We start from the raw sequence: 144,179 nt of genomic DNA, 5'->3' as shown, positions 1-144,179 counted from the left end.
TGGCACATGGACTAGCCTGCTCTGAGCAGAAGCATGAATGGAGCAGCTGTAACTGTAAGGGTAATGTGGGCTCGATGCCTTTCGGCTGGCTCCAGTGATCTTTAAGAAAATAAAGCTTGTTTTGATTTAGATATCTACATCTAAAAATGGATGAGCATGCGTGAGGTCTATGTAATGTGACTGCTGTTGTGGCATCCAAGTCCAGCACTTGCCTTAAGTGAGGCAGATGCTAAATGAAATAGATGCAACTCTGTGGCATAGAGGAGAACAGCCACTGAGTGCCCGGGCTGGAAAGACACCATTTTCTGACTTTCCTGTGAGCCTTGCATAGATGGATGATTTGGGGAAAGGATCTGAAAGTTATTTTCCATACATTAAGTTCCGTACATCCAAGGTTCTCTGAGAGAAGACTATTTTTCTGCCTATGTACAGGAAAATCTTCTGATGCTGTATGTGTGCAGATATAAAAGGGTCAAAATGAAATACAAAATGAAGTGGTAGTGACTGACAAGAATTATTTTTGTCTTAAAGACATGTTCCTCAGAAATTCTTTGATTCGTGTGGCACAACAACACAGCTAGACTAATAGGATACTGGGGAAAAGGGAAGTGTTGATAGTTGGATGAAGGTGAGAGTTGAGGAAATTCTTTCAAGTGTTTAGCTCATACTTTGCATCCAAGACCATTCATGAAGCAGGTGCATAGAGACTGGGGTTTTTTTTTCCATTTTCGGAAATCCAGAGCATCAGAATAGTCTTTGAGGCTGGGAAAGCAGCAGGACTGACTGGAGTTTCACCAGGCTGTAAATGAAGTCTCTGTCTAGCCATCAGAAATGGTGGGGATAAAGAACGGATGAGCAAAGGTCATCTTTGAGTGCCCCCCCCCCCCCCCCAAAAAAAAAAAAAAAAAAAAAGATGATAATTTTACTGGTTAAAATGCAATTGAAATCCTTATCTTGAAGTGAGCTCTGTCAAGCTGCCATGTAATGCAGAGTCCAGTCATAAAACCTCCATGCTAGGCTAACTTTTCAGCTGTGTCCCTTAAAGTGGATTATAGTTCGTACAAAGGTTAGCCGCTATTTTTCTCTTCCCCCCTGCCTCCATTTCCTTTTCTTACACAAGAAAAGATCAGGGTCTGCATCTTTCTTCCTTTCAAGAAGCAGCTGAGACACTCTTGCCAGGAAGATCCATGTTCAGCAATAATCCTTCTGCGTGTTATGCCGTATTCATGCCAGTTCTTATTCGAATAACCACCAAGAAAATAATTTTTTCCACAGAAGAGCTGAAAGAGGATAATTTATTACGAGTCTCTTAGCATTCATACCATAGAAAATATTTCATTAGTTCTGATAAGTAACAGTAATTATGTATCTTTCTGAGCTGTTATGTTTAATATTGACTTTACCTTGAAGGCTAAGCAGAATTGTTCTGTACAATTTATCGCAAATCCTGGTAAATTAGGCCTTGAGGTTTATGAAGTAAAACTGAGGTAGACTTCATTATTTCCCAATCACCACAATTAATAAGCTGCTCCTTTTCAAAGTGGAATGGACAACTGGTGTAATGACTGGAAGGAAAAGTAAAGAAGTGTGTTTGCTCATAGATATGTGGAGATTGGGATTTGTGTTTTGTTGCGTGTCTTCAGTAGAGCTTAGACTAACACTGACATGAGCCTGTATATTTTGCTTTCCAACCTAAAGACATACTCTATGCTAGTATGGGGAGAGCTTTGTGTCTTTTTCATGTTTTCCTCTGTGCCAAAAGTTCATTAATAACACACAAAATAAACCCGGAGCTAACAAATAATTCAGAGATCCCCTAGAGGCCAAATACACTAAGGCACTCACCTCTGCCCCAGGCCTCGTGATTTCCATCCTCACATGACTATGATAAATGGAAGCTGAGCTGGATATAGAAGAAATCTAACTTTTCCCACAGGCATCATTAGTCTTCAGTGCCCTTCCTTCCTCTAATGAGCTATTTGCTTTCAGTTCAAGGATGGTATAGGTCAAATCATTCTGAGCAAAGATACTCTAATTTATAATTGGACCATAGATATGTGTTTTATTTCCCTGGATTCCTTCGGTAGTAATCAATGAAGAATGTCTACATGAAGAATGCACTATCCTCACCTGTTCTCAACATTTTGCCTGTTTTGAAAGATAAATTCAACACAGATTTGTGCTTTGCTGCTGGGTTCCAGCTGTGTAGGTGTGAGATGGAGTACATTATATGTTGTTCAGACTTGACTCTTGCTCTTATTTTTGACTTTTTGTACTGTGTCTAGACTGCTGTGCTCTGTGCCTGAGTTAGCAGAAGCAATTCTTGTGCTTATGTCTTGTCTCCTTTAATGAGCACAAATTGGCAAGCGGGTCTCCAGGCTGCCCTGGGATGCAAGATGCTTCAGTGCAGAGGGGGAGACTACAGAGGCATTTTAAGGTTTCTGAATCATTTTAATTGTAAGAATATGTCTTTACATGTCATAATGGCCAAATATCCTATTGAGGCACCAACTTTCACAAGAGCAGTTTTGAAGGTCATTAGTGTTACATGTTGAGAGGACTGATGTTTATGTATATGTAGCTGGTGGGATGGGTAAATAAGGGTGCTCCTTTAGCAGTGTAGAAACACTTGAATTCTTCATTTTGACACGGTGCTCATGGTAAGAACTGACAGTGGTGTCTACACAGTATATGATGAGGAAGTAAGGGATATCATTCAGTAGCTGGTCAACTATCATTCAATATCATTCAATGGTATAAGATGTTGGTATAAGATATTGCTAAAATCTGACTCTGAGTTGATATCTAAACAGTGTTTGTATCAACATTTATTTTGCTATCAAACTTTTCTAGCCCTTCGAAGTATTACCGTGAGTATTAGAATCCAGTCTAAGGCTGATTTAAGGACAGAAAGGTGGGGGGAGGAAGGGGAGAGCCTTCCTGAAAACATTTTGTAATATTTTTAAAAGGATTTCATGGGAGAGAGGGAATTATATCTGGAGTTATCTATGAGGGCAATAAGTGTTATAAATAGAAAGAGTTTTGAGTGGTGCTGGAGGAGGAGAGTGTGTTTTTTCCAAGACTACATAGTGAGAAAGAATTTGACTGCCTGTTAGTCTTGATGCTGAGATGTGATGTTTTGATGGTAAAATTGTGAGGGTATCCTTAGGAGCTGTGTTGTATATAAAAATGTATTTATAATTTGTGTCTTTGATACCTCTGCTTCCAAAAAAATTACTCTGTATCTGAGCACACGAATTTCTGGAACCAATGCATTGGTGCTAAAATTCTCTAGGTGTTTAAGTTTTGAGAAGAGAACTGGCCTCATGTTTCTGTTCTAAAGCTTTGACTGAATGTTTAAAATTACTACTTTTAAAACACAGTCCTGTGTCAAAAGAGGAATCAGCACCACTTTAAAATCAGTAATTAAGCAAGCAGCTGGATTTTTCTGCCATACTACTTGCTCTGCCACGCTGAGTGCTTTACCAATGTTCTCTTGTGGTGTGCAACAGTGTTTAGTGTTCCTGCATGTTGCTAACCAAAAAGGTAGTAAAATTCTTCTTGCACTTGACTCTTGGGAGCACAGCTATTGAAGAGTCTCATTTGCATTGCTAAAGTAAGAGAGAACTTCTACAGGATCCTTTTTTTCTTGTGTAATTTCAGACAAGGAAATTTCTGGTACTTCACATTAGAGGTTATGAGAAAGTGAAAGGTATTTTCACTTTTACTGGCAGCTTTTTTTCCTGATAGTTGCTTTAAGTATTTTTCCCTAATTTCTCCGTTTTCTTGCATTCCCTTGTAGACTAAAGAATAACAACTCAGTTCATTTTTATCCTTATGGATACAGATGATGCTGGCAGTTACCGTGTGCATGGCACAACGAGGAAGCTGCTTAATATTGCATTTTTTTTGTCCTAAGCATCTCGATTTTGACATTTGGGAGCTGAAAAGTTTGATCAGTACCTTTGCTCCTTCTCCTTAAGTTTTCAAATCTGCAAGAAAATATTATAAAATATTCAAGGAAAACACTTGATTTAATCAGTGTCTCACCTGCCCAGATATATTGTTCTGAACCTGAAAAAGGACTCAATTATGATTTCCTGTCAAAATTGTGTGCTGCTATGGCACAGCCTGGGTTGTGCTCATTTCTTTGAACAGACAACTTCTGAATGCATCTCTCAAGAGTATAATTATATTCATCTGTGGGTTTTTTTAAACAACTGTCTTGAAAAATGCATGGATTCTGGAAGGCATCTCAGAAAACAAAGGCCTATTGAAAGAGAGGCCAAGTTTTGCTGTAATATTTTTCAGCCATTTAAGTGTGGTTCTGTGGAACGCTTGGTATGAGGTCCAGATCATTTCTGCTTGTATTGACTAAACTTAATGTTATTTTAGAAATAACACAGCAGTAAAAATAGCAAGGGTATTTTGGGTAGTGCTGATAAATTATTTCTGTCCCAGAAAAACAAAAGGTTGACTCATTCAGGATTTAAGAACTCTGTGTGTGCACGTATATATTCATGCGCCTTTTTGGCTTTGTATACAAAAACCCAAGGAGAACATAAATGTAATCCTCAGGATTCAAGGTTCATTAAAAAAGGCTTGAGTATTTATTCAAGAAGTTGGCATGTCATACTGCTTGGGAATGACTTGTCCTTGTTCTCTGACTAATAAAACTATATGATGTAACAAATGCTTTTGATGGCTTTTCCCTTCATTTCTAAAAGAATGCGGTTTGTCATTAGCACACGTTTTTCAACCAGGATAGACTCCTGGCTGCTCGAACAAATCCCCCTTCAGCTTCACAAGTGCCGAGCTTGTTCGCTTGAGACAGAAGTTCTCAAGCCACCACTTGGAACTACTTCAAAAGTGGGGTAGGGTGAGCTTAAATGCATCTCCAGAAAATGGACTGGTCACTTGATTTTTCTTGAAAACCCTCATAACCGACATGAATTCTGCTGTTGGACCTCATTCACTTCTTGGCAGCACCTTTAACTCCCTTTTACTGGAGCTCATGTTATTCAGCTTCACCCAGTTCTGTTAATTCTCTCTCCCTTGTGCTCATAACATCTCTTCCCCTCTTTAATCTACTTGATATATAGCACTTGCAGCAATCTCCTTCTCTGTTTAAATTCCTAACTCTCTCCCTTTGTTTATAGTGGTAATTCTCATCCATCCACAATTGTTTTATTTGGCTTCATTTCACTTGTGGATTTTCTTTGTATTATCTGTCTACATTCATTTTTACCATTTGTTTTTCCACTCATTTCTTTATATCTGAGTGACAACTTTTTCAAAGTATCACATCCATGTTCAGTTCCCTTATCAAAAACAGACCTTTCACTATCCTTTTACCACCTTAACTACTTGTACTTGCTCATTTAGTACTCCAGTCTTTCTCATGCCAATGGCATGATCCTCTTGACATGAGTATTTGCACTTATGGGCTTTCCTTTTGTTTCCTAATATTCTTTCAAAAACATTAAAGGAAGAAACTGTTAGTTCCATCTTTAAAAAAGGAAAATGCTTGTAAGGTGGTTTTTTCATATGTACTTCTTGCAATAAGGAGTTCAAAGATGATTTTTCTAGGCTTTTTTTTTTTTTTTTGTGAATGCCATTGGCAAAGCTATGCAATGCCTGATGTGATGCATGCCATCTACCTAGCTTTCCTGGCCTTCAGTAATAATGGCTTTTGTTATTTATGCTTTTTTTCCTTTTATGGAAAATTGAAATATGAGGAGATTAAGGAGAATTAAAGAGAAAAATAAGCATCTGGGCTCCTTTCGACTGCACAGAAATGGGATCACTTGGCATTTGTGAAAAATGGGTCCTGACCAATTTGCTCAAGATCATTAACTGGGGAACCATGAGGTCCTACAGTTGTTTGTGTTCCTTAATAATAAACTGTGAATCTGCTCATCAGCTTGTCCCCAGTTATACTTTTGAATTGGTATATTATAAAGCTTACTAGTTGTACCTCAGTAAGAATAAAATGCCTTAGATAAAACTTTCTGTTTCTAGATGGCAAAGATGTTTAAAGCATCAGTAATCCCTTTTCTTAAAGGACAAACGTATACATGAAATGAGGTTATGTTCTAATGTGTCCAAAGGAGAGGCTGGTATTTTATTAGTTTAAATTTAAAGTGGGTTTATAGCTCTTTGTGGCTGCATAAGTCAACTGGGCCAAAGTTTATTTTCTTCCTCTCTCTAAAAGTGCTATTTTCTAAGGGAAGAGGAGAGAACCCCCTAAATGTGCTGTTTGGACACATGAAAGGGTGCTCTGTCTTGCTGGAGTCACTGCAAGGTTCCCTGGGCTTGGTTTGCAATTCCAGCTTTCAATGCTAAATCATTAGGACTTGTTGCAACAGCTTTGAGTATCTGCTTGTGATCAGATTGCCTGGCTGGGGCCCTGAATGCAAAAAGCTTCTTTTCATTACAGGTACAGTGAATATAAAGAAAATAAATGCAGGGGGTGGATCTAAATCCTAACTAACGCCCTGGTGCTGGGGCTGCTTGTTTTAGAAATTCAGGCTCTTCATTGCCAGTCCTGGGCAGGACTGCAGCAAAATTTCAGTGTATGTTGGCAGTTGAAATTGCAGTCATATCCACTTGCACGTTAGTTACTGCTTAGAGCAGTTTTCAGCAGATGTGCATGAAAACAAAAGATTTCCCCAGAAATTGGGTGGAGTTATCCCACTTGGAGGAGGAAACAACTGGATCCTAAGCGGCTTCCGTGCTTTTTCTCTGAGCTGTTCCTCTTGGTGTTCATGCTTTTTCTGGGCTACTGATGAGCTCCCTGGATCTATTTCTGTATGCCCAGAATAGCACTGTGATTGTGAGACATTGCATTTGCTGCGGAGTCATGAGTAGTCAGACCAATATCTGAGATGCTGGAATTGCTTTTAACTTGTGCTGGTGTCTTCAAAACCTAGTGCGTGGAGGTGCTGAGAGATCACGAGTTGGCTTGATGTGTGTCCTTTGGCCTACTTTTTCCTTTCTAGAATCAAAAATGCAGAAGCACCTGTAGAGTTTGGGATGGGAGTGCAAAAAGTGTTTGTTAGATGAGCTAGTGAAATGCATGAAATGCAGCAGTACTTACTGTCAATGATTGCGAGTGACTAATGTTGATAGCGTGTTTCCAGTATTTCCTTAACTTGAAAACACTGCTCTTAATGTTGCAATAGGGATGGAAAATATGGAGGTGGTTTTTGTCTTTAAGAAAAAGATGTGGGCCCAAAGCTGGCTGGATTTTCCAATCAAATTAGGGCTATCTACTGTTTCAGGTAGAATGCAGGCTCTTTTCTGACTGTACTTGGTAGCTCACTTCGGAAAATTTAGATTGGAGAGTAGTAATAAACTTACTGTACGTTAGTGAGGGAGCACCTTTTCAATGTGGAAAATACGAAGTTTTCAACACCAAAAACACTTCTTGGGAAAGAAATGAACCTGTCATCTGTGTTTTGCTTATGGACTCTGGAATGGTAATTAAGACAACATAGCATTGTGTGGATGATGTTTTTTCCACAAGCTTCCTGTTTTGCTGCTGAAGTCCTCTTGCTAGAAATGCTGCTGTTTGTTCTCCTCAGACAGTTCTTTTGCAGGTCATGGCTCCGTGGTGCATTTCTTATCTTGTGTATTCCCATATCCGTTACCGTTTTGACTCCCTTTGTACTTAGTCAACATGATGGAAGATTTGTACCTTGAAATATGACAATACAGATCAATAAGTCCTGTGTAAAAGGTGTATTGCGGGATAAGTACGTGGTAATTATTTTTCTTCAAAAAACAAACAAAAACCTGAATCTGGTTTTAATTCACTTTAACTGACTTCAACTTAGCTGGAACAACTGCAGGAAATCTACCTCACCTGGGCAGGGGCAGAAAATTATAGCCTTATCTCTTGTTTTCTTGTTTCTCTTGTTTTCTCCTAATCTTCTTGGTCCTTGCAGTTTATGTTTTTTATTGTGCTGCAGTTCTTGGTTTTTCTATGAAGCGTTTGAGGCTGAGCACTGCTGGGATTGCTGGGCACCCTCTGTAACCCATGAAAATGAGAAGAACGGCTCATCCTTTCAAGGGCACCTGCAGTTCCTAGCAGATTTCTTGAGGATCAGCTCTAAATCTCTGAAGTTGCATGTAGTCGTTATGTCACCTTGGCAATAAGGCAGGCAAGCTCTCTAAATTTAAACAAATGGAGTTTATTACTTTGTTTTGCTGTTTTGGGAGATCAGGTGAGTGCTCACCACGCTGCTTATACAAGCTGCAGCTCTTTCTTACTCCCTGAAGGAAACTAAAGCTACATCCTTTTTAAATTAAAGCTGCATCCTTTTTGAATTTTTGCTTGTTTAGACTTGCGTGTCTTGGGTATGACTTTCTAAGAAATACACAGAAAGTAGGAAAGTCTAGAGAAGTTATGATGAAAAAAGACTGTGAAGAAGTAAATCTTGTTTCTCTCAGAAATTGCCACAGGGCATTTCTTCCTGGGGGATCCACCAATTTTTGCCCCCATCCTTTTTGAAGCCAGGAACTACTCAAACAGTTTGACTGTTGAGCTTTATTCTTATTCAGTCATATTCTCTGTCTTATATAAAAATAGTGTTTATGGATGGTTCAGGAGCAGCAGTTGTCCTTTCCATTTCCAGGATTCGAAACCTAAGGTTTGTTGCTGCATCCCTGCTTAACAATGGATTGGGGACCAGAGGGCTTTAATTAAAATTTTCCTTTGGATCATCTTGTTCAGATTAAGTGGATTTGCTTGTTTTTTATTGTTATTCCAATTTTTGTTCAAAATGATTTCAAAATACTTCACCCTAGAAGTTGAAAGGCTTTCTCAGGTAGCCTCCAAGTAGAATCTACAAAAGGATAAAAATTAAATGTGCAATTTTAAAGTGAGTTGAATCCAGAGTATTTCGCTTGTGTTGATTTTTAGTTACCTAAATGTGGGTTATCCCTGCTTTGGGGCAATAAATACAGTCGAGCTATTAAAGTGCTTCAGGCAAAAGCACACGGTAGATTTATGCTGCCTTAGCTTTGGTGGTACCTGCCTGTCTGCATGGTTTTTGTGTGCGCTGCCCCCACTAACCCAGAGCTAAAAATTAATCATCGTGTGTGTATTTGGAATGGGTATATGAGCAGTAATTCTACTTTGCACTCTTTTCATGACATTTCTCATGTTTTTTCTAAGTGTTAAATTTTTAAAAAGCTCCCCCCTTGCTTTCTTTGTTTCTGGTTTTTGGTTTTTAGTAAGTTTGAATAACTTAGCTTTCCCAGTTTTGCGGATTAATGTTCTAGCTGTTTATTTTTACAATCTAAATGATCTACAGGCAGATTTTGTTTGTTTCTGTTTTTTTTTTTTTTTTTTTTTTTTTTTTTTTTTTTTTTTTGATGGGCAACTCTGCTGTAGTTACTTGGTAGCATAATTATTAGCCTAAGGTGTCAGTTGTCTGCTGGATAGAAATAATCCGTTTACAATTCTATAGATGCCTTAAACTTGGCTCATTCTCTTCTGAGACTCATATGAATGATCCTGCCTTTAGGCTTATTTTGCAGTGATTAGGGACTGCTTTCCTGCAGTTGTGAGTTTTTTGGTAAAATTATTTTGTCAAGGTTTAGCCAAGTTCAATATTTAGTCAAGAAGAAATTAGAGAACTTGCGTATCTACTTGCCACAGCCTCACAGCTGGGAACTCTCCTCCCCTGGAAAATTATCTGAGTAGATTTCATGAGTCTTGATGTCCTTCAAAGATTCCTTCAAAGATTCCTTGCCCAAGTTATTTATACATTTCAGTGTCCGTACATTATATGTAATGGATGTGGTTCAGTGTTATAAGGTGATGTTCATTACATTGCGGGTAAATTTTTCATTTTTATGTTAATGCTTCCATCTTCAGCCATTTTTTTTGCTTGTCTGCTTTGATATATTTTAATTGCATAAGTATTTTAGACAGTTCAAACTTTTTCAATACTCCAAAAATATTAAATCTTTGTTGATATAAGGTGATATAAAATTTTCTTGAGACAGGACAATAAGTCATAGTACATTATTACAAAACAAATCAGATAGAGCAAATATTACATTTTTCTTCAAGCTTCTTCCTTAAGTAAATTCTATTGAGTCTTCTGAAAGCTGGGAGGTATAACTGTCTGGAAATATAATAGGAGATAAATACTCCTAGGTGTCTGAGGACTGGTTGCATACACCTCATTCAAGATGCCTTTTTTGGCCAGAAAGAAAAAATGTAGCCAGCATGGTGTGTGTTGTGTATTTACCAAATGGCTGTGTCCTATAGCAAGAACTCAACTCTTTATGTGCTTGTATTCCCAGCTGGACTTAATGAATCTAAATAGACCCACGACTGCTCCACTTGGCTGTTTTGTTACTCATGGCCCTTCTGTTCCCGGGCCAAGGTGTCTATCCCAGCCAAGCATGTCTGTTCTTGGCAAGGCCGTGGCCTCCGCACGCGCGGAAGGCTGCACCAAGGAGAACTGAGGAAGGGAACACGTTTTATTCTATGGTGACAAACCCATGCTAGTTCTGAAAATTTCAACATATTTTTTTGTGGTAACTTGGGGAAGAAATACCTCAAGCCTTTAGGCTGAAAAATAAGTATCTTTCTCGGTTGACTTTTTGATTACTTTGGGTTTGCAGGGGAAATGGAGAAAAATTAGGACGACAGTAGTCCTTAACCAAAGAGTTGATCCTGATTATGAATGAGCATGTTACTTTTTTCTTAGTGTCTGCTTTCTAACAAGATTTTGTGAGGAAATTCAGAATATGGTTATATTTATAAACCTAATCTAAACAGACCTTTTCTCACAATAGGATAGGATGTTTTTTCTTTGTGCAAAGAAACTTATCCAGTTTTAATTATTTTTTTGTTTGTGTATCAAGGTAACAATTTTAAGATCTGGGCTTTTTAAAAAGTATTTTCTCATGATTTTTCTGCCATCTAGAGTTCTATAACTTAATATGGCAAACTAGCATATGGAAGTAAATACCACAGCAACCTTGGACCAAAGAGGTTGACAAACTAGAGCTTTTTGAACCTCATTGTATTACCTGACAATAACAAGCTATAGAAGTTATTTTCAAAGTGGTGTTTTTTCTTTTTCTGAAAATTGAAAAGGTATTTGAAAATTGAAAATAGCTTTTTATGCGGCTCAGAAGCTCCAGACCAAGGAGCTGAACACTGAGGCCCCTTATGTTTCGTGAGTACCTTGAAGCTCCTCTGGGAGGTTTTCTCTTATACTCATTTAGAAACAGACTTTTTTGCTGGGGTGCGAGTGAAGTTGCCTTCAGAGAGGTGGTTTCCAAGGCCAAACTCGTCGGCTGTTGATGAAATGTTGTCTCTGCCTTCAGAATAAACAGAAACTCATCTCTGTGGAGTTCTTGTAGGGAAGAGTCGAACACGATTAGCAGTTTGTGCATTATATAAACTGCATGTTAACCTTTTAAACTTGAGGTTTGCAAACGTTAAACAGCTTAGTGCAGTTCTCAATAAAATTCTGTTTGCTTTCCTGATACATGGAAAGTTGAGATGGAATTTTCTGCAGGAAGTTGTTCTCAGTCTTCAGACCTGGCCAAGATTACTTTAGTTCTATTTCTTGTATTTCTTGTGTAATTTCTGTAACATGTCTTCATCCTCTACTGGGAGGAAATACTTAATTGAAATACTAGTGGTTAGGGGTGACTGACTTTTCCCGTTCTACGTCACATACAGTAAGTTCATCTGGGATGAAAATGTTTTCTTCAAAGAACCTCTTGATATCATGTGCATTCCCCCGTCCTTCAAAGTTTCTTCATGGAAACCAGTGCAGATTTATCACTGAGTTTAAACACAGATTTATGACTGAGTTTAAACAGAATATGTGCAGAGAGCAAGAAAGGCCTATTTCCAAATAGGCAATATCTAGTATGTATTAGCAGTAACAATAGATACCTGTCAAAATATGATGATGTTAAAATACTTGTTAGATAGTATTACAGCAAACAGCAAGTGCCAATTCCAGTTACCAAAAACTTTATTTCACCACACTATGTATTTTAAACACAATTTATGTGTCAGATACATTTTTCTGCATGAATTTTTTTAGGGAGTTTAAATGTTTTATATATGTGCTTAAGTGAAACAAACTTTACATACTTTCCCTTTTTATGCTTAAATTTTGCTTTTTATGCTTTTTCTGCTATTACCAAAAAGAGCTCAAGAATATTTGTTATGCATGAAAGATACCTGGTGAATTTAACTGACTCTTAGTGAAAGAGAATAAGAGCACTAGTTATTTTCTTTTGCATACGCTACCGTTTGTGAAAACATGTATCCAAAGTACCTAAGCAGATTGAACATGGTGTCCAGAGTCTCTGGTTCACGACAGCAAATTTTCAGTGAAATGTGTTGTACACAATGAAACAATTACAGCAGAATTGAATCACAGCAGAAAAGAATTACAGCAGGCAAGGACAAGTTTGATATCTGTTTAATTTGTCTTCACTTTGAGTTTGTCAGTCTTTGGGTTTTTTATTATTCTATAGCAATGTGATTCCGTGTCGGGGTGTGCAAGATGTGTCTGCTTGTGCTGGCTGGATGGGGAGACAGCTGAGTCCCTATGTAGCCCATACTATGGCTGAAATCTTAACGTAGTCAAAGCTGGGAATAAAATAGTTTTTCCCTCCTGAGAATTCAAAGCAGGTCAGAAACAGTGAAATTTGGTTTTTGTTTGCCATCTGTATAGCAGTATATTCTGCCTGACTCTTACTTAGCTTGAAAGAGCATTTCCTTGGTGCTTGCATGACAATTGGGGTCTATTTTTTACTTTTTGAAATAATTGTGCACATGATTTGGGATGGATATTTGGGATTTGTTCTATGTGTTATTTCTTCTAGTAACTAATGAAGTAGAGCATACTCGAAACAGCATCTTGCTATCGTGCTTGAACTGTATGGTGGAGTAGAACTGCTGGTGACTTGTGCTGTTGGAAATATTGCCTGAAGCCTTTGGGTTAATCTGTGCTGAATTATGACTGTCACCAACTGCATTAGGCAAGGTGACGGCCCTGTACGTATCTGCTTTGATTTTTAGAGGTTGTAGGGTTAAACCTGTGTTCGCTTTCTCTAAAAGGACTTTATGGAGCAGAGATAAGGATTCATTTAAAAAAAGAAGGTTCCTGGAGGCCAAACTGCTGTTGCAGTCAACTTTTATGACCCCTGTGTTCACACAGTTGTGTTATCTCTTTATTAGTATTTTTGGGCAAATTCTTGTAGTCCTGGATAGAATATCAAGTGCTTGGAAACATCAACTTGGATTACCCAGAGCTATGTAGAGGAAACAGTACAGTATGTCCTCCCATAATAATTGGCTGGTACTTGTGATTGAACAGATTTATTGAAATTAAAACAAACTTTGTCATCCTTAGACTGCTGTTGTGAAGAATAGTGTAGAAAATCCACAGTCGTGTTAACTGTTCTTGGAAGCAATCTTGCAAGATTCTTGTTCTTGGAAGCACGAAGTCTCTAAACTTGGTATTTCCTTCAATAAAACTATGAGCTCAGGATGCTGCTGCTCTTCACGTTTCTCTTCAATCCCCTATAAGGGAAACAAAAGGAAACCAAGATGGGCAGCATTATGCAAGATATGCAGCCTAAAACCCGCTCCAAATGAGTCTCAATGCAGCTAAGCATTCCTTGCTTCTCCTCGGTGACAACTGGAAGGGAAAGCTGCATAGCTTATTGCAGAACCATCTCAGCAATGTCTGGAGATTTTATAAGCAGTGATAGCATTGAGCTTTTTTCTGTTCGCAACCTTCCCGAGTGCTCTGTCTATTTTATGGCACTGCATAGTTTAGCAACTGGGATGTTTCAGATGCATTTGCAATGAATAGAAAGCAAAACCTTTCTTGGTAGAATTCACCTGATTTTTATCATGACACTTTTCAGTGAATGCTTCAGTGCAGCAAAGACAAGAAATGCCTTTGAAATGAAGGCACTGTTAAAATGGCAAAAAGATTTCCCTGAGAGATAAATAATGAGTCTGCATCCTTCATTCCACATAAAGTGCTTGAAGCACCCCAAAGAAATGAGATATTAGTCAAATTGAGCTGTATAGCGTGCCTGGAAAATACTTGTTAACTAGACTACACTGAACCTCAGGTTTTGCATAAAATCACAGGACGAGATAAGGAGAGCTCTGTTTTCTTGGCTGCTTAGTTCATTCAAGGTTAATAGCAGCAATATTGACTCAAATGCAGAGTTAATGAAAGCTTGTTGCTCTCACCTGGCAAGTCACCAACACTTCTCTATAACAGGACAGTTGTGCCCTGTTAAACGTTCTGGGCCTGGCTTTCTGGCCTGAAGGACTTTGATGATTTTTTTTTTTTTTTTATTGCTTGAAAATGGTATCACTAGGGTATCTGTGTATGCTGGCTCAGTTTTCCTCTTATAACCTCATTTAATACTTTGTACTTTCCTGTCCTTAAGAAGTGTCTAGGTTGCTGAGTCTGCACTGGTGCTGTGTTTCAGGTGTCTACATGAAGGCACTGGTAAAGGTATGTTCCTTGAGTTAGATGTCATCCAATGCATCAGAAACATTTAATGCACATAGAAATGCTGTAGAAAGACTGCAGAGTTGAATTTCTTGCCTTTTTGTCAAGAAACTGAAGCTCAGTGTAAATACACTATCAATCACGCATCTGTAATAGAAAACAATTTTGTCCCTACCTTGAAAAAGCAAATAGAAGTTTGGAATGACTTGAGGCTTTATTGTAAGTGTCTAAATCTTTTTAAAGAGTGAGCTTGCCTTAGATGTTGAGATCTAAAAGGGTTTATTTCAAGCTAGACTATATTCCTGTTGGAAGAAAAAAGGTGTAAGAATTTAGGGGCCAAGATACCCTTTTCTTTAAATTACAGCTTACTAGAATTTGTCATGTCCTTTTATAGCCAATGAATTTTCTGTGGGGTAATACCTCTTTCTTTGAACTGTCCTAATGAAATATAGTGCCTAAGAGAAAATAATAAAGTCTGCCAGAAAAAAAAGAAATCACGAGAATACTGCAGTTTATAGGACAAGGTATATATGGATGAAGGTGGTCTGGAAAAAAGGAATATGAGGTGTTCTTAAATATTTCCAGAAATACCAGATCTTTGGCATCAAGCAGCAGCTACTGGATTTACTGGTTTGAAATAGCGTGGGTTGATGTACTCATGTCTTCAGCAAACTGTATTTCCTTTCCTCGCAGTGCTTGATGTGACATTTTGGTTGCGCTTTCTGAAATGATCAACTCACTGGGTGACATCAGTGTCCTGTTGAACAGTACCAAATATTTCCTTGTAGGAATCCTTTGGTTGATGACTGTAGTTGAATAGCCAGGGGCCTGCAGTCTTGTGTACTAAACGCACGGTGCATACCTTGTTGTAGTTGCCTTCTGAGTGTTGTTGCTTGGCATGCTAAGACCCTAGTTGACTAACTGGCAATTTTCTGCTCTATTAATTTTATACCCAACACCTTCCTAAAACCTTCACATCAGCAAAATGTGAGAGAGGTTTCTTGTATAATGATAGCAGAGCTGTGGCAATCGGCTTCACATTTTAATTTGAGTTTGCATGAAAAAAGTGTTTGTGTTTTATGGCTATTTTTGAGGTCTGATGCTCCCTATCTTTTTTTACCATGTGAAATGGTATTATAATAAATATATTACATCATATAATATTATACATATACATGCAGTGTATAATGTATTATAATAGTCTTGTTTTCCATGCCATTGCTGAGCTATGACACATCCATGGGCTGTTTTTCTCCTCTCTTGCATGCTAAAGAGTCTTTGTTCCTTCAACCTGTTTGCCTGAAATCTGCTCCCTGATTGTGGTGGTCCCTGTTGTCCTGTTTTGGTCACATTTTCTCTGCTGCTTAATTCTTTTTGAGAAGAGAATAAGAGCACATATCACATGGTCAGTTAAATTTATGAATATTCAAAACCTGGAAACTGTATGGAGCATCATGATTATCACCAGGACTTGAGGGGCAATATTATGTTGGGTTTTCTCTGTTCCTTTTCAGATTTACTAACCTTTTGTTTCCTCGAGGGGGTGCAGAACTAAGTACAGTACTATGAAATGCGGTATTATAATTTGGAGGTGAGGGGAAAACTTAGATCCCAGGACAGTAGCCCCAAGTAACTTCCTCCCCTTATGAAAATTTTTTTTTGTTCTCTCATTTTCTTGCCACACTTAAAAATGGGCATGAGCTTATCTAAAAGGATACCATTGCTGTATCTTAGGAAATCTTAGCTGTAATGGAAATATAGCGGAACTGAAGAGCCCTTTGGAACGACAGAGCTTGGTGTGATGAAAATCTACTTAGCGTTCTAGCATCGATAGCGACTCCTCAAGCCTTGGAAACACACCAGCTGCTCAGCATGAACCTGCAGCCCGTGCAGGCATTCAGCCATCTCATACCAAGGTTTTAAAAATGCTCAGTAACTTCGTAAAGACTTTTTTGTATGGGCAACGAAAAATCTTATTACGAGGCTTCAAAGATGAGGATGATCCTGGTGGTTTTTGCAGGATGGTTGTGATATAGTTTAGCCTTCATGGGTTTTGAGGAACAGGAAAAATAAATGTTTAAATCTATAATTCAGCATGAGAGAAAGGATTTGCTTTAGCCTTGAGATTAGTCGGGTGAATCACTGAAGTAGTAACTTTGGCTCTATATCTTCAAAAATCCTTTGTAAATATTTTTCTGTATATATGAAGTGCAATGAAATCTGGACTGCTGTTTGGGATATCTCTGACCAGCAAACACTTGAACTTCTAGAAAAGATGAACAAGGATATAAAGGGACAGGAATGAAAACAGTTTATAAGGATTAAATGAGAAGCCTAATATATAGTGGTATAGGAAAATTGAAGGAAGTTGGAACAGTTTGTTATAGATTATCTTAAGATGCAGAAAAAATGTCAAAGACTAAACAAGGGTTCTGCTCAGGTATTTTTTCTTGGGTTGATCTTGCCAGTAAGATTTAAAACTCAACATCAGTTGAGCTGACACAACTTAAACATTTCTTGCATGCGCAGCATCTTTTGTTGTACTGGACTTTAGCTACTGATTTGATTGGAATCAGAGAACGGCCTTTGTCCTAGGGAGAAAGTAACAGCTGTGAGCAGCCAAACTGGGAAGGGACCTCTGAAACTTGGACTGGGCTGAAGATGATGACTGGGGGTTGTTATTTACTGCTTCTCATAACCCAAGCGCAGGAAGCCCCCTGTGAGAGGATCTGAGGAGTGGAAACAAGGCAAAACAAGCTGGAGAAAGATGGAGAAGGAATACCTTAATGTTACCTAGTCATCTCGGGCTGTTCTTGATTCCAGGCAGGTAAAGGTACCAAGTTGGCATGAGGGCCAATTCGGAGTTTCTTTGTGCAGTTCTTGACAATTTTAGTTGGTATTATTATTTTCAAAACAAATGCACTTAGATGATGTTACTTAGTAATCTGAGAATATAATTTTAATAAGTGGCTCCTTTCTGTGTCTGACTTTGTGAAAAGGAAATGGAGACATCTCTGGAGCCGTAAGTCATTTTAAATTCACATCACTGACATTTGCAATTGGAGAGACTGACAATCTGCATTTCCCATGAGAAAAATCTCCTTTGGAGAAGTGAGGTGGGATTGACCTGAGTGAGATTTTTGATTTAAATTGCTGCTTATTCCGTCTTCAATTGTTTATAGTTGGAGAACCACAGAAAGTCCTCCCACACCATTTCTTGGTTTTCTGTATTTAAACATGATAAGTAGTAGGAAAAAAAAAAGGACATGAGCTATTTAAATAATATACAGCTCTCATGAGAGCAGAATTTATGTCCATATTACACTGATGTAAATTATTATATATAAGTTATTATTACACTAGCACAAATCTCTAACTAGATATGGCTTATCTTGGTTGATATTTAACTGAGATACCTTGTATGAAGATTTGCCCTGTGTGTCCATTTCTCTTATGAGATGAGTAATGATTCATATTCACAAGCATGAAAGACTGGAAGAGGTTAAATAACTTTATTGTGAGTCCTGTTCTCTGCAGAAACACAGGAGAAGCCCAGACCTTCCATCTTCCAGTCACTCTAGGACTAGTCTCTGCCTTGTAGCTCAAACAGTATAAAAGAGTCTTGATGAGAAAATAAAATGGCACGTTGAGCACATCTATCAATTTAATCTTCCCCTACATGAGTCTTCATTGTTACAATAAAGCAATTTCTGTTTACTGCAAATTATATTTATGCATTCCTTCCTAGCCCCACAAATGCCATAACTGACCTTTAGGGGAACTGAAAGGCTCCTTCTTTGCTAAAGCTTGAGCCAGCCCATCTGCTCTTGCTGTCACAGCTGATGGCAGCTGTAACATTAAATATGTCCATAGATATTCATTTTTGCACTAGCGATGCTGCTGTTTAAGATATATCACATTAAGCATCCTTGTGCCTTTGCAGGATAAAGGATGAACTCTTCCCTAAATTAAATAAAATTCCCTCTGATAGTGCACTCATTTTATGATTTACCTGGGACTTTTAAAAGGTTATACCCCTGTGGCTCATTATGATAGGACAAATTTTCAGTCTTTTTCACCAACTGAATAAATACTATGATTGACCTATTAAAACCCCCAGATCTACCAATTATTAAGAGAACTGCTGCCACTTTTTCATTTATTTTCATTGTGTGGTGAGGGGAAAAAATCATGGATATAGTCAGGTACAGTTTCTTTGTTTTCAGCAGAAAGTTAATGTATGACTTAAATGTCAACTTTGTGAAGTGGGTTTTAAAAGATTTTTCCTTGAGTACTTAAATTCAAACTTCTCACTTTAAAGAGTAAAGTCCACTTTTATCTAGGTTTTCTGTCATTCTGATAGCTCTACTTCTGTGCTACTTGGTCATTTCTAGGTATAAAATAGTCTAGCCAGTCTCTGGACTAATAATATGATCCTACATGGCAGCAGTAAAATTAGCTGCATAATATTTGGCTTCATGATGAGCTTCTGTTAAATCAGAATTGTGCAAATGCACCTTTTTTTTTTTTTTTTTTTAAATAAGCAGGTTATAAAAATTAATTCCAAAGATAACTCTCTTCTTACTGTATCAGTCCTCCAAAAGTATAGTTGCCTCTTGTGCTACTTAATTTGAGCACCTTGATTCATTCATGATGGGAAAGTAGCTCAGAAACTTGCACTTTTCGCTTTTCAATTGTAAATGTGGTCAAGGAGCACCCCAAGGTTTTGTGGTTTCATTAAAAAAAAAAAAAAAAAAAGGGGGGGGGAGGAATGAAACTCTTTATTCATCAACTTCAGAAATCCCCCCAGGGCTTTAAACATTTACCACTGCCAAGAAGTGGGAGGGAGGGTAATAAATGCAAAAAAGAATGAGTTGTGGGGAAATTCAGCACTTGGAGTTTTCTATTTTTTCCTTATATTTTTATCTCTAGAGGTCCAGAGGGCCATTGAGTTTCCTGTTGATTTGCTTCACTTATATGTAGTCAGATGGCACTGTCACCAGAGGGCATAAAAATAACGCTAGGTCTGACCAGCTGCAAAAACCTAGTAGAAACCCCCCCCTGAAGCTCAGTTTTTAGGACTCGCAGTCAGATGATTCCACGCTGCCGGGGAACTGAGCTGAAAAATGAACTTTAGCAGGGCTCCTGACCAAAAAGGAAGAGACGAGGGGAATAAATGGGCCAGAACTCGCCCAAGACACTGCAGCTTGTGTGCTGCATGCCGCAAAATCAAGCGGTTCATGGCCAAACTGACAATGGGATTTTTCACTGAACTTCCTGAAGTTTTTCAGGATGCTGATTTGCATCATGATCCTAATGCTGTAGCTATGTAGAAATGCATGTGAATAAGGCTGAAATGCCTTGTACAAGTTGATTTGAAGGTGTCTCTGTTGCCTGGGTGCTAGGGGGAATTGCACGTCTGCTGTAAAGGTCCCTTGCTGCTGAGCAGGAACTTACTGTGAATGTTTTCTGACTTCTGTCTGCCTCATATATGTGCATCTCTTGAGCAAAAATATTGAGGCTATGAAAGCCATAGGCCACCCTAGGTAGACCCCATGTTTGTGCAGTTTCACTTTCTGAAAAGGAAAGGGTGATTTTTTCCTGAGGGTAAGCAGGACCAGGAGGTGATTCCCTAACAGGGATTAAGGTTTGGATGTTCTTATTAACTCAGTGTCATGTCAAACAAAGTTCATTGCAGAGGTGGGAAGGATGAACTCTGATTAGATGATAAATTAAATGATTTTGAATATTCAGGGGTGGTTTGACCATATGATGGTGTATTTTGGCTCTGTATCTCATAGGTAACAAAACCTGCTTTTTGTGAAAAAGAAAGTGAAAATTGATAGCCATATAGAGTTTGTCTTTTATTTACTATTTGTCTGGACTGTTCTTCTATGGATGTGTGTGTCCTCAATCCCTAATACAAAATTTTAAAGCCCAAGCACTAAACTTGGTTCAGATGAAAACAGTTTGGCAAAAATATGTAGATTTCAATTAGAATTACAGTGGTTCCTGATCTCTAAATCTTTCCACCCAGTCTCCTGCCTCGCTGGAGGACCTGACACACTGATGTAGGCAGTTTTCTTCTGTTAATGTGCAAGGAGGGAGGGCCAGGCCAGTTGAGCCACAGGACCGTGCAGGCTGAGACAAAAGACTCCTTTTCCTGCTGCAAATATAAGAAGAATCAGTGACAGGGATGTCACTTCCAGGGGTAGCATACAGAGAAGCTGCAGCTTTTACAGAAAGTTCCTGTAGCTGTCATCACCTGCATGTGTTTTAATTTAGGTTGTTTGATTATTTAGCCTTTTCTGAAGGTCTAAACTCAGGTGACGTGAGATATATAACGCTAACATATTTCGGCTCTGTGAGACACTGAGGCTTTGCTGGCAGGTCTGACACTCTCCCACAATAAAATTCTCTGTTATGGCTACTATAAAATGTTCTGTTTGCTCTGCAACATAAAAGTGAAATGAGAGGCCTTATCTTTGCATGTTGGCAGAAAACAAATAAACATTCAGGAATGGCGAGGCTGAGATCTCACACTGGGGCTGGAGAACATGCGGGTGAAGCTGCTGCTTTCTCCGTTTGATTTTCTTATTAAAATAACTGAGTAAAGAGGAATATTCCTTCAAGCTATTAGGGCTGCATGGAAGCAAACGTGTTGAGATGCCCCTGGCACTTGCTGCTTGTCGCCAACTTCGGGGCTCCCTCTAGTGAGGTTTCAGACCAGTGTCAGCCTCTCTGTCCTGAGCTGCTGGGCTGAAGTTGCATCCAAGATCTCGGAAGCCCATCAGGCAAATATAACTATAAAGCAACACAGGTAACTACTACTGAGTCATTTTGGAGATCCAAAAATGAAGGAGCAATTCTTGCTATTGAAGTGTGCTAGTAGATTTTAATGAACAATACAAAACTGAAATATGATCTAGAAATCTGCTGTCATTTTATTACCTGAGACAAAATTTCTTGCTCAACTGGCTTATATACTTTTATGTATTTTAATTATGGCATCTGTTTTCTGAATTGTCATTTAGAATAAACTCAAATAGCGTAATTTATTTAAGACACAAGTAAACTGAGCTTCAAAGAATAGCAGTAGATTTGGAATAGGGAGGATGGCCACTTTGGGCAGTAATTCGACATGTTGGTAAGACTTAAGTTTGCCAAACAGAAATACTAACTCAATCTGTGCTAAGAGTTATGGCCAAAAAGAAAGACAAAAGAGAAAATAGGAAGACTACAGATGATAGAACTGACTGAAGAATGATAAAAACCTTAAAATGTGAATAGGTTGATTCCCACATCGCTGGAGAGAAAAGGACCTTATTCAGGCAATTTTTGGTTTGAAAAGTTAGATAATACTGAAATAATGTGTTCTAATAAGTTCAGTATAAGCTAAGTGAGAATTTGCGCATGAGATACTAGAATGCTAGTACATTATCTTAATTTGAGCCTGTAGACTGCCAGATGTGTTTTCTCATGAGTTTTCCCTTTCCTTTTTCCAACCATGAGCATGTGCAATGCCTTTCCTGTGATATTTTGGTGCTTCAAGGTCTGGTTTCAGGAGGGATTTGAAGACATGTTGACAACCGGGAGTATGAAGAATAGTCAAGAGTCCTTCAATGAGGTTAATTTTGGCTTTGTTTGGAGAAAAGGGACAGGCGGAGGGGAAAGCTCAGCTCTTCAGTGGATATAAACAAAGTCTATTTTAGGCCCAAATCAGTTCTGTGCCAAGTCGATTAGGGAGGAGCAATGTCCAGTCTGCCTAGATATAGTCATTTTTTTTATTGCGTTGATGCCCAGAGAGCCTGAATACTACCAGGCAGTTGCTATAGTGGGAAAGGTTCATACATTCTATATGAGAAATATTCAGTGCTCCAAGTCGCTTACAAGCTTAATAAAATGCACATGAGACCTGGGGGAGAGGGAAGTGGGGCTCCTTTCTGGAGGTATTTGTGTTTCATAGGAAAAGTGGTACTATTGCACCAAAACATTCCCGGTTTGGCCTTCTGTGAAGAGTTCAGGTGCATCTGACTCCAGTTCCTCCTTCTGCTAATAGAAGTTCCTCAAACAGCTTCAGTTTTTAGGCTACCAACATTTTGCAGCCCTTGCTCAGGGCTCAGTTCAAGCTGTTTGTATTTGGTGATTTCTAGTGTTACTCCTTACTGCTCTGCTTGAAGGGTTTGATTATGCTGGTGGTTTGGTGCTGGTTTCTTAGCATGTTTTCCCTACTCAAATACTGAGACTTTGTTGCACGAGTTTAGAGCTCGGAGTGGTGAGCTCAGCCATGGTGCTCCGACCCTGGTGCGTGTTTGTTGAGGAAGCAGCTGGGCTTGGACCTTCCTTCGCTGCCTGTGCATTCAGGAGGTGCAAGTTTGGATCCACATTATTTGGGTTGTGGCATATGGGGCTGTACAGGTGTTTTCTTTCTCTGAGTGTATTCTTGGAAAGACACGCATGGGCTGCATGGTCTTGTGATGTCCTTTTCTTAGGAAACAGGCAGGCTCCAGAAGGAACCTTGCCCTTTGGGCTGCTTTCTTTGCTTGAAGCTCTTTTCTTGGAGTAGTTGCCTATATGAAAGATTGATGTGAAGTCCCCTTTAGTGGGCACTTCCTGACCACTGTCACCAGAGAACTCTCTGGAGAACTGGTGCAGACTACCGAGAGGGACAGTTGCAACAGGAATATTCCTCAGGCCTCGACCAGCTTCCTTCCAAAGTTTCCTATGAAGACCTTGACATTTAAAAGCGCCTGTTTTACACTGCTGTGAGGGCGTCCCATCCAAGGAAGCTGTGCTGCCACCTCGCTTGAATTTACTCTATGAAGATCAAACTCCCCATGAAAGGGAGTTGAAAGATTGAAAAAGAAAAGTTTGGGGAGGATGGTTTTCAGTTGTTCTCTCATACTGTCATGTTCTCTGTTGGCTAATGGAAACAACAGTACATTTCTTAGGGATGGAGAAACACGAGTTTTTTTTTTTTTTTTTTTTTTTTTTTTTTTCAAGCTGTTTTAATATTCCTAAAACAATAAAGCATCTTTCAGGAGACATCTGCACAAGAACAGCTCTGTCAGGATGTTGCAGAAAGGGCCCTTTGGGTTGCTGTAGCCAAAGTGTTACCTAGGTAACAGGTACCGCAATGATTTCCTTAGTTGCTCTCTGGCTGAATAAAACAGAAGATGCTAATAAAATTCTGATCAGCTAATTAGGCAGCCGGCATTTTCCTTTCTTCAGAGAGAAATTTGCAGAAGACTGAATTGTCTTCCTCCAGTAGTTAGGAGTCTCCCTGTGGCAGTGTTGCTTATCTCAAAAAAAAAAAAAAAAAAAAAAAAATTATAAAGTTGACCTAAATTCTGAACTATTGAAATGATAATAGATTGAGTGCTTTTCACTGTGGTGAGAATAGGCAGAAATAATGGGTGATAATGGGTGATTTTGGCTGTGGTACTAGAAGAAGTCATGACATCCTGAATTCTGCCATCCTGCAGTCATGTGTTATAGCAGGAAACAGATTAAAGCTGCATTTTATTTCCATTCTGCCTCTTCCAGAGTCTTGTCCTTGAGTATTCAATACACTTCTGGTCCTTGTTTTGGTACTATGTTGAAAGCTTGTTTGTGTTTCAAAAACCATCACCAGAAGGGCAGAAAATGACCTTGCAACGTGTCAGGATTACTCCTGAGTAACCTGCCCTCGCTGCATCGCACTCTGCTTAACAGATTTGGTGTTTATTGCTTCCCTCCATGGTGTTTCCTAGGGTTTTTTTTTCAAGGAGTTAGCTGTTATTTCCTGGTGAGGAAAGCCTGAGCACAGGAAAACTGTGTCTGAAAATATCCCTGCTGAGATGAAACTGATATAAATAATTTTGGAGATGGGAAAACTGCTTATTGCCTTAGGAACTGCTTAGGAGAAGGTCAACTCAAGTGACAGACTTGGCATCACAAATGGATCATGAGAGACAGGATGGGATATGGTCTGACACTGTAGGTTGACTGATGTCCTCACCACACTGCGTGAGACCACTGCTTAGACAGTTGTAAACCATGTAAATTAATGTCCCACCATTAGTATTTAGATACCTAATATGCTTTTTTTTTTCTTCCTGCTCTGTCCTTCATTTACAGTTCAGGAATTTCTGCAGTAAAAATACAAATCTGTGTTATTGTACCCTCCTAAGTTATCTTTAGAGCAGAACAGGCCTGAATCTCACAATTCCAGTTTTTTGCTATCAGTGTTTTTGTGATTCAAATTCTCTACCATCCTTCCCTAACTTAGCTCTGACCACAAATCTGTTTTACATGCTGGGTTTAGCAGGTGCTCAAGCAGTTACATATAACCTTAGTGTAAGCATTTGTCTTGACTCCAAATTTTCCTTATTGTCCTCCTCAGAAGCCAGGTCTGAGTTCATGAAAAATCACCCGTCTTATTATTCTAATCCTCAAATAGTTTTAACCTTACTGCTGCCTTTACAAAGGAAAGAATTACTGCCTGCTGGCTACGTTTCCAGGGCTGGAAATTTGCTTATAAACATTATTGCCCTATATATCTATTTCTAAATACTCCAAATATTTGGAAAGCACCGTTCATAAACAAATTTTACTCATCTTCCAAGTCCATATTTTTTTCACTTCTATTGCCCAAAAGTTTCTTCTTTCACTTTCTAGTATTTAATTTTGTATAGTTTCCACATTGTTTCATCTTTCACCTTTGGAGATGGCAATCTGTATATTTGGAACACTACTTTATTCCTTAAAAGATTGTAAGGGATTTGCATGTGTTTGCTTGTCTGTGTGTGTTTAATCAATTTAGTAATTGCAAATGCCACTTGGGTAGCTTACATTGAGGGGGGAATAAATGTGTCTTTCTCTTGGTAGGTGCTAACAGCAAAGACGGTTTTTGAGGGATTTGGGAGAGATTTTGGGCAAGATATTCCTCAAATCATTTAGGACTAGATGGAAGAGGGAAGCTAACTGCCTTTTAGACTTTGTAGGTGTCTTCTACCTGCTGGCTCTTTCCTTTTCTCTTGCTGGAGCCCTTGTTCATATCAATAATTAAGTATTTACCACAGCAGCAACTTTGAGCTAGCTGAAATCACAGGTCATCAAATATTTTTATCCCTTGTTTGCATCAATATTTAATTGGTGTGAGATGGAATCAGAGAGAGTCCAGATTTGAATTATTTCTTATACTTCCCAGCTTGGCTCTTCAGTGCTGGAAGATAGTGCCATTAATAACTAATGAGAAAGGGAGGAAAAGCTGGAACTAAATGTTTAACCATGGGATAGAACCCAGTCAGAGGGATCCAAGCCAGGAAAGGATCCAAGGAAACACCTGAGTGGTTTGTCTCTTAATATCTTTATTTCCTTCGACCTACTGCTTAAAATAGGTGCAGTGCTTAGTGTTGCTGATCCCCAGAAGACAAAACTCATGAATTGTGAATCATTTTTTATAGATATGTATATACATACCTATTAAAAATCCACAATTTTATTTTAATTGCTGGTATTTTGATCCTACTCTTGGTTGTGATTTCAGGTTTTGGTGGCTTCTGCTTTCAGAGGGGAGAAAAAAACCTGAAGTTTTTGCGTTGTGTTTTCTCTTTGAAAATATGAAGTTGCAGATGAAGCACGAAAATTAGCAGTATTTTTTTTATGAGACCAAATGAAGATGTAGATGCAGAGTGCCTTGTTCAGGCAAGCAGCTTGTTGCAGCTAGGTATGAAAGAGCATTTTCTCCCTGATGCACTTGATGGTTTTGCACATTATTTTTATTCTAGAGCAGTACGGGAGAAACAAAAATGTCAGTGCAGAGCTCAGTTGTCCCAGGCTGTTCTTTGCTGACTGCCTGTCCTTATCTGTTCTTTTGGGTGAACATAGATCCTTTCTTGCAGCACAAAGTCTGTCTGTTGCTCTGTTTTACTCCCTTCCTACAGAACCATCCATCAACACCAAGTTTAATGGGCTCATGTTATTACCACTCTCCTTGGCTTTTCCTGCCCCACCAACATCACCAGGGTGGTCCTTGCATTAAAGTGCAGGGAAATGGTCCAGATTCCCAATGTTTGTAGCAATAGGGATTGTCGGAGTCTGTGCACGTTCCTAACGGGAGGGACAGTTTACAGAGTCCAAGGAGGTTGGACTTACAAACTGCCAAGTTTAAAGGGTCCTTAACAGGGTTGGGTTCTTCTTTTGCCTGCTCTCACTACAAGAGATACTTTATATGGCCTTCCTGTTTATCATGCTATTGTTGTATTGCTATAATACTCTCCTTAGATTTTGTATGAACTTGGTCTAGCGAAAAAGGAAATTTCTGGAAATATCCAGAACTGAACTCAATTCTAAAGTTACAGGAAACTACTAACTTTCTGAAGAGTGAATGCCTAAAAAAGCAAATTTCTTCAGGGTAGATATCTGCTTGCCATTAGTATTTATTCCATAAGGACTATTTCTGATTCCCTGGCATACAAGCCCTAATAAACAATTAAATTTGGGTTAGTTTTCTTATGCTGCTGTGATGGATTTTGTTTTGTAAACTTACTTTGGGAGATCTGACTTTAATGCAAAGTGTGTGGTATAAGGTATTGTAATTTCAGAAATATTTCATGTTTCACTGGAAAATGGATGGTCAGATTTGAGCCTAGCTCTCGGTAAATCTAGGCATTTAAAGGCGCTATCATTTTAATAAGCCCTATTCAGGTAGAAATTAACCTGATGTTTTCTCAACTGGCCAGTGGATGTCACTGCAACAGTAAAAATATGACGAAAACTGGGCATGGGTCACTTAGAGATGTCAATGAATCAACAGATGAGGTTCTTGTCATGTCTGTGCATCATTAAAGTTGGGGATGAGATGGGTTAAAAATGTGCAATTCCACTAGTTGCTGGGAAGGGATCTCTTAGGTGAGAGGATCTGCGGTGCTTTGGCTATGACTGAAGGAGCCGCTCTGGCTGCCTCATCCTTGTAGGCCATTCCCAGTGGGCATGTGGGAACACATGGCACTTTTCGTTTAGAATGATACTAGTTTAAGCTTAGAACTGTGCTGCTGTTGTGGATATACCTTTCATAAAATATGTCTTGGGGAGCCAAAGGGTGAAGGGTCTGGCTCAGGTGTCACAGCGAGTGCTTGGGATCAAGCTCATGCAGCTTGACAGCGATAAGATTTCTTTATGCTTGTAGAAGTGCCAAGGAGAGAATTTGTCAATATTCACAATTTCAGTAACAAACGAGGTGCCACAGGTATTAAAGCTCTGCGGGCATATGGCAAAGTTATCAGGCACTTCTGCAGCTGCCAGTGCGTGCCTGGAGATAAATAGTGAAACGAGAAGCCTGTGGCAGGCGGAGCTGCGCCGAACTGCGGTTGCACGGTGAGGAATTGCACTGCCTGGATTTGGGCAATGACGGGCTGTACGAGTGCTATAAATCTCTGGTTTTCAATCTGTAGAGGGAAATGGCATCTATCGATTTCAAGTTGAAAGCTGCTGGGTAGTTTGTTGAAGAAGTTAAAATGAGTGTGTCAGAATAACTTGTAGGCTTTGCCTTGGGTTTGTTGAGCCTCTGACAAATATCTTGATGACCTTGGGAGTTTGTCTGTTTTGTGTGACTCTCTGATGCTGAAATGAGGCAAAATAAGCTTGTGCTATTCATGCAGCAGCGTTTTGGCTCTGTGATCATCAGGAAGGAGCTTTGATAAGAGCACTGGCCTCTGCTGAACTCAAATGGTCATGCCATTGAGACGGCCTTTCAAAGCCTATGAAATCCAACTGCGCCGTGTCAGCAGGTATACCTACTGATTTATTCCTTTTTTTGTGAGGGCTGTGAAAATAAAACTGGTAGTTCGTGCCTCTTCAAACACTACTAAAGATATGCTTTTTATGAAATGGAATTCATGCAGATAAATTGAGATATCGAAACTGCTTTCTTGCAGATGAGCATTTGAAAAAGGTTTTAATTTACATGAATATATTTTCAGAGTAGCTGTCATGAATAATTTACTAAACAATGAAGCCTGTATGATTAATCAGTGTAATTTAATACTAATAAAATAGCCATTAATATTTGCCTTACAAAAACATTGATATTTCTGAAGATTTTTAATAGCAAGAATCTAGCCTAATACAGAAAAATAGTAGTTTCAGGGAGCTGTATCTCTGCATGTACAATTGTGCTTTAAGACTGTTTCCTGAAGAACAACAAATCTTATTTCATAGCATGCAATTTCACTTGGAAAATCGGGTTATTTCAGCTTGTTCAAAATCAGGCATTAAATAGTTGTTAAAAGGCTTTTCAGCGAACAATAGAAAACAAACTTTATGTATTATGGAAAAACTGTACCTGAACTGTCCTATTAATTGAAAAGTGAAAGGTGAATAGTCTGTTACACTTAAATGAAGCCTATTTTGTGCAGGGCTTCTGGCTGTTAATTCGGGTCTGCAGGCCACGATAAAATGGAGCCAGTAGCATAAAGCAAGCCAGGAAACGTGGACTGATTTTAAGCAGAGGATAGACTGATAGACCTATATATGACATTTTAGTAGTGTCACTTGTGTTAAGTTAAGTTGAAGATAGATTAAATTTTCTTAATAAAACTTTGCCTTCATTTTTTTTTTTTTTATGGTCTCCCATTCCCACCTGGAGCTCCAAACTCCGTAGGCAGAATTCAGTGCCCATTTGGCACTGAAAACCAACCTCCCAGAATACAGAACTGAAGAATATAACATTTCCTAAAACTAGGGAGAGGAAAAAATAATAGGTAAACTGGGAGTGGGATGACTTGAGTGTTTTTTCTGGATTGGAATAGACTATCTGTTATGCCTAGGAGCAAAGTCTAATTGAGATATCTATTAAAAACAGCCTTGAAAGCATTTGCAGCTTATTGGACTCAAGTCTTTTTAGCTACCATGGAGCCCAGGACAGTGCCATTAATTTAGAGTGATATCTGTAGATGAGAAATATAATCCACCCTTATCCCCCTTTCAGCTTCTGCTTAACTTTACTCCAGGTGCCCCTCGCTAATGCTGCCTTGTCTGGACTGTCTGGCTTTCAGATTCATTAAGCCAATATTTAATGCTGAAAACTTTTTAATGACCTCTCAAATAGAAATATAGACTCATTTGTAATTTGAAATTTTCAGCCAGGTGATAAATTATGGCAAATTAAAGGAATTTATTATCATAAATATACTGTTTGAAAAAATGATACCAAGCACCTCTGTCAGTCTAAGGTTTAGTGAATAGAATGCTCAGTTGTAGAACAAAGCACTAAAATGGCTCTGTAATGGCAAGAAAAACAGCCAATACTTTTTTTTTTTTTAAGAAGCCTTTATTATTGCGCTTGGATTGGATGGTAGCTCCCATAGATGTAAGGACCAAAAGATATCAGCTTGTAAAAAGGCATCTGCAATATCGCTTATGTTGTTGTTGCACAATAGTTATAGATGTTTCCTCACTCCAAATAGAAGCTCTCTAGGTCAGGCAGCCCCATGCTGCCTTCTGTACCAACGCTTGCCTAGAGCCCTGGTGCCAGCAGATGCTAATGGAAACATCCCGTTACAGTTATGATGTTGCAAAGAACAAATTGCATCTTTGAGGAAATATTCGGTAGTTTCTTCAGCTTTGGAAGATGGCAGGTTGGCTGACAAGGAATGTGGGCGTGCGGCGAGATGCTTTTAAAAGTAAAATGACCATATCTGAACTCCGTAGTTTTACACAAGTGGGAAAGGAAAAGCCTGCTCTGTAAAGATACGGTGTCACTGTGATAGCAGCTGATGTGTTGGTTGAAATATTTTGTCTGTATAACTAATGCAAGGACTTGGCTGCCTCGAGTTCTGTAAAGAAGAGAGTAGCAGGCAGGACTGTCAGCCCTGAAGGGACTGTGTTCATTAATGTCACTTCTCCCACACGTGCAAGGCCATGCGCTGCTACTGGGCTGCTTCTATCTCAAAGTGCGTAGCAAGAGCCAAAGGCTCTTTATTATTTAAGGCTTTAGTTACTTAAAAAGTAGCTGGCTGCGCTTATGGAATATGTTATTCCTCTTATTATTTTTTTTCCTGTTTTTTGCTGATCGTTTTAATAATTTGAGGAGCTCTCGTCTGGCCTTTTTTTCTTTTTGTAGGAGTGAACAGGTATAAAACTGTAGGTGGGAAGAAGAGCAGGTATGTGGCCGGAGAAAACACAACTGATGAGAAATAAGAACTAAAAAGTAGTAGCTTGAAGCTTGCTGGAAGATTGGCTGTCAGAAAGGTCCTAAGCAACAAGAGAGGGCTGAGCTCTGAGCTGCGAAGCTCAAAAACCAGTAGCACATGTAAGAAACTCCTAAACTCTTCTTTCTTCTTGCTGTGTCTTCAGGCTTGCTACCCAAGGGCTACGTCAATATCTTGTTTCTACAAAGTTTTGGTTTGTCCTGCTGTCCCTCTCAAGACTCCTACCATGAGCATGGCTTGCAAGAAAAGATTTGTAAAATACATCTAAACTGGCAAATAGCTTTAGCTTTCTGCTAAAGGAAATTAATGGATATTGGCCAAGATAAATTCTGCAATGCCCAGCTTTAAAGCAAAATACTCAACTACTGCAGAGGTACTCTCCTTGGAAGAAGACATTGCCTTGATATTAAGGTTAGTTAATAAGTGTGCATGGAAGGCCTTTACTGCAGAAATGATTAAGTATTATGTAGCTTCATAGTGTGCCTTAATTGGATCGTTTAGCACTGAAGAGTTTTGTACTGTTGTCTTTATGACTGACTATCAAGTAGCTGTAGCCTGCTAGAGATCTTGGGCTTGTTTTTCAGGTTAAATGAGTCCAGTTCCTTCACATTCTCCTCACAATTTACATAAACCATACCTATAAATACATATAAACCACAGCTGGCAGGGCTGCTGCTCAGCCTGACCTGATGTGCGGGGTTATTCCCAGCACTGATACTGAGTTTGGCACTTGTTGAGTTTCATGAGGGAGCTGGAGGAAAATTTAGGTTAACTTTGAGTAGTGGAAAGGTGTGTGTGGTTTTTTTTTTTTTTTTTTTAACTGGCTACATTTCTTAGGGAATAATTGGGAGTTGCCATGGGGTATTTGTTTCTTTAAAAAAAAAAAAAAATAGGCCTTCAAATTTGGCTATGACCTTGTTAATCTTCATGCCCAACCCCAATATTTCAAATATAAGAACAAGCTGAGGATGATGTGTGGATGCCTCAAACGGGTGTTTTCTGAGCCAGTTTTGAATCTGGTGGTGATGAAGATACAAGAGATACAAGTTTAAAGTTGAAATCTGTTTGATCTGGATGCGTTTTAGAAAGGGGGTCAGCTCTTATTTCTCTTTATCACCAACTCAAGCGTTGCCCTGGGAGCTCGAGGAGGCAGGTGTCGGTCTGCGCTTCTCATCCCCGCGCTCCCCGCTAGAAAAACGCACTGGAACGGTGCGGATGCCGCCTCGGTGGCCGGCGCGCGGCCCCAACGGCCGCTTTTCAAAGCGCCTCAGGCGTTAACGGTCCCTCGCGGGGCGGGGCCGTTGCCGCGGCAACGGCGCGGGGCGGGGCCGCCCGGCCGCCGCGGAGCCGCCGCCGCGGTCGGTCGCTCGCTGGCTCGCGCGGCCGCTCGCCCGCCCTGCGGCGCCATGGTCCATCACTCGGGATCCATCCCGTCCTTCCGGCAGCAGAAAGGTCCGTGCGGGGCGGCGGGGACGGGGAGGGAAAGCGGGTGAATAGCCGGGATGCTCCTCCGCGCGAGGAGCGCGGCCGTGCACGGAGTGGCTTCAACGTCTGTGGTGATTGCTTTGCCCTTGGGGGTGAGGAGTGGGTTTGGGGAAGCATCAAGTGCCTCACAGGCTCCTGCGTCTCCCTGAGGAAGAGGCTTGTGGGTCGCCCCAGGGAGCAGGTAGTTCCTGGGAAGGCCCTCTGGGAGCTATTATGCCTTTGAAAATTAAATACGAACTGTAGCAATGCGTGATTTTAAATATATGTGTTTTTGGCAGTAGCAGAACTTCATCTTCTCCTTACTCCATCCATCCATGACGGCCTTTAACCAGTTAGCTCCTGAGCAGCCGCTCCTTGTGCAGGAGGAGGTGCTGGCCCGGGTGGCTTCGGAGGAGCAGGAAGGTGTCCCTTGCCATCCTGCGGGATCTTTGCTAATCCTCCAGGCTGGGTTTGGCCAGAGCTTTTTGCCTCAGGATGGGAAGTGAGCCTGGAGTGAAAGCAGCAAGCAATCCCGCTCCAAAATGATCAAGCCAGGCAGTTTTCCCAAATTGTGGTACGTTATATCATTCTCTGTCTGTAAACTATGGCTTCGGTCACTGCAATTTCTGCTGTACCGTTGTTGATACTTGAGCTGAACGCGCTGTTTGTGTCCTCAGCGCTCACAAAACAGTGCCCTAAATTCCTTTTTTATACCGAATCAGTGGTAATCCTCATGAAATGGCCAACTGCCCGTCACAGCTGTGCCTTCTCTGCTTCACTAACATTAAGACCAAGCTTCATTTCTTTGGGGGGATTTAAAGGATGTTGTCCTCGTGCCTTTTCGGTCACATAGGAAAGCAATCAACATCAGTAATGTTTCATGGCAGCAAACAAAAATTAAATTTAACCCTAATTTTCACCTGTGTGCCTACTGCCAGGCAATGTGATACTTAAACTTAATTGCTAAGGCAAGGTAACTATTAAAATCCAAATGGGAATAGATTAAGGAACATGATTTTCCTCACTTGATGCTGAGCGTAAGAAGTGTTTTTGGTACCAGAGCTGCCTTGGGAAAAAAAACAGGACTCTCCTCTCTCGGATACTTCGGATTTCTCAATAAGGACCAAAAAAAGAAGGGGGAGGGAAAAAAAAAAAAAGTCTTAAGGCTTTGATTCTACTTAGTAATAGCATTCTCAGACACCCATTTTAGTATTTCATATACTGCGTTATACTATAGAAAAACTTTTCTATGGTGATGGAGATCACTCAATCGATGGCCACCCAGGAATTATGTCTCAGGAAAAAGAAAAATCTTTCCTTTTTTTTCTTAACAGGCTCTAGAAGAGGAAATTTTCTACCCTTGACCATGAATATTTTCTGCTTAGAATGGCTAGGTAATAAGTGAATAGTTATTCAGAAAGGACAAATAACAATGAGTGAAGACTGATGAGGCTGAGGATGATCTCTGTAGACTCCTTGGAGTTTAGTTGTTGCAGAGAAAAGCTGCTCATTAGTGTTTGGTATCTCATCTAACTCACAACTGAAGACGATTTATTTAGACACAGGACACAGCAACCTTACACTAGACTTGCTGTCTGGAGCAAATCTGGGACTGACGCCAAGCAATTGCTTGGCTTATTAGGAAGCTCAATTAAAAAATGATGTGCTTCCTAAGGAAAGATAATCTTAGGTTGGGAAGCAGGTCTTGATGAGCTGCTCAAGAAGCATTCACTGTGAGGGGTTTTTGTGTGTTTCTGGTTCGACTGAAGGATAAAACCTATGTCAAGGCAAAAATGATCCTTAGAGTGTTAAATATCTATAATTTCAATTATAATATGCAGCCTGAAGTTTCCTGCATACTCTTCTACGTTCTTTTATTGAATTCTGTTCTCTTTTCTGAGCTGTGACTTATCTGAATGTGAAGAACATCTTTGAGCATCTTGTGCAAGGACTGAGAACTTAGGACTCAACTTAGGACTGAGCCCTTGAGCGACACTATAGACGTGTTGGTGACTATTACCATCACTGGCTGCTGGACAGGCTAAGCTCAGGCTATTGCAAAGTCACCCTAACTTTTCCAAGGTGATGGTTGCTGTGAGGATCATCTTCATATTATGTCTTTTCCCAAGAGGGCTGATGTAGCTGATTTATATTGATTTTTGTGTGACTTCTGAGTAGGTCATATGCCTCTGTAAAAGACCGTTAGGAACTATTTTGTTTAGTTGATTATGTTTATTAGGAGTCATGTGAGTTAGATGGATTGAGGATTGGATTGAGAGCCTCTGAAAAGGCTACAGTTGTTATCCCTGCATGGGAGCACTTGTTACTTCCTTACCGGATTCCCTTTGCAAACTGCCTTCAGGTGCTTAGGAGAAAATCACTATTGCAGATGTGGATGCTGTTTTTTAATTATAAGACCTTAATGGCCTGCTTTTTTATAAAATAACCTGTCAGTTTATGTTTAAATTGCAACTTTAAGTGAGAATTTATGAAAATCACATGATGAGGTCACAATTTAATTTACAATTCCTATAGCTTTTAAATGAGATTTTGAAGCAGCTGTATGTGTTGAGATTATAGGGAGGGTTTCTAATGCATCAAATACTAAAAACTAATATAGATAGTTGAGTAATGATGCTGAGATGCTGAAAGGATAAAGAGATAAAACAATATAGATAATGAAAGATGGAAAAGTATTAATGCGTAAGCAATGTCTGTTAACATGAATATTGAAGTAGGGCTGTGTGCTACGGATTTGCAAATACCTCAGCACAGCTCACTTCACATAAAGCCATGTCAGCACCAGTAGCTTCAGCAGTGAGACTGCTTGCAGAAAGTCAATTGTCAAAAGAAAGGGGATGAGTAACTCTTTTCAGTTTTCTAACAAGATGATACAGATAGTATGTGAAAAATAACAGTATGATGTATGTGGAGCCAAACTCTGGAGAGGTAAACGGATGCCACCTGAATGTTAATTGTGCATGTCTGAATACGTGGGGTCTAGGGCTGGATCTTTCAGCTGAAAGAAGGCCACCTATGTACTACTGTTTAATCTCGCATAAAACGTGTGGGTTTTTTGTTGGCACTGTCTTTAAAATTGCGATGTGTGGTAAAATGCGTTGCTGGCATTGAAATAGTGCAACTGGAGAGGCTCGAGGGCCTAAATCTGTGCTCTACAGAAACCCTCCATTTTGCTGATATATTTATAGATATGAACTTAATCCATATATATTATATATAAAAATGAATTTTAATTCATGGTAAATATTCAGGAAACAGTCATGCATCTCTGAAGGCTGCAGAGAAATTGCAGAAAGCCAGCCATCTTTCTGCAGAGAAACTGCAGACAACTATTCTGTGTGTCTGTCATTTCAAAGCTATTTAGGTGAAACTCTGCTGAGTGCTCTCATACCTGAAGGATTGTGGATCATTCAGATGCAGATTGTTTTAAAGACTTTTCAAGGATACAGACAAGAATGCCATCAGGATTTATAGAACCGCCTGGCTGCCTGCCCACTCTAAGCTTGCGGCATTACATACCTGTTTGCAGGTTATTGACCATAAATGTCTTAAATAAGAAGTCTGTCTTCATTGAGGAAGTGGATTCTTAAAATACGAATTAAACCTGAGTAGCTGTTTGCGATTAACTCTTGCACAGCTCCATTTGTTATTGTTATAGGTGTATCTGCACCTAGAGTTAACCAGGGATTCTCACTAAGATGAGCTCTGCATGTCACTGCAGGTTAACTATAGTGTTTGTAACTAGTATGTGCATAAACTATGGTTTTTTTGGTTACAATGCTTTGCTTATATTTACAGTACGATGAATAGGTGCTGTTGCCTGTCAACCCCTTGTATGTTGGTCTGGCTGTTGCGAGGTATCCAGAATGCAGTGAAAAAGGAGGAGGAGGATTTTCAGTACCACAAATAGCCAACAGGAATAAATGAATAATGCACAGGAGCATAAGCATGGTACTGTTAATAATTCACAACTTTCAGGAAGGCACTCCTTTGAAGTTGCTGCTTTAGAAAGCCATCATCTAAATAAAATGAAAAAAATGAATGAAAAAGACTTACCATAAGATGCTCTTCAGCACAGAAACCCAACATACCCATACTAATAGCAGTGATACTTTGGTAGATATACGTGAGAATTGTTACATTTACTTATGGGATTCGTCAATAAGAAATACAATGCATCCTGTAACTCATTATCAAATTTTAATAAGAGATGAAGGGAAACTGAAAAGAATATATTAATCACCTATCCAAACAATAAATAAAAGAATAGATTAAGGATCTCCTTGACTAGGAGAGTAGTAGGATTCAGAATGAAGCTCACAAAGGGAGATTAGGCCAGAAAATAAATAAAATATTTTTAGTACGTTTTAAAAAAAAACTATATAAACATTCAGCAATATTGTGCTGGTATAACATCAACTAATTTTTAACCAAAAAGCTCTGGTTAGTTATATATTAATCATGTTTCCTTTTTAAAATGAAGCCTGAGTTATACTTAAAACAGTTGCTGTAAACATTGGGGGTTTAATATAGATTTCATATTGGTCTGCTTTTCATTGTCAGCATATACTGCTTTTCTGAGTGATTTTTTTTATTGAAAACATAACATGCTAATATTAAATAATTAGGCAGTATTTAAAGGTAACATCTTTATGTCCCTCGCACTGTTGTGAGCCCATAGTGAACTTGTGATATTGTTAATATTCCCAGAGATAGTTTTGGGGATAAGAGGAGGAGCCTGGAAAATACACCAAGCAGTTTGTAAATGAGACCCGTAAGAGCCTGTACGCTGATGGAAAGAAGTTCTTGAAGAAAGTAGTGCTGTGTGTCCTAATGATGAGAGTTTGGGCTTACTTATTGTATAACAGCCTGCTTGTCTTTGCTTGGAAACTTGTGTTTCAGTCTAAGCTGCTTTTTTTCTAGAGTGAGTAGCGTGGTAGAATCACATTTAGTTTTCTGAGGTATTGGGAACGGGTGGTTGGGCATGTCAAGTGTCTGGCATACAATGACAGTAACACTGTAGTGCTTAGGATTGTCTGGGGATATGCAAGTGGTAAGAGTTGTAGGGCAATGCATGCTTTATTGTCTACCTTTCCGTAGACTTAATGACCACACCTGGGAAGATTTAGAAGCAAAAGCTTTTCTTCAGATCACTCAGTTTCTTCCTAAGACTTTCTTATTCTGTGTTGTTTCTCACAAGTATGTTAGTTGCTTGTGTAAATACCTGTCCTGTCCTCCCCCATGTCTTATGTCACTTTCCTGTTATTAGGAGTGAACTGGTGAAAGCACAGAAGACCAGAGCTGTGCTTGTTACTTAATCACCTGGTTAAATCTTTTTATTTTCATTTTTTTATCTTGTGGCTTTTTGTAGATATTTGTTTAGACATACATCTCCATAGAAGGAAACACAAATTTCTTAACAAGCTTGAATGGCCAAAAGGCACTTGAAGGAATTGATGAAACCTGTGCTTCAGTTCAAGGAGGAGGAAAAAAATCAAGTCAGAAGTTCCCCCAACAAATCCCCTTGAACTTAGAATAGCATTTTTGCCAGTGCTTTGTTCTGTCTGGGGGTAGCAATCACCACTCCAGGCCAGCATTTGTGTTAAGTACTTTGACAATTGTCTTGGACTCCTCTGAAAGTCTTTTTTTCTAAGAGTAACTGAACAAATGTCTTGTATGTATCATTGGGCATCCATACCAATCAGTAGCAGTAGTGGGAACATGATGTGTTGACAAAATGCTGTCTAAAATTCGAGGAACGAGGATCTGGGAAGAGAGCAATCCCTGGAAACTGGATCAGAACGAAATAGTGCAAGTCCACTTACCAGAACTCCTACTGTGAATATGAGATGTTAGACAATCTCCTTTATCTTATGCTGAGCAGTCTAGAGGATGCTGCTTTAAAACAATTTCTGTTTTTGTGACTGTTCTTTTTTTGTTCAGCTCTTCTATTATCTTCTAGGCAGGCATAATGCATGTGCCAGAACTTCTTAATTCCCCATATGCAAAGAACACCCAAGGTATATACTTCAAACACCTCAGAGTCTTTTTTTAGCTTTAGAACATTAGTTCAAGAATATGAAAAATATTATGTAAGGAAGATTTTAAGAGAGATGGCACTGTGATGCTTCTCCATGAGCTAAAGGAGAAAGAGTTTCAGAGTACTTCACTGGGAACAAAACTAAAAACTCTGAAGCAGTGGATTCTTTTTAAAATCTACTGCAGGAGAAAAATATTTTAATACTCCTGTTTTCCAGCTTTTCCCTGTGAATGCTTTTGCTGTTCACACCAAGGCTTCTAGAAGAAATGACTGAAGAAATGGGCTCAGAATCTTCTGCAGAGGCAGGATAATTAAGATAGCCTGATTTTAGTTTTCTTTCTGCTTGTGATGCAGATCGGACTGCTAGTCGGGCTCTTTTCACTGGAGGGTTTTTAAAGGCTTTTTTGGAAGCTACGTTAGTGGAGTGAGTTGGTTGGTCAAACTGAGGTGACAAAATTTGAAGAAACTTCTGATCCCAATAAAATTTGGACTTGTAGAATCATGCTTCTGAGCATTCCTGATGGGCTCCATTGGCCACTTCATGACTTAGGTCCCTGAAAAGAATGAATAATTTTCCAAAGAAACAGCATGTGGCCTCTGGATAACTGGAAACTGATAAGAATGTAAAAATTTAATGCCCATACAGCTGTCAATCAAATTGCCAGGTCACTAGTATAACTTTTTCTCAGTTGTCTCTGTAGAAAGAGAAATAATTAAAATGAGACTGCTAGTAATGAATATCTTCTTTAGAAGAAACAGTATTAGAGCCTATAGAATTCAGAGTATATATATGTCGCAATGTAAAACTAACTGAGCTTTCCTTCATGAGGTGTTTCCTTTCCCTCTGCCCAGTTATGTTGTCTGTCTGTTTTAGAATCAGCAGGATATATGCTTTCAAGCTTCACAACACAGACTGGGAAAAAAATGAAATCCTGTCTTGCTCTCTGACTGCTCAGATAATCTAAATTTATTGTCTTGGCAGTGTTGAGAAAAATAACACATATCACCAGAGAATAAAATCACTAATTTTCTCTTGTCTCTTCCTTGTATGCTCTGCTTCTTATTGATGTTTGAAATGCGGAGATATGAAATGATAGAAGTGCCAGTGTACCTACCCATCTTAATCCATGCACTGAAAGGTTTTTATTACTGAAATTCCCTCCTATGAACATTTTTGGTTTGATATCTTTCCTAAATCATTCTTTGACCAAGGTCACAAATATATTATATTGTATTATATTCTTTTGCAAGAGATCAAGCTAGCGACTTCCTTTGCATTTTTCCTTTCACATAGGACAAAAGGTTTCCCAGGCTTCCCTTTCAGATTTTCAATACTGTATGCAGAAGACGACACTAACAAGTGCTCTTTGCAGCCAAGTGTGCCTATGCATTTCATATATCCCATTCTCAAATAAATTCTGTGGGCCTTCACATGTCCTGAGGAAGCAAACTGACAGAGCAGTAGTAGTAACTTTGTCCTGAGCGTTAAAGTGGAAACATTTGCTGGAGTTCATCCAGGCTGTTTCTCAAAATGTACACTTTTAGGAAAAATGAGTTTTAGTTAAGGGCTTGTAGCCTTTAGAATTTTCAGCTTACCGTAGCCTCTTTTAGCTTCACTAGTTTTGCTGTTTTTTTTTTTTTTTTTTTTTTTTTTCCCCCCTCTCCCCTCATTTCATTTGAAATACCTTTTTTTTTTCTAGACAATGGTGGGGGAGGGCTAGAAGGGAGAAGAAAAACATTTTTTTTAAATGACATATTTTGTCATTCACTTTTACTCATTTTGTGTTTTAGAGAGCAATGTCATTATTGTACCTTTTTATCAGGTGTATGTTACTGCAGTTTTGAATGTGCTTTCTTCCTCATGCTGTTTCTCCCTTTTCATGGGTTCTTGTTTCTTTTAATAATCTCTTCTGTAAATGCAGTTTTTACCACTGATTCTACTCAGATTCCATTTTATGTGCCAAGTAATTTATCTGATGTAAACAGAATAGCTCTCTGGTACTGGTGGTGGTTTGCCAATCTTTGTCTAAGTTTTACACTGATTTATATCAGATTGTCATAACAGACAAAACTATTGCACCCCGAAAGGTTCAATATTGTTGTTAAGCCTCAATGACTAGGGGTAGGTTTAATCTTATTGCCTTTAGTTTTTACGGTAATTATAATAAGTATGAGGTAATTACTGCATTCCTAAAGTCAGAGGGACACATTTTATGAAAATTTCCTTTTTAAGAAAAAGGAAATCAAGGTAGGTACCTAACCCCTAAATTAAAAGTAATTCGTTGATAATTGATATGAATTGATAATTCATTGATTCCAAAACAACTGATGATACATTTTTAATAATTCAGTAACATTCAGTATTTTATGGAAGAGAAGATAGATATACTTTACATCCATGAACCTCTTTGTAGAGAAAGAGAGAAGAACCCTGCTAGCTTTATCTGCAGAAATAATTTTCCCACTGCAGGACATTACTTGTGAGAGTAGAAAAATAATGTTTTTAATAAAATGCAAGAATTGCTTAGAAGTGACTCGAGTCAAGGAATTATTGATCCCTGATCTCTCTCCTATTTTTCTGCCTTCAACATCTGTCTAATGAAAATCTGCTTTGGAAATATTTGAAATTATGCTGGGGATTAGGTTCTATATAAGATTTTATTTAGGAAGAAGGGTGACTTGAAGACTGTACCAGGAAATCTGTGGCAACTTTCTATAGACTAGAGCTGTTTTATGGTCTCACAGATGTATATGCTGAATGAGCATAAATTGTGAACTCAGCAGTCCCCAAACAGTATTTGTAATATCTGCAGCAGTGGGAAGCCAACAGCTGGAAGTGCAGCATAGTTTGTCTTCCCTAGTAAGCAAGTAAATGTGAAATCCTGCAAATGGGTTTTCAGCTTGTTTTATTGGGATTTTCCTGGACAATACAGCTGGAATATTTCTCTTCCTGTAACTACAAAGTTTGTGCAACTGTTTGTCCAAATTTGGTGCCCCTTTTCGGGGGGGGGGGGGAGAAACTCCACTATATATAGTTAATTTAAAAATGCAGGAAAAATAGTGTTCTTCAGTTGATCACGTAAGTCTTGAGATTGGAGTGAAAGGATTTAAGATTTCCATTTCTGCAGGCTTACCAAGCCATTTTGAGGGGTATTTTCACATTAAAATCTATCCCTGAACTATCATATGGGGAAAAAATATCTATACTTAGATTTAAAATAAATGTGCAAAGACACCCATAAAACCCTATACTGAGATGCTTGAAAAATAAAATCTAGCAAACTGTGCAGATCAAGAGGAGAATCAAGTGAAAAGGGACATCTGGAGGCATGTAGTCTAAAGCTTTGCTCCAAGCAATCCGTACTTCAAAGCTAGGTCAGGTTGCTCAGGGCTTCATCCAGTCAGATTTTGAAAAGCTCCGGTTTTGCAGCCCTCACTGAAGAATGGATTGAAGGTTTCCATGTTGTTTTCCATGTTGTATCTATAATTATTGTCAGTTGTTCTCTTGCTGGCCACCTCTGGCCTCTCTTCTCTGCAGCTCTCAATTATGTAGCAGAGCTCCTTGCCCTTAATTTTCTTAGTTTCTTCCACTTACTAACTACAGAAGCTTCAGACTTAAAGAAAACTGTTAAAATTGTGGTATGACACAGATCTTGGAGAAGCAACATCACTGTGGCAGTAACAGTCAATCTAATGGCCTCATAGTGCTGTGATGATCAGTTTGGAAATGGTCCTTTAAGCTTTTTTTTTTTTTTTTTTTTTTTTTTTTTTTTTTTTTTTCTTTTAATACCACTGGTAGATGGTTCCCCAGCAGGTTTGTAAACCAGAGATCTTAGCTTTATTGCTTGGGAACAAGGGTCTACACCAAGTGTCAAAAGAAACAACCACAGCCCCTTCAAGCTCTGGATTAATTGTTATTCTTTCCATAAAGCCCTATTTTCAGAGCTTTGAAGTTGCTTTCTTCAGACAGGTGTGCTAACCAAAAGGCCAACTTGCATGTGTTAATTGCGGTGAGAGGAGATACTATAACCTTGTTCCCAAGTAGATTGAAAATTAGTCATAAACACTGAGCATAGCATAACTGGAAGGAGGGATCAAAGCCTACAAAAACGTGCTAAATGAGCAGCATGGTGTTTCAGGCAGGGCTCTGACCATGCCATGATCAGCCAAGCTGATCAGAATTGCCAGCACCCACAGATTTGCTGTGTGAGTTAGTTCTTAAAACCAAATGGGATAAAATGATTTATCTGTGATGTTTTGGCAGGGCTGCTGGCAATAGTTAGAGCCCAGAGTCCCTGCCAGTATTAAAGCTTTCATCAACAGAAGGAGTCCAAGGAAGTATTTGTAAGAAATATGTCTAGCTGCACCATTTGACTGGAATGAGCTGGCCACAGCAGTTGTTGATGTTTGTCTTGAGAAGCAGAAGCTGGTAAAGTATTTGAAAAGGATCATATAGATTATTTTGACTTTTAGAACCAAAACATGGGATGCCCTCTGAAGTCAGGAGTCCTCATGGACGTTGGTGACCCATGGAAGAGCAAGTCACCAGCTACAAATGAGCTCTGCTCTTTTTACTTACTTTTAACTCAGTATGCTGCATTCAAAGGTCTTCAAAGTTGACATTAAAAAAGAGCTATAGCCAATTCATGTGTCCCAGCACTAAAAAACAAACCATCTTTCCTCTCCAGACTCTAACCCACTCCTTCAGTTGGTCACACAGCAGAAGGGGAAAAAATGCAGGCACTAATCAGGGACTTCCCATTGGTTTGGCTCTAACAGTCTGCCAGTGAGAAATAACTATCCTAATTTGAGTCCTTAAAACTGAGTTCTTGGAGGAAATGATCCCCTCTCCTAGACTGAAATGTGAAAGTAAATAGATTTTACAGGTAGAGCTTTGTGAATTGTTGAAAGCAACTGAGCGCCCTGAAGAGAAATCATTGTCTTCTCTGATGAAAGCAGCGTTTGTGACCTTGCGTTGGTAAGCCTGCCAGCAGCCTAAGGGTGTTTCTTGCTGCAAGGCAATATCACTTGTTACTATTACTTGTTCCAGTGTGGTGGTTTTTTTTTTTTTTTTTTTTTTTGCAGTGACTTTTCAAATGGCCTAAGTAATATATATTGGTATAAGATTCATTCAGTGAAACCAAGGATCATATTACATTCATTTTGAAATTCCGTTTAATGAGCATTCAAAAGTTGGTTTAGCTATCTGAGTTCAGTGACCATTGAATCCTCTGCACAGCACTGAATATCTCCAGGAGGAAAAAAAAGGTGATTAAACGTGACCTTTTCTGGCATTACTTCTCTTAGTCCCAATAAGGGATTGCAAGCAATTTTTCATTCAACTATTGCTTTGCAGTGGATACTTAAGCTTTAGAGTAGCAAAGGCATACTATAAAACTTCTTTTTAGTGGGAAGTCAAATGGAAATGAAAATTCTGTTCTTATTCTTTGATTTTATTCATGTAATTCTTGTGGTTTTCTGTATTACTAGGTAATATTCGAAGTATTTTGATTTGTCTATGTATTTTGATTTGTATGTATTTGTATGTGTATGTATTTTGATTTGTCTAGTTATTTGCCCGCGTAAAATGCTCCTCTTTGTAGAATCTTATCTTTAAAGTTCCATAACTCTCATTGGTTTTTTTAGTTTTTCAGTATTTTTTCCTTTGAGACTTGAAAATGGCTTTCTGTGTTTCTTTTAATGAGCTTTTTTCAGGTTAAACTTTTTTCTCTAAATTTAAAATTCAAGCAATTTTTTAAATAAAATATTTTAGTTTCATACAAAAAAAAAAACTCATTTTCGTCTCCACGTGAGGAAGAACTTCTTTACTGTAAGGGTGACAGAGCCCTGGAACAGACTGTCCAGAGAGATTGTGGAGTCTCCTTCTCTGGCGATCTTCCAAATGCACCTGGATTGCACCCTCTGCCATGTGGTCTAGGTGTCCCTGCTGGAGCAGGGAGGTTGGACTAGGTGATCTGCAGAGGTCCGTCCCTTCAAACCTTAACCATTCTGTGATTCTGTGTGATTTTTCAGGTTGGTCAGAAAGTAGACTTTAAATCAGATACAGCAAATGTGGATTTTTTTTTTTCCCCAGGGTATCTCTTTCTATAGCTCATATGTAATATATATTAGTATCATTATGCAGATGAGAATTCTGTATGATATCAGCAGAGATTAGGACAGAATAAGCAGTTCCTTTGCATCTACTTCACATGAATTTTATAGGAATCTTAGCAGAAAGTACAAGTTCTTTCTTAATATATTCCTTTTTCTCGTGTAAAGTCAATTTATTTCCATTATGTGTTTTTTTTATTAATGAACAGCTATTCTGAGAAAGTATTTCTAAGGAAAATATGCAAAGGTTTTCTCTCAGCAGAATGTAATTCTTGGAGCCTCTGGAAACAGCAACTGTGCAATATCAAAGATTAAGCTTGTGGAGACAGACAGCTGGAATCGGTGCAGCAGGAAGTGGCCAGTCTTTTGGCTTCCCTGGAAATATCAAGCAAGATTATCTTTGATGTTTATCTCCTTGAATCTAAATAGCTGATCAAATATAGTAATATCTTTTAAATTCCCTAGTAGGACTGAAAATTCATTTGTTGTATGCTGAGAACTGTTTTTGAGTAATAGTGGGAAACTATTTAGTGATGCATACTGGAATTTAATAACTGTGAGTTGTTCTGCCTATCCTGTACCCAGGGTGTTGACCAGAGGCAAATTGTTTCTGTTAATTTTTTCCTTCTGTTCTCCATTCTCAACGTCTTCTATGAACAAGTGTGTTCTGTTATGGACTTATCTAACATACAGATAAACAGCACAATAGCACCAACAGTGATGTAACCCATCTTTTCAATATTATGTAACTATACTGTATGCACAGTATACAAGAGCAAAACTGTGTTTTCTAGAGTGTTTGATATAGCAGAACCTTACAGCCCTTTTGCTGCACTCTTATCTTGTTATAAACTGATTTTGTATGGTGTGACAGCAGGATATTCTGTAAAAAGTTGTTGAGTTCAAAAATGGGTAAGCAAGGGGAAGAAAATAACCTTTGTTTTAGACTACCACAAATTCTCTCAGTGGCAGTGGAATACTCCTTATACTTCATAAAATAACCTGATCTCCAGCTGTGGAACTTCCTGGAGTCAGATGTATGTTTGTGGGGCTTCTAACAACTTCGGTAGCTGCAGGTTTCGGATCGTGAAGCTGCATTGACTCTGCTGCTTCATCTTCATTTTTTTTGTGTGTGTGTGTAAACTCCGTGTCCCCAAACGCTGCTCTGGCTATGGTAAAACTTTCCATGTGACAAATAGAAGGACACATAGTTAGCATTTGTTTTAAACCTTGTTTCAATTTCAAAGAAATATGGAGTTAAGGGTTGTTATAATGTAGAGATGGAGAACATTTAGAATGTGAACTTTTAGTGCTTTTTTTTTTTTTTTTTTTTTTTTGTGGAGTGCATGTGTGCAAATCCAACAAAAGAAGTTTTAGCTCTTAAAACTGAAGAGCCTATAAATTGAGAACATATCCTGAAATGATCCAGCTTGAAATATCTTATGGATACTGGGTTCTTGAATGAGTTATTGAATCTAGATGAGAATTGAGCCAAGTCCATAACAAAATCTCAACAGCAATATGGAGCAAGTCATGAGATTTTCAAATGTACATCCGCATTTTTTCCAGTTTTTCAACAGTCAGAACTTGATGATAAAAGGAAAAATAGATTTTTTTTTCTTATTATGAATTGATGTGCATTGAGATAAAAGCAGGCTGTCACCACACTGAAGGAAATAGTTAATTATTTTTTGCAGGAAGCTAAAAATATGCCATATTTTGAAGAATAAGAGAAATTTTGAACACTTTCCTAGTATGTGGTTGTTGTATGATTCTGTATTAAATAAATGATTAAGCAGAACCTCTGGTAATGATACTTGTGGGATCCTGCAATTTACTTAAGGAATTTATAGGTGATTAACATTATGGTATTTTTACCTCCAAATAAGATCTCTGTGTCTATTAAGTTAGATTGGGGGGCGAAGGGATGATTCATTATTTAAAAGTAATGATTGATGAGAGAAACCATACCCCAGTTTTAAATATTTACACCTCAGTGGCCACAGCTTTATTTGCTGTAATGCAATGTCTGTGGAGAACATCCTCTCTAGCCTGCATGTTGCTGGAAAAAAAATCATTTCCCCTGAAACATTTCTGGTTATCTTATGTATTATAGTTGAGTTGATGGCAATAGCACATCCAGGGAACAGACTCCTTTCCCTGAGGACCATGGGGCCTGTCCCCTTGAGCTTTCCAGATGCTCATAGTGTGCCACAGACTTATTTCTTTACTGCGTATGTTCTTTTGCTTTTATCAGGGTATGTGTCATTGATTAGTAATGTTCCAGTTTGCTCATCTCTTAGGTTATTCTCCCCAGCGACAGCATCAGTGAGCATACCTGGAAGCACCTTAAAAAGGAAGAGGATGTCACAGCAGTTGTGTTACGAGTGACACCTGAATGTTAGAAAAGGAGGGGGTCCCTCTGTCAGGACTGACTTTATCTTTGTATTGGATTTATGTGTGTATGTGCGTGTGTGTATTTGAAGAAAATTTTCAGGAAAGACCTTTTGTTTCTAGAACTAATTCTCTGTCAAGACATGTGTCCTGCAGCCTCCCTTGTACCTGTCACAGGTTGCTTTTTTCAACCACAGACAGATACTGAGGCAATAAAACAGTGGTTGACCATCTCTGAAAAGAGGTGCAGTGGGCGATGATGAGAAAAGTGACAAAATGCTTAGTATGTGCATACGTTTATGTTTGAAATTGAGGTATTGTCAGCTGGATGCACAATTCTATTACTCCATAGTTATAAAAACATTGTTCTTGATTTGTTATAAAATCTTTTCACAGTAATATGGAAGTCTCAGTCAGCTGGGAAGATGAATACGGAAGACTCTGGTGTAGTTCTGTACTGTTTGCTTAATTGTGTTTGCTGAAAGGATCTCATTTTCTCTTTAAATCACAGGTGTTGAAAGAGCAGTATAATTTTTCTCACATACTTAACCTTTAGAGTTTAAGTGCTTTAGTACTGATCTCTACTTTTTTCCTCTGTAATTTAGGAAAATTATAAAATTATGGATATTTAAAATAGCTCTGTACACCTCCACAGCATGTCTCAAGGCACGTTGAGCTGTCTACGTGGGCCTAACATTCAGGCAGGTGACTTGATTGGAACAAAGGTTGCTAACGGAGGCTAAAGAAAGCTGTCTAATTAACAGGCTTTTCATTGTGCCTTGCTCTAAGCAGTCTTCGTCACACACGAGCTCTCATCAGTCACTGCAGGTTAGTGGGGAGCTGCATGGCATTTGCAGAGGAAAAATTGCTCCGTTTTGCAGCATTAACCAACCTGCAGGGCTAACTCTCAGGCAAACCTGAACTGCAGGACAGCTAAACTCATGTTCATTGCATCTTGGTCATTCGTATATGGCCTATAAGCAACGCCCCTGGTTTGGTGTGTGCAGCAAACTGGCACCTGGGACTAAAGACAATTTTCTGTTCTTGAAAATGCTACCATCATTGCTTCGTGTGCCAACTTTTATTGGGTGATTTAGTCACTGTGTGTGTTTGGCCATCTATAAGCTCTGTGACTTTAAAAATCCATTTCTGTACATTATCTACAAATCTTGAGCACTGAGTAGTGCTGGTGTTAGATGCTGTTAGGTAAAACTCAAATTTTACTGGCTCTTTCACCAACATTTGCTCTATGCAACAAGTATGTCAATTGTAAGGTTTCCATTTTAATAATGCTGGTGTTATACTGCTGTTTTACACTCAAAACTAGGCCTATTAAATAGGTAAATTTTACAAGTGGGGCCCTCAAGCTGCTTCTGAGCTTGCTTCATCATGTAGCAGTAGGAGTAGTTCCAGACCAGTCCTGTCCTCATCCTGGGTGTGTGCGTGTAGGAGAGCAGCATTGTGCTCTGGCTCCGAGTGATCCACATCCTTATCTTGGTCTTGAAGGAGCTGCAGTAAGTTTCGTGGAACACAGGGTGCTTAGGAGCTCTAGAGAGTTTGTGGTACTAGAGGTGGCTTTCCAAAGCAGTTAATACCAAGCAAGCGTGGAGTTGTCCTGATGGAATAGGGTACCGACAGCTTCACTTCAGCAAGGCAGAAGTGTCTGATGGAGCATCTTTAAGGGAACTTTTCCGGCACAACAAGCATTTCTGACATTCTTCATGTGTGCCATTATTTTGGTGGTAATAAGACTGAAAAAAGCTCTCATTAATTACAGATATAATTTAATTAATTGGGATAAAGGTTACTTTCATGAGGCAATTAATTGGCTTAGCTATTAGTAATGCCAGGTGCCCATTAGAGCTTCAGGTCCTTTGCATTAGCCTCACAGGCTGCTTTTTAAAGGAAAAGTGAAGTACATGGTTTTTCTACAAAAACATTTTGGTGTTTAAAAAAAATGCAGCTTGACTATGTCACGTATCATGAAAAGATAAAATGAGGAAAATATTGTTGCATTAGCCAGAAAAACTAACTGTCAGCGTATACAGAGTCTTTGGGGGGGGTGGGAGAAAAAGCAATTAAATGTGTTAGATTGAATTCCCTCCTGGCTGAACTTGTCCTACTTATACACTTGCAGCTTCAGCTGCCTGCCAATGCAAAGGTTCTTTCTAGAGAGGACGTGTAGTAATTACATGTATAACATGATTCCCACCACCTAGTCTGTTTGTGATTTTGTTGTGATTTTGTTTGTTTTGGGTTTTTTTGAATGAGAAGGAAGATACTAAAAGAAATATGCCTTGTTGCTGAAGAAAAATATTAATTTAACTGTAAAATAAAAGAGTGAATAGTATCTTTGTCGTGCACACTCTGAAAAGATAAATGATTCAGAAACAGAAGACATCAAAAGATTAGGAATTAACTTTAGCTTAAGGATTTAGAAATTTATCGGGTTACTGGTGAGTATATGACACAGATCAAGAAATCAGACACTTGTGCTTTTTTCTTACCTGGGAGATTTTTATCCTACTTGAGATGCAGGTAGGAAACACTATTTAAAAAAAAAAAAAAAAATTGTCCCTGTGAGAAGCAAAATGTTGTTGTGAACTGGAATACAGGGAATTTGCTAGTCACTTCCTAATCATATTCTGTGGTAGAAATAAAACCTCCTGGAAGTGTCTAAAAATATTTTTTATTTCTTTACTCGTAGTGTTTTAAGATAATTTTGAGCCTCTTCTGGAAGGTTAAAAAGGGATGTCCTTAAAATTAGCATTCAACAAGGTGCTGGAGATTGATTTTGTGCAAATAGGAAATAGCGCCAGCAAGCACTTTGGAAAATAAGCCTTTGAAAGCTTGAAGTATCTGGTCACTTAAGCAAGCAAGAACATGAAAGTTTGAGTAGGAAGCATTAATGAAGAGGGCAAATTCTCCATTCCAGGAAGACCGCTTGAATTAGTCTGGATTTCACTTAGAGAACTGCAGGAAGAGCCACAAATCAACCGGCAAGCCCAGTGCCAGGGCTCTTTGGTTATACCCCTCTGCAGGCTGCAGCATATGAAGCAAAGCCTAATGTAGCACCATGCAGGTATCAGGATCTTTCTACACCTTTAAATACGTGTAGCTAAGGTTTACCAGTGCCCTGTACTGCATTGCACCACTGCGCCCTCTTCAACTGTAGGAAAGCTTTCTCCAGTTAGAATTACTTAATTTCATCTTTGCTATGATTCCTGATGCAGGGGAAACCTGTCTGAACAGCAAAGCATATTTTCAAAGGCCTGGCAAGGCTTGAAGAGCTTTGGCAATGTTGTATTGCACAGACTGGGTTAGCTAATCCAGGAAAATAGTATTAAAAACACAGCTGCCTTTTTGGGCATTATTTGCTAATTTTCACAGATGTATTAGCAAAGAGATAATATTAGAATGCGTCCGATCTCTTCCACTGTAGAAATCTTATGTAAATGAAGTCACTAACAATTGATTTGTGAGCATATATCTAGAATTTAGAAGAAATTATGGTTTTTCCTTCTGATGGCAGAGAACAAGGAAGGTATTGTACTTGAGGCATGGATACTGGAACTAACTGAAGCTAGTTCTCTTTCCAAAATGCCAAAGAATTTAACTAAGAACTGAGCTCCTCTGGGCCGTGAGTTCCAGCCCGTAGCTTGGGGAAGGGCTCTACCCAGCACACTGCCCATTGCCCACTTTCTCTCTAGCATGAGTGACCCTCACAACTCTGAATGCAGAGAGCGAGTTTTAAAATGAGAGATGGGATCCCCCTCAGGTAATGCCTAGGGGATTGCAGCTCTTCTCTGCAAATCTCATGCTGGACAGCTTGGCTGCTCCCTGCAAGCATGCGGGAAATATTTCTCCACTGTAGTTTTGCAGCTTGTTTCATGCTATTTTTTTAAGGATAACCAGGCCATTGTCCTCACGTGGTCCTCAGATTAAGTTTTGCGCTGTTGCCTTGCATGGCCTCTTTAAAAACTTAAGAGGTTGTAGAATTGAGAAGGTGTGAGCCAAAGTGCTAAGTTCTTGCTTAAAGTTGATTTCTATTAACTTTTGAGATGCTAAAAATTCAAAGCCTTTTGTTACTCATGGCATGCACTACAAAATAGCAGCAACATCCACAGTGGAGCTTGAGGGTTTCTGTTCTTGTAGAAATAGCAATTCTGTTACCAAGTCCATGTTGCAGATTATAGGGATAAAGACAATAATTCATTTTCTTGATTTTTTCAAATATTTTCAATATATTTTTTTCTGACTGACTAGATATTTCCTAAATGATAAAAGGTTTGGAAGATGTTTGAGGCTTTTCCAAGATTCAAAACACTCAGCAAGTAACATGTATGTAGTATGTAAGGTATTGGGAGAGAAAAATAGTGGCATGGAGTTCACGCTGCAGTTGTGTAAATACATACTTCATTCTCGTTTGAATCTATAGGATGTTTAATGAAATACTGAAGTAAATCATCCCCTACCCACTTACCAGTAATCATTTATAAATGCCTCGCTCCTCCTTTCTCATACATATCATCCTATTTCTCACAAAAACAAGGTACAACATGGGAATTGGCAGTCGGAGTGCTGTCGAATGCCCTACTGGAAGCACAGCTGTGCCTTCCTCTGCTCAGGCATGTGCTCAGCATACACAATGCTCTTTCCCAGACACCAGGCAGCAGTCTGCCTTAAATCTAAGCACCTAAAGACTTATACGAGAGGGCAAGTACAATCGTTTGTACAGATGCTGGGAAATCTGAACAGGACTACCTTACTCAAAGTTATAGCAAAACATAAAAGAATGAGTTATTTAATAGTGGCCATAAGTCAAAGGAACAGGCGAGCCTCCTCAGGGAGGCTGTTAACGTTTGCTAAAGTAAGAACAGGCTTTAAAGCCAGGCTAGCCCAGGGCCAAGCACCAGCTCCCAGTCTCTGCAAAGCCTGTGCCTCCTCAGTCCCATGTGCAGACCTGGTGTTGCAAAGAAAAGAACGGTGCAGACAGAGTGGAGTTTTAAAAGCCATCCAGGCAATCTTTCCTTTCTTTGTAGCAATGGAGGGGTTAGATGATAAATGGCATCATTGGATTTATGCAACCTCTTCAATTTACCACAGACTTTTCTCCTTTCCTGCTGCTCTTCCCTGTGTCCTTGTTCTCTTCTTGTTGCTTCACCGATAACAAATTTAATAATGCCGGAGCTCACTGAACCTGCTATTTCCTAAGCAATAAGAAATGACTTGTTAGTAGGGCTCTGTGTTGGTCTCTGTAGTTGTGTTTTCTCCCTGTGGGTACCTCTGTGTATCTTCCCTGACTGTGGAATTCCCTATGGACCTACACATTTCCTAGCAGGTCACTGGGCTCTGAATTTGCCTCCTGGGCCTTTTCCAAGTGCACACTTCACTAAGGACTTCATGAACCTTTCCTTCTGCCTGACCCTTGGGCTCTGAATTACCTGCCAATAAGCTCTTCAGTGTGTGCTGCTCAGTTCCCAAATTTCTTGATTGTTATTACATTGATGGTTGTTTGGGCTGGAAGATTTTTCATTCCAATCAAACCCAAATTCTAACATCTTCTGTTAAGATAACCATAATTGCAGGTTCTGAAGGTAAAACTGACAGCTTGAAATATACTTATGCTTTTTTAAAAAAAAAAAAAAAAAAAAAAACTACATGAATGTGGGAGTAGGATTGTAGTATTTTCCTGCTTAGTCTGCTCTGGGATTCTGGCTGGCTTTCAAACAATGAACTAAGCTCTGTGATACATGGATAGGAAATGTGTATTAGGAGCTGCAGTTTAGTGTTGAGTGCAGTAAAAACACAACTTAATTCCTGATGACCTTTGTTTTCCCGCATATAAATAATGATTTGTATAGACTCTGAATTGATTCTCTGGAGCAGAGGACTAATATTTATCCATTTTCAGATCAGGAAAGGGCAACACAGAGGAGTTATGTGATTATTTGGAGATCATTGGTCAAGCCATTGATATACATGCCAATAAATCTACTTTTTCTGAGTTTGAATCCTATCTTCACAAATCTGCACATAGTAATGGGTAATATAATTTTGTTTTATATGCTCATTTAGAATATCATGAGTGATTTCAATATCATTCAGTGCTTTAGTTCTCCTTAAAGAGATTTGAAATGATTTGCTTTCGTTGAGTTTACCCTTCATATACATAAGAAATTTGTCTTATGCTGCCAAATAAATCATGGTGATTTCTGGTCTCAGCTCTAAACACTTAAAGTACTTTATTAAGTATGTATTTTGCTAAATGTATTTGGAGGCACTTTGAAATGCATATGACCATATAAATTCATATTAAAAGGCTGCACAAAGAGCTTTGAAGCCATTAGTGCCACTTTTGTAGATAATTATTTAGGGTGTCTTAAATCTGGGGATTATTTGACTGCTTCACATGATGAGCCATTAAACCCTCATGTGAAACTTAGTGAGAAAATTTTAGTGGTTATGGATTAGCTTATCTTAGAGTTTAGTAGCAAACTCATTTGTCTCCTTTGAAAATAAAAAGCAAATCAAATAGGAACATTGGCTGATCCTCAGCTGTAGAAGCCCACAAGAAAATGAGTTGAAGAGCAAAACCCTCCACATACTGAATATCTGTTTTTGTCTTTCACATTTTCCTTATGAAATAGTTAAAGGCTGTAGTTCAGCTTTGGTTTTTGAGGTAGGAATTAGAGCATCACCCCATTTAATGGATCTGTTAAAGGAACTGGTTGTTCTGTGGGGAATTACTTGACTTGTATGAAGCCCTTAAAAGCACTGTGTGAACACCCCTGTGGGGACAGTGTGCTTCAGTTGTGCTAGTCTTTTGTTTCTCTCCAAATCTTACCAACTAATGATGTTATGTAACCTCAAGCACCAGAGGCTGGAGAAGAACTTCTCTGTGCCAGTTGGTGAGGAAATGGTGAAAATAATAGCACAATGCCAAGTTAAGGGAAACTGGAAGGCAGACCCAAGGTCCTTCCCCCTGCATTCAAGTTCATGGGGGACTTATTAAAGCAGCTGCCGCATCTCATGGATGTCGCTGTCACAGCGGAGAGCTGAGAAGGCCCTTACAAGATTACTAGCAGCTCCTCATCCATGAGTTACTATATATTTCTGACAGATATTTATTTCAACCTGCTCTAAACAAGGGAAAAAAAAAAAAAAAGAGGAGGGATGTAAACATTATTGAGCAGTCTCTTCGGGGCTCAATCTCCTTATTTGCTAACAAGGTATTTCCACGTGTGTAAATTCATTGGTTTTGTTGCAAGCTAAGCTCATTAGTATTTCTCCTGACCACTCTGTGCAGCAAGAAGGTTTCCATTTTAGAAAAAAGGAAATACAAACTGATTTACCCCTGGGAAAGACATTCTGTTGTGCACTTGTCTTTTTGTGTGCCTCTTAGTCATTGACGTGCAATCTGTCGTCTGCAGATTCCTAGCATCTGAGGAGGTCCTGAGCAAATAACAAACGAAGGCAAGCCTCTTCTCAGGGAATCATAATCTCCCTGGGAACAACGTTTATGTTCCTGTTACTCCTGGTATTTCCAGAATGTTTCAAGCAGGATTCCCTGTGCAGTCTGTTTAATTGCAGTCATATGTTTTCTCTTTCTGTGTTCCGGTTTGGCAGCGCTGAGTTCCCCGGCATGGGTATGAGCAAAGCTGGGCAAAACCACGGCCTTACAGCGTGCGCCTTGGCTGGCATTGCACATGTCTAGAGGCGTGCAGCATAGAATGATTGAAGCACCTTCCTTCAGAACAAATTATTTAGCAAATGCACTAGAGATTTTCAGGTTTCATACTTTGACCAAGCGTGGGCATATTTTTTAACGCATTGGAAAAGCAAAGCTCTTGCAAATTCATAAGTCCCATTTGAAAGCATGTGGGCAGGATGGCTCTTCAGCGAGAATGTTAGAAGAACTTCTTTAATGTTATCATACATGTATGTTTCCTAGCATGCTGACAGCAACTGAAGTGCTGCTTTTTGTTGTTGCTGAAACAGGCCCAAAAAAGAAAAAAACAAAGAGATACCTGCTGTGCTGTTGGGTGCAGTCGGCCAAAATTTTATGAAACCGACAACTGACTGTTAAAAATAGAAATTCCTGGGGGTTGGTCTATAAATGTTTGTCCACTTGGTGTGTGGTTTTGTAATTCACCCCTGCTGTTGCAATGTTTTGGAATAACACACGTACAATCGCTGTTATTTACTGCAAGCTCTCTGGAGAGGGCTGTATACCGAGGAGAGGAGGATGATCAGGTTTGTACTTGGTCCTGCAAGCTTCAGTAACCTCAGTTGTTGTCAGTGTTTTTCTGTGACATAGGATGGATGCGTGAGGGTTATAAAATGATCTAGCATCGTCTTTGCAAAATGTTTCCTTGTTTCCTGACCTGGAAGTTCCACTTGCTGTTACCCTAACTCTTAGGGGTCTATGAGGTCCCACTTAGCAGAGACATTTATAGTGTATTTCTAGTTTATGGATGGTCGGCCTGCGAGTAATCTGTATTAAAAACTGGTTGGGTTTGCTCGCCTGGGGCTGATGTTGCTGGGCGTCTTACAGTTTATGTAACTGGGCCCTGACCCTGGAGTCTTGACTCAGAGCAGCACTCGCATCATGCCCATGCATCTGGGTGCACAGTGAAGAGTATAAGCTTATATAATTCCTATAGCTTCAAAACACAAGTAACCTGCATAGCACTGGGCTGACTCCAGTCATGTGGCTTGGCTCAGCTGGGCTGTGCTCTGTGGCCTGGAGAACCAGGTGCCCAGCCAGGTGATGGGAGGGGGATAAATTATGGGACCTTCACTGCTACAGACACATGTCCCCTTTTCTTTGCTGCATGCCGCATGGGCCAAACCAGTTTAAAGGGCTCAAGAAGTTCACTACCTTTTTCTTACCGAACAACTGACAGCAAAAATGCAGATTATAAAGAAATATGATTTAGGTTAATGAGAGGATAGTTAACATGCAAGAGTGTTAAAGTACAAATTCTATACAGTACAGATTTACTGCATGAAGTCCTTACTCATGGTTACTGGGTTACTTTTTGACTATGTGTTTATTTGAAGCTTGTTTTAACAGAATATTAATGCAATTAATCATCTTATGCTGTGTTACCTTATCTAGTCTTAGCTTGTTTACTGTGATACTACTTTTTAGATATTGGAGTATTTCATGCCTTTTTAATGTGGCTCCTATATTCACAAAAGTGAATTCATCTTTCTTGACACTGTATTCATGTCCGTTAGTGCCTCTGTTCTTTCCCTTTTATCTTATTCAAGGCTAGTGCTCTTCTGTGCCAAATTTCATCTTATTTTCTCCAATAAGTGTTTATGTGTATTTTAGTATCTACAACCACAGAGGTTGTGGTTTTAACTTGCATTTAAAAATAAATGGCTTATTTCACTGTGCGGTGCTTTACCCTGCCTTGTGGGTCCTGTAATGGGCTCCCATCCTTGGCTCTTCAACAGCACACTCTGCTGTCTCCAATGGGATATTCAATTTGAGTTTTTTTCACCCACTAGTCTTTAAAGTTTGTAATATCTATATTTCTCCACCATCTTATTGCTCTATTCCTAATTCCCCTCAAGTCTGGATTTTTCTTCGAGAATAAGTATAATTGATAACATAATAGCATCCCCAAAGAAACTGCTTCTCTCTACTGGCACAAATTTAGGTTTTTAGCCTGTTTCATTGCATCAGTTACTGATGGAAATAACGAGAACTGCAGCCAAGTCTTCTTGGACCCTTCTGGCTTACTGGAATTCTTATCTGAAATTTTGCAGGCATCAGGTTTTCAAAGGAAAATAATCACCCTGCTTGCGCATCCCATTGCCTTGAAAGTGAGCAGCTGAGAGCTTGGCATTTCCCCTAAAATGCAGCTAGCTTTCCCTTGTAAATAATAGTTGAAAAAGGTTTTCTTTTCCAGATCTGGATGAAAATACATGGAGCAATATTGCTTACCCTCAAAAGATGATGAGGAAAAATGTGCTTGCTTGCTTTTTCCTTAGTTGTTAAGTGCCTAAGTACTGTCCAGAGCAAAACCTGAAGCGGCGCCGCGTGGTGATAGATGTGCAGCCTTTCCTAGTTTGGGATCAGTGTCTGGAATTGAAATCCAAATCCAAGTACTTTGCAAGATGAATTTTTGTTGCCTAACTCCCTTAATGAGCTAAAATCCAGGGGAGCTTGCACAAGTCTATAGCATACTGGGCTATTACTATTGTATTCCTAACACAGCTCTTTCTAACAACTACTTGGTTCTGCAGAAGCCCTTTTGTTAATTTACTAGGGCAAATTGAATATATTCTATATATGTATATACACAAGTATTGAACATACTAATCTGCCATGAAATATGCAGAAATCCAAGCAAACCCCAAATTTTAAAAATAAAATTACCCTTGGCCGTTGTTGGTGGGCAAGGTTAACATGCTTTCTTTTTAGTTAAATGTGCACAGGAATGTGGCTTGATGACCCACTGTGTCCTTTTCCTCATTTCAGCGCCTTATTGCTGCTTCTCTAAGCATGAGAATTAGGCAGTGAGGCCCTGATCTGAATTTGTTGGCTTCTAATCTGACAAATGGTGACAGCAGACAGAGAGTAAAGATATTTCATGATTTATATCACTTATGAAGGTGCTGGTTACTATCAGTTAGACCTTTCACATCCAAAGGTGAAAAGAAAGTGGAGCTGCTGATTTATACATATGAGAATGGGCACCAACATCCTGAGTTTTGCTCCTGATTTTAGGCTACTCAGTCAAGTAGGTCATTCGCTTCTGTTTCGGCAAGTAAATAAATATTATAACCTGGCTCAAGACCCTTGATGTCTATTAATTTTACACTTAGCATGTTCAAGTGCCATTTTACTCTATTAAAAGGCATAATGTGCTTTCTGCCTTTTTCTTAACCTCATTATCTTGTTGCTAAATCATTAATTTTATCATATTGGGCCTCTTGAGGTTGTTCTGAAAATACTTTCTCAGAATTTTAAGAATGGCGTCTGTGGAAGAGCTGACTATGAAAATACAAATTTTAGGAGATTTACTCAGTTACAGAGTTTTTGGAAAAAAAGTTTAAAATTGTATTGGGTTTACAATATTTCTGACAGATGGGTGTATCGGAGCCCCAGAGATCTTCCAGACCAGTCAGCAGCCTTCCAAAACCTTTTAATTCCCCTGGTCAATTAGAGTGCAAAATATTTTGCTTTATTTTCATTAGAAATATTACTTATTAGGCACTGATTCTATTATATTTACATAATGCAAGATTCATAGAGGTGAACCTTATAAAAGGTATTACATAATGCTTTTGACTGCAATTGCTTAATTTAATTTTCTCAGTGGTGTTTTGGATGGCAAGTAGAGCCACTTGACAGGAAAATCCACTCTGATTGTCTATCTGCCCCTTACCTTAAAAGTTTTTCTTCCCAACTTTGTCAGAAAAGGTCAAATATCTCTGTTATCTGCAAATAAGACACTAAAAAAGTGCTCAGATGGTGGCAGGGAAGAGAATAATTGTGTTTGCAGTAACAGTCGTGAGTTTTGCATACCCTGCAATGTGTTAGCTTTGGCTTAAGTCCTATCGTACTGATGTGGCATTAAAAAAAATGTGTGTTTAACGTGAATACAATTTCCTTATTCAAAGTATCTCCTTTTTTTCCCTTGCATTTTGGCTCCGATTCAAAATCCATAAACGGAAAGCTTTCTTGTAAAAAGCAATTTCCTGATGAAAAGGATGAGTGAATGAGTCTAAAGCAGTTCTCAATTGTATACACAGAAAAACAGATTTGGAGCCTGTTACATAATCAAGAAAATAGTGTGAAGAAGCAGTCTGGATTTATACGGATTCCAAAGGCAGTAATGAAATTGCCCTTAGATGGGAATGCTGCCTGTTTTTTTGTCCATACTTCAATCCATACCGTATATAGGTCAAAAGATTTCAAGTAGGAGTTACGGCCTGCAAGTGCTCGGTTACAGGATCCCTCAATTTTTTTGTAGTTCTGTGAACAGAAGGTGTAACAGAATGGCTTGGTCCTTTCATGAGATGAACATCTTTATTTGCATTAAAAAAACAGATTTCTAATCACATTTTAGTTCACTGACTCTTGAAAAAATGGCTTTCTGCTGTGGTTATTCTGCAGTTCTTGTAATTTGGAACAGCTTTTCTAGTTGTCTAATTTCAAGTCACAAATGAAAACACATCCATACTATTTTTTTTGTCTTATCCTCCAAGTTAATTGTATAATTTTTATCACAGGAAAGATTTTTAAAGTAATAGACCCCATTTTAATTTTACAGTTGGTCATCGCCGGAATTATCCTGATAGATACCATAGGGAAAGGAGGCAGTTGCCATAGGAAGGGCTAAAAGAAGGCAGTGACTCCTTAAAGAGAGCATATGAGGAAAGTTAAAGGAACAGAAGCCTAACTTGAACAAGTAATGTAACAGCAGGAATATCTCGAATATGCTTTAATTCTATTTATACCACATTGCATGAGCGGCTCGCTCCACTTGGCATCACAGACGTGAACCATCTACGTGGTGATGGTTTTCTCCAGGGACTGAACAGAATCCCGCATAAATGGAGATATCCAATGAAAACCTGCAGATAAAGCTTAACATTAAAAATAGTAAAGGAACTCTTCACTTTTCAGCCCCCACCCCAGGGCAGTTCTCTAGGGATCATTTTTTTTAACCCGAGCTGGTGTTTTTAGTAATGACCTGGAAGAGCATCATTGTGCTGGGATGTAGAGGTCGGGAGGACTGAATCTCTGGCTAGGCGGAGGGCAGGCCAGCAGGAAGCATTTTGGGACACAGCTTTGAAACTCTTCTTGAGAAACAGCCTCTCAGACCAGGATTTCTGCAAGGGGTGGCTATTTTTAAAAGATAATCACTGTCTATGAAAGAATTATAGCCCAAAGGGACAATATGAGGAATTTTCAGATCTGTAGGAAATGAACTATCACTGGTAACTGATATACCAGGATTCAGCAAATATCTGAATCCTGGCAAACACTATTTGATCTACACCTCATTTTTAAGTTCTATGGTGTGTGCTTCATTGGAGAATGTATTTAGATAATCCCACTTCATTGCTTGAACTGGAAGACTGAGCCCCTTCCTCGCACCTCTGGCTTTGGAGAACAAAACTAGCAGGAGCGTGGTGTTCCCAAGATGCTTCCTTGTCCACAGGCCTCCGTAAGTGAGATGTGTGAGGGCAAAAAATGTAAGTATGTTTATGGTATTAACTGAAAACAGTCTTCAAAGAAATGACTCGTTCCATCATTAAACTTCATATTATTTCACAAACACTTTCATAAATTAGTTTAACCTGCCGTGTGTGATGAACATGAAAAATCCCAGAGCCTTATGCTTATTCAGAATGTGTTCCTTGGTGAGCCTAGAAGCCAATTCCCATTTAATGGGAATAATGTTGCTTATTTCACAAGGGTAAAGACAGTTAAAGGGATTGTAAAAGAAAACTGGGGACCATGTTCTCAGGTGATAGGCTATTTCAGAGAAATAGGTTGTGCTTTTGCAGCCTGTTTTCTCCCCTTGTTAGTGTGACTGGTTTGTGTTGCCTTCACAAGCAGGACTGCAGGGATATGCGCTTATATAAAGACGTTGTTGGGGCGTTTATTTTTCCCCTCTAAAAACATAAAATGAAACCATAGCTCATCCGATTCAGTTCTACGTTTTGTCTAAGAAGGAAAGTACAGGTACATTTCCAGCTTACTCGCATACAAGTATTCTGTGAGAAATGGAGTAGCCTCTGTGTTTGTGATGATAAAATCGAAGCTCGGCGCATGCAGTTTCTGAAATAACGTGTTGCTGCCTTCCTGCCGGCTGCCTTGGGGCCTCCGATGGAGCAAGCAGCATACGCGAAGTTTCTTTTGGGAGGCTGCATTCTCCAGTCAGAGGAAAGTTATTCTTCAGCTGTAGGATCATATTAAAGGCATTGATTTCCGAAACCTGCCAAATCTAGTGCTCTTTGAAATCTAGCTGTGTTTTGTCTCATTCTGTAGAAGCACGTTTGCAGTTTGGACTAAGTGTCCTGACAGCTATTGCTGCAAACTGTTGCTTTACAGGGTTTGGCTACAATTAAGAAGTTATAGTAATCAAACAAATTTGTTTGACTTGTTAAGCCGCCCCCCATACCAATCCTCTAAGGATCTTTGCTGTGGTATGCAGCAGTCCCAGCTCTGTGGAGCCTGGACAAAGTGGAGGCCTTTGCCCGCTTCCCAGCAGGATTGGAGGCTTGTGTGGCTCAGCACAGGTGCTTGGCAGCTGTTTGCCCCTGCCCTATAGCATTGGGAGGGACCATAGTAATGTATGTTTGTAGCCATAGGTTGTTTCAGTGTCCTTGTCATAAAGATTTCCCAGCTTTGCTCGGGACTGCGTTTCATTTCTGCAATGTGCCCGTGTGCGTTCGGGCTGCATTTCTCGCCGACGGAAAAGCAGACGGCTCTCCCGGCAGGCGGGAGGCTGCCTCTGGAGCTGCGCAGTGATGAGCTCTTCCTCTGGGAAAAGTTAGGAACGCTTCTTAATTTCCCTGTATCTTGAAATTGTGTGTAGGAGGGTTTCTTTTCCCCTCCTGCAAATCATTTCTCATCTGTTCTGTTTTAATATCTTGGAATGCTTTTTCTTCCTCCTGTGGGCTTTGGCAATGCTTTTTCACCAAGAGGTACCCAATGGGGAAGACAACCAAGAGCAAGAATGCAGTTTTGCAAAGGGAAAGTTTGCTCTGCAATTTCTTTGCTCTGTAAATCTTTCACACTCTGGAATATACAGATGCCATCAGCATCTGTATTTTAGCTCTATTAGTTTTTTATTAAATTGATACCTTGCAGTTTCCTAATGGCCTTTGTGCAGTAGATGTATTGGCAATGTTTATAGCATGTATTAACCTTTATTTGTGCTAAACACCAGAACAGCCAATTGCACTATGTGGTTTCCTGAGCAGAATTAGCGTGTGCAACAAAAATGCGACGTCTTGGAGCCGTTGCTTGTTGTAATGATTTTGGGAAGGAATCTAAAATGGGAATGAAATAGGATGAACAGTGGTAAAATGATCATCTGAAAGAATAGTTGTGTATTTTTTGAATGGAAATAATGATTGCTGTCTACTCAAAACAGGCGACCAGTCGCACTGACAAATAGCGCATGCTGTTCTGCAAACAACAGGAAGGCCTGGAAGAATGAAATCAGGTCAAGAGGAAATACAAGTTTCTTTCAGTATTTTCCAAAGCTGTTTAAAAGTTTCCTCATTGCCCATGGCAGCAATTTGGTACGCTCACCTAGTTCTCTTGTGGTCCATGTGCATCATATGGAGAGAGGAGAAAGAAAAACAAAAAAAAGGTCATGACGTATGTAGTATAAAAGTATTCAGCTTCTAGAGACAAGACAGACAAAAATCCACACAGAGATAAGTTAGACATTTTAAATAAGTGCCTGAGAAAACGCTTGACTTTTGTCATGTCTTCTCTAATGATACATGACATTTTCGGAAAATGCTGAGAAACAGCCTCACAGCAAATAGGGGTGAAAACATGAACACTGAATAAAACAGCACATTAGTTTTAGTCTGTAGGAACATTTTGGGAGGATCTAGTCACTTAGTCAACGTGAATAACTGCGTTTTGACATTCATGAGAGTCTCGCTCTGAGAAACGCACAAGACAAATAGATGTTGCCGAGAAAAGATGATATATTACTTTAACTTCCTAATAATTCCTTTCTATTTCTTTTTATTTTCTGTTTTTTTGATGTTGTTTGATGTACTATTTTTAACAGTTATTACCGTTAAAGTTAAGCATAGTTAAGCAATGTTAAGTGCTTTAACTAAGTTAAGCACAGAGTTATACCTCCACATGTTTCCTAGACGCAAATTAATTTGCCTTCAATATAGAAAAAGTGAGTCCTGACTTTTCATTCAGATTTCTCTCCTAGGAAGTAGGTCTCTAAAAAGTGCAGTTCTCAAAGAAAGTTTTCAGTTATAGCTGGCAGTTGTTTTCAAATGCCTCCAAAAAGCAAATAAAATAGTAAAATTACATGTGTGCTCATTGCAAAAATCACAAGAAAGGTAATACAATTAGTAAAGCAATAGCTTAGAAATTAGAAAAAAGCCTTTATGTTTTCTGGAGATATCCCGCTTTTGAAATTAATTATAGTCTTCTGTCATAGAAATATGAAGTTATTTATGGTCTCAATTTACATATGTTAATTGATAATTTAAAAGTGGGTGATGTCCTTATGCTTTTTGTATTTGAAGTTCTGTCCAAGCACAATGGGAATATTCAAAATACTGTGTGAGGAGATTGTAACTATCTTACTATCTAAATGTTGTGAGATACATTTTGGAAACATGAACTTAGGATATTATGATGTGACAAACTCAATAAGGAATTTTTTAAACTATGCATAATCGATGCAAAAATGATCTCCCAAAACTATTTTTTCACATAAGTAACAATCTGGTTTCTCAAATGTTGTTGGAGCTGCCACTGAGTTAACTGGTGTGCGCGCCTCTCTATGCACATGAACCTAAAACTGAGGCAGTACTTGCAGTAACCCAAAGATACGTGTGTCCCTGAGGTAAAACTAGGAAGAGCTAATAGGTTCACCAGTTCAACATATTTTTGAGTTGGAGAGTTACTTATAAGGTGGGTAGAAATGAAGTATCACTTCATTCCCCTCTAAGGTTGCAGAGCTTCATCTTCTTCTCTTGTTTGTTTCTTTCCAGGCATGAACACGAGTAAGAGCGAGACAGTGAAAGAGCACCCGTTAAAGCCTTCTCGCAGATCGATGCCATGCCTGGCGCAGAGCCAGACGCACCCGCAGAGCCTCACCAAGCACTCCTCCTTTCTGCAGCCAAACCGGGTGCAGCCCCAGCCTCTCAGCGCGGGGACGTCCTCGGCGACCGTGGACGTGGTGTCGGAGCGAGGTAAGCGCTGGTCACTTCTCCTCTGGGGGCTTGTTGGCTTCCCCTGAAAACAAAGCAAGAGAGTGCTCACATATGCTGGAGATCAGTATGAAGGTTTCTGCAGTCTGTCCCAGAGCTGCGAGAAAACAGAAATGCTGGTAACTCTGCAGTAGATGCCTGTAAGTCTGAAATGTAGGAGCAGGCTTCTCTTTTAGGATTTATTTATATATGTATTTATTTTATAAAATATGTGCATATGCTATAAAGTATTGTGTGTTTATTTCAGCGAAAGTGATGGAAACACTGGAAAACAACTTGCTCAAATTGTCTAACACAGAATACAGTGATCCATTTTTAGGTAAGTTTATACCTGAACTGAAATAATAATAAATGAAGGATACTTCTGTTACACATGCAGTGTCTGACAAATGAAAATCTTGGCTTATCTGAACTTTTGAGGTGTTTGCAAGAGGAGAATGTGACTAGACAAATAGATGCTCTCGTAGATAGTAGAGAAGGGAAATTTTGTAAAGTTTTCTAATACCTTGTCACCTTTTAAACTTGTAGCGAATGGGGACAATGTGGAAAAGTAGCTTCAATTTGCTCTTGACAGTTTTCTAAATTTTTCTCTGTTATAAATTGCTGAAGAGTTTTTAAGAGCGAAAGCTTTAGTTTCCCCAAATCAGGCACATAGATGTTCCAGTTGTTTCTCTGTACTCCTTTCAAGTCCATCTAAGTATTGCGGTGTTTCCATGGCAGCCCTTCATTATATTGTTGCTTGCAAGCGTGTAGTTAAAATTCCTTTGCAAACTTTTTTTCCTATATATTCGTGTAGTTCAGAAGTGTCGTGTCTATAAATGTTGTTGCTTTATGTTGTTGTCTTGGACAAAAGTAGTGTTACTTTTAGTTGTTTGTTTGTTTGTTTGTTTGTTTGTTTTTAACTATTTTGGAAGGGAAAAAAACCCCACAAAACAAAACAAAAAAAAAAAAAAGGGGGGGGGGGGAAAAAAAGCTGTTATGGTACATATTTGTGATACTTTGTGATACTTACTTTGAGGCCAAAGAAACGAGGAAAGGAGTCATTCTTACGAGTCTTGTTGTTGTTGCAAGTGCAGCAGGTTCCAAGCAAGAGGTACAGGTTGCCCAACCCGCTCCAGCCTTGAAAAGACTTAAGTAACACATCTGCAATATATAATGTTTTGTACATATTATATGTGATGTGATGTGGGCAAATACCAGGAAAAAAAAATCATCTTTTCAACGGATGGAGTTAATGAGGTTTCCCAAGGGTTTTAGACTTGCACCTGCCTGTATTAATGGGAAATTGCAGCATTAATTTGCCTGTGTTAATTGAATAAATCCTAAATTAGTGAAGTCAGGAAGGTTATTCAGTATTTACTGAAGTAAATGAATCAGTGAAAATGAAGTGAATCAGTATTTACTGTTTCAGAATGTTCAACTAAAAGCAAGCAAGACAACAATATTTATTAAAAAAAAATTCAAGAAATCAATACTGCAAATATTTTTAGATAAAAATCAGCATTATTATTAAAGTTCAAGAGAACTCAGAGAAAGGTAAAAAGATTGCAATTCTGTACATCTTGAAAATACAGATAATTTGTGTATGGGGGTCCTGTTTTTGCAGATAAGGGTTAGTTTATAAATCTAGAGATTTTGTTTATCTTCTCAAAAGCAAAAGGTGTTATTGCTGCTTCAGCTTTGCTCACCAATGAGTGGAATGATGCAGCATTACTCCCTGCGCTGTCCACTTTGGCACTTTAATGGAGTTTGCAAAATAGGCTGATTAATGGCTCTCATCTTCTTAGGGAGCAACTTCAAAGTGCTCCCTGGAGAACCTTAAAGAATGCTGAATTAAGCAAATGTGGTAAATTTTTAATTAGACAGCAGCATCGAGGCATCCACAAAGTAGGCCAAATGGCTTTCCTCTTCCAGAACTGGAGGTGTCCATGAACTGACCTGTCTTCTCGTGAGAAGAGGATTAATAGGCATCAAATAAAAGACTTGATATCAGCAAGAAGGTTCTCTCTTCAGTTGGCTCTAGATGAGGCCATAAATGTATTGGGCTCAGGGACATGGCATTTTCTTCAAGGAAAATTGACCAGAGAAAGGGAATGATCCTTCACTTCTAGTGGTTGCAATTTTTTTCTAAAAAATATGGATGAAAAGCATTTTGATGAATGGGGAAAGGTGTTACTATTTATACTAGAATTGCATTTCCAGTTACAAAAGCATCCTCTTCAGTGGCCACTGTAACAATTATGAGATAATGATTAATAATTATGTAACTTCTTAGCATTTTGAGTGTACTTCTGAGCGTAAGAAATGCTAGCAGTTATTTATTTCTGAATTGAAAACTAAGCATTCTTAGGTTAAAGTCGATTTATGTGGTTTACAGGGAAATTTGTTTACTTCAGTAATCCGATTTTCCTAGCAAGAAGCACTTGCTACTTGTTGTAACTGAGATCAGCAGTCTCCTATATGCAGCTATTCCACTGTGCAGGCTGGTCTCTTCTCAAATCATCCCTTGGCTTTAGGACCTTCCTTAGGCAGGAATAGTGAAATTTTGGGACATGTAATAGTAAATGGAAGGACACGCAATGTGTTTGTCCACCTACTAGGTAATTTTTTGTAGTTTTAGTTACTATCGTTAATGATAGTTTGATTTCCTGCTCTCATGCTCACTTTTAAAGACTGTGGGCCACGTTTATAACAGGATTACTTATGAAGATACTACCTAAAGGTCCAAATTGCTTGTTTTAACAAAAAGGAAAAAAAGGCACACAGGGTAGCGGTCTACATGATGAGAGAAATGATGGCGGACGCCGGCCCTCCCCAGTGTCAAAATGCACTACACAATGGCAGGCTGAAATCTCCAAGTAAGTAAGGAATGTCAAAAGTAAGGGGTGAATATAAACAATGTTAATTGTCATTTGGAATTTAGCTATAAGGAACATCTAATTTTAAATTATTTGGCAGTTTTTGTCAGCAGAAGAAACATTCCTATTGATTTGTTCTTTTTTCAACTGTGGCTGAATTAGGTCAATCATGTGGATTTTATGCCTCATAATTGGTGTTTCCTTGGTATAACAGTAGATCCTTCCTTGATAGGAGCTTGGCAATGAATGATTCATTTCTTAATTTCACCATAAGGGAGACTTCCCATTCTGAATACCTTCCTCAGCCAGATGCTGTGAAGTTTTATGTGTTGTGCTGCAATGTAGAGACCTGGGAAGTGCGAAACAGAGGCAAAACGAGCAGTGATGCCAAATGTCCCAATAACCGCACACTACATTACTTGTTAGTGGTTAAATGCAGGTTGTAACTAAAAGTTGATTTGATCTGCCTGTGCCCGTTTCACAGACCGTCTTAACTCCTCCAAACTGCAATAATACCAATTAAAAAAAAAAAAAAGGAGTATTCGTAAACAATTCTCTGTAATGGCTACCACTGTGTGAAAGCCCCCGAGAAGCTGCATACTAAGAAAAAATAACCTGCACTTACTAGTTGCAGTGGTGTTTAATATAGGAGTACACATGTTGTATAGGCAACTCGAAAATTTTGCCTTGAGACCTTCTGAGTTATATATGCCATATATTAGCCTCGTGGCTTAGCAGAATAAAACAACATTAGTGCTAATGCAGCTTTTCTAGGTGCCCTTTAATACCCTGCTAGGTGTCTGTTAATTTCTGTCATTAATAGAAGTGCTCAGATTGCCTGACATAGAAATGCTCAGATTCTGTCATTTGTAGGATTAACATGAGAGTAAAAAGGGATTAATTTCTCAAGCTATAATCTCATTCTGACTAAAGCCTATGAGGTCTAGCCCTAAATGTGTAAAGGAAGAGGACCGAACATGAATCATGTTACCTAAATTTGTGGAACAACGATTATTTAGGAGTGATTTTTTATATATATGTTTTCTTTTTATGTATATGCCATTTTTAAAATGAAAAACAGTTGTTACATTGCATTATCCTACAGTTGTCTAGAATATAGTATTAGATTGTGTGTTATGTTTTTCTTTAAGTAAAATTATTTTAAGGTTGTCATTGACAACATGTCATTAATACGTGATATATGTTGCAAAAGAGAATGGAGCAAATATTCCGCGTTTCTGGAATTTGTGTAATATCTATAGCTATGCAAATATTAAGAACAAAAGCACATGTTATGTACACTTCACTATGGCTTTCAGTCTAACGTATGTACTTAGACTCCTGTAAAACAAATAGTTATTCAGGTGAGATCATGAAATGCTCTGCTGTGATCTTCATTCCTTATAAGACATTCCTTTAGGTGCATAAAATAAATCATCATTTGTTAAAATATACAATAGCAATTTTAAATATTTAAGAAACCTATCTTTTTAATTTTAATTTTTGTTACATATTTTTATGAATATTGTGCTTACATTTCAGCCAAGAGAGCAGGTATCTAAAAGGAAGGTAATTTTTTAACAGAAAATACATGCTACAATTTAAGGCTGTTCTCTTGAAAATATAAAAACTTTTAAGAATTATTAGTGCTATACTCAGTAAAAAAATGGAAATTCATTTCATATCTGAGAATTATTTAAACTAATCTGTAAGTGCTTTTGCAAAGTTTTCTTGGAGTATTAGATGTAATCATCATGTCAAATTTGGCAAAACTTCCCTCCTAGAAGTAGACTTCTATAAACCCTCCTTTGAAATCAGGGATCCAGCCTAGATGTAGGAGCTGAGGTTTCCTTTGCCTATCTCTTCCTTTCACTGGCTTCTGTTCCAAGGTGCTGATCTTCAGTACCTCTAACAGCTCATCACATCTGGGAGATCCACACAGGGGCTTAAGCCTCTTTCCTACCTCTTCTGTCTGAAACCTTCTTCAGTCTTTTTCCTGTGCTCCTTATTGACTGTATATTAGATTAAAACCTGTATATTAGATTAAAATATTGCTTATTTAGAACAAAATCCCTCAGGTAGAATCTCTATCAATCCAAATGCGTTATTTCAGACATTAAAAAATCCTTTCACAGATTTATTGAGGTTTATATCAACACCAAAATTTAGTGAGGGCTCAGTTTTGTAATTGCTATACAAGTGGCTAAATAAATGAAAAAACAAATCTCTCTAAATCTTGCAGTTTAATATTCCATGTTAGTAATGTATGGGCTACATGAGATAATTGTGGGTTTTTTTTTTTCTGTAATATTTTCCATGTGGAATTAGTCATTCAGTTCAATGCAAAATTCTGTGCCATTGCATATGAGTCTGTAGGAATATAAAAATGAGGGCATTCAAGACTGTAGTGCCCACAGCAACCATGACTTGCTTCTTGACTTCTGCTTCGGGTTTAGAGTTACTGGGCTAAATGCTCTTGCCAGTTTTACCATGTTCACGTGAAAGCTGAGGTGAGAACTTGGCTCAGGAGTTGGGGGAACTTTCAAGCATGTGTATGTATTTGCAGTTTGCCCAAGGTATAACTGTATTGAAATAATTCCTCTTTTTTTTTTTTTCAATCTGGAAAATTATTTTTTTCCCTAAAACTAACTGCTTTCCTACCTGCGTTAAAAAGTGCCTGTAATAATCAGGCGTTTACGTCGGTTAATTTTATTAAATTTATTATGTCTCCAGGATGCTCCTATCCATGTTTATAAGTTTCAAAAGTTGTGAATCAAGTCCAAAAGCCTCTGAATATTTGTTTTATGTCACTTTATGAGTTTTTTCTTCTGTTTTTTTTAACTGCTGTGAAGAACGTTGTGGGCTTTTTTCGGTTGGATGGTAGGAGAAAGAAGTGTCTGTAGGCTTTCTAACCCAAAATAGTTGCTTCTAGTTTGAGACAAGCATTGTATTATTTCAAATAATTCAGCTTTTGTAGGACAAGATAAAATGCAAACCACCGAGAAGTGGGTACTTAGAATATCCAACATCAACAATAGCTACGTCATTATCATTAGTTTCTCTATGATAACCTTAAAATGAGCCCACTGTTTTGTTCTGCTTTTCCAGAGATAGGAAAGGCCAAAGACACGTACACGGATGACTCGGAACACGGGAATTACGACACTCGCACAGATCAGTCACTGCTCATTCAAAGCAGACTTACCAGGCAGAAAACAGAACCTCGGGCCAAATCATCTTTAAAGGTAACGGCCTCAAGACTTCATTAAATCCTATCAGTTGTTACAAGGTGTGTAAGTAATTTAAAAATACAGTTTATTTAAATGGTTTGATACAGCTTAAATAAAGAGGCATTTCATGGGTATAATTTTAGGAGGCTCCAATATTATAATTTGACCCACAGAAGCAGTGAATGGAATTCTCCGTAGCAAAAAAGTAAAATGCAAATGACATATGGTTGTGCTTGGATGCAAGATAAAAATCACCCAAGTATAGAGAGTGTAGGAATATATTCAGGAGCTCAAAGTAGCAGAAAAGCCACCTAACAATAGGAAACTGTCATGCCCTCTTAGTGCTTTTTCCATAACTGTCCAATGCCAAAGAATTATGACTCATTTTTAATACGATTTTTTTTTTGTTTGTTTCTATGTTACTACTGTAGACTTGGAGATTCTTAATTCTCCTGTCGTTGAAGTGTAATTGCTTGTAAACATATGACATATAACTTAACCTCAAGAGATTTTCCATTCTTTTCTCCTCCAAGCCTCAGAGATAGTGCTTTACAATTTTTGGTGATGTTTTCCTGGTGTTTTTAATCTAAAATCATGGATAATACTGTGCTACAAATCTAGCATGGCCTGGATTAAAGTCCTGTGTTCTACTTGCACCCGAGATGACCACATTTTATGTGATACTTTGAGAATTTTTTTTTTTTATAATAACAGCTATCTAATAGCTTTTATAAAGAATGGTATTTATAGATCGGTAATTCCTTAGGCATTTTTGGCGTGTAAAATAAGATCTCCATAATCATAAAGCAGGATTATATTTGAATCTAAACTACTGCAACAAGAACTTTTTGTGTTAACAGGGTTTCTTTTGTCTGTTTTGACAAGGCCTGTTGAATTAAGAAAATAATACTAATAGATATTCTTGTTCGATTTTCTTTATTCCTTGGAAAAAGCCATATATTCTAAAGGTGATCTAGAAGAACAAATAGTATTGAATCTGTAGGATTTAAGCTCTGTTATAGAGAATTAAATAGTTTTAGTATTTAATTCTAGTAACAATCATAGAATCATAGAATCATAGAATGCTTAAGGTTGGAAGGGACCTCTAGAGATCATCTAGTCCAACCCCCCTGCATACGCAGGGACACCTAGAGCACGTGGCATAGGACTGCATCCAAGCGGGTTTTGAAGATATCCAGAGAAGGAGACTCCACAACCTCTCTGGACAGCCTGTTCCAGTGCTCTGTCACCCTCACTGTGAAGAAATTTTTCCTTAAGTTCCTATGGAATTTTTGGTGTTTCAGTTTCCGGCCATTTCCTCTAGTCCTATCAGTGGCCACCACTGAAAAGAGACCATCCCCGTCCTCTGCACTCCCTCCCTTGAGGTACTTATAGACACTGATTAGATCCCCTCTCAGCCTTCTCTTCTCCAGGCTGAACAGGCCCAGCTCCCTCAGCCTCTCCTCACAGGGCAGATGTTCCAGGCCCCTGATCATCCTTGTGGCCCTGCGCTGGACTCTCTCCAGCAGCTCCACATCCCTCTTGTGGAGCCCAGAACTGGACACAATACTCCAGATGCGACCTCACCAGGGCTGAGTAGAGGGGCAGGATCACCTCCCTCGACCTGCTGGAGACGCTCTTCTTAACACACCCCAGGATCCCATTGGCCTTCTTGGCCATGAGGGCACACTGCTGCTTCATGGTCAACTTGTCGTCCACCATGACACCCAGGTCTTTCTCCGCAGAGCTGCTCTCCACAAGGTCGGTCCCCAGCCTGTACTGGTGTCTGGGGTTATTCCTCCCCAGGTGCAGGACCTTGCACTTGGCCTGGTTGAGTTGCATGAGGTTTTTCACCGCCCAGTTGTCCAGTCTGTCCAGGTCCCTCTGGATGGCAGCGCAGCCCTCTGGGGTATCAACTACTCCTACCAGTTTCGTGTCATCAGCAAACTTGCTGAGGGAGCACTCTGTGCCTTCATCCAGGTCATTGATGAATAAATTGAACAGGACTGGACCAAGGACTGACCCCTGGGGGACCCCGCTAGCTACAGGCCTCCAACTAGACTCTGCACCGCTGATCACCACTCTCTGGGTCCTGCCATCCAGCCAGCTCCTAATCCACCTCACTGTCCACTCATCTATCCCACACTTCCGGAGCTTGCCCAGGAGGATGTTGTGAGGGACGGTGTCAAAAGCCTTGGTGAAGTCGAGATAGACGACATCCACTGCTCTCCCCTCGTCTATCCAGCCGGTCATTTCATCATAGAAGGCTATCAGGTTAGTCAGGCAAGATTTCCCCTTGGTGAATCCATGCTGACTACTCTTGAGCACCTTCTTGTCCTCCATGTGCCTGGAGACAACGGCCAGTATGAGCCGTTCCATCACTTTTCCGGGGACGGAGGTGAGGCTGACTGGCCTGTAGTTGCCTGAGTCCTCCTTCTTGCCTTTTTTGAAGACTGGCGTGACATTGGCCTTCTTCCAGTCTTCCGGCACCTCCCCCGTTCTCCAGGATCTTTCAAAGATGATGGAGAGCGGCTTAGCTATGGCATCTGCCAGCTCCCGCAGCACTCTGGGGTGCATCCCATCAGGGCCCATGGATTTGTGGGTATCGAGGTTCCTTAGGTGCTCTCTGACCCAATCTTCCTCTACCCAGGGCAAGTCTTCCTCTCCCCCGGCTTCTTCTCTTGTCCCTAGGGCCTGGGGCTCTAAAGGGCTGCCCTTGGTAAACACCGAAGCAAAGAAGGCATTGAGCAACTCTGCTTTTTCTGTGTTATTTGTAACCAAGGTGCCCATCCCGTCCTCCAGCGGACCCACGTTTTCCCTGATCTTCCTTTTGCTGTTAATGTATTTGAAGAATTTTTTTTTGTTATTTTTAACGTCCCTTGCCAGCTTGCCTTCCAGACGTGCCTTAGCTTTCCTTGTCGCATCTCTGCATTCCCCGACTATGTTCCTGTATTTCTCCCATGGGACCTGTCCTTTTTTCCACATTTTGTATACCGCTGCCTTCTGCTTGAGCATTGCCACAAGCTCCCGGCTCATCCACGCAGGTCTCCTGTCCCCTCTGCCTGCCTTCCTACACACAGGGATGCACTGTTGCTGGGTGTGGAGGAAGTGCTGCTTGAGCACTAACAATAGGCAGGACAAATACAGAAGAGAATAATGGCAGATAAATATGACATTTTGGTTAAGTAAATTTTTTTTTCTTTCCTCTATATAATATAGAAGTGACCACTAATTGTGTTCCCCACAGCTGTTCAGGACAGGTGCAAAGTTTACAGACTGCTAGTAATTAACTTTATTTCAAAGCCTAAAAGGGCGTCTTGTGTTCGTATTAACTTTTATCCAAAAGCCTGTTTTCTTTTCTCAATCTTTGTATAGTCCGAACTACTGGACAGGGTTAAAAACAGTCTTCAGGAGAAGTGTCTGGCTTTCAACCTTGATAACTCCTTTTATCTCAGCAGTTCCTTCGGAAACTTGCTCTGCTCACAGGCACGAATGACACAACCACGGCAGGATTGCCCTTGGGTTTCCTGGTTGCCCCCTTCCAAAGGAGAAGGGCAGAGGGGATTTAAGTTAAAAGAGAAGGGGGTACTACCTGCCTTTGGGTTACTGCATAAGTCTTTCTGGCAATTTCTTTCTGAAACGTTTGCCCTAAGCTGGTATTAAACTAGCAAAAGGAGGCTCCTGAGTTTTTGAGGTTGTCAAAACTTCCAGTGGGGAGTAGAGAAACCATTTCTACAGCTTTACAACTGGTAAGTACTCTCCTGTATTTGCAGAACAACCTGATCTGCTTTTACAAAATCTCCCTAGTCTGATCAGAGCATAAAAACCAGCATCTAGGCAAGGATAAACATGCATTCTTCTCTGCATATTAATGATTTTAGTTTAGACTTGTTTTTGAAGGCTTGCTTTACACCTGAGATTCTCAGGAACAAATTACTAAGGCACTAATTTACAGTACCTGCAAATTACTGTTCATTTTGTGATATTATCATCTCTCTCCATGATGAACTACCTGAATAATTCAGCAACAAAGGACTCATCTTGCTGACGTGATGAAAATGGATATATGTTTTGTTCAGGAATTGCTTCGTATTTCAGGTTGCATGTGGGAAGTGCTGCTTTCTGTAAGGCCAATTTGCGCTGCTGCAGTTGTGAAATTTTAGAAGCATCTGATTGCTTTGGTGTATCATCTGGTTGCCTGTACTACTAATTCTAGGTATTTGAATGGGAAAGACGGTTAGAGAGAAATAGTGAAGCCAGAAGCAGAGAATTCTCTATAAATTAATTTCACATGTGCAGTGGCAAAATAAGAGGAATATGTCAGAAATACCACTTTTGTTTCCTGTCATTTGCTATGCTTGTGTTACTCTCTTCAGTCAGGTGAGAATTTTATATAGGTCAGCTGGTGTGTTATCTGGTGATGCAAAGGAAATATTTCTAGGGAAATGTTTCCACATTCCCATTATGGTTTCAGGCACTTAAAAGAAATGCTATATTGCAGTGAGGAGGAAGGTGCTGGCCTCTTTTCGCTGGTGGCCACCAGCAGAACTAGAGGAAACGGCTGGAAACTGAAGCATCAAAAGTTCCACAGGAAAAAATTCTTAGCAGTGAGGGTGACAGAGCACTGGAACAGGCTGCCCAGAGAGGTTGTGGAGTCTCCTTCTCTGGAGATCTTCCAAACCCGCTTGGACGCAGTCCTGTGCCACATGCTTTAGGTGACCCTGTGTGTGCAGTGGGGTTGGACTAGATGATCTCTAGAGGTCCCTTCCAACCTTAACCATTCTATGATTCTATAATATGTAAAAGCCTTTTTTTTTTTAATGTCCACAAACATCAACTCTAGCTCTGCATGTTAGATCCAACTTTATGTTGAATAGGAGCTGACCTAAACAGATACTTTGCTTACAGGACTCCTTGTAGGTAGCTTTGAAAAGTGGAATATATGAAATACATATAATAGCTGCAGAATGAAAATGATGTTCTGTCTTTTTTTTTCCCCACACTTTTGCAGAAATTACTTTGTCATTTTTCCCCCCTGTTTAATTCCATTCTAAGTCAAACTGCTCTGTGAGTGACTTGCTTAAGATAGATTTGTGCTGCACTATCTAATGCTGTGAATCGATTCCTATACCACGTGCAGTACTTCACTTCCTGCTTCTGTGCTGAGCAGGAGCTAGGGCACACACTGATAGACAAGATCTGGCTATAAAAACATCTTACTTTTAGTGTATAAATAGGCAGAAGATGGGATCAAGTGATAGAAGTGGAGGAGAATGCATTTTAGCGTGGCTAATTCTGGCAACTTGTCATCCTAACCAGTCTATGTTGCTTTGGAGATAGTGGGGATGTGTTTGTGTGTGCACATATGACCCCAGCTCTCACTCCCAGATTCTTGGTTATTCACAAATGGAAAAAACAAAGGAATAGGCACTTGAGAAAAACATTTGTTGTTTGATTTTAATTAAGCAATTGAAAGAAAGAATATAAAAGATCTATTTTTCAAGCACAAGATGATGACTGCTAAGTTAGTAACATTCTAAAGAGTTTTTTTTAGAAAGCACTTTTTGGAGAACCTTTAAGCAGAGGATCATTTTAAATACATTGAAAATGAGCCTAGTACTACTTCAAACATACTGCTATGGCCTAAAATCTTTAAAGGTACCTTTACAGCTAGTGCCCAAGTAACTTGAGATGTGTGTTCATCTTAGGGTCCTGGGTTTGATTGCAAACATCCTGATACAAAGCAAGCATTGATTGGGAATCCCACTTCTGTTCCTGGAAATAAGACGGTTGCAGTTAGTTGTGTTAGAGAAACAAAGTTAGAGAAACATTTGTTTCCAGAAATGCTTAAGGCTGAAAGTTGAGTCATAAGCTCTGCATGGGTATAATAGGCACTGAAAAGATGGTATTTTTCAGGTTGGATATTACTGAAGCCATTAATACAAAACTCACGCTAACAGTATTAGGGAAAATCGGTGATCAATATCATTGAGATGGTTTTCATCAATCAGCCAGGAATCAGCATCATTTTACTTAATTCTATCTTATGACTTTCTAAGAGTAATAGTAAATTATATTGACAGAAAGTCTTATTGCATGAGAAATACCCATTATAGATTTTGTGTTTTCTATTGTACGTTACCAAAGAAGTTACATGTCAAACTTTACCTCTGTCAGAATTCCCATCCTAGTTCCTCAATTTGTTTCCATGACTACTTCAATTTCGCACACGATTTAATGGTCCTGAGCAAATGCATTATTATCTCTAAAACATATCATTAGAAATCAACTTAGGAAAGTGCAGAAGATACAGAAAAGTTAGGTGTCCTTTCCTCCCCCTCACTACTAGTGTATTTAAAATTACAAGCTTCACTTCTTTGCCCATCCACAGTTCTCCCTTCCAAGCTGAATTTTCCATGCTGGAATACAGACTATATTGTAGGCACTTCCATCCTATCCACTTGGGCTGTAAGACTCCATGCCAATAAATACTACGGTGGTGCTTATAAGAAAGGAGAATCTTAGGTCAGCAATAGGTCAATGAACATAGATATGTTTTTCTCCCTGAGAAAGCAAATATATTTTTAAGTCCATCTTGCTTGCCTTTCGTTCTTCCTCAAAGAAGAGGGGAGGCGAATTAGGGGCTCCTAATTTTGTCATGTGGATCCAGTGGGAGTTTCCTCAATTGCTTTCCATGGCCCCATCAGATGATGTTACCTGCTGCTCAGTATATGTGTGTTTACATGTAAAATGTATAGACATAATGGTTATTGCTTCAAATTTCAGGATACTCTGAAGCAAATCCTAAAATATGATTACCAAAGGATTTATTTCCTGCCCTTTGTTTAGCATTTACATATTGGAAATTGCTAGTAAAATATATATATTTTTTCTCCCCATCAGACTTCCTTTACTGGGTAGTGATAGTAAGTTAGAGTAATCTCTTAAAATATACATACGTAGAATCTGATTTTTCTAGGCTAAATTTCACCCTGAAGGACTTTGAATTTTTTCGTGACCAAAGATTTATGGATCACTGTTGAAATCATAGTCAATGATGAGAATCATGTAAATTAAAATCCAAGTGATGAATCGAATATACTAAAGACTCACCATTCTGTATTCTTGTGCAGATGACCAGTTGCAGTATAATAATATAATCTTACATCTATATTCTCTATACTTTAATAGGTAATATCTGAACGTAGCTAATTGCAAAGTTTAGTAAAAGGATATGTTATTTCCTGGTAGAATTTTGTTTATGGTGCATCAAGTATAGCTAATTGGGCCTCAATTGAAAGCAAAGGAGAAGGTGTGGTTCCCAGAAATGATCTGTGGGACACCTTAGGAAAGAAGGAAGACTATATGGATACAAGGGCTGGACAGTTACGAGGGAGAAATTAATTGCAAGTTATCAGTGACAGAGAAACCTGGTCTGGAATAGTCCAATTGCGGGCACGTTGAAGTTGTTGGATGTTGAGATCAGACTTTTAAATAGGGTTTTGGTTGAATTGCCATCTGAATTTATCTAGCTCGTACTTGTTGTTTATTAAGGGATTAATGCATAATATGCACTTAGACATGCATGATGGGAAATAAGCTGGAGGTGATGCAGTTTTTCTCAAATCTTGCTTTTTTACATTATTTCTTTGGACATTTTGTGTTTGTGGGCTTCCCCACCCCCATAAACATAGCTGTCACTTCCGGGATCAGCTATAATGTGAGCATAGATCTTCTCCTCTAGTCCCTCCCAAAGTAAAAAGAACATATTATTTCTCAGGGATCAGTGATGCAAAAACAGCCCCCTCCAAGATTATAGTTAAACAGAAACGTATTTTGTTTTCTTTATGTATGTTTTAAGGCGCTTGTGAATTTAACATTCTCAGAACAGTTGATTCCTAAATGATTAGACCTGACAGTGCTACTTTGCTGAAACTGAGGTATTTTGGCAATCACCTCAGGTAGCCCAAGTAACTGTGAAGATTTCAGGTTCTGTTCTTCTCTCTGCACACATTGATTACACGTGTAGTCAGAGGCCTAATGAAGTTCTCAGCATTTTTAGAAATTTATTGCTTATCAAATTTGAAATTGAGAATTCTGCAACAAAGATTTTAATTACCACTAAAATTGTTCTGTGATTTGCTTAATTACAAAGCTAAATTATAAATCATTTTAAAATGAGATTTTCCACTGGTATGTAGTGTCTGTTTTTAAAAAAAAAAAAAAAAAAAAAAAAAAGAAAAGAAAAAAAAAGAAAAAAAAATGTACATGAACCAAATGCAGCAAACCTGAGGTCCAGCCTACTGTGCTGCTCACCCTCCCTTTCTCCTAAGGGCTGCTTGATGTTTTGGGATGTGTTCCAGCCCATTGTGCTAGAATATTGCTCGCTATGTAGGGATGGAAAACTTGGCCACATCTACTGTGCAGAATAGTAGATTGAAATCGGAGGAACTAAAATATTTATTATTTCTGTGAATCGTGCTATTTAAATTAATTGGAGAGAGAAAGAGAGCTAGTTAAGCAGCTGTTCCCACTTTGTAAAGAGGCCATTGCTCATTAATTAGAAACTGAAAAATAATTTCTTGAAATTTTCCATGTTAGCTAAATGAAAGGAAACTCTCTGTATGAGATATGGATAGAAATTCAAATGGGCTTTTGTCCTGTGTAAAGTGACCTTTTGTTGAATGATAATGTCAGTATTTTGAATTTCACACTGAAAGAATTTCATACTTTGTTTCATGTTGTTTGTTGTAAAAATTGCAAGTTATGAAACAAACAAAAGATGAAGGCAAATAGTGATGAAACTCGAAGAATTGTAGCAGATCGGAAAGGGAAAAATCTCCAGTAATATTTATTGCTTGTGAAGCAAGCCAATGTATCCTGATTCTGAGAGTAAGGATTTTTTTTGCAGAGAGGAAGGAGGGGGAACCTTCTGATGGGTTTCTCCTCCATTCCTTTGAGAAAAGTGAAAGAGTGAGTCAGAGATTCACTACAGCAGATAAATAATAAATGTGCTTTGGGCTGAATGCCTGTGAGCTGGATTCACTGGGCATTTAGCTCTGGTCATGGTAACTTGCCTCCCTTGTAGCAGGACCCGCTGTGCAAGGTGCTGCTAGTGCCCAGGATACCTTGACTCATCCTGGTAACGAAAAGTGCTGCTCCCTGTTCTCCCTGTATGTTTTGGAGCTCCTCCATACCAAGTAGAAAACACCTCAGCCACCAGATAATTTTATTGCCAGAGATATTCGTGCTAATAGATGGGAACAGCAGGGCTCTGGAATTACACGGAGGGGAAACCAGAGCAGCATGAAAGTGAATCAGGGCTAAAATCGATGGAGTGTAGTTCTGGTTCACTGCGTAACGGCGCTAAGTGCCTTCAGCAGGGCTCAGCTAGGTCTGTGCATCTGCGAGAATAAGGTAATAATTCTCTGAAGGTGGCCTGAGATGCACAGACGGAAAACTTCTCTCTGCTGGCAATGCAGATCATTAATATTTACTGGGCATTAAACCCAAGGAATTCTGATAAGAATGTGGGCATTGGAGGGGCCTCTTTGCAAACTGCTGCTAGTCTGCGAAAGAGAGAAATAGTTCTTAATCAGCTCTGCTGTTGCAATGAAATGTCTTTCCAAGACAGAAGAGGAACAGATATTTCACAACCAACAAAAACCTAGATATTAAAATGCAAAGCAAAAACTCTTGCTGTCATACTTCATGTTTTTAAAATATAGAATGATATGGAGACAAGATTTCTACATCCTAGATGATGTCATCTCATTTTTTAAACGTTCTTTATATACAGTTAGTAAAGGATGAGGAATAGTGGGTCTTGATATAAAGATCCAGCTATTTTTGAGCACTGTCTGAGTCATAGTATCCAATGCAAATTAGCTTGCTGGGTAAATTGCAAATACTCCTCTCACTTCACCAGACATACAGCAGTTTGCACATGTAAAAAGTTTGTCACAGAATTATGTTTTAGTCACTTTTTTTTCTCAGTATTTTACTGATACCCTATAAATACGATGAGACAGAGATTTCCCCAAACGATTTTTTTCTTCATTGACTTCCATAGTTTACCCTCAAACTAGGGGAAATAGAATTTTCCATCAATATAAAGAACTAATTCTTGATTTCTTAGATAAAACTGTACATCAGACAAAAGTGCATAGTAAGGAAATTGAGTAGGGTGTAAGAAAATAGGGTAGGCTGTAGATGTCAGCTAATCATGTATTACCTCTTTGGGATTTAATATGGCTGTGAATCAAAGAAAACCCAAAGGCTTCATTCCTTTTTTTGGCAGGAAAGAAGGCGGATGCTGCGGTCAGAGACTTCTGCGTTAGCACCTCACACGACTTCCTGAAACGCAAAATAATGCAATGCTGGTTAATAGATGCTTAAAAGAATGTTATACGCTGCAGAAATGTGATCCTTAATTAGAGCTATCCCCTAATACAATCAGGCAGTAGGGAGCATATATCTTGGTGCTTTTTTAAATTTCATTTTATTTCAGTCTCACTGCAAATGTGCCATTGCAAATAGAAGCTCTTTTGAAAATGTGGTAAATTGTGTGTCCTGTTGGTCTTTGATTTGGAATGGAGCAGCATCTAAGTGGTGTTTGCATGGATTTCAGTTACACAGTCCATCTTGCTTGGATTTGCCTCCTTTTTCTTTAGATGTTGGACTGTTTTTAGGTCACTTTTGTAATATGTATAATTGACTCTATATTCTTCAAATTAGACTACATTAGATCACATACGACTAACCCATGTTTCTATTTATCAACGGAAAGCATACTATTGGAAATAAATCCAGATATTAAATATTTCATATCAAATAGCTCAAGGAGTATGCTAATTTCAGAACTGTATCCTAAATAATCATGCATCATATGGCATGAATAGATTTTTTTATTCACATGTGTACGGCTGTAACATATTTTGTTAAAGATTACTGTACTTGTTCTGGACTGTTTGTGTTAAAAAATCAGTGCCACAATCTCCAGAAAAAGATAACTTCACAGTTTACCTTTTCAGGTTTCAAACTCTTCATAGTCTGACAGTAGTCGATAGAGTCGCTGAATCACGCACAAGACAACATAAAAATAGCTTTGGGTAGCAGCCTCTAAAGTGGATTTTCCCATTTCAAGGTCAGAGAATCCCTTGTGTTTACAAGCAGGGTGGGAAGGAACTAGACAAGATTGAAACGTTGCAAACATGGCATTGAAATGCCTTTGAAGCTGCGCATCCAGGAAAATGTTCAAATCGCAAGCCTTTCTCAATATTTTTAATGGTTTCTGTCTTGCAGAATACCTGAGAATGATTGTTCTGTAAGATTTCTCTGGATGCAAAAATCCCCATGACTTTCCTTCCATGCGTCTTCACTGCTGAGGTTTAATCCCGCAACTCTTGTAATTTTATCACTCCAGTGGTATTATTTTTTTTAACCACATAACTCTGAAAAGGTGAAATCAGTGGAAAATGGGTGAATAATGCCTGGCTGTTGTGTATGTGTTTAGACCTTTCTCATCCAATAAAACAGTAAATAGTGATTTTTCAGATATCCTTGCTGCACTCCTGCTGCCCATGCAATAGGGGCAAGAGTCCATATTCACATATACTAGTCCTTAATTCAAAGCTTTTTGGAAAATAATAGCTGGAATATGCTTGTCCTGGACTAATTTTATTGTGATTAATTTGAAATCATGAGTAAGAAATTGCTCTTTTAGCTCCTCCTTCATATATTTGTCCTTTAGAAGTGTGAATATTTTCATACTTTAGAAAACACTTCATTATATGTAATTGTTTTGTTTTTGCGAATACCATTCTTAGCATGTATTTATTTTATCACCTCTAGTCTGAAACGAATGCCATGGCATCATCAGGCCTCTTCTTCAAAGACGGCAAGAAACGCATTGATTACATCTTGGTCTACAAAAAGTCAAGTCCCCAGGTAGAAAAAAGAAGCACGTTTGAGAAGAACTTGCGAGCTGAGGGCTTGATGCTGGAACGAGAGGTGAATCTTGGAGCTTGTCCTATAAAACAATCCTTGTAACCCTGGCGTCCTCTGAATTTTTAAGATTCCTGATGCCTTACAAACATTTCTGGTCAGACTCTTTCTTCCCTTATGGTTTGTTTTCCCCTCCAGCCAGATTAGTGATTCGTCACAGAATTAACTGGTTTAATAGTGCTTCTTAATACTGTTAAATAAGCAATAATAATTGTTGAATTAGGACATGTTTAAAGTACTGTGCACAAACATTTCTGGTCAGACTCTTTCTTCCCTTATGGTTTGTTTTCCCCTCCAGCCAGATTAGTGATTCGTCACAGAATTAACTGGTTTAATAGTGCTTCTTAATACTGTTAAATAAGCAATAATAATTGTTGAATTAGGACATGTTTAAAGTACTGTGCATGGACACACCAACGTGCACAGCTAATGAACAGACCTATTACTATGACATTGGTAAAAAGCAAATTTAAATTTAACGTTTAGTGCAAGCTTTCACTGTTAACTTCTGTATTTAAAAAGACACTGAAAAAATTGGTATTAAGAGGAATTTTAATACTTTTTTAAAAGCTGCAAGAGGATGATTCTGTCCAATGGTCTCTGATCTGATACAGTCAACTTTGCCAAAACTCCCTACTAATATCTCTTCTAATGTGGTTGCTCATATTAAAGAGATGAATTAATTGTATCTGGGTGCTCACAGTCAACCTTTAAAAAAAACAAAAAAACTTGTTGCTCTTGTGACTGGGATATTGATAATGACAGGATAAATATAAGTAAAGGATCATCGTAAGGAAAATAGCCATGGATTTTTGCTCTTTCACAGACTATTTACAGAAAGGATGTCAGTTTAATCCATTCTGAAGCAGGTTCTGAAGCAGCTTCATTGGTCTTTCATGATTTATATTCTTCAACACAGGAGAACTAGCTTCCGTCTTCATTGTTAAAACAATAAGGTTTTAACTGTTTTAAAGTCATTCTTGCAAGTATTAGCTGACATAGCATGACAGATATTCATAAATTACTGAAAGTTACAATATTTTCAAGTTTTCATTTAAAGTTTTTAGAATTGTTTGGAGCCTAAGAGAGAGAGAGGAAGAGGAAAAAAACTGGAGACATTTATTGATGTCAGAGCAATTGCACCCAGATTAGTTGATAAGTTTTGACATTTTAGAAAAATATTTTAATAAGTTCAGATTTCTCTTTATATCTCAGGTAGGAATAGTTTTAAGTCTGGCATATTTGGTGTGCATTTGTCTTCTCGAAGCACTTTTTTCTTCATATTTCTGATAAAATTATAATCCAAAAAGCACTATTGCAGAAGTCTGAAATGACTTTATAGAACTGTTAGATTACACTGTGGATATCTTAAATGTTACTAACTCTTTAAGTAAGGTTTGTTTTATCTTCTATTGCTAAACCTTTTATAAGCCATATTTACATATAAAAACCCAAACAAATACATCTGGGAGAATACTTTGAGATAGAAGTGGAATAGATAAGCATAGGATCCTGTAATACTGAACGTCTTGAGTTTTATGTATAAATCTATAAACGATGGAGAACATGTGTGTGTGGCCCTTGTGCTTTTAAGAAAAATCTAAACTCATGTGGACACCACAGTTAGAAATTCATAGTAGATCACAACAACTTAACTACTGCATAGATGAACTGCTCTGGCAAAGCAGGACCTGCAGCCTTCTGTCAGCTGCCCTGTATTGGTAGCACCTGAGCACCATGCTCCTTAAATAGGGATGCATAGAAGGATCTAGAAACTGCTCATCTGGGGTGGTTTGGACAGGCTGTGGGATGCACACATTTAATCCAGGTCAAAAATTACTGCATAGAGCCTTTTTGTACTGCTACTGGAGTCATGAGCAAAGTTCTGTGCTGCAAATACCTTTTGACAGTTGCTGGTATTTCAGGGGTTGGGGGAAATAATGTTACTAATTTTCTTCTCTCTGGCTCAGAGTATTTTCAGGGCTGCATAGGCACTTGGGACCTAAAAGCCAAATTTGAGCCTGAAGAATGATTTTAGAAACCTGACTACCACTTTGGATTGAATTATTAATGTGTATTTATTTGTTACTACTCATTGCAGCCAGCTGTTACAAACAGTGATATTATGTTCGTTAAAATTCACTGTCCATGGGAGACGTTGTGCAAGTATGCAGAAAGAATGAACATCAGGATGCCTTTCAGGTATTGTGGAAACTATTTCAAGAAGCTTCTAATTCACTGCTTGATATTAAAAATGTAGAACTTACCCTAGGCGTACAATGCCATCCCCTCATTGCATTGTGCCAGGCATGCTGTATGTTTTATTCAAGATGGTAAAGAGAGAGGAGAAACAAAAAATATTCAGTGTTCTTTTCACTTTTACCTATAGCATTTGTTTCCAGGCTTAAATGCAGGTTGAATCAAACCTATGTCTGTGGAACTTGCTGTTAATGGCTCACACACAGCTTTGGATTTCTGTGTTTCAGAAATTACCCCCTTCCTGAAGTGGATCCTTTGTGTGCTAAACATCCTTTATTTACCAGCCCTGGCATACCTCTTTTTGCAATAAATATTGTAGACAAGTCAATATCTCCTGTAACACTGCATAATTTTTTACAGGGGAAAAATGTTTTCCACTCCAGTAATTGTATTTTTTCAGAGAGAGAAGAGCTTTGTTGCTTGTGTTGAAGCTATCAGGAGTTCAACTGGTAATCAGATGCCAAAGCTGTGTGTGACCCATGGGGGATACCCTTAGAGCCCTCTTTTCTCACGTAGGCTGTCAAAAGCTCTGTCTTGCACATCCCTGCTGATTGCAGCCATAGCCGTGCAGCTCTTCCACTGATCCTTGGCCAGAAACACAGGCATGCAGAAGAATCCCTGGCTCAAAAATTAAATTTTCCAGTTCTATCCTGACTTTTCACATCATTCAATGAAGCCTTCAAATTCTTTTCCGTAAAAAATATATTCTGTAATAGCCATATTCAGTGTGTTTAAGACTGTAAGAGGAAAGTGCCATTTGAGCTCTCTGGTTTGAACAATCCGTTGTCCACGTGTAAATATAGAAGTATTTGTGTGGGTGTGAATATGTACATACATAAACCTTCTAAATTTCTATCCGAAAAATCATTCTTACCCACTTTGATGCTTCAAGTCACTAGATTAAGCTGGATTTTAGAAGTGACTTAAGTTCTTCCTCGTTTTAATAATTTAACAGCTCAGTAATCCATGCCAGATAAAACTGGCCAAATTTGGTAACTTTTGCAAAAGAAATGGCAACTTTTTCACTTTAAATAGGATGCCTTATAAGAAGAACTGATGATAAATGCTATATTAACTTGCAAGCCACAGGCTTAAAGTGTGTAGTTGTGGTCACAGGCTGATTCCCATGGAAGAAAATGTGCACAAGTGCTGGAGCGTTCTGCCTGTGTCATGAAAGAGAAGAGCAAGTTCATTTCACCTGTGTCTACAAGTATCCCTTGTGAAACAGGTTATCCCTGTGTGTAAGGAATGATTTAGGTGTTTTTATAGCTTAGCTGGACTCTGTGTAAAACAGTTAAGACCACTTAAGGTCTTAACTGAAAAAAGGCTTTAATTTTCTTTACTGTTTCTTTTGCTATTCTGCCTAATACTATCAAGTTTGTTCCTGCCAAAAAGCTATTGGTTGGTAGATAGAGAATTTTTCCTCTGCTCACATATTTTCTAGCCTGTATTTCCTCCTCCTCTCCCTTTAATGTACTCATGATGATATTGCTTTAGCGTAACTTAATGAATCTCAAATACTGTCCAGATGAGCAGTTGTGGATCTTCTTAGTTATGGGTTCTTTTTTTCCTGTGGTTATAGGTTAAAAGTTACCACCTGAGGGAAACTTCATTTGCTTAAGAGCAGAATTATATTCAGGTGTGCTAGAGTGAAGAGAGGGAAACAAATGAGTGAAAAACAATGTGTTAAGCCTTAAATTGAAGTATCTAAATACTTTTGCTTTAATTAAAAGAACTTTAATATAAAAATAATTGCTTCAAGTAATTTTCTTAGATTTTTTGAGGACATGTAATGCTCTTCAGTTGCCTGTAAAATGTCAAGGGAAATTGGTGAGATAACAGAGAGAGTGGTGATGGTGCATACAGTGTTTAATAGCATTAATATTAATGATATTTAATGCATAGCATATTTATGATATTTAATAGCATGGAGACCTCTGGTAATTCTTCTAAAGTGATTTTATGGAGTCAAGAAATACTAAGAGAGATCTCATGGAGTCAATATTAATGTAACAGCATTTGATTCTCTTGAGTGGGTTACTTGTGAATGAATTAGTGATTACATAGGTGTAAATGAAATCAAAAATTGAAATGCCACTCAGAAACAATTTTCAAACCTGAAAATATGTGAAGTGATAGCAGTGTAAAGACTTACTGTATCGCAATTGCCTTTTAAAAATGTTTTTCAGTTTTCTGTCTGTGAAAATGCATGTTATAAAATGTCCAGTTGTCTTTGATAACGTTTATGTCCTTTTCAGTTCCTTCTTGATTATTCCCAGCTGATTTTTGCTGTTCTTTCAGGAAAAAATGTTATTACACTGACTGGAGGAGCAAAACCATGGGCAGGTTGGTGGGTGATCTGTAACTTTTAACTTTGTCAAATAGTCACCCCGCTAAAGAAAATCCATGTTTGCAGTTGTAAATTTATCCACTAAGCTTGGGGAGGAGATTGTTTTCCTGAAAACTCAAAATATGTTAATTCAAACTGCTAAAATATTCAGCTGTACCAAGATGCAGTTCTAGAAAGCTTTGCGAGATCTTATTTTAGAAAAGCAAAAGTTTCATGCCAGGATCAGAAAGAAAAAAAAAATATACTGCAGCCATCTCTATAGTTACATCATCTGTCACTAAGATGTAAGATATTTTTGAGTGGATCATGCTTTATAGGATAAACTGTAGTGGTCAGCTGTAAACTTAAACATGTAAAAATGTAATTTTGCTCTAATGTGTCCTGTTGATCAGGACTAAATCAAGGTACATGTGTTACAGTGTGTCTTGAATTTTTACTTCATAGCTGGTGGAATAACTGCAGTGGAAAGTCTTTAACTCTCTAGGATTTAATGAGGTTGCATATCTTCAGTCTGCCATTAATATGAATATTTGAAAAGTATTCAGTTTGCAGCATAAAAGCCCCCAAATTTAGGAAGCTCCAGAATTTTACCCAGGATGGCATGAGAAGGTAAACAGAGGCAAACGTAGTAGTTGAAACCAGAAGCAACAGCAGCAGGTAAAAGAGCCAGGAGGAATAAGGGAGATAGGAAGGGGGAAACTGAGCTGTAATTGCTCCCTGTTGCTCTGGTAAGACATAATGATGTTGTGTAAATCCTAATGAACTGTGGAAGAGAGATGAAAATTGCTGCATGAGGGAAATCTTCTGGAACACTTGTGTATCCCAGGCTTTCTTGTGAGGCATCCTGGGATGAGATTACATTTAACTTCTCCTGTCGTTACTTGAGATGATCAAGAGTTCCCACGATTTCTCAGGAACAATTTGCGTAGTCTCATGATACCAATTGCAAGATTATCAGTTAACAAAAATAACCCCCAAACTGCTGAACAGTAAAGCGACAAAATTTGGTATACATGCGCTAACAAGGTGTATTAAAATAAAATAATCTATAGCATAAATTTACAACTGCATTTTTCCTCTTCCCAGTCATTCATATGCTTGCTCCATTTTCATGTGTGTTATGAAAAATATAAGTGGTGGGGATTATAGTGCAAAGGCAAAATAAGAGCTTCTTGGAAGATAGTCTTATTTTACCTGTAATCCATCTGCTCAGTCCTTGATGATAAGGAAAACCCTTTTTTAAAATTTATTTAGAAGCACAGAAGTACAGATGAAATCGTACAGTACCTGTAAAAAACTCAAAAGAGCTTTAATGCCAGATGAATAATTCTTGCCTAGAGACAAATACTGTTTCCTCTAATATGCTGTGTGAGAACTTGGAGATCTTTATTTTTCTGCCTATTTTTTTCGGTTACATTAAGGATACTGTGCACTAACTAGTAGTGTAAAGAAGCAGCTATATCTACATATGCAAGCTCCAAAATTGTTGCCATACGCGTCTTGTCATCCCAACTTCTACTACTGTAACTGTTTTTGTTTCTTACACCTTTGTGTACTTCTCTGTAATTGAGCAAATATGTCATTAGTATTTCTAAATTAGCAACTGTACTGTTAAAGTATGTTAAAAACATTGTGTACCAAAGGTAAGATTTTTTTAATGGAGCTTCTGTAATTTAAGAATATGCTATAACATTATTATAATAGACCCCACATCATTATATATATGTATACTTTGAATTTATAAATGTGTTTATCTGGTAGCAGCATTTATCCACAGATGTCCTTAAATAAACCCACAAAAGAATATTAAGGTACCTGGAGGTAAATGCAGTGCTTGGGGATTTCGTATAATGGGTCACTTAGGTGAGATACCTGTGTGTGCTCTCTCTCTACTTATTTACATACCTTAAAAATTCTTCAAGGATGGTCTGGAATTTGCTATCACGTGGAATAAAACCTCCATGAAATTAAACTCACTGTAAAACATGAGCTAAGAAAAAAGTGTTTGGTTGGATTATTTTTACGCATGGGAAGATATGGTTTTTAGCTGAAATATTCTTTGCTATTTGAAGGAATGAGCTTTCGAGTAATCCAGTGAGGTAACGGAAAAAACACATCATAGATAAAAAGCCTTTTTACTTCAGAGGAGAAGTTACAAATGTAATGTGCATCCCCCTTTTTGGTTTTTCCAAGTTTTTTCTTCATGACTTTGCATGTTGAGGAGATGTGATTTTTTTTTTTAAGTTTATTTCTTTAAGATGAGATTCATCTACCATTTTTTAAATTTTTTTGGGGAAAAATAATTAAGTCTTTTTATACAACTATAAAATACATATTTTTTTAAAAAAATATATTTTTTACATGTCTACATTTTTAATAGCTTTTAAAGAAGCCAGTATCAGAACAGAGAAGAAAGAGAATAAAACGAAAGCTTTATGCTTACATTCACTATGTAAATCTTAGTAGTGTGAGAGCTTCCTCTGGAGCCAATAAAGTAATTCTCAGGATAAAATATTGTTTGAGCAAAGGAGGCACCTAAGGGATGCAGTTATCTCTGTTTCAGCTTTCTGCACTTAGCTATAATCTTTGGTTTGTAAAGCTTAGTATACAATAAATTTGTGTCCCTCAGAGGCATCGTTTTTTTGCTGATTGAAATTTTCAGTTTTATCCTGGCTGATCTTTTTAACGCTAAAAAAATCCTCAAAACAAAATCTCATGATGCAGAAAGCTCTAATATCATGCTCTTTATATCAGCTAAAAAAATCTCAGAGAGCATGGTGATTCTACTCCTGCTGCTTCATTTTAGGTTTATTATAGAGCAAAGTTAAATGGAAATGTAAAATTCTACCCGTTGACTTAGATTTCTTTCTGACACAGTGTTAAGTACAGGTAGAGTGGTTTTTTTATGTGGTTGTTGATATTGAGGTACATTTTCACAAAAGCAGCTTCTTATTTCAGCGCTACTTAGTGTTACCACCTCTTCTTAATTAGGAAACGTGCATCCACGCTTCTGCCTAGCGCAGACAAGTATCCGCTTCAGATACTGGTACTCAGTGATATGTATTTTGTGGAGATGAGATATGTATGTTTGTATATCTTGCACACACATTCAGTAGGGCCAAATCACACTAAAATATTTTTTAGAGAATACTTTTCTAAGATCTGTGTTGTGTGTGTGTGTGTGTGTGTGTGTGTGTGTGTGTTTGTTTTTTTTTTTTTTCCCCCCCCGCCTTGGATCTCTGATGTGCTTCTGGTATCATAATAAAGCATTCCTGTAAGATGAGACTTAGTCCTTAAGTATCTTTAATGTGAGAAAATAGAGGAATTTGAGGAGTGCTAAATTGAAGTAATAAGAAGATAAATTCTAGCATTCCCTGTAAAATTAACTATACTGGACTAGATTTTTCCTTTTGTAAAACCTGTCCTGAAAGGACAAGTTGCCAGTGGAAGAAAGCTATGCATGTTACCAGTATATAATAGACAGGGATGACGTTGCCAGTATATAAATATATACAGGGGAAAGGATGCAAAAATTATGTTCTTGTGAATTATGTAACAATTTGGAGAAAACTTAATCTAGTTTTTATCTACAACTGTATGAAACTGCCAGTGTAAAGCATCTTCTATGCTATGTCTATGTAGGGGCAGACTGTTTCTGAGGTGACATCAGCCAGTGGATTTTGATGAAAATCTTGCAGAATAAGGTTTTATGGAAGCTGACAGTGATTTGATTCAGCAAATTTTGCCGTGAGCAGTCCTTTATTTATATATAAAAAGAATTTAGTGTCTAAGTTGCCAGGGGAGGGAGTAGGAATCCACCCTATGTTCCCAGTGGATGTAGCAGAAGTTAGTAGTTCACAGCACTGCTAAATGAACTATCCTGCAAAATGATTTTGTGACTTGAAAAAGTCTGTTAATGATGTTGTTGTTGTTGTCCCCATTTTTTTTTTCCCCGAGCTCACCACCATCCGAAATCGCAACCTCGTTGGTAATGAGGATGAGCTGTGCTCAAGTCAAGTGTGCGAGACGAGATCACAAATCGTCATCCTTCATTTTACTTTTGTTTTCCTGTGGCTACTTAGTGGGGAAAATGCGGGGGATTGCTTTCAGTCACAGTGCGGCGTTGCTAGGGATGCGCTGATGGAAGGCGAAACGCGGGGGATTCTGACTTCTCGTGGTCTCAGTTTGCAGAGGAACATGAGAGAGCTGAAGAGCTGGCTGCCCAGAAATCCGATGAAGCTGGATAAGGAGGCGCTGCCGGATCTGGAGGAAACAGATTGCTACACAGCCCCCTTCAGCCGCGCGCGCATCCACCAGTAAGTGCTGGCCCGGGGCCGCGGCAGCGAGCCGCAGGGAGCTCTCCTTCCCGCTTCCCAGCAAGGGCCTGCAGGTCACCGCTAACAGATGGTCGCTGCTCGCAAATACCCAGCGTCATAGGTGACTTTTTCTGCAGGTTTTCTCCTAAAGATTAAAAACCCTACTCTGTTCTAACCAGCTGGCAGTCGCTCAATAGCATAGCCCAGCGTTTGCCTGGAAAAGGAACACAGCCTTTTTGCTTAGGAATTGTTTCTCTCCGTTAGGTAACAAAATGCAGACTGTGGCTCGAGCTTGCTGTGCTTAATGACAAAATTTGCTTAGACAAAACTGAGGCATCTGTTGAAACTGGGAAAGCCTGGAAGAAAGCTAAAAACAGTGACATTGCTTTTTAGCCAAAAGTACATTTTAGAAAGTATTTTTTTTCCTATAAAAATATAAATTTTTACACCAAAGAACAACTGTATGATACATATGTGTTCAAATCAGTGGGTTGATGATGTATTTCAGCAGCAATATAATTTTCTTTGATACAATTTTCTTTAAGGACCAAGACAGTAAAAGACATGAAAATTCTGGTGATTTCTTAGTTTTTAGATTATTTTGGGATAATTTTTTAGTACTGAAAAAATCATCTAAAGTAAAATTGTAACTTTTGCTTACAAGAAGGACTTTCTTTTCCTCACTAAAGTAGCAGTATGTTCAACTCAAATGGCCTGGAAAGGCAGCGGACCTGCATTATCATCTCAATTTTGTGAGTAATTAGTGTGTTTAGTCAGTCATCTGGTTTTGGTGCTACTTCTCAACCAAGTCAGCTGAAGTTATGAACTGCAACAGTGTCACTTTTGGCACAATGGAGTAGGCAAAAACTGCTGCATGTTAGATTTTTGGCTTCCAGAATCAGAACCATCTGGGAAGGATGGGAAAGGTTTGGCCTCATCCTGGGACTCTCTAGGGAAGAGGCTTGTAAAGCTGCTACTTGGGTGTCTGTTGTGTGGAGATTTGTATTTCCAGGCTAAATAGCAGTCCTAATGGTTCTTTGACCCAGACATGGCCTGATTTCATCAGTAACATAAGTTTGAGAATGATCTTCACTACTTCTGAAGATTTGATTTGTGTTTTAGATTTATATTCAAAACAGAAATGATCTAGATGCTATAAAAATAGTTTTAGTTGCTTTATTTTCCTCACAATAAACCAGGATAATGAAAAATTTAACCATTTATCCAGAGATAAGATGTAATATCTTACATTCTGTGCAGTTACCCAGAAATGTAGAGGCACTAAATCACTGTAAGAGGAGAATATTGAGCCATTTTGTTTCAATATCCATACATTATTTTGCATATTAAAAACATTAATTTTTTAACAGTTTTACCATAAACAATAAAGACAGCTTCTTCAGCAACTCCACCAGAAGCAGAATAGTGCATCACATGCTACAGAGAACTAAGTATGAAGATGGAAAATCCAAAATGGGTGAGCATGCTGTATGTTTTTTTTTTTTTTTTTTTTTTTTTCTCCCCTTGAAGGTGTAAACATTTGCTGGCATTACTTGCCTGAAAAGGTATCAGTTGAGTAAACTCAAATTTTTGCCATCCCTTAAAAATCTGTTTATTCAGTTAATGAGAGAGCTAACTGAACACGGTAACCAGTTATTAAAGGATTCAGTGAAAAACTGACAGCTTCTTTTCACATAATATATTTTAAAATAAGTTAGGGAGGCAACGATAACTTTGATAGCCAGCCACAATGAAGATAACGTAACCTCTGATAGCTAAAGAGGGATTTCTAGGAGTGATGCTAGGAGTTCTGTTGGTTTACAGGGCTTACATTCCACCAGAGGCAATCTGAGATATGCTTAGCTTATTTAAGGACGCTCCTATTACACTGCTTTTTTTCAGAAGCTCCAATTATTCATTTTAACGGAAGATGTGTTATGTGACTTAGAATTTTATTGCAAGAATTTTATTTTTATATATCTATACACACACACACACACACACACACACCCCTACTTAGAGATGTATATTTCTGATGAGAATAGTAATTATGGAAAGTTTTTGCCTGTGTTTTGTGAGGGAAGGAAGTCATAAGAAAAGCACAAGAAACAAGGGTTCAAATCCAGTCCCTCTGAAGCTGATGGCCAGACTTCATTTTGAGATTAGTTTGTCACGCTTGTTTTTAAATAAGCACATTTAAAATCTTTCATGAGAAATTATTTCTAGAGGAAACTATTGGCTATAGGTATCCCTTCAAAGGTTACTGTATCTTTTTTATTGTTAATTATTTATTAATTAATTATGAGGCTGATCACATAGAAGATTTCAAGACGGATCTGCTAGGAGCTGAATCAAGCCACGGCTGTTATACAAACTCCTTCCACTGTGTTAGAAAAATAACAACAAAGAGGTTAGGTTTAACCCTGCAGGGATTTGTTGCCCAAGGATTTGTCCATGCCACCCTCTCCATGGGCCAGATCATCTGGTCACGCATGAAATCTGTATCACACGCTCTGATTGATGCAGCACAACCGTGGCCATGTTCTCACCCTTGGTCTGGCACGAGCGCCCAGCTGGGAGAGAGAAGTTGCAGGCGTTAGATTTAAGCAAGTCCCTCTAGTTTGACAGATCCAGAAATCTTGAGACTTTGCTTAGACCTGGTCACTGATGTCTTTCACAGCATCGTGAGCTTCGAATGCCAAGTGCTACTCTCAGTGCATTGCTTGAGAATTAGCACTGCTCCAAGACAAGCATGAAAAGAAAATTGGCCTGGGGTCTAATGGATATCTAATCTCTTTATATTTTTCCCTCCTAGGTATTAACAGATTACTAAATAATGGAACATATGAAGCTGCATTTCCGCCCCATGAGGTAACCTGTTTATATTTTATATTATTTTATATTTTCTACGTATTTAAAATAAAACTTGTATTAACATTCTGGGATAGTACTAGTTTTTTGTGTTTTAACCTATCATACTATGTAATCTGTTCAGTCTTTTTTATTTATAGTCCTAATAGAATGTTGGCTTTTTGACTTTTCCTTATCAAAGCATTGCAATAATATTCTGGAGCAGCTTCATACTGATCTAGAATATTGTTATATTACTTTATTTTTTTTATCAAGTAGATATGGCCTGTGGAGTTCTTAAAAAGAGCATCAGTTGTTCCAACGAGTTGCTTTAAATTATTTCTGTGTGTCATGTTCAAAATGTTTCATTTTCTAATACACTGTGTGGTGGATCCAAGCTAGAGAAATGAGTTAATCATTTTTTGTTTGAGTATTTTCTGTGCTGTGAGTATTTTCTGAGCTATGGATAACTTGTTTGAAAGTATCTTCTTCAGTAGACTAAAGGCTACTTAATAACTGCTGAAAGGAATGAAAGAGGTGTCTTTGTCTTCAGGGCTTTGTGCCCATCCTTGTGTCTTGAAAAGAATGAGGCAAGATACTCATTTTGGGTGATCTTAAATGCCTTTCATGCTATGATCACCCAGTCAGTAGCTTTGTAATTGCAGCTGTGAACTCTTGATTGTGGGGGTGGATACTGAGCCATGATCTTGCCTTTCAGGGACTGACCTGTGCTTTTCAATTTGCTGGGTAAATTTTTATGTGGTATTAATAATTGAACACAGTGGTATATTGCGGAGGAATATTTAGATATTTTAGAAAAATAATTGAATATTATTGGTATTGCTTCAGTTAGGTGTTAACACTGCAGGTTGTTCTTCGAGGCAGTTGGGAACATCAAGCAAGACCTAGAAGGAGGCCTCTTGGTCAGATTGGTGTTATCGTTTGCTTTTAGTTCCTCTGAGAGGCCTGTGTGGACTTCAGGATAATGCCAGTTCTGTTGTTTCTATGATTTTTTTTCCCCAAAAATGATGAAAAGATCAGAAACAGCGTGTTTTTCTATCCTTTTAATCAGGGATTTAATCAAGTTATACAAAATATCTAGGAGAGGAGAATCAAGCTGATGATGGAGAAATTTTTGAAATTTTATAGGAGAGAGAAATAAATAGCACATATGCATCTTGGGGAAAATTTGTGAAACAAGGAGATAGGCTAAAGCACACAAATATGCATCTACTAGTGAAACAGAAACACTGTGCATAGGCCTTATAAGGAGCTGACTGCTTCTGTGTAGTCTAGTCCTGTTATTTTGTCATGAGTTCCTAGAGAAATTAGCCTTTCTGTACCCTGTATCAAGCCTATGTGTTAGCTCCAGGTGACCCTTCCTGGAGTTACACACAGTAAATGAAACTGGCTTAATAAAAATAAGGATGTTCGGATGATTTATAATTGTATCCTAATGGCTAATAAATGTATGTCTTTTAGTGGCCAGTAAAATAGGTTTATGTCTCTGTGCTTTTCAGGGGAGCCACAAGAGCAGACATCCCATCAAAACCCACGGAGCGCAGAACCACAGGCACCTATTGTACGAGCGCTGGGCACGGTGGGGAATGTGGTACAAATACCAGCCTCTGGATTTAATCAGGTATAGATTCTTTGAAAAATAGCTTGTTTGTGTGAGATGAACAGCACGATAACCATAGCGCTAAAATCCTTGTGTTTTACTGTAAAATTTATTAAACTTCAGCTATTCGATATATCAAAATAAGACACAGATTCTGTGGGCTGTTTCTTCTGGCTTTTCTTTTGTGCCGGCCTGTTTCTTTCAAAGAAGGCTGCATAAAGGCCCATAAATTCACTCACATGACACTGCAAGATTAAAAATTGCAGGCCACATCAGTTATATCTTATAAAATACCTGCTTTCGCAAGAGCACAATTAATGTCACTAGAATATCATACCAGCCTGAATTAAAATGTATTGATTTGGAACAGCTGTGCAGACAGTAATTTTAGCATAAGCTCACAATCTTGGCTCCTTTTTAGAATTATTCTCCTACCAAAAAGACAGGTTCATTGTTAAGTTTTATGTTTAAACAACATATGTATTTGTTTCTCATGTAGGCGATACTTTGGTGAAAAAATTGGGCTGTATTTTGCCTGGTTGGGATGGTATACTGGAATGCTTATCCCTGCTGCCCTTGTTGGGCTCTTCGTTTTCCTTTATGGATTATTTACGATGGATTCCAGCCAAGTAAGGTAAAATCCCATTTAAAAACATACAAAACCCTTTGAAGAATTAAAAACCAACCAGCACTGCTTAAATACTTAAACTTTTATATGCTTTCCAAATTGGATGTTCATGAAATGATAACCCAATGGAATAATCAAGCTGGATGCTTAACACATCACGTGCTGCATCTGCAGTATTCCACATCCTGGCTGTAGGGAAACCCACCAAATATGGATTCAAATGTGGGATACACTGCACTGGTTATTGTCCTAGCGAAGGCCGATGGGTGAAGCTGGGCAGATCTCCCTCTCTAGACCCATCCTGCCTGTGACTCCAGCATGTAGTGCAGCTGCAGAACTTTTCATTTATGTAGCTTTGCTCAGTTTACACCCTTGTGTATGCAGTTTTTTCCATCTAAACATAGTGTATCATAGAGCTTAGAATATGATGGGTTTTTTTTCAATATGTTGGTGTAAACTGCAGCAAGAAAACATGAGTTAAGGGAGATTATAACCACGTTAAAAGAGAGTTTTCAAGTTTCCCACTGTTACACTTCTGCTCTGAGAGGGATTATGTCAGTTTAGAATTAGTGACAAGTGTGGCAGAGTAAGGGCTGACTCTGCTTTTAGGAACTATTTCAGAGGAGACACCTCTGTTAAAGGTTTGCATTAGGTGTGAGCGGACTGAACAGTAACAGTGCTCAGAACATTTCAACCTTGTTCCAAGCAATTTGGATCCTTCCGCTGTTGACATTATGACACTAGGTTTCATTGGACATGTTGCTCTTTAGGCTTGGGGCAAGAATAGTTATCTTTGTGGAATTGTCTTTTTCTTCCATTTCACGTGGGGTTATATTGTCGTTTCTTCAGTGCTGTAATTATGGTGGTGTTATAGGTTTTCTATTGCGTGCCAAGTTCTTGAGTGACTTTATGACTTCAAACCATATTAAAAGCAATAAAATGCAGTAAAAGTATTGGCCAAGGAACTCTGCTGACTTTATGATATCGTTCTCTGTGTTAGCATTGTTTTATAGCATTGAACAATAATACTTCATGTTATACAATAAACATGTGCACTGCACAGTGGCTGCAGCATAAAGCAAATGAGCAGCCTGTGGACTTTTCTTCAGGGATGTCCCTCTCCCTGTGGGCATCAGGGAGGCTTCGGCTTAGCTAATGTGTAGCCTCCCTCCAGTGGCTGCAGAGAGAAAATGCCTTTGGTTCTTCTCTCCCCATGCCCGGCGCGTTCGGCACCCAACGAGTAAGCGAACGCAGCGGGAAGAAAGCGGCCTGGGAGAGGGAAGCAAAGCATGTCCTGTGAGCAGGAATATCACACACACCTGTAAGCAACCACAGGTGCCCAGCCGTGTGCTGCCCGTATTGAGCAGCAGGGAAGCTTACTCACTGCAGTTGAAATATGTTTGAAACCTCACTTTTTCCTTGCTGTTGATTCCTTTTTGCCTTCGTGAAGACAATTATGTACTTCATTCCGAGTACGAACGGTCGCTGACACCACATCATCCTGATGCAACAATATCCAGCGATGAGCCAGTTTTACAGTTTAGGCATAACGATGACAAACGGAGACCACAGAATGCTAAAAGCCCCTTATAACCTTTATTTTTCTATCTTAATGCTAAAGCAAAGAGATCTGCGAGGCAAACGAAACCATCATGTGTCCTATGTGCGAACGCAACTGCACGCTCCAGAAGCTCAATGAAAGCTGCATGTACGCCAAGGTAACTGCTGCCCAATTGCTCTCCAGATACTCCCTGTCTAAAAGTCCACTTTGACTGTATAATGGCTGCCCTTCTTGCAACAAAGAAAGACTCCTACACAGCATGTTGTTTCTCAGAGTTTTGGAATTCATGCATAAAGTAAATGTGAAATCTTTGAAATGTTAAGAGGTTATTTCTCAGGTTTGCTTTGATATGTGCAAGCACTTTCTTCCTTTTATTTTTTATTAGTTTATAATGTCTCCTGAGCATCAAGATTTTCTTGGAAGATTTCATTTTATTTTCTGCTGTGATTGACTTATTATGCTGTTTTGCTTGCATATTTGGCGATTGATCTTTCTGCTCTTAAAGGGATCCTCTTGTGCTGCACGGGATTATAATGTACTCAGGTTTTATTGTCAGTACATAACTTATTTCTCCGTATTGCTCGTGTACAGCCAGAGAGCTGAAGTGTTAGGGAAGCTATTCATTTGGGTGTTTTTTTTTTTTTTTATCCTTACTTGTTACTTTGAAATAACTTATATAGCAATATGTAAATGTATAAGCATCAAGTTAAAGTAACTTAGTAACTAAAGTTTTCATAATTAAGTGACCTTTCCCTCCCTGGGCCTGATCGTCAAGGGACCTGCCTTGCCTAGAGAAGGCCTTGTGCTTCTATTTTACTTTATTAGAACTTTAGTCAAGGGTTTTGTTTAACATCTGTCAGTTTTCCGTGTTTAGAAGCAGTTTTTATAGAATAGGAAGTAGAAAAAGCAAATCCTAGAGTGCAGGTGTGTTTTTCTGCCAAGTTTTTGCAAAGCTGGAGGCAGAACACAAGGATGCCTTTTTCCTTCCTGTTACTGACCATTTGTTTCATCCCCTCCCTCTCTTGTTTTTTCTCTAATCAAACCCCTCCCTGAAGTGAAGCTTATAATGTAGGGGAAAGGAATGTAAAAGCAGGCTTGTGACCTGAGTCCCAGAGAGCCCAAGCAATGGTTCCTGTCCACGTGCAGTGAACTCTAGTCAGTGCTCAGCCCCGGGCAGCCCCGCTGCCGTCACGCCCTGCCCTCGCGCGCAGGCTTCGAAGCCCTGGCTGCCCCATATGGTGAGGAGGATGATGATGATGATGATAGCAGCCAGGCACGCGGGCTGACGAGGCCTGAAGCTTTCAGTACGTGCCACTTCTGCCTCGGTGCCTCTGCTCAAGGTGGCTCTATCCATTAGGCTTTAAGCCTTTCAGGTTTCTGCTCTGGGTGTGGTATTGCCTAATTAGAGCCCAAACTCTGTATCTAAAAATAGTGCTAGCTGTGGAGCCAGATACATAGCTCCTCCTTTTAGCAGCGCTATATCTGCTGGGCTGGATTTTGTTCCTTTGTTTTCATTCTGTATTTCCTTGGATGCACCGTTTACTGAGCAGATTATCCCCAATCACTACTTCAGATATATGTATATCCAAAACTGAAATATAAATATTTGTCAGGTTTAGTCTGCTGCCTTTATTCAGGAGTCACATTTTTGGTGGGGTCCAAGTTGGTCTCATACCTATGGAACTGGTGAATTTGATGCTTTATGAAAGCAATAGAAAAAGGAAAGGATACACTTGTGCATACGGTGATCCCAGTATACGATCCATGCAGAGAGCACATTGTGCTTGTTGACAGCAAATACCAGGTGATAAATTCTCACTTTCTTCAGTACCATAAAGAATAAAGCCAGCCCTGCATGCAGGTAAAAAGTACATACTGGTAGTATATTCTCTCCATATTAGAATCATTTAACTTGAGAAGGAATAAAATATAGAGGCAAGCAACACTGTTTCTATCAACTTAGATGCCTTAGCAAATACCCTTGGCCACGTGTGAAGTTGTAAGGCAGCAGCAGGAAGGACAGCCGTGTGGGAAGGAAGGAAAATCACTCGAGACTGCAGGTCTCAATCTGAGAACCTGTGCACACCCCAGGGCACAAGGAAGGCTTTCTGTTCATGGCAGGAGCTTCAAGGTTGGCCCCGAAAACAAAATTGTGACTCAACACTAATAAAAGCAAAGTTTCTCTTTTTTTTCCCAAGAACATGACACACACTTCTTATTTCAAAGGGTAGAAAATCACTGTAAATTGTCTGCAGAGTTTAAGAGAATACATATCAAAAACATCTGTGTCACTTTTCCTTTTCTTTTTCCTGTGTTTTCAGATCTTCTTTCTGACATATGCCCCTCAATAAGTTTTTCTATATTTTTTTCCATAATTATTTCATAATAATTCATGTTTTTTTCAGATGGGAATTTAAAGCCACCGTTCTGCTTACTAATGTTTGGCAACACCTTAAACCACTCTTCATTCAAACAAGTTTAGACCCATTATCCCTGGATAAATCACTGTTAATTGCCAACTTTCAATATATGGAAACTACATTGGTCTTAACTTCAGCTTTCTAAATGCCCTTCCATGCCATGGCTTGCATATATAACCTCTAGATTTTTGTAATACAAATAGTGACGTTCTCCTGAGAGGTGGGACATCAGATGGCCCACTCAGATGCTTGAACTGATCCATGAGCATGTGGAAATTAGATGAAATTTAAGATTCTAAAAACCTTAAAATAGAAAATTATGAGTTTAAATTTGGACCCACATATGAATGGGACTGTGCAGGAATTTCTAATCTGTCTGGACATGGCCAGAGCAGCTCACAGTATTTGTGAAGGAAAAAGTCCTGAAACCTGTATCTGAAATTTCTGTGGAAGACAGATCTGTATAAATATTTTGGTAGAAGAAACATAGGAGTAGGACCTCTTATTATTATGCTGCTTATCTTTTCATTTCTGCTCTCTGTTGTACACTCTGTGATTCTTTGGAGTTAAAGATACAGTGGCAATATTATTTGCTCATAACGTGTTTATTTTCTATTCAGGTTACACATTTGTTTGATAATGGAGGGACTGTCTTCTTTGCTATTTTCATGGCAATTTGGGGTAAGTCAGTTTTAATTCTGTAATTTTTTTTCTATTTTGTTTTAGTTCATATGTTCCTTTTATATGATTACAGTTGACTATTAGTTGGTAACTAATAATAAGTGATAACTGATGTTGACAGTACTGGTAGCTTTGTCTCTATTGCCTTACTGCCACATGCTCAGCCACGTAGGGCTATAAATTCATCAACATGATCCTTAATCCCCAAGCTAGTAGGACATATTAACAGAGTCCCAGTGACAAGCATATATTGTTATTTTCTCAGCGGTTATTTTCCATGAACAGTCATTTTCTCAGCACTTCATTTGTTTATTCTCTGTCTTTACTGCTTTGTCTTTCTCCTGTTCTTTCTTTACGTTTAGGCATTTGTGTTATTGGCAAACAGATGAACTGTGATATCACTTGTATTATATTACCATAACATAGCTGTATGTATCACCATAACATTTACTTTTGAGCTGGATAGAACCAAAGCATGCTTTTTAAGATGCCTGTGTACTTGGCAGAGAGCATTCCTTTCCTACTACTTGGAGATAGGTATTTCTTTCATCTAATTTGTGCCAAAATCACTTGCAACCTTTCTACAGATCTAGGCTGCCATGCAGATAGCAGATCAGTTGGCCAGAGAAATAGAAGCTTCAGCCTTTTGATTTCTCCTTCAATAGTGATTGTAAGTCTGTATCATCAGAGAGTCACAAGGCATTGCACTCAGTGGTTTCATCTTCCCCAAGCAATTTCAACTTGTGAGTAATCCAAATAAAATGAGCTCTGTGCATCTTGTTTCCTCAAAAGGTGTGAACATGGTCATGCCCCATGTTAATAAACAATATTTGGCAGAGCAGGTTCTCATTGACTTTGGTATTTTATTCCATCTTGCTGTTAAACTGTTATTATCTAGTTTTTATCCTGTTAGCATTCTTGACCAATATCAAATGAAGTTACACAAGAGGGAATTTTGCCACTAGTATTTGTGTTATTAGGAAAGCAGGTGCAATATGCTGTAGGGAAGGCTGCAGGGTGAGCATTTAGTTCCAGAGCAGAGGAGCGATGCTCTGCTCTGGTGCTGGGCACAGCCTCTCGCCCAGCGCTGCACCCTTCTGCTCTCACGTGGCCAATGTCCATCCTCTGCACGGTAGTGTCTGGAAAGGAGCAGCTGTGACGGGATCATTTGGGAAAATGGGAGCTTAGAGGTAAGGACTGAGCACAGAGCAAAGCACGTATCATTCTGAGGGCTGGGCTGGCGTCACGTCATCCATGGCCACGTCCCCCCTCGGGCACCCCGTGTCACCTTCCTTGTCCGGCACGCGGGTTTTGTCATGGCATGTCCCTCCGAAGCCTGCGTCATGTGGCCCCGGCGGGTTGTCCAACGAGAGAACTGAAAAGGATCATTTAATCATTGTCCGCCTAGCATGGGAGCCATGCTCTCCTCATTGTCCACCTAGCATGGGAGCCATGCTCTCCTGGTACTCAAGGCACTTTCTTGAGCTAAAAACATTATTGCTCACAGGGTTTTCCATCTCAAATGCAACTACCAGCTAAGGCTGAAATAAATCTACACTATCATATAAGCAACTTGCACGTTTCCTTTCAGGCAGGGTTTAAACTGTTATACACAGACCCAAAAAGGCAGTGGATGAGCTGGTCTTATACAGCATTCCTATTTTCTATATATTAATTTGCAAACTATGTGCAAAGTGTCCAGTTTTTAGTTCTCCAAAAAACTGCTTCATCTTTTACCTCTTTAATGCAATGGAAGATTACAACACTTAAATACTTAAATGTAAAAATACTTAAATGTGCATCATGTTGGCTGCAAAAAAGGAGATAGTGTCTTTTATAACAAGTAACGGGTTTTGCTGTAGGCAATAGTGTAAAGCAGTTTCATTAATAGATATGTTATTAATTAAGATTTGTAGTGGAATTACAAATAAAATTAATAATTCTATTAAAATGAAAATATTTGTTAAAAAAAGCAAATGCAAAAAGAGAAATCTCACTTTGTTATTCTTTCTTTACATAATCAGTATCTGAAGTGTTTTATTATAATATCTATGCTTGATATAACGCTTAAGAAAATTATTAAAATTTTTAAAAGTTTCAAAGTTTAAAAATTCCAAGTCCAAGTCATTCTATGTGAGTCTAGATAATGAAGTTTATGCGGTGCTCAAAACTTGCCTGGAAAACCCCTAAGTAAATTTTATTTAGCCTTACCTGGCTCGCTTCTTGTATCCTCATGAAGTCGTCTGTGGGAAAATGATCCGGAATTTTTCTTTCCACAGATAAAATATCCAATCAGGCCAAATAATGCAAATCCCAAAATAGTTCCTAAAAGGACACCAAATATTACTCCTCCTTTGTTGCTTTTCTCTAGGAGAGAAAGAGAATAAGAAGTACAACTGAATCAGAATGATAAATCTGGAAGATTAGATATTCTGCCCTCACTTTCTACCACCCGAGGATTTTGTGGACCTTCCCTCTCTGAAACACTTTGCGGAGCCTGTAACTAAAGCAGCCTCTCTGCAGAATGTATGTGCCTTTATAGCAGAAAATAGAAAGGCCCACGGTCAAAAGAAAGCTCCCTGCTTAGTTATGGAGGCAAGCCTCAGCATCTAACCACGTTTTTTTTAAGCAACAATCACTGTTTACATGTAATTATTTCTGTTGAAGCCAGGAGATAATACAGCAGCCTCTGAATTTCAGATATTTACATTATAAAGTGCCAATTTTGAATATCCATTCAGAAGGCTAGCAGTGCTTTCTGCATTCACTCAGTTAACAAAATAACCCTGTTCCTCCAGGATCATCCTCCAATTCCTTCAAACTTCTTCCAGGTATTCTCCTTTCCTTGGAATTGACCTTGCTTCCCGTTCCCTAGCACTTCCTTTTTAGTCATGCTATCTAAAAATCATGTACACTGTGATTCGTAGAACTACAGTGGGAAACCTGAAAACCTGGTGCTCCTTCAGTGCTTAGTACTGGATATGATGGATGAGCTTTTCAGTGCTGCCTAAAAGCTTGAAAGCTAATTCAGGGCATATGCTTGCTCTTCCCTAATCTTCTGTTTCTTTTTCCCAAGGCATAATTCAGAGCAGGAGTAGAAGGAAGTGCCATGGCGGTTTTATCCTCCATTATTTTCTCTGGCTCATTAATCGACTTGCTAAGAACTAACTACAAACTGAGCAGTTCCTCTGAGAGAGTTAATACGAAGTCACCTTTGGTCGCAGAAGCGCGAGATTAATGTTAGGCATTTTCAGTTTGACCCCTGCTCTTCAGGTCCATGCCAGTGTGAGCAAACAGTATCTAAAATGAGTTTCCTGAGCTCTTGTAAAAAATTAGAAAAGTAAACAATTTGAAATTCTTTTTATCCTATGCTCCCATCGATAACACTCCATGCCAGTGAACTCCAGAGCTGTGGAGATTTGGTGTTGCGGGATGGTGTAGGACTGTGCATTTTTGCTGACGTGATAAAGGTGTAAAAGAGCCAGCAGATTTATAGCTGAAATGGGAGAAACGCTCTTAAAAGGTGCCTGTGCATTTCTATGTTTGATTTTGGGTGAATTTTACTGTTAGTCTCTCTTAGATCCGCATTAACTCAGATGTCTCGCGACGCCTCCTGCTCACGGGCAGAGCGCTTTGCGCAGAATGCGACAGCCGTGTCGGCCCCCCGGGGTCCCTAGCTGGACACTGACCTCCGTGGGCGTCCTGGGAGCCGGCTGGAGCTGCGGAGGTGCCGGCAGAGCCCTGGCCGGAGGGCGTCCTGCCGGGGATGCTGGCGGTGGCCGCTGCGGGCGCGCGGGACGATGCCCCCGGGCTTGCGGACGGAGGGATCGCGCTGGTGCTGGTGGCAGAGTCAGGAGGCGCCCGGGTGCCGTGGCCGGGCTGCGTGGGGCTGCTCGTCCCCGCTCCGCGCACTGCACTTCCGCCTGCGGCGCTCGTCGTCGTGGCCGCGGGCTCCTCGGCGCCTGTCCCCGAGCCGTTTCCCGCTTCTGTTTCGCTTCCTGCCGTGTGGTTGGTGTCCGCTGTGTTACTCGCGGCCCACTGCAGCCTTGCTAGCAGCAAAACCAAAACCATTCCGTGCAAGCGCCGCATGGTAGCAACTCCAACGTGCCTTATGTTCTGGAGGGAACCTGGAAGTTGCTTCCACGTAGTATTTCTTTTGCAAAGCAAAAGGGTTAATGCCCAAATAATCTGCCAAAAAGTTATAGCCAGTTACTGTTCAAGGCAGGGGTTAATAATGGCTGGAAACAATATTGATAAATAACAAATAATTTTTGCTCAAGAATATTCCATGCTCGGAAGGGAATAACATACAACAGCTTTACTATTGAATATACATACTAGACCAGCATAATCTGCACAGTGTTTCCTGGCCAGGTAGCACCGCTAGGAAGATGCTCAAGGAAGCTGTGAGCTGTGGCCAAGGAATAGAGTTGTCCACGGGGAGCTGCAAACTGGCGGTGATGTTTGTGAGCCGGAGCAGCGCGCACCATGTGCCTGCTGTCAGCAGCAAGCTCAGAGCTCAGTTAGCTTTCAGTAACACTGGTTTTGGGGTACGGAAATGTTTTTGCATTTTTTTCACTATTTTTATTAATAAAAGCAAAATAAGATTTTCAATTACCATCCGCAGTTACATTTGTAATTTAAGTGATTCATCTTCATGTAACTATGAAATACTGTGAGACCTGAGTATTGGATTTTTTTGGTCAGTATTAAAACAGCTATAAAGCAAAGGAATAAAAAGCTAATATATTTTACAAGCTTTGGAAACACAGACTTTGATCTGAGCAGTACTATTGTTTTTATTCAGGGGCATGGCCTTGGCTCCCTTACAATAGTACTCATGTAAATGAGCGAAGTGAGTTTGAAAATAAACATTTTTAAAAATTATTTTCCCTTGGCTATATCTTAAATCTATATAGGGAAGTTACTATCAGTTCACTTCTCCCTTTGGTGTTTTTAGTGAAGTGTGCTATGGAGCCAGCGTCCCTACTGACGAAATTCCATGCGTTTTTGTTGCGTGTGATTTGGTAATTTTTGTTATTTTAATCTCAGGCACAAAAGAGGTGATAATTAACTCTCTTTTTTTAGTGCAACATTCATACAGTTCATACAGCTGGGAAGAGCATTCCCTAGGAAGCTACCCGTGCAAATGCACATACATCTACAGCACTGCAGTGGTGAAGTCCTGGTCCCCTTCAAGTCTTCTTGGGGATCAAGTCTGTCCCCCTGGGACCTCAGACATCAGGATGAGGGGTTATGCTGATACTATATTTGCTTTTGTTTTACTTAAATTGCTCAGATTTGTCCTCAATATTTCTGCACTTTCTGAAAAGAATAGCTAAACTTCTAAGAGTATATTTTCATCTAAATGTGCATCCAGTGGCATGATAACTAGAGATTTTTGGTAGCATAAATAAAACAATTGCCATATATATTTCATGAGTGTAACTCCCCACGTGCCAGCAATAAGCATAATGTCTGCAAACCTTCAGCACTTAGAAGAAAATAATCCTTTAACCACCGTCTCGTAGACAGATACTATCTTCAGAACTGTAAATTTCTCTCCTCACAAATATGATTAGAACGCATTTTAATTTATCTAGTAAGCAGCGACCCGGGCAAAGCCTCAGCCTTACCTGGGAGCTCGGCCGGCTGTGCAGGCCGCGGCACGGGTGCTGGTGCCACGCGGGCAGGGAGCCCCTGGAAGCGCCCCGGCCCACTCCACGCTGCGGAGCTCACGGAAGGTGCCAAGCACCTGCCCTGGTGCTTCACCTGCCGAGGGCTTGGCCCGGGGGAGCCGTTTTCTGAGAACTATCACGCTGTCACTCGGTGTTCTGCTCTTTTAGCTCGTGATAGCTTTGGCTTATTGCCCTTCCCACCTGCCGAGTGTTGCAGATAAAAATGCAATAGGGTGCGTCTTCTGCAGGAGCGAGCGTTGAAAATAAGAAAAATGCCTTGGTGGAAACGGGTCTCATACTATACCCAATCTATTCAGAATTGCCAGGATTTGAGATAATCTAAACCCACATTTGCTGAGTTTATCCAGAAATACAGTCGTCAGTAACTTTTGCCTTGGAATACTGAAAACAAGATACAGATCTGAATTTTACCGCTCACCTTCCTGCAGGTTTTATGTAAATAGTCCTATAAACCCAGTCCTAAAAGTATAAAAAGCCCAGCATACCATATACAACATTTCATATGTTGCTCTGCTCAACCTGTGAGGGTTTTTTTCTCCTCTAATTCTCTGTGTGTATTTATTTTAGCCTGGTATGCAGAGAAGAGAGACTCAGAAGTGCTTTGCTGTTCCCTACTTGTTTGAGTGGAATGCTCTGATACTGCTGTTTCCACTTGAAATTTTTAAAAGATCACGTGCAAATGCTATTTCATAACTCCTTTTAAATGCCTCCAGCAATAGGCAATTAGGAGCAATGATATTTTTCTGCAGTATGTTTAAACCTTTATTCATAGTCTGGTATATCATATCCTTGTATGCATTGTACTTTGAGGGTGTAATGTTTGCCAATCAAATATTTAACATAAAATTGGGTGTTTTATATAAAGACATTATTTAAGAAAAAAAAGCCAGAGTGAAAGCTGTCAGGCAGACAGATCTCCTGTGTTATGTCCGTGATTTTTGCCTGCTTTGACCACTTCCAGCTCCTTAGAAAACAGACTGCATTACCTGAAATGGTGTTGGGGTTTCCTCTGGAAATGAATTCCTTTGCTTAAAGACTTAGAAATGTTCTCTGAGCATTCAGAAGAGCGAAAGGATGCCAAGTCCCATTCTTCAGACTTTCTTGTCTTGCTGCACCCTTTGTGCCTGAGCGTGGGACACCTGTGTGAGAATTCCTGGCTGCTGATTTTGTCGTGCTGTAAGTTCACACAGCAATTGGGAATAAGCTCTGCAGCATAATGTGTACCCTCCTTGAATGAGCTATTTAAATACCTGGTCTTCCTTTGTCCTTGCAGAGTGAAAAAAAAATGAAGGAAATGATCCCAGGGCAATGGGAGTGAAGCTGTGATTGGGATAGAAAGGGTGGCACAAAGCAGCTGCTACCAATGTGCATCCAGGACAAAATGGGAGATACAGCTGTGTGTATGTTGATACCGGGTGTGTATGTTGATACCGGGGGAGGGAAAGGGAAATAGAAGTCCTAGAAGACCTGATAATCGTCACTTAATTCAATGACTTTAAAGGAGTGCTAAAGCTAATTTCGCACACGGATTTACTGCTTGTACTAATTAGGAGCTAATGAGCAGCCAGACAAATACGGCCTGTCATTCAGATGAATATGAGAAGCCAAGTCTAGCAGAAGGATATTTACGTGGCATTGGACAGTGCAGAGCTGTCAGGTTCATGACTCACCGCGATAAGGATTGAAGACAGGACGTTCCAGTACTTGTTTTGTGAAAGTAAGTTATTTGTGCAGCATGAGGTGCTGCTCTGCGAGCGGGAAGAGGACACAGCATGACCCGGGGTCCTTTGGACTCCAGGCTTCTCCTACGGGAAATTTCCAGCCGCGTGTGCTGCCCAGCTGACCCCTCGTGCTCTGTCTGGAAGGACTGGCTTCCCACCGATTGAGATAGTAAAAACCCTTCTTCACCCAAAGGGAAAACAACCAAGTGTGTTTGAATAGGCACAAAATATTTCAAAATAACAAGACCTTAAAAAAATAGAGGCTGAAAATTGAAGTGGAAATTGGCACAAGAGAAGGTCTTTGTGAATTGTTTTTTTTTTCTTTTCAGGGTTCCTCTTTTATGCTTTCAGCTTTTGCCTCTACTTTCTCAATAGCCTTTTATCACAGCACAATTACCAGGAATGCTGTGATTATGGTGATTACTATGTGAGAGCATTGCAGAGTTTATTGAGACGATCAGGTGAGCGTGTACAAGATAGGGTTTCTTCAGCTGGCAGGTCTAGGTAGCTATTAGACCTCAGCTGCTTAGTCTACGGGGATGGTTTTCTTTATCATTGCAGCAGAAAGTGCTCTGTGGACATAAAAACACACCATAGAAACATTCCTGCAAGACCACAGCTTGTCTCTTTGTTACTCAAATTTTGAGTCATATTTACACAAGCTAAAACACTTTCTCATCCCGGAAAGTTGCTTGTAATTCTGTATTTCAGCCTTCCTCATATTTTTCTTCAGATTTTATTTGTGTTTCTAATAACGATACGGGGAAAAAATGACACTTCCTCATTTGTTTGGTTTCAATTTCTCTGACTTGAGTGTTTTAAGTCAGTGGGATATAAAGTTTATTGTTTGATTTCTGAAAACCAAGCTTCTTCCTGCCTTTCATTGAAACCATCCATCTCTTATGAGTAGCTGTGGGATGAACTTCTGTGGGATGCTAACTTCTAGTGATTGTGCTTTAATACAGTCTGCAGATATAAATATAGCATAATAACAATACTATTATACTGTCTATAAACATATTAAAATAATATATGTTGTATGTAATAGAGCAATAAAGCAATATTTAGAATGTTAGACCTTCTTACCCAGTTTCAGTTATAAATTCTTCTTCTAAGTAGTTGACTGACAGAACCAAGGAAATTTTCTCAGTCCCTGTTCAGTATTAGTGATTTCTTTTTCCTGGGATTTCTTTATCCAGTTTGGGGGAAATGGAACTTGCAGTAACTTACCGTTACTTATTTATTCTAAATAATTTCATAGGACCTACTAAAAAGACTAAGTAGGATCTGCTTATGACCTTACACATAGATCAGAAATAATTATTTAAATATGTGTTTTGGCAGCTAAGCCACACTAGGAAAAAGCTGGTAGCATAGGGAAAAAAGTAAGGTTGTCCTGATTTGAAGTGGTTTATGAGGTCAGAATCTGGTTCTTCATTAATAAATGTAATTGTGTATGCATATCTTTGTTTCTCCAAAGATTTTAAGCCATAATAATGTAGTTTGCAAAATCAAAATCAAAGTGAATGATCCAAAAGAGATGTTAGTGCCTCATGTGGAGAGGTGCAGCTAGCAACAAAAAAAATAGTAAAATAGTAATAGTAAATAGTAAAATAGTGAAAAATAAATAGTATAAAATAGTGTTCTGGTTTTAACAGTGATTATCCTAGTTACCGTTTTTAGATTCTGTGGTAAAACATCTGGAGAACGACTAAGGACAATTACCAATTTTCCTATTGTTGATTTTATTGAAATCTTCTTTTCTGCAACTAAAGTGTACTTTATCATTTCCCCAGCTACAGTATTTCTGGAGTTTTGGAAAAGACGGAGAGCAGTGTTAACCTATGACTGGGACCTAATAGACTGGGAAGACGAAGAGGTAAGACAAAACAGTTATATTTGGATTGTATTTGCTATTTGGGTTATATTTGGGTTTCTAAATCCAGTTTCCAAATATCCAGGTCAACTTGAGAGGGGAGAAAGCTTGCACTACACTGTCTTGTCTGTACTGTTTCTGCTGTTTGAGGGGCTCTTTCCCCCTTCCTGCTTCTTGGAGCTATTTCACAGGAGCAAGTTGTTTGGATATTTGGGTTGGAGGATTTTCAGAAAGAATTTTTATCAATATAAATTTATTAATGTTATAATCATATGTATGTTTAGTCGCCTGGTGCTTCCGTGAAATAATTGCAACCTAAATGGCATCTAACATGTTATTTCAGGAAGAACTGCGCCCCCAGTTTGAAGCTAAATATTCCCAAGTGGAAAGAGTGAATCCGATCACAGGAAAACCTGAACCTTTTCAACCTTTCCCTGATAAACTCAGTAGGCTGATGGTGTCTGTCTCAGGAATATTCTTCATGGTACTGTGTAATATTGGAATTATTAAGGACATTTATGTTATCCTGATATAAATATTCACGTAAATAATGAGTTGCTTAAATGTAATTGATTTCTGTAATGGCATAGAACTGATCAGATCAAGCTTACTCCATGTTAATGGAGTGTTTTCTTTCAAATAGTCTATTAAAGCTGTATTGTAAAAGTACAGTAAAAAGAAATTTTAGCTCAGTTGTCTAGTATTTTACTTCTCTGAAGGAATCTGCTCACTGAATTGAATCTCTAAATCTTTTGTTAATCTATTAAGTGGAAAATATTTCAGACAGTTTACTTGGTTCTGATTTCTCTAATCCATAAACTCTTCTCTCTAGATTTCCCTGGTGCTCACTGCAGTATTTGCCGTTGTGGTATATCGTCTGGTAGCTATGGAACAGTTTGCATCGTTTAAATGGTATTTCATCAAAAAGTACTGGCAGTTTGCAACATCTGGCACTGGAGTCTGTATCAATTTTATGATCATCATGTCCCTCAATGTGGTAAGTTTTTGATTTCGAACAAGCATGTGAGAATGATGAAAAGTAACTTGCTATTAACAGGAAATATTCAAGGAAATAGTTGTGTTTTCAGAATTGGCAATTACCTTGGGCTAAACTATCATTTAAAATAAAGACTGAAGATTATTAATAAATAAACAGATAAGGAAGTTTTCAGTAGAACTCTGATAGTCTCTTCAGTTTGCACTTTCATACAGAGGAAAGATTTATGGTAAAGACTTTTCTCTAAGTTCACATCGATTTGTTCCTAAGGATAGAGGACAGGCATCAAGCTGCTTTTTGAGCACTTCTCGTGATCTATTGGCTCTTGATTTATATCTATATATAGACATAATGTGTGTGGGTGCACATGCATGCATTTTTATGGATGAAGAGAAAGAAGACAAAAATAGTTCAATGAAATTTTCACTGGAAACTATATATCCAAAGCTAAGACATTTCCCTTCTTTGTCCAGTTAACTTGATGCTCTAGGACAGCAGAATATTTATGCTTTTAATTCTAATTTTCATTCTACTTTTGACATCCCAACAGATGTTTTTTGCTATACTTACACCATCTCTTTTTCTTCTGTTTTAGGTATATGAAAAGGTTGCCTACCTCCTCACAGATTTAGGTATGTAGGTCTTTACAACTCATTACTTGTGGCATATACCTTCATGTTTCTATAGAGCAGGTTTTTGAAAGCTTCAGGTATGCATAGTAAGATACTGGCATTTCTCTAATCAGGTGAAAAATATCAAAGAAAACTAGTACAATAACTGAACTAAAGAAATAATGCAAAAGGGAGGAAATCATTGTAATACTTCTGCACCATTTAGCATGCTTAATAGTATCAATTGAAAAAAAGACAGCTTATAACAACGAAAGAAAAGCACATTCTCTTTAGAATGCTAATAAGAAATTTCTCATTCTTCCCAATTGTTTTGTTACTTTTTGTTTTTTTAATTATCACTTTTCCATTGAAAAAATGCTTTAAAGCAAAACTACCTCTTCAAAGATACTAAGTCATAAGTTTTTAAAGTAGCTATAATTTAAAAATATATAATAAAACTTCTGGTTGTGATTCAGGCATAGAGGTAAAGTTTTCAAAATTATATAAATAAAACAAGAAAGTAGAAACAGTATTTAAGATCTGCTCTGTGAATTTCTTTCACCACATTGTCTTAGATGTTCTCTTTTAGGCCAAGTCAAAAAATGCAGTTGATTTTTGTCATAGTTTAAAAACAAGCCCAATTTTTAAATTTAACAGCTCCCTCTTCTGGTTAAAGGATGGAAGAGTATACATCAAAAAAAAAAAGTTCAAAATTTTACAGAGGCCTTTCAGATAACAGGCAGATGGACAGGTTAGATGCAGAATGAACAGTCAACTTATTCAGATTATTAAAACATAATAATAATTTGAATAACAACTTATTCAAAATTTTGAAACATAATTTTTGACAGATCGCACTGCTTTTTATTCCTACTTAACTAAATCTTTTTAGTGTATTGTGTCAGACCAGGGAATGAGAAAGAAAATAATTATTCCTTTAAATACATGAGCTGATTTTACTGAACATTTAAAAAAAAAAAAAAAAAAAAAAAGCCTCTTGACTTGAGCATAATGGGACTTCAGTTGTTTGAGCTGTGTAGTTCACTCGACTTCCTAACACTTCCTAACTTCACTCCACTTCCTAACTTCTGCTCTTCAAGCAGAAGGATGTCATGTTAAACTCTGAGGAATAACGATGTTTACACGGAGAGCTTGTATACTGTCAATTCATCTCCTAGTTTATTTTAAAGCAGGCTTTACCTTTACAGCAAAGCAATAAATGGTATAATTTTTAATTGAAAAATTGAGTCTGAGATGTGCTTTGAAACCTCGATTAATGTACTGCATTCCAAATTTATTCATCAATAAAAGCGATTTGATTTTTTTTCCAAAAGTTCCTGATACTAACAGTTTTTACAATTTTTAGTTAAGACAAACAATGTCCTATAAGCCATAAGGGAAAATGTCCAAGGATGCGAAGATTAATGTGGAATATTTGTAGTTCTAATGCACGTTTCTACATTAACATACAAAAACTAAAAAATAAAAGAGAAAAAAAGGAAGTCTCTATTGTTTCTGCATTGACTTATAAATTATTTGATACTTCACAGGCTTTATCACAGAGAAGGTTTTTGGGGAAAAAATCAGGATGTCTCTAGGCATAAAATTAAAAATTTACACTGATTCTAGATTTTTCAAAAGGAAAACAGGAATTTCCCTCCAAGTCCGGGGACATTCTGTAACTCGAGGCTTGTATCCTCAGGTTTCATGTCTGAGCTGGGCAGGAGTTTTGTGAGGAAAGGAAATAATTGCAACCTGATGGGTTATCTTGTTTTCAACCTCTCACTTGTTTTGTCAGTAGTAATTGATCTATGAGCAGGGTTTGATGTAAATTGATTTCATTTCAGTGTACATGATACATGCTGTGTTATTCCACAGAGCACCCTCGAACAGAATCCGAGTGGGAAAACAGCTTTGCCTTGAAAATGTTCCTCTTCCAGTTTGTCAACTTGAACAGTTCTATCTTTTATATTGCTTTTTTCCTTGGCAGGTAAGTTGTCATTTGCTAGCTGCTTTAAAAAATAATAAAAAAAACTTGCATAGACCCCATAATTTTAGATGTTTGAAGAAAATAAGTTGAAAGTATGAAAATATATGAATAGATCAAAATATGTTGAATTTCTGAAGTGTAAGATTTAGATATGACATAGTTTCTGCAGATGATTAACAGCACAATTATCATTTTCAATTCTACTTGAAGGCTGAGTTCTTGAAATTTTTTTTTTTTTTAAGAAGACAGTAAAAAGTCTGCTTTTCATGATGGTCTCTACACTTGATTTTAATACTAAAACAAAAAGCATTTGTCAGAATTCAGAACCTTTGGAAATAAAACCTCTTCCTAACATGGATCTGTATTTGCTGTTGAATTAGTGAGCTTCATTCATTTCTCTCAGTTAATCCCATTTGGGAAGATTTCCTAGGACCCATTTCTGTAAATGATAACATGTCACCCATGGGTTTTAATCTGTTTGTGCTTCACAAATTTTCTCAGTAGATGTTGCAAAATAGCTCTGCAGATGAGGATGCTCTTGGAATGCCCACTGAGAAACAGAAATCTTATTTTCCAGATTTGCAGGCCGCCCAGGGAAGTACAACAAGCTTTTTAACAGATGGAGACTGGAAGAGGTAAACAATCCCATTTTGTGTTTCTGGTAGGAAACTGTGGGATGGCTGAAAGACATGAATTAAGTCCAGGTTGAAAGATTTATCATTCCATCTAAGTGCAGAGAAGAATAACTTTTATTTATAGCAAAAGCAGGGAAGCTGGAGATATGTTTTTCCTCCTGCCTTCTCAGTTGTGTAGCATGACTCTTCAGAGTCACTCTACAAGAGACACTCCTTTCTGCCTGCCTGCCTGTATGTGACAAACAAACTGTGATGTTCCCTCACTGGCTGCATTTGCGTTCTAAACCGATGGTATCTCCGGGTTATGTGAGACTTCTGGATGGAAGACATGCATGTAGTGCCATCAGTTGTCCTTGACAGCTTCTTCAGTTGGTGCCATTGTGAAAATACCAATTTAAACAAAAAATGAAATTTCAACTTGTTAATTAAGATCTGCATTTCTGATATCAGTAGCTCCAATCTAAGTAGAGCCTTGGTAACCACAGAGAAAAATACCGTAACTCTGTAGTCTCTTGGTCTAAAACCTTCTGTAATTACTGAAGGTGCTAATGTATATTGCTTACTTTGACGTACATTGTTTTGGGAATTTGTGTAGCTAAGATACTGATAGCAGAGCTTCCACCAGTAAGTGTCTGTTCGGACCTAGGATATTACAGCTAAAATATTACCCCAGTCTTTTGAAATGAATGCATATCCATTTGCCTGAGTGAAGAAGACTTTATCATTTATCAGAGACCTTTAACATATCTCTGTCCTTAAGCTGGATAATACTATTCCTTTGTTCAGGAAGAGAAATGCCTTAAGTCTGTTTCATTAGAGCTTGTGTTAGTATTTCTGCTGTTAATTTTCTGTTAGTATTCATGTACCTGAAGAGGAGTGTTTTTTGTCAGCTGTAGCTGAGTATTTTCCATTCATTCTATGAAAAAATAAAAATAAAAGTAGTTTTCTGATTTTAGCAACCAATCTTTTTCCATTTGTTTCAGTGTCATCCAAGCGGCTGCTTGATAGATCTGTGCTTGCAAATGGGAGTTATTATGGTTTTGAAACAGATGTGGAACAACTTCATGGAACTGGGCTATCCGTAAGTTCAGGTGTTAATATTTGTTTTGTAAACATTGATCAGCTCTCATTGTGATTCAGTGACAAGGAAATATATATATATGTTTCATTATTATTATTATTATTTGAGTGCAAGGTAGAATATGGCCTTTAATTGAAATTAGTCTTCTAAACTGATGAAGACTTAGTGTGCAGCTGCAATATGCAGGTGGGGAAATCCCAGCACTTAGAATGGGATTCTTTAGCCAGTTCAGGTTTACATGACTTGTGCTGTCTCTCAAAACTTAATCCTTAAGGTATATTTTTAACCTCCCTTGAGCAGATGAGGGGAGACTTGTTACTAGTGTTTACGTAAGTTCAATATTTGTTTCAAGGTCTAAAAATGTGGTTGTGAAATACATAACTGGGTCTACACTCTTTCTCCACATACTGGGAGAGAAATAGAGTATAAATAGTCCAGTCTTACCAAAAATTCTCTTTAAAAACCACTCTGTATGGAGTGGTTTTATCTTATCTTCACATGCAGTTTTACTATACATTTATTCCCACGGGAAGCAAAAACTGCTCTTCAGAAATAAAACTGTGCAGGGTATATTAACCTTTTTTTTATTATTATGATTTAATATATGTATGTATATATGCTCATTAAATACACAAATTCATAATGCAAAAGTAAAAAATTCTGGAACATCTTCATAAGATTTTGTTTGCTACAATACTGTAAATATTGTATACAACAGTACTACCAAATATTGTCATTTACGGAGGAAGTGCAGTCAATAATGGTGTGTTTATCTAATACAGGTTACTACAGAACTGGTGGTCAAGGCGCAAAATGAAGAAAGGAGGGCAACTGATGGAACACAAGATTTCTCTACCTCAGTGGGAAAAAGATTGGAATCTGCAGCCTATGAATCTTCATGGCTTAATGGATGAATATTTAGAGATGGGTGAGGAAATCTAGAGTGAGATGTACTTTCTTTAAAAAAAAATAAAATAAAAATAAAAGAGAGAGAGAGAGAGAGAAAGGGAGAGAAAATAGACTGAAGTTTTACTTCGATCTTTTGCATTTCCCATTTCTAATCATGGAACTCTTTGTTTTTTTCTAGTTTTACAGTTTGGCTTTACCACCATCTTTGTTGCTGCCTTCCCTCTGGCACCTCTCCTGGCATTGCTTAACAATATCATAGAAATAAGGTTAGATGCATACAAATTTGTCACTCAGTGGCGGAGACCTATGCCTGCAAGAGCAACAGATATAGGTGAGAGAACCTAGTGACTGTCACAGTCAGGTACCACCTCCTTGTGTTTTCTTCTTAAAACTTAATGCAACTTAACCCTAGAAATATTTCATCCGTCAAGAGTGTAATTGATGTGTAATATTATAGATATCAGTAATGACTATCTAAGAGGACTTCTTTTCAAAATTCCTTTACATTTCTTATAAGGAAACATAATAGCTATATTTTGAAAATATGTTATTCATTAGATCCTGAAGTGTTATTTTAGGCTCTTCTTTTAGGCTTTGAATTTGCTATGCTCAAGTCCTAAAATGCTATCAGTCAGTCAACAGAATTTCAAAATTGAGATTCCATCACATATGAGCATTACATTCACTTTGGTTTTAGATTGAACTAACTGAAATAAAAATAACATTTTTATTCGGCCAAGCATTTATGTTTGGCTTTTATAACCAAAGATTTTGATTATGCTTTTACTGCTTAGCTATTTCTTCTTAACAAGGAAAACTTACTAGAAGACTCCAATTCATGTGGAGCTTGTGGTGGCAGGAATGTTGAAATGTAGCTTAATCTTGATCTGGCTTTTTTAACTCGGTAATTCTTTTGCAATAAGAAAGGAGGATTATAAAGAGAATAACCTTGTGGACTTCTTTTGTCATTGCTCTTGTTCTTAGGTATCTGGTATGGGATTCTGGAAGGAATTGGAGTTCTGGCTGTCATCACCAATGCCTTTGTTATTGCCATTACTTCGGATTACATTCCGCGCTTTGTCTATGCATACAAATATGGCCCTTGCACAGATCAGGGATACAGACAAGAAAAGTAATGAAGATATTGGTTTTTAATGTATACATTCATATTTCAGTGGAAATGTGCCTTTGCTAGCATCTTTCATTGACAATATTTTATCTTTTTCATCCATGAATAACTTTACCAAAGTTAAGTGCAAGCAACCCAACCATTCAGGAATGTTGCCTGGTTTGCTCCACAGCTGCATCACTGGAAAATCATATATCATAAAATCATATATATATGCAATATGAATTAGCAGTTTTCAAACTCTTCTTACATGAGCTTTCCTTCTTTTTCTGCAAGAGCCCTGGCCTTTCTCATCCCTCTATACTCCCACATACATACATACATACATACATACATACATACTTTCCCAAACCCTCCTGTATACTAAAACTTGCCTTTCCTGAGGCAGTCAGTTAAATTAGGGGATGCATTTTCAGGAGGACAGGATGGTTTTGTGTCTGTTGTTTACAAAGAATAGATAAAAAATTAACTACTGTAATAATTCCTTTGTGCAATGTCTTTCATTAATATCATTTCCTTGCTGCCTATAAGACAACTTTTTGGTATATAGTGTTGGTGAAAATTCTCCTTTCATTCAACTCATAAAACCTGTCAATTCTTTTCATATATGGTGCAGATTGGCAGATTCTGCAAAGATGTTAATTTGTTCTATCTTTCTGCATGTCTAGCCATCATTCTAAATTAAAATTTCTAAGTTATAGAAGTTGCCAGGAAAGATCTCTGCAAGCAAGAAATTTTGTTTTATAGCTGCTGGTAGATAAAAAGTAAAAGATTAAAAGTGCTCAAATTAAAATAGTATGTATCCTTGATACAGATTTTATTTCTTTCAAATAAAACTTTGCTTCTCTGTTTAAAATTTTAGAATTGCTTTTTGCCCTAATAAGTAAAGAATGCTGCTGCTATGTGATAACAGAATATGTTTGCATATAGGATCTATGTTATGTGATCACCTTATGAAGAAAATCTTGATCCTGTACCTTTTCCCTTTTAGATGCTTAAAAGGATACGTCAACAGCAGTTTATCGGTGTTTGATCTGAGTGAGCTTGGGATGGGATACTCTGGATATTGCCGGTATGCTTGGATGCTCGTATTTCGTCTAAAGTGGCCATTAAATTGAAAGTTTCCATGACAGAATTACTCCCAGAGTAGTTTTATTTCTTCCTGTAAAAGCACTGGGGTATAAGCTTGTTCAAAATGGAAGTTGCAGATGGGAAGCTTGTATCGTAGGCTGCAGTACTACAATATTTGAAACCCATGTTTCTGTGTTTTTATCGGCCTCTTCTAAACCTTATATTTCAGGCATCTGTAAGCTATTTTGTTTGAAAGTTTCCCCAGCTGTAAAATGAGGGTAAAAACTCTGATTTCATTTTTTAAGCATCCTATGAACTCTTAAAACTAAAAGAATGTCTATTAGCATTTTGTTCTGGATTGAACTCAACACAGGATCGTGGGCAGTTTAATTGCTCCTGAAGTCTGCTTTCTTTTCATTCCCTTTTTGGATGGCACAAGGAGAGGCTAGTGAGTTCTTTACAGTGTCCAGGATTTTGAACAGGCTAGTTTACTAGGATTTTTCCTTTGTTTTACAGGTATAGAGATTACAGAGCGCCACCGTGGAGTTCGACTCCATATGAATTCACTTTGCAGTTCTGGCATGTCCTGGCAGCACGGCTGGCTTTCATTATAGTATTCGAGGTCAGTCAGAGAAAGGAAAAAACGTCTTATACCTATTTAAAATCCAAGTTGATGGTTTTGCAATGGGCCCATAAATGAGGAAGTATCTGTATCATTAGGTGCTTGTTCATGAAACTCAAGAGAGAAAACAAAACATTGAATTCCCCCACTCCAACCTTTGTCCCTGATCTGCTTCAAACTGCATTGAAAGAGTATGCAAAGATTTGCAATCACATCTTAATTTAGGCTACAATATATACATAGATTTATTTAGATACGGTTAGATTTGCTTTTAAAAGACTTTGACATTTTCCTTAGGCTGTGGTAAATTGCTCATGTGTATGTATGCTAATGTGCATGTGTGTGTACTTACACAAACACACAGGTCACTTTTCAGTGCTAAATCAAATCTTGGTTCCAGTTTTGCCACTGACTTTTAGGCCTTAAAATTTGGTCCTAGAAATGAATACTTCACCATCTTGGAAGTAATTATTTCTGTTCTTCTTTTCAGCACCTTGTTTTTGGAATCAAGTCGTTCATTGCCTACCTGATTCCAGACATGCCCAAAGACTTATGTGACAGAATGAGGCGAGAGAAATACTTAGTCCAGGAAATGATGTATGAGGCTGAGCTGGAGCATTTGCAGAAAGAGCGGAAGAAGAACGGGAAACAGTATCACCACGAATGGCCTTAGTTGCTACCACACTGCAACAGAAATACTGGAAGTTGCAAAATGAGGTCAGCATCTGACACGAGCGTGAGATTCACCATGTGTGTGTGTATATATATATATATATATGTTCTTGATGGGCAGTACAGCTGCAGGCTTTGGTTGGCACCTGGAAAGTAGATGCTTCCAATGAATAACATGAATAGCCTTGTCTGTCTGTCCTGGCTTGGTGGTGAGTGGCACGGACAGGACTGGCACTGATGAGCGTGCAGACAGATCAGAAATGTGGACTTTTCTTGATTAGAAAAGGCAAAGAATGTTCATGCTATTCGTGAAGATACTATCAGCTTAGCGAAAATAAAATATTACGTGTAAACTTATACAGTAAGGGCATGACTAAAAACCAACTCACTTGATATCCACTGTTTCTACAGCTTCTGATTGCTCAGCTGCATCTGTAATGCCTCTGAAGAAACGAGCAATTGTTGCCTTTGTGGCCATAACTTGATATAAATGATCTTTCAGGCTTACTATTTTGTCAGGTTTGTCCTAGTCTCTTGTCGAGATTGTGGATGTGGTCCTACCCTAACAAGGGGGTATATGGCTGCTTAACATATACTATGCAGTTTAATATTTGCACATCGATTTCGTTATGTTATTCTCCTCCTTGAAAGCCAAAAACAATCCTAAACTGAGCGAGAAAAGAGCAGCACAGAGAGCTTGCTCGATTTGCAAACGATGGGAGCCATCAAAGTCTTTTCACTTTTATATGCAGCAAGGCCACCTCCACACTCCTCCGGAGTGCGAGCCCGTGTCCGAGCGTGCTGCCCCTCTCTCTGGGCAACGACTCTACGGCTTTGCAGAGCGTTACCTCGAAACCCTCCAACACAGTGCAGCTGGCTTCATTCTGAGCATACAAATACCTGTTTATGGGATGCAAGCTTATGCAGAAATATCTAGCAGGGATGGAGAAACAGAGCACTTTATAACGATGCTCTTCTTGCGATAGTAAATATTCCAGCAATGTGCACTTCTGTTATTGGGCTGTGTAAGTCAAAGCATGGGAATTAGGTACATGCAGATATGTATATGGGTTGTATGTAAATGCACACATGCACGGTAATTATTTTTAGATTTTTTTTTAGTGATTATTTTTATGCCTTCTTACAATTTTGAGAGGCTTTTTGGATAAAATCACTAAGAGTAGAAATGCACATAAAGCATTGACTTTTTCTGTGCATAGGGCTTAAGGCAGTGTTGCTTGTGGTTACAGTCACATTTTGGTGATGAAATTGTTTATTAATAACATTTCGTAACGTGGGATAAGAAGCACTTAATTTAAACAAGTGGGCAGGAATCACTTGCAGAGAGGAAAGCAGGGGGACAAAGTTACTCTCATTCTGCTTCCATTGTACAACTTTTTTTTTTTAAATTTATGTTAGATGAGAAAAAATTAAAAAGTAAGGATGCAACAAAACACAGTAAGAAATGCAAATGTTAGCATCAGTTTTAGCAGTAAAAATGCAGGGAAGTCACTAAGGACAGATATGAAAAGACCTGAAGTTTTACTTAAGATATTGAGCCAAAAAAGTGTGATTCCAGTATTCACTCCCATATCTTTGAAAAATCCTTTTTTTAATGTTATATAAAATTAATCTTAAGAGCCAAGAGCCCCTTGAGGTGGATGAATTAGATCTGTTGTGTCTCGGGAGGCCTACCATAAGACCCTACATTATTTTAGTCAATCTACCTTATTCTAGCACTGTCTTGGTTGATGTGAGTCCCAGTGGACCAGGCAAAGTCAGGGTAGGAGTATCTCTAATATTGCACAACGGAGGGAAGAAACTGGAAGCTGTGTGTTGTCTTTGAGCCCTGTGATAAGGGGCTGGGGGATTTGAGCTTTCTCTGTTTGGGAAAGCTGTTTTTTTCCCCTTCCCATTGTGTTTTGCATTTTCAGTTTCTTAGAATTCCCCTTTAGAAATAATTCAGACGTTCCCTCCAGTGCTTTTGTAATCACGTTATTTGATTTGATTTATTGCTTCACTGTTCGTGAGATAGAATATCAAGCACTGTTTGACAGCATGAACTATACGTCAAAGGATGCATTTTTGTGCCATATAACAGTAGTACTTCAGTTCTTCATATGGTCACAGATGAGATTTCTCTTTAGTGTTTTCTGTAGGATAAAAAAAAAAAAAGGCCTTGGCTGGCCCAAGGTATAAGGATTTAGCATAAAATTAGGCAAAAAATGAAAAATACTGATTAATTATTTTATATTTTCTTCTTTCTGCTGAGGATATTGGCATATGACAATACCAAGTGAGCAAAATCCCATTTGGACCTTACCAATACATATGGAAGAAAGCCTTTTTGTATTTGAGGATGCTTTTGGATTTAAATAGATATGTATATTCTTAACGATTTTCAGCACACAACAGGCAAGTATGTAGATCTGGCACTGTTCAGTTTATGCACTGGGAAAGCACAAGAAGTTTTGGAGAATTACTGTGCGTGTTCTTTTGGTTCTGGAGGATAGCAGCAACATCTAAAGGCTCTGCCTCTATCTAGCTGTTTGCTTAAGCTTGAGAACACTTTTTTTCTAGACTTCATTTCACATGGTGTTTGCATTGACTGCACGTTATTTTCCTAAAGTGTAAGGCACACACCGTCCTCAGGAATAATGTATTTTATGTATGGCGAATGAACTTTTCATATTCTAAGTATTGTCTTTACAAAAAAAAAAAAAAAAAGGAAAGAAAAAAACAAAAACAAAAAACACCAGTATGAATAGACTGTGCATGCAGGCTGCATTTGTAAAATCTGACAAAGCTACCAGCTGTGCAAAAATGCTTTAGATCATTGCTGATCTAATGTGTGACAACTTCGCTCTATGCATGTGCCCTTAGAGAGACTGCATGAGCAAGTACGTATTTTTAAATACAAAAGATTACTCCAAAATGTCTTAATTATTCCTAACCAAATTCAGCATCTTGAGTCAGACAAAAGAAAACTCTACCTTAAAACAGTGGAAAATTCATGTAGGTTATAGGCATCTCATTTTCAATTGCTTTAATATAAATTTAATTAGATTTAATTTGATCTTCTGAGCCCCTAGAGCAAAGATTCCCCATCTCCTCAGGAGAAGATGCACAAAGAGCTCGGGATCATGATAGGGATCTAAAGGGGTGACCTTGGGCTTGAGTACTGGCATCCTCTCCTGCAAAGCTCTTAGTTGTGCATCCTGCTAAGACGCTACAGCTCCAAAACCAGGCACGCTGCGTCCGGGCAGCCGATCCTTTTTTGTTTCCTACCCCTTTTTGCTGATGGATTTATGGAGAAAATGAGGCTTAACACTGAAGTTAATGTTGGTGACCACGAGGCCACAGTTTCCATAATCGCAATAGGCCATAAGTGTTATTTCTTTAAGATACCTGTATTCATTACGGCAACGTGAACACATCACTTGTTACGATCCCCTTTTCTAACTTGTCTTAAATTTTCTTCTGAGGATGATTTAGGTTCAGTTGGGCCCTGTTGAAGACTCAAAGAAAAATGTCCAAAAGGAGTTGGTAAGAGTAAGTTACCTAGAGGTTAATGGAAAAGTCCCTAATTTTTGTAAGGTTTTTTTCATTAGGAGTTTTACAGAACAAAAAATAAAAAATTTTGGGAAACATAAACCTTTGAGGGCAGTTTGATGTAGGGAAGGGTGGGAAATTAAGTGAGGTTTTGTTCTGAATGTGTACCTAAGAGCATCAATGTAATGTAAGTTCTAGCAGTTTGGGACAGTTGGCATTTCCTTGTTATGACTTGTTCCACTGCAAATTACAATTACTGCTGCTGGCAGAGATAATTTCTGGAGCTTTGGGATCATTAATATTTGCCTGTGAATGGTTATAGTGCACCATGGGCTTAATTAATCTTTTGAATTATACCACAGTTCATTTGGTGATAATTAGTATATACTTATTAAGGAGCATTGTATCATTTCTGATTACCTGAGAATGATCATGGTCCATAAGTAGAAGGGGAAAAAAAAAAAAAAAAAAAAAGTGGTTCTTCGATGGTTAACTTTGACCTTCCATAACTTTCATGTAACGCTATTCCAGACTAATTTTTTTACATTCATTAGTTGTACAAATAAAACTTATTTTATAGAAATAGCTGAATAGGAAGGCAATAAAGTTAATGGAAGATCAAACGATCACATTTTCTATTAATTTTTTATAGTAGAAAAGGGATAGAGACAAAAATAATGACATCAGTGGTCACTTAAAATGTACTTTCAAAAGCTTTTTAATTTTTTTAATCATGAAAAAATACTCGTGTTGCTCATTGGGAGGTACAGGTTGAAGCAAATATACAACCATCCTTTCATAAGAGATCATCTTCCCTACAGTTACGCACATGCATTCTAGCATCCTCCTAAAGACTCTGAGCCATCCTGAGCTTGGCTTCTTTTTACCATTTGTTTGAATTGACTTGGATGACTTTTTTTTTTCCCATGTTAACGTGGCAGCCACGACGGCTATAGGTTTGTATTGGCTTGATTTGGGCATAGCACAAAGTTACCGCAAGAGCACAAAGTTACCGTAAGAGCACAACAAGACAGAAAGCACTTTGGTATTCCATATTACACAGGAACGTTTTAAATGCAGGTCTTGAAATGTTAGTGGTATCTTCCCTCTCACTGCACTGAGAATTGATCTTGTGTTGTTTCCATTGGCTTGTCCCTTTTTGCCAGGACCTCTACAGTGTTTTGCGTTCTCTGTAGTTTGCGTTCTTATTGCCGGGAATCAGGGGTTAGGATGCTAATGGATGAGCAATTGGCATCAAACCCAATGCAGTCCAAAGCTAATGAGATTTTAAGCACTGGGAACATGGCGACTTTTCTGTTAAAAATGAGAGGAAATTCAATCTCCTTTTTATTTCCTGTTTTACGTGTATGACGGTTTTGTATTTAAAAAAAAAAAAAAACTCCCAAGCTTTACTCTAATTTTTACCTAGATTAGTATCACTGAAATTTCAAGTGTTTGAAATCTCATGTAAAATCTAACTAAATAACATACTTCAGTCATTTTTACTCTGATAGTCCTGGGTAACTTGCAATATCACGATCGTAAGACATTTCTTAAGATGTGTATATATTTGAAATTTATGTAATATTTAAATACTACTTGGTTTCTAAGTATAGAATTAGAAAAAAAAATCAACTATTTTTTCTATTCATGAATCCAAACTTTGTAAGTAATGTTTAAAATGAGGTTGCAATACTTACCACAAAATCTTTCAAAAGAGTTGACTTTTATGCACTACATGCTGGAAGTTCTCTGACCTGTCAGCTTTTGCTTTCCTTTGTGTTTTAAGGTTACTTTTACTTCCCAATATGTGCCCCAGAATTAAAGGAATTTGCTGAGGGAAATGCTGATCTGATTAACTATTATAAGACACTTTTGGCATAAACTTGTCTTTGAGATGCTGTTTACTTTATCGAGGTTTACATGTACAAATGCAACTACTTATTGTATCATACACATTTGAATATTGCATTTTTCAGTAATAAACTTGGATATCTTTGAAGGAGAGTTTGAACTTCATTATTCCAATATTCAAAATTATAAAAAAGAATTAAACGCTGGTTTTGGAAACATAAGCTACTATTAACCCAGCTGCATGTGTAAGTAAATCTTCATAGTAACTTTAACATAATTTAACATGTTTACTAATCCCTTAGTGGCAAGTTGCAATCAGTATCTACTAATATTTATACTCTGTGTTTTAAGTGCTTAAGACTAAGGCTGTGTGTATTTAACTGAAGGGACATTTCTTTTTATCTCCCAGCATCAAGCTTGTGGTAAAGTCCCATAAACTTGAGTATGCTTTAAGCAGACATCCAAAATTCCAGAGGGGAGTGTTTACATGTCTTCCAGCCAAAATAGGAAGTAATTTAAGGATTAAACCTTGCATCAGACACTTGCTGAATGTTCAATCCCTAAATACTGCCTTAGCTGCTGTGTTCTCGAGGCACATACCTATTTTCCAAATTTTCAGTCACTAATAATCTGCAGCTTTCACTAATGACTGATAATTGCTTTAAGCTCCTGTTTAAGAGTTTGCGTGTTCCTAGTTTCTCCATCTTGTTTTTCCAGCTCAACGGGCCCGGCTAACTCTTAGCCCCTGAACGCTTCGTGCGTAGGAAAACACTCCGCTAAATATGGGGTGCTGGAAAAGGCTTCGGGCACCTCCTCTGAGAAAAGCAGCAGGTGCCCAGTATAGCCAGGGGCTTCCTTGGTGATCCTGAGCTCTCCCAGGCTTCTGGATCTCTGTTTTAAGGGAAAACACCAGGAAGGACATTTATAGCAGGAATTGAAGAGTCCTCTGAGCACTTGAGGATCTGTGTGCTTGCATCATCTGCTTTTGTAAGGAGAGGAGCGATAAACTCCAGCCCTGGATGAAGTTGGGTAAAACTCCACGAATGGACCTTGCTGAGTTTTCTTCTCTTCCGAGTCCTTTGGCAGGACTTTCCCTCTCTGGGCAGGTCCTTGGCTCAAGATGTAACATAAATGAGCATATAACTCTAATACTGACATGAATATTTAATCAAAACAGTGATTTTTCTAAATGTGAGTTTCACTAGACACCACATCCTTAAAACTTTGTGCAAGTTTTGGTACAAATACACTACTGATTTACTATTTTATCTATCATGTGTAAGTCTACATATGGGTGTAAGCTAAAACCCTGTGGAATATTTAATGTTTTACATAGGATACTGAGACTGAACGGACAGCTTTAGCTGAAACAAAACTAGCCAGAACTATAGGAGAGAAAATCTTCCACAGATTTCCCCAAAAACATTCCGAGAGAATATAGTGCTAGCTGACTTGACTCAGTGTCTTGCACACTAAATAAGCAAATAAAAAGAAACTCTTCTGCGGCAAATGATTTTGGAAGAATATGGAAAAGGTAGATAAAAAAAATATAGAAAAAAAAAGGAAATTAAGCATTCCTTCAGCATGCAGAGCTCAAAAGATTCTTAAAGCAGTAAGAATACTGTGATGAGTAAGTAGCTCAGGTAAGAAATAATTTATTGGAGCACAGTTCCCATGAAAACCGGTGGTTTCACAGTCAGATGTCTCATAAACAGATATCCTCCCACGGTCAGTAGAGAGAGGATAACATTCACTGTGTAGCTACGCAGTTTGACATTGTTTTCAACCACATCTGCTCTTGAATTATTTTGAATTTTCTTGCGTGATGGCTTGGCTTTGTCAGCACAACCTCAGAGCTAACATTTGTGGCCATGATATGTGACAGGTACAATGGTATCAGGGAGCAAGGCTGCAGCTCTCCATGCCAGCCCCTTGGGGAGTGAGCCGAACGAGCGACCGGATCGGTGTTCAGAAGGTTTCAAACACCAACGGAAAGTGAGTCACAAACAAAACGCCTGTCAGCTTGTTGGCAAACCAACACTCCCACAAGAAAGGTAGCATTATTTAACACCCTGTTATTTCTGCTCTCTGATTGAATATTTTGGGGCTGTTCCTGGAGAACATAAACACAGAAGGAGGAAGCAACTTCAGGGACCAGGCATCTACACCCTAAAGGTGGTCACAGGTGAAATAAAAGCGAAGGTTCAGATCTTCAAAGCATTATGAGCTGAGTATCAGCTGGCTCCCTACCTTTTCTTGGTCTTCCAAGCTTGGAGGTAAAACAAGACCTGTTGAATTTGATTTACAACTGGCAAGTTTCAGAGGTAATGTGTTTTGCTGGAAAGCAGCATATAGTTGAGTGGGCATGTTATTCTAAAGCTGATGACATTATTGTGCCTAATCATGAGCCTTCCTCCAAAATTCAGTAGTGCTTTTCTATTAGGTGACCTCATCAAACTGGGGATAAAGGGGAGGTTCTTTATCGTCTGGAATGAATAGAGGGATTTTGCAGCTCAGAAATGTCAGGCTTACAAACAAATGTTCAACCAAAAAAGTTTCTGATCTTTTCAAGCTGAAAGGATGCCTGTCCAAGACTATCCTGAATTCAAAGTAAAGTCTGTTAACTGTCTCCTGTATCTTAGAACAAGTCATGGTGAAGAGTGTGCCTCAGTCCCACAGAAGGGAGCATGAGTTAGTCTTTAGAAGACCAGTATCATCCGCACAGGCAGAGAAGCTGTCCCAGCCTCTCTTCTTGCCTGTGCTGTAAACCGTGTGCCCTCCACAACCTCATCTTAGTGAGAGGCCCTGGGAAGTCACCTGAGGCTCTGCTCTGTCTGAAGTTCACCACTGCACATGCACCTTAAATAACTAGCTACTGAACGGAGAGTACGGTATAGGTATATTGTAGCTAATTCCCAATAGGAATTACCATGGTGTTATGCACAAAATGTTTCTTCTGAAATAGCAGTGCTTCCAAACCCTGGTTGTCTTAAAATTTTCCAGTTCTGTCATGAAAGTCATAAATAAAAATCTGCCTTTATTCCTATAGAGAGCAATTGGCCTCCATTAGTCATCTACAAGCTGGAAAAAAACGCAATAAAAAGAGCTCTTCATTTCTGAAGCTGGCCAGGCTGTTGATTAAGCATCCTTGTCCCTCAGCTTCTACAGGCGAGATTCCATGCCCATGTTGGTGTAGGATTTTTCCTCAGGATTGTAGCCAGGTGGGTGCCTTTCAGTTTTGTTCTCGGCTTTGCTCTGCAAAGAATCTTCTCTTCTAGGTTTCTTCGCAGTGACTTGAGGTATGTTGTTGTCCAAGTCCACCTGGGAAAAGGGCACAAGAGTTTGTAGAGTGAGTATTCCCTGCCTCTTAATACTCGTTCAGAGGTTGCATTTGTCTTGTTGCGTTTTGAAGTTTTGGCATCCTTTCCTACAGAAATCCAAAGAAGTGACTCTTTTTGATATATGGGTTTAATTAAAGCCCTTTCTTTTCTCTAGGGAAGTCTCTGCTGGAGCCCTCAGAGGTGGAGGAAGCTGCTGGCACAAGTGCTCCCCAACCTCGCCATCATGTCACCACCCAGGTCCCCGCCAGCCGCCCCGGGACCGCACGCATTGGACGCGATCGCGGAGCTGAAGATCACCCAGCCTCCTCAGATGCCGTTTTCAGCAGTGGGTTTTAGAGAGGAGCACCCTGCCTGCAGTAACCACTCACGCGCCTGCTCCTGTGTCGCACGCCACGCCAGCAGCACAGCGGCTTCAGCAGCACCGGTGGGATGTCCTCTTCTCTCTGGGGGCCTGGTGGGGACATGGGAGGAAGAGAAGGAAGTGTGAGAGCTCGATGGAAGCCCCTGCACCGCGTACTGCCCCCGCAGGGGCTGAGCTCACCTGTGACGATGCTGAGGAGCAGCCCGGCGGCAGCGCAGCCCAGGCAGCCCACGGCGCTGAAGTACAGGTAGGACAGGGAGTACCAGGTGTCCGCCAGCAGCGGCCTGTGGGAAGGTGGCAGCAGGACAAGGCGCAGGGGCGGCCGCCGTGCCCGCCAGGGCCGCCCGCGGGGACTTACCTGTGTGGAGCGGCGGTGGGAGCGGCGGTGACGAGCGCGTCCGTGTCGTTGGCGAGCGTGCAGCCTGCCGTGGAGAGCGGCAGCGGCAGCGCCTTGGCTGCGGGCGCCGGGAACACGAAGGAGCCGATGGCGGCCCAGAAGGCGAGCGCGATGCCGGCTACGAGGCCGCCGGTGGCACCCTGGGAGCGCAGGAAGCAGGAGCGGTGAGGGGGGAGCCGAGGCATGACAGCCACCGCGGCCCCGTGGGTTTCCCTGCTTACCTTCCAGTTGGCGCAGGGGAAGAGGATGCCTAGGGAGAAGAGCCCCAGCATGGGCCCCCCGCACATCCCGTGGATGGTGAGGGAGGCCTGCGGGCGCACAGCGTTTCATTTATTTATTATTTATTTTTTAAGGTTGCTCAGAGAAGAGGGAAGGGGCCGGGTACCTGGACGACGCCTCCGAGCAGCGAGGCGGCCGCCGCCATGGCTGTGCAGAGCGCGCCGAAGAGCACACCTGCGGGAGAGTTCATGAGGCCGAGGTGCCCAACGCGGAGCGCGGCGGGGAGCAAACCACCTCCTGAAAGCCAGGCGGTTTTGCCTGTGCTACGGTACCTACATAAGCCTTTGCTGACCCACGTGCCCGTCTTCTCAGAAAGGTCTGGGAAAACTTTCTTGACAAAGTCTTCAAAGGTAACGGTTGCCAGAGCGTTAATGCTTGCAGCCACTGTGCTGTGAGAGGGCAAAATGAGGATATAAACGTGAAGCAAAACGATCTTGGAAAGTAATTTCCATATAGAGAGATGCCACTTCTCATTCAGAGCATCATAGTGCCCAAAATAGCTGTTCTGTTTTCTTGCAGAACTTAATAATTACTTAAGGAAAGTATCGAAGCGCTATCGTTTTGTTCTTTCCCCCTATAACGTAGTTTCAGGTTCACAGACCTTAATGTTCCACTGAATGCGCAGGCAACAAACAGTCCTGGGACTCCCGGCATTGAGGCAAAAATGTCCATGACGAAATATGGCATTAGCTGGGGGGAAGAGAAACGCAGGGGGTCGGCTGAGGCTTCTCTGGGTTGAGGGGGAAGAGCAGCTGCGCCTGATCGGGCTGCAGAATGCTGCTTTCATTGCAACTGAGAAATTCAGGTTTTGAGAGAAAGGAGGTCATTTTGCAAAACTCTTCTGTCACATTACTATTAGTAGACCCCCAGAAGAGACATATCCTGGCCCTGATCCAGCACCTGCAGAGCTGAAAGGATACACGGTTTCCCACCAAATTTATGTGATGTTTCTGTGAGCTCTGTCTGGGCCCAGAACAGCACTCGGCTGCATCATCTCCATCTGTACCTGATCAGGTGCTGAAATGAAATCGGCAGTCCAAGGGTCGCAGTCCCTGTAGTGTGAGTACATCACCAAGCCAGAAAATACTGCGCACACCAGCACTATCCAAAGTCCCACTAAGTTGAGGTAAAGCGCTCTGGAAAAAGAGAGAGAAATCCCTTATAGTATGAGGTATATATAAAGTGGTTGCTTACTTTGACCTTTCTGAGGGAGGCTTTGCCAAGAACAGGTACATAACTTCTGAAATGTTTCCTCGGCGTAAGAAACTGTGCTAGTAAGAACAGTAAAAAAAAAAAAAAAAAATCAGGACAAAACTCTGCAAATCTTTCTAGCAGTTCGAGTGAGGTCCCTATTTTTATTTAACACAATCAACAGGCTGTTAGGATAATTCTGTGTCGGTATTTTTGAGCATGAGAATAGCTTAACGTTGAAAGTGACTTACAGTTTCGCTTGTCTTTCTGATTTACAGGAAATGCATCTCTGTATGGTGGACTGATTGACGCCGTAGATCCCGAGCCACGTGAAAGTCCCCCCGATGGCGATGGTCCAAAGGGTGTGTCGTCTTAGAGGATCCACGTCGAAGCTGGACAGGCCACAGGAAAGTAATTGGGTTGCTTGTTTAAATGTATGTTTGTTCAGCAAGAGCTGTTTGATCTTTCAGGAATAGCTGGTCTATAATATCATCATATTGTAGTTAGGACTAGTACATTGGTAACAGATAAAACATCTGGGGGAGGCGGGGTGATGGGGAGGAATCTTTTGGTTTTTCTTCTTTTTATACTGCGTCATGCTGTTGCCAGATCAAGATCAATATATATTGTTTCAGTCACAGGACTAAGTAATTCAAATTGTACTTACAAGGCTTATAATGCTCACATTTCAATTCTCTTTCATGTCACATATGCTAGCTATCATATCCATGAGCCTGATCTCAGCGAGGGAGAAAGACACAAATCAAAAGTTAGGCCTAAAAATGGCCTAACTGCTTCTAGTTGGGTCACCATTATATATTATTTCTGTTACAAGAAATGGCTTCATTGGCAGTGTGGCAGCCAGCCAGGGCAGTGTGTTATCCCAGTGCATGGGAGCACCACTAGCAGCTGGGATGAGGGGATTTAATATGAAGTGTCAGTCTTAGAGATGCAGAATCAAATGAGTGTCCTATGGGAAGGAGGAATTGCCCTATGTCATGAAAGAAAAATATGCAAAGCTTCCTTTACAGCTCAGTTGCGCTTTGGTTTCTTAAAATAGGGTGATAGAAAGAGGAAGCAAAGTTCTGAAAGGTCTACTAGGTTGCTCAGATCTAGGGGAGAGTATAAGGAGCAGATTTCTGAATCAGAATTGTTCTTTCATAATATATAACAGGCCTGAGTATTTTGGGTATGGTGAGATTAAGTGCTCCCCAAAATAATAAAAAAATCCCCAGCGTTTGTTTGCTCTCACTCAAATATGTTGAGGCGGGATCCCTCGGAGGCGTGTTGCCAGATGCTGCTGGGGCCGCCGTTGAGGATGGAGCCGCGGATGAGAACCGTCGCGAAGCCGGCCACCATGACCATCATTTGAAAGGCATCAGTCCAGACCACAGCTTTTAATCCTCCCTGAGACAAGCAGAAACTGCATGTTCTCATCATCCTTTCCTTATGTTCTCATCATCCTTTCCTTCGGAAAGTTGCTCCAGTGTCCAAAAAGGTAAAAACACCTGCTCTTGTGAGTTTATATGCAGCTAGATGGACCTTTCCTGGAAAAGTTTCTTTTTATTCTCCCATAAAGGTCGTACTTTTCAGCTCAGGAAATGAGACTAGTGATTTGCACCATCGTGTAAGATTATTTGACCTCCAGTCAAATCCTTATTCTCCCCCCTTCATTATAAACAAAGAAAAAGCTGTGGTGTGTGACAGAATTTTTGAGAATAGACCTTTGCCTATGTGTGTATTTCAACAACATTCAGTACATGTTCTCAAGAGCTCAGGGTCCGCAGCAGGTCTAAGGACACAGAAAAAACAGCTCCAGAAAGTCTGCAATTCTGCTTTCTTCCTTAGCTCGTTTCCTATCTGATGAAGCCTGTGCTGGAGCAGCATAAATATGTTTTTAAGGAGGACCCATTGAAATAGGAAACAAAATAATTTAAATAAATTAGAAACAATAATATAGCAAAACCAGCCTAGTCAGTCTGTTTGTTCTCTAATGTGATCACGGACTTTCCCGCACACCTCCGGGGTTAACTCCCCATGGGGAGGTGAAGGATGTGCCTGTTCTGCCCTTTGCCTCTTCCCCTGCTCTGATGTATTTATTATTTATCCAAAGTCATAAAGCAAACAGGCACTCATGTGTTCTGACTAGTGCTCTTGGCATGCCTATGACCCAGTTTTCAAACTCTTGAAGTTCTGATTTTCAAAATGTACCGAAAGGCAACTGAGTCACTTAGATGCTATTGGACCTGGCACCTACAGGGAGGTCTTTTTGTCCATCACTCAGTGACCTCCCCAGCTCTTTACGGATGCATCAGGAAGGTCTTGCATCACTTGGACATGGTAGTAGAGCTCCCTGGAAGCCCCGTTAGGTCTGTTCTTGGTCTGGAGGAACACCAGAGACATGTCACTCACTGCTCTGTTTTCCCACCTGTAACTTGCAAAACATTTCCCTGCCAAATGGACTTATCTTTAGGATCTGAAGGAAGCTTATCCCTATGCCATGGAATTGCAAAACTCAGTCCTTCAGACCACATCTAGCAGCCTGGCTCCTCATGTAGCCTTTTAGGGACGAGCAGTCTGCGTTCAGCTGTTCGCTTGTGTTTGTTACGTACCAATGTGCAATAGAAAGTGCAGACAAGTCCTGTGGCAGCTACAGAGCCCCAGAGATCAAATCCAGTTACTGTGGAAACCAAGAAAACCAAGTAGTTAGTGAAGGGATAGTAAGAGAAAAACCACCTGTTACCCTGAGTACGATGGAAGTAATTATTACTTGTGATTTTTTATGACTAAGAGGAGTTCTGCTGGGTGTTTTGAGCTACCAGGTGCTGTTTTGGATTGCAAATTTGGCTTAGCTACCTTGCAGGGGAGAAAAAGTAGTTCATAAGCAAAATAATTACACAAAGAAAAACATTTATCACGTCATCTTATGAGCAATGCTTTCTCTGTTTTGTGTCCAGGATTTGGTTCTGCTGAAAGGTTTTGTGCTCTGCCAATTCTATTGGAGGATCCAGGTGCTCAGGAGTTTTCCACTGAGCCCTAGGGGAAGAAGCTGAGTTCTGCTGTCCGGGACGAGGAACACCTTAACCTTGGGACTGTGCTGACTGTGCACTGCAACAGTTTTGTACGCTCATTTTGCCTCGGCGAGTCTCTGGGCAAGGTAGGATGTGCAACTTCCAGTTCTGCTTATACTGCAGTCTCTGCCCTGATGCTTAGCTTGTAAGGACAGTAGTATCTGTAGAGGCTCTCTATTAGCCACAGTTCATTTTTGTTAAGAATGCTCAGGGCCCTCTGAGCAGCTGCCATGCAAAAGGCAACCTGGCTCCAGAGGAGGGGTGCATAGGGGTTGAAAAGAGCCTCCAAATCACTTCCCAGTCAATTCTAGGGAAATCAGTTCCTTCAGGAGCATATGTTGATTCCTTGTGTTGTATGCTTGTCAGTGGGTTCAGCCCAGCTATTGCAGCAGGTGCCGCCAATGGAGCGGTGCCCAGGGGAACGTAAATGAGGTGTCAGGTTGGAAATGCCATGGGATCTTTAAATGAAACCGTTGCCTCCAGGACCTTGTCCTTCACCTTGCCTGAAAGGGGGTGTTGCAGCCAGAACAAAATTCCCCAGCGCCTATAGGGTGCCTATAGGTATCACTCTGTAAAGGAAACTGCTCCGTGACGCGGAGCATCTTCTGCTCCCTGGCATTTCTGTGGGCGGCCAGGAAGTCGCCGATACTTCCAGCCAGAGGAATCTCCTGCCTGTCCCGTGAGCGGTAACAGCACCGGTGGCGCAAGGCAGGCAGGCAGAGTGGGAAGGAGCCAAAGTACAGGGCTCACTCCTGGGTCACTGCCTGCGCCGCGAACTTTGGCAGGAGGTTGAGAAACTGCTCCTTGCCAACCCTTGGGGCTGTTACTGAGTACAGGAGAGCGAACGCGAGGGAGGGACCTGGGGGTCAGAAATGCATAACTGCTCAGTGGAGGCAAAAGCCTCCCTACAGCTCTGCTGGGGAGCTCTGGGGGTTCTCCTGTCTTCTGCCTGCTTATGGACTTTCTGCTGCTTTGGTTATTCTGCTTGTTTTTTGATGGGGTTATTGGGGTAGCCATGTAGTTTGCCCTGGACACTTACCTTGGTTGAGAGCCAGTGATGGCGCATAAACCACTATTCCAGTGTAAAGGATCTGTGGGAGAAAAGAGTTCATGGATCAGGCTGCACCGTATGGGGATTTCTTTCTCCAGCCTTTACAAACTCAAAACCCTTCATTTAATTCCCTTTGGATGGAGCTAAGCCTCCGCTGCTTGACTGTGTGTTTCTTGTTCCAGCATCTGCTCAGATGATTGTGTGTCCAGACTGGGTCGCTTGGGATAGTCAGTAAAATACCAACAGTGATGCAGAAGCAATTCGCGCTGGGTCTTGGAAATTAATCTCCCTGGTTACTCTAATCTCTCTCAGGGTTGTTAAGTCACGGCCTTTCATGCATGTGTTGTGACAGAACTGAGCAGAGAAAAGAAAACTTGAACTTCGGGATCTCTCGTGAAAGCTTTTAAGCTAATTAAACAGAATTACTGTGGAGAGACGAACAAACGTCTCAGCTCCTCAACTTTCCATCAAACACACAGTCGAACTAATCTTCTGAGAAACTTCGGGCACTTCCAAATTGAAAGAAAAAAAGCTATTTAATGTCATCACAGGGCTTCAGCCAGTGCCTTTGGGCACACAAACCTAATCTGTGCTCACTCAGCTTTGCGTCCACGAGCCAGGAGTGTTGCCATTTATCTTATCTGTGTGCACAGGGGTGGGGACCGGCTAGTGGCATGCAGTGGCGATACCAGGCTCTCTCTAAGTGCAGTCTATAAATCCAAGCAGTGATTTTATGCCCCCTTGAGTGTCAGGCTTCTTATCATTTGCAGTCCAACTGGCAAAATGAGAGGGGATGGAAAAAGAATAAAGTGACTCTTGGGTGGGGGGAGTTGAGCCTGAGATGGGTGCTTTGAAATAAATATTAGATGGAATCATCATGAAAAAATGGCAGCGTCGTCTTACCGTCTGCAGGATGTAGATCAGCGTTGCAGCAAAACGGACCACTTTGTTAAATCGTAACTCCAAATACTAGGAGAAAGAGGAGATGCAGCAAGTTGCACAAGGAGCGGCTGTAGCTCAGCTCTTAACCTGCTCTTTGCCTGCGTGGCTGCCTGCTTCCCCGACGCAATTACGGACAGCTGACATTGCTGCTGGGACTAATAAACCCGGGCACGTGGTTAGTCTTCCTTGCAGAAACAGTTAAATTTGAGAAATCAGCAAAATGGATTTGAAATTATGTGTTCGGCATACCGGGGTTGTATTGGGAGTAAGGGCCCTGGGGTGACAGGGAAAAAGAACAACTGCTTCATGGTGAGGTTTAATCTGGCTCGGCCAAGAGGCCTGAGCTTGTCTCCTAGAGCAATGGGATGGTTGGACTTCTGTCTTAAAGTCCTTCTTTAATAGTTTCACTCTAAAAGAGAGTGAAACAATTACTTGAGACCAGGAACCTCTAGCAGGTACTTTAATCATTTTCCAGTCGTAACTTATTTTGTTCTTCTCTGTAAATTCTCTCTTTTCTCTGCTACGTATGCCCAGCAGTACCTCCAATCCTTTATATGTCCTTGCAACTTAGGGAATACAAACAATCAGCTTGTTTCTAAAAAATAATATATGCATTGATACACTTGTTCTGTAAATCATTGCAAAGGAAATCTTCTGCCATAGATTTTTCTCAAGAAATAGCAAAATACTAGATAAACTAACTTTTACACTATAGTAATACATTTTTTACTTACCTCATAAGTACTTGTAATGCCGGATCTGTAAAATACTGGGACAAAAAGTTCAGCAGTGAAGACGATGACAAGCGTGTATGAGAGGAAGAAGAGGATGAAGGATGCCCCATAGCGATATACCTCTGATGGTGTCCCCAGAACGGTGACCGCCGACATGAAGCTGGAGGTGAGAGAGAAAGCTATGGGGCCGCATGTCATCTGCCTGCCACCCACCAAAAAGTCCTTGGAACTCTTCTTTTTCCTCTCTTTAATTGCAAAAAAGACTCCGATGCTGGCGGAGACTAAAAACAGTCCTGCAAAAACAACATAGTCCCAAGGCGCAAATTTTTTGATTTCTGGAGCCACAAAGTTGGCCATGGCTCCCGATGGAGAGCGGGCTGCAGGAAGGGCTCTGGGTTCCTCTGTTGGTTGCTCTGAACTGGTTAATTCTCTGACAGCAAAGGTGGGTTTGCAGCTTATCAATGACAAATAGAAAAGGAAATCCAGCTCACTTCTAGGAGGAAAAAGCAGAATTGCTTAGCCTGAGGTAGGAAGGTGCTGTATGCCCTTAGACCCTCGCGCTGATACTTCTCCCAGGCTGTCTGGGCTGGGAAACTTATCTGAGAAATCTATAGTACGCTCCCTTTTATCTGTGAGCTTTTAATTTAAGGTTAAACATTACCTTGGCACATAGACTTGATCTGTCCCATCACTAACCTCTCAGTGCTTTTAAATGATAAAATGGGAGTAATATAAGAAAAGGTGTGTGGGAGAGAGGGGGGAAAATGCAGGATGAGTTGGCATACAGACCAGCGACCTTTGCTGGTGGGTCTGTGTTTTCAAAGGAGCACTTCTTCCCTGTGGTTAAAATCTAAGCTTGAAGAACGGCTAGAGGGTTCAAGAGTTGTCGTTTGCCATGAAATGCACTCTGTGGTGGACTCGCCGCAAGTTCAGGCTGCCCTAAAGAGCTGTAGCCTTTAACGGCTCAAGGTAAGCTCAGCGTTTCCCTCTCGCTGGTCCACCCGAGTGAACCGAGGCCCTGCGGCATCTCTGGGGGAGCAGCACTATGGATTGGGCAATGCTTGGGCAGGCCAGTGACTTCCATCTGGCAACTGGCTTTTCCCTGGGTGCTCTTAGTGGCCATTTCAGCTACAGCGGGTAGAGCTCCGTGTCGTGGAGCAGGAGCTGGTGAATTCAGTCGGGTCAGCAGGACAAGAGGGCCAAAGAACAGCAGAGAAGGCAATGGCGGCATTCTCCTTAGTTCATCTTTGGGTTGACTTGTACATTCAAATAATCAGGTTCTCCTTGGATTTGTTGCTTGTTTTTGAAAATGAATAATAAGCATTCATGCTGCATTGGTCCATTTCAGAGGTGACCATGAGCTCTTGCTGTGTGTGTAATGCCCAGTGAGCAAGTGGGTTTCTAGAGCTCTGTTCAGGAGAAGGAGAAATAGACATTTTAGAGCATCCTTTTGGTGGTGGTTTGCTCTCCTTTCACCCCACCACCGCTCCCAGCAAACTCTACAAAATGAAGAAGATTGATGCAGCAGAGCCCATGAAACAAACTTGCATCCTCCCAGGTAATGTTCAGCAAATCCTCATCCAGCTGCCTTGCAGTGATTTGTTTATCCAAGTACAGGGTGTCACTGGTTAATATTTCGCTTTTGTACAGAACAAGTGTCTTAACTCTCTGTTCACTTTCAAAAGATCACTGACTTTTCCTTGACAGGAGCTCTGCTCTTTTGCAAGGCTGCACTTTTTTGGTTTTTTGGTGGGGTTTTTTTGCCTCTTTTCCTCCCCTTCAATTAAGAAAGTGAATGTTTCCTGCAGGTCTGAGGTTTTAATTCATATTTACTGAGTCTGATCAATGCGTGTCTGTGGTGCTGGTAGATGCTGTGCTATTGCATGGTGAAGGTCCAAGGTCAGACATCCATCCTGGTTTAACCCTGCACAAATGCACATTTTTGAGCGGAGAAAAAGTATTCGGAGAGGTAAATTCATAACTCGTGGAATTGCTGGAAACATACAAAGGGAAGAACTGTCCAAGTTTTAGATCTTGCCGTTGCGTTTTAGGCTGGTAGCATCCTTTAGGTCAAGGCAAGTGCTTCACAGATTATAGATTGTAAATGAGAATATCTGGGTCTGTGTGGAATTTCATACCATCTTGTGTAGGCTGTACATATTAGCTGCTTTTGCCCATGGGGAGATTTTTTTTCTCATGTGCTTTAATTAATTTTTTTTGGGGGGGTGGGGAAGAGGAGGAAGAGGAGTTGGTGGTTCAAATTTGACAATCTTGTGGAATGAATAGCATCGCGTAGGATGGGCATTTTAAAGACTTTCAAAGCCGGACCAACTGCTGGAGGCTGCAATGAGGTTCCTGGGAAAATAGGTGGCGTCTGCAGCTGAGCAATGAGCTTATTCATAGCCCCAACACTTTTCCAAACTGTATATATATATATATTTGTAAAAAATCAACAGTAAGGCCAGTCTGCTCTCTGCTGCTCTCCAGAACCGAAGCGTGAAGAGAAAGAGGAGGACTTGAGGAGAGAGGCAGAGCCTTCCAGTTACGTTATAGTGCACCAAATAGCAATAGGGCACTGTCTTTGTGTTGCACTTAATGAGATAACAGAAATAACATTATTATTTTCATCTTTAGCAAGCAAAACGTTATGTGGAAAAAAGCAGAAGTTGTTTTAGGTTGCGCTTAAATCTGCATTCAAGCTGGTGAATGGGCGCTAATTCAAAGTTTTGAATATGGGCACTGCTAAGCCAGTGCCAAGTGATTTCTTGGCACTGTTATGAGTCTGGGATAAAATTCTTGTTTCTGAAGCAGAATTTCATTTTTTTTATATGCAAACCTTGGTAGCTGTTGTTTTGAACCAAGCACCAAGGGTCTCCCATCCCTATTGCCCTGTTCTGGAAGTAACAAGGCTTCCATCAAAATCCTTATTTAAGATACTTCCTCCAAGTAGTGTTTCTGGAAAACTATAAAAGAAGAAAAGTCCTGAAGTTTTTTCTTGTTTGTTTGTTTGTTTGTTTTTCATTTCCCTCAAAATTGCATTCAATTTGAGGGCTCCTGTTGGTATAAATACTGGTTTCCAGCAGTCCTTTCTGTCTGACCATTGCTCCAAGAATATTATCACTGGCATCAGCTGAAATGAATGTGTTGGATAGTTTTGTCATGAACGGCAGAATCAGAATTCGTTAGCACCGACAACACACAAAAGTAAGTTTGAAGTTCCTAAGTCATGTAAATACTTTAACTTCTACGTGTATTTGGGTGCTTTAGTTAGTCATTTGATTTTGAAATCTGTTACTTATAAGAGTAATTTTGGAAGGTAATATCAAATCTCACTTGAAGCTGAGTATTAGCTTGTCAGTGCAGCTCTGAATGCCTAGATTTAGACAAACCAAATATTCCTGACATCCAAAATTACTGAAATAGTTGAACACTGAAATATTTGATAAGTATTTTATCCGTCCTGCTAATACAGTTACTGTCGGATTTGTGAACAGAGCGTTCTGCTGTGTTGTAGACAAGGGCTTTATGTGAGGAGCGCAGCCTGCGGAGCGCTGCCTTCCTTGGCGGCGGACTTTGTCCGTGCCCAAGAAGCTGCCCTTTAATGATTACTCCTTCCTGGGAAGGGTGAGGGTGTATCTAGCAGTGCTCGGGTGCAGAGTGTTGCCCAGGAGCTCAGCAAGGAGAGGCCGACACGTGTATTTTAGCAGGGTGGCTGCTTACTGGTATTGCTGGTCCCTGGAGGAGCTTCGATGAGCGTCTCTCTTTGGTCTGTTGCTCCACTTGGTCCAGGCCCAAGTAGACCAATAGCCCAAGTACCTGCTCCGACCCAAGGGTTGCCCTGTCGTGTTAAAGGCAGAGAGGAAGCACAAGCAGTTGCCCAGGAACCAAGGGGTTTAGCACGAAGTTGCCCTGGTGCCTTTCCTTGCGTTGGGGGTTTCGTGCGCGCCGCTCTTGAGCGCTGCTGCGGGCACAGCCTTTGGCCTGGCGCGTAGCGGCAATAAATGTTTCTTGTGCATTGGCACGTGTCCCAAATGCCCTGTTGCATGTGGCTCTATCTTGTTATAGAAAAGATAACAAGCTCCATAAATACATTTATGAGATCTTATGTAGGAGATAAACCTCTTACATGGATATGGTATGCTTATTCATTCTAAAATTATATCAGTGTTTCCTTGTTCTGCCCCTTCTGCCTTATGCCTCTCTGTGCAGTGTATTTTTCCCTGGAAAATTAATCCCTGAGAACTTGTGTTGAACAATTTTGGAATACCTCTGAAGTTTGGATAGGGAAAAGGAAAATATCCTAACAATAGTATGCGATCCAGGAACGGGTCTAAATTAGACACTGAAATGAAAGACGGTGGAAGGAAACGTTAGGTTCAGCGACAAATCCAGCCCCTTTGGACCACCAGGGCTGTCTGGCATAATCTTCAATAGAAAATACTGAAACCAAAACCGTAACAAGCTTTGACAACAGTTTCTCTTATTTGGAATAAATCCAGGTAGGAATTTGTCACATAGCAAATTTGGCAACTTTCCAGAGCATTGAGCAGAATCAATAAAAGTTTTGCTGGTGTGGCAACAGCTTCAATAGGAATACTTCTGTGCAAAGGAACCTGCCCAAAACTTGTCAAGGCTTTAGCTCAAGTTACGTGAATTCAAATATGTAATGTACAAAAGCCAAAAAGTGTTTTGTGTTTGGTAAGCAATAGTTAGAAATTTGTTTGTGAATTGAATGTGGGAAGATGTCCTATTTTTGAAAACAATGGAATTGCTTTTGATTTGCAGAGCCACGTGCCCAGTCTGCTACTCCTGCCCCAGTAAATATCTGGAGATATTATTTTCAATCACAGAAAACAGTATTTTTATTACCATTTCTACACTTAAGAAGCTCTAAATTTAGAATTTGTCTTCATTCTTACCAAATGAATAGCCCAAAGCCACTGGCATCCACCACAGGAGCAAGCTGAACATGTTGCTTTCCAGGTTTCCTTTGATGATGGTTTTGCAGACTAAATACGTTCGTTCAGATGCATGTTTGTCATGCTCAGCTTAAGCATATCGTGTCTGCCATTTATTAATCTCGAGCATTTTCATGAGCAGAGCGCCAGGAAAATTTAAGAAGAGCCTGTAGCAGAAAGCAAAGGAAGAGCAGCAGGAACTGAGTGGGAAGACATGTCCGAGGTCCCAGAATTTGATATAAATCCACACTGTGAAAATATTTAAAGACGCGGACGAGTTCAAAGTCACTTACCAAGGTAATGTCCTTCAAGAAGCTGCTAATTCAGTCTGCTCAACCTAATTTAATGCCCAGTGCTCTTCCCGTATCTTTCAAATCCGCAGTGAATTTGGTAGAAGCCCCTTTAGATGTTACCTGAAGTATACTGACTTCCAGGAAAGCCAAGCAGACGGTTCAGTGCATAGGCCCATGTTTCATGGAAGGCCACTGATGTATCTGTGACCATATCGCTCTAGAAATCTGTGGGAGTGCAGAAAAGACACATTTGGTCTGTCTGAATAGCCAGACAGCTCTATGTGTGTCAAGTGGATGTGTAAAGTTACATAAGGATAATGCTAAAAAATCGTTCAACGATTTGCTGCAGTGGCAGATATATGTGTATATATATATTTATATACAAATGGATGGAGTATATAGGAGACTATTTACTGCTATCAACAGCAAAAATAATTTCTGTGCAGTGTTAGATGCAAATATCTTTTGTCGTGCAGGCAAATATCTTTTACTGCAGCATATCTGTGGCTCAGCTGCAGGCTCATCAAAGATTGTACCTCTGCCCAACTCTGGCAGAACCAAGTGCTCAAATCTGGTAGATTTTAGTGCCTTCAAACTTGGTTACAGGTTGATCATTCATATGCCAGAGTTGGATTCCTCTCCACAGAGCCCATTTATTGAAGTGGTTGCATCTCTATAGTTACACATTGGTATGTGGCTAAAAGAAGTAAAAGCTCTTGCCTCTTAGTGGCACCACGTAGAGCCACGTAACACAGACAGACTCTTCCTGCGCCAGCATGAGCGGTGCCTGTTTCTTGTCTCTTTCACATGCACTGCTAATTTCAGCTCTTCTTGCAGAGAGAACTTGACTGAAAGCACATAGTTCTTCCCCAATACTTTGGTTTCTGTACCAGAAACCAGGAGTCTCACGAGAACATGCAGCATGTTAAGGAACCCAGCAGTGGAAGGAAGCCTTCCCTTGTTGTGCACTGAAAAATCAGGCTGCAGGAAACTTATCCTAGTGCTGTGAAGAATGTGGTCATCTCCTTGCAGCACTGTGTCATAGACCTGCCATGCAGAAGTCATTCCTCTTACTCCACGCCATTCCCCTATGTCTATGGTCTTCAGGTACAACAAAATAAATTTGTTTTCTGACCCGCGTTTTCAGAACTCTTTGGACAGACAAAATAAGGCAGCAGGAAATGGGAAAGCATGCTGAAAACTTGTCTCCTTTTTACACTCCTGCATCTGGAAAATGAGTTGGGTCAAAAAAAAATAGCAAAACAGTAAATCAAGAACACTTCGGATTTCATAACTGAAATTCATGTAAATGTAGCTAGGAGAAAAGCTTGTAGAAATCCTGATTCCCTCTCCATTAATTTTTCTATGGTCTATTAAATGTTTGCAGGAGGGATTCCAGTTCTCATTACCCCCACTCCTAGTTTGGAAAGCAGAAAATCAAAAGAAGCGGGGAAAAAAATACGACCACGGAGCCAGGAAATCTTAGCACGAGGGGGCGTTTTTCCAATGACTTGCAACTCTTCTGTTTATATGTCAGTGCAGGCATGTGTGTTTGTCTTAGGTTTAGAAGCTGGTCATTTTTTCAATGTTCTGGCCATTTTTATTATTGTTCTCAATCTCCAGATCCATTTGGATACTGCAGAGAATTGCTAGAATATGTTGTTTATAAGCATTAAGTTGTTTTTAGAAGGATCATAATATCTCTATAAAGCTGATGCTGAAACTGATGTATCCTATAGATGTTTCATGTAGTTGTGTTACTCATTTATCTTTCTAGTCCAAGTTTTAGTAAATCTGATTTTTTTCTCTCTCAAAAATAGTAACAACTGACACTATGAGACATAATAAGAATCTGTGTTTGGGGTCATGGGGTTTTGGAGGGAGAAGGTAGAGAGTATTAGATACAATCAAAGCCAACGAGCTTTCCCAGTTCAGGTGAGCTTCTGGACATGGAGAAGGCTTTCGATGTGGTAGCAATATTCCAGTAATTGCTGGGGAAAGGAGGAGCAGTCTGCAGCTAGAAGCCATCAGTTTAACATCTGTAGCTTATAAGAAAAGTGGAAATAATACTTAGGACAAATCAAGAGGGTACATGTGTTGTAGAAATAATGCAGCAGAAGATAAATACTCCTTAGTGAAGAAAAGTTTGTTGTTGTCCTGTTTGAACAGATACAGACTCTGGCAGAAGCGAGGGGTAGTTAATACTCTCTTGCAAAAAGAGTCCAATAAAATTTGGGCATGAGAGCCTGTTTCTGAGACAGGTGAGGCATTGAGAGACACACATCTAACTTGCAATTGCTCTTGTTCTAGGCTAGGCAGTGGTGCCCCTTTTTGCTTGAAAGTTCATCCTTTTCCTGGTAAAGGCAGAACTGCTGTGAAAGTGGGTTCGAGTTGGAAAGCGTGTTCTAATGAGGACTCTGCTGTTCTGCATTCTCATTGTAAAAACGCTAACTTACAAGTTCTGTATGTGAGCTCTACTGGCTTGTCTAAATGAAAATTGTGTTTTTCACATGTACAAGCATTGATCTTTAGCCACTTTGTTAGGGAAAAGCTGTGATTTGTGCTTTCATAACCAATTGCATGAACTAAGTGATTCTGTTTCATCATGACTTTGCCCCTGGCATTCGCCACAAAAACATGACG

General features: G+C 39.4%; 2 protein-coding genes and 1 non-coding gene across 3 annotated transcripts; 1 reads left to right on the top strand and 2 right to left on the bottom strand.

The window, feature by feature from the left end:
* Positions 1 to 128: 128 nt before the first annotated feature.
* Positions 129 to 247, bottom strand: LOC148594528 (small nucleolar RNA SNORA5). Its single transcript, XR_015913456.1, has one exon. It is a non-coding gene; the product is annotated as a small nucleolar RNA SNORA5 (small nucleolar RNA).
* A 31,866-nt stretch (positions 248 to 32,113) lies between these two features.
* On the top strand, positions 32,114 to 119,535 carry ANO3 (anoctamin 3). Its single transcript, XM_088525898.1, has 27 exons — positions 32,114 to 32,179; positions 63,501 to 63,701; positions 63,967 to 64,038; positions 69,686 to 69,822; positions 81,661 to 81,819; positions 83,915 to 84,015; positions 86,374 to 86,418; positions 90,607 to 90,738; positions 92,109 to 92,215; positions 93,554 to 93,609; positions 95,109 to 95,230; positions 95,709 to 95,843; positions 97,459 to 97,555; positions 100,439 to 100,499; positions 109,716 to 109,798; positions 110,139 to 110,279; positions 110,628 to 110,792; positions 111,388 to 111,424; positions 113,282 to 113,393; positions 113,971 to 114,028; positions 115,012 to 115,109; positions 115,892 to 116,037; positions 116,197 to 116,349; positions 117,003 to 117,150; positions 118,139 to 118,219; positions 118,735 to 118,840; positions 119,331 to 119,535. Exons 1-27 carry the CDS (start codon positions 32,134 to 32,136, stop codon positions 119,511 to 119,513), a joined length of 2,982 nt encoding a protein of 993 aa, XP_088382024.1. The 5' UTR covers positions 32,114 to 32,133; the 3' UTR covers positions 119,514 to 119,535.
* An 8,265-nt stretch (positions 119,536 to 127,800) lies between these two features.
* On the bottom strand, positions 127,801 to 136,651 carry SLC5A12 (solute carrier family 5 member 12). Its single transcript, XM_088525689.1, has 15 exons — positions 136,286 to 136,651; positions 135,513 to 135,578; positions 134,598 to 134,649; positions 133,100 to 133,167; positions 131,740 to 131,894; positions 130,739 to 130,879; positions 130,303 to 130,432; positions 129,898 to 129,986; positions 129,573 to 129,685; positions 129,403 to 129,470; positions 129,239 to 129,325; positions 128,979 to 129,157; positions 128,801 to 128,904; positions 128,628 to 128,710; positions 127,801 to 128,278 (listed from the first exon to the last, which is right to left on the bottom strand). Exons 1-15 carry the CDS (start codon positions 136,640 to 136,642, stop codon positions 128,081 to 128,083), a joined length of 1,890 nt encoding a protein of 629 aa, XP_088381815.1. The 5' UTR covers positions 136,643 to 136,651; the 3' UTR covers positions 127,801 to 128,080.
* Positions 136,652 to 144,179: the final 7,528 nt, after the last annotated feature.

The sequence above is a fragment of the Tinamus guttatus genome, unplaced genomic scaffold, assembly GCF_059628265.1.
Source record: "Tinamus guttatus ecotype Peru unplaced genomic scaffold, ASM5962826v1 Tinamus_guttatus_pri_ptg000240l, whole genome shotgun sequence".
Taxonomy (NCBI): Eukaryota; Metazoa; Chordata; class Aves; order Tinamiformes; family Tinamidae; genus Tinamus; species Tinamus guttatus.
This window is presented reverse-complemented; position numbering and strand designations above follow the sequence as displayed.

Bases quoted from the DNA above. Each gene is read 5' to 3' on its own strand.
- ANO3 (XM_088525898.1), top strand. From the start codon at position 32,134: ATGGTCCATCACTCGGGATCCATCCCGTCCTTCCGGCAGCAGAAAG. The intron at 69,823-81,660 runs GTAACGGCCTCA...TATCACCTCTAG, and splicing joins GGGCCAAATCATCTTTAAAG to TCTGAAACGAATGCCATGGC. The intron at 90,739-92,108 runs GTAAGTGCTGGC...ATTTTTTAACAG, and splicing joins AGCCGCGCGCGCATCCACCA to TTTTACCATAAACAATAAAG.
- SLC5A12 (XM_088525689.1), bottom strand. From the start codon at position 136,642: ATGGCCAACTTTGTGGCTCCAGAAATCAAAAAATTTGCGCCTTGGGAC. The intron at 131,895-133,099 runs GTACGTAACAAA...TGCTTGTCTCAG, and splicing joins GCACTTTCTATTGCACATTG to GGAGGATTAAAAGCTGTGGT. The intron at 129,158-129,238 runs GTAAGCAGGGAA...CTGCGCTCCCAG, and splicing joins TCCCCTGCGCCAACTGGAAG to GGTGCCACCGGCGGCCTCGT.